Genomic DNA, 106858 nt, shown 5'->3' with positions numbered 1-106858 from the left:
TGGTCTGTGTTCTTATTCCTTTCTCGAATCACTCAGATTGCATGTGTACCCAACATTTTCCACTTGGGAAAGAAGTTAGAGAGTTGGGGCAGAAAAATGAGGACTAACTTCAGCTTTATTTAGCTTTAATTTTTTGGAATGAAACTCAAAAGAAATCAACTGGAAGGTACTTTTATGATGGATTGAACTGTTAGAGAACCAGCAGATGGACAGAATCTGCCTTTAGCCTATTCACCCAGTCTTTCTATCATAGCCTGTTAAGTGGATTTAAATCCTTGAGAGGGGAGGGAGAAACCTACAACATGGTGTGTTGAGCTTCCTCCAGTCCTTTTGCAACCCTTTAAAAGTACAAAGATGTGTTGGCCTGTGGAAATAGGCTGAGCATAAGGAAAGAACGTGGTTGCCTGTGTATCCCAGTACAGAAAAATACATCACAGAAAAAAATTGGATTCCTTTGATTTTTAATACAGGTCAATACAGTATCTCACAGTGCATCATCAATCTGAAGTTCCTCACTGGAAGGTACTGTAAAAGTTAAAGTACTGGTATCCAGAATGCGGGGGAGAAACAAACATGGGGAAAGTTTTACTTTGTGTAGTGACCCATCCACTCCCTTTTTATTCAAGCCTACTTTAATTTTATTATCCTTCCCACCGCCCCTTCCTCATGACTTGTCAACTGCTGCAAATAGACCATTTTGATTACCACTACAAAAAGGTTTTTTCCTCTCCTGCTGGTCTCGCGTTAGTGTGTGTATGGCAACACCCATTGTTTCATGTTCTGTGTGTGCATATATAATATCTTCCTACTGTAATTTCCAGTGCATGCATCTGATGAAGTGGGCTGTAGCCTACGAAAGCTTATGCTCAAATAAATGTTAGTCTCTAAGGTGCCACAAATACTCCTGTTCTTCAAGTGAAGATGTGGCTCTTAAGATTGTAGTTAAAGGAGACTTTTACAAAACCTGAGACCAACCACTGTTTCCATTTTACAGACCAGTCAGCTTAACTTCAGTACCTGGAAAGACAATGGAGCCAATCAGTCTGTAAACACTTAGAAGATAATTAGTTAAGTAACAGTTAACATGGATTTGTCAAGAACAAATGTCACACCAACCTAATAGCTTTCTTTGGGTTACAAGCCTTGTGGTTTGTGGGATGGTGGAGGATGAGAACAGTAGATGTGGTATATTTTGACTTTGGGACAGTATCAAAAGCCTTACTAATGACCTCAAACTAGGGAACTATAATCTCATTGGAGCTACTATAAGGTGGGTGCATAACTGTTGGAAAACCATTCTCAGAGGAATCACCAGTGGCTCACAGTTAAGCTGGAAAGGATATAGAGTAGGGTCCTGCAGGGATCAGTCCTAGGTCCAGTTCTGTATCTTAAATTATAATAACACAGAGAGCACACTTAAAGTTTGCAAACACCAACCTGAGAGAGTCTGCAAGTGCGTTGGAGGACAGAATTACAATTCAAAATGATCTGGACATGCAAAATGAAGTAAACAATGAAATTTGATTAGGACAAATGCAAAATATTCCATTTAGGAAGGCACACATACAAAATGGAAAATGACTGTCTACCAAGAAATACTGCAGGAAAAGGATAGCTGGGGGTTATAGTGGATCACAAGCTAAATATGAGTCACCTATAACATTGTGGCTAAAAAAGCAATAATTCTGGGATGTATCAGGAGTATTGTGAGCAAGACAAGTAATTCTTCCACTCTACACAGATAAGGCCTCAGCTGGAGTCCAATTCTGGGTGCCAAATTTCAGGAAAGATGTGGACAAATTGGAAAAAGTGCAGAGAAGAGCAACAAAAATGATTAAAGGTTTAGAAAACATGGCCTATGAGGAAAGGCTGAAAAAAATTGGGGTCATTTAGTCTGGAGACAAGAAGACACAGGGACATAAGTTTCAAATACATAAAAGGTTACAGGGAGGAGAGTGAATTGTTCTCAACCTCAGGATAGGGCAATGGGCTTAAATTGCAGCAAGGGAGGTTTACATTGGATGTTCGGAAAAACTTCTTGTCCTGGCAGTTGAGCACCAGAACCAATTATCTAGGGAGGTGGTGGAATCTCCATCATTCGAGGTTTAAGTACAGGTGTGACAAACACCTGTCGGGAATGGTCTAGTTATTTCTTAGGGCTTGTCTACACTACAGGACTATTTGGGCAGTGGAGATCATGGTGGCAATGGGTCAAGTTCATGGTGTGGAACGCGATTCTGGGCCCGGGAAACAAGCACAGACTGGTGGGACCGCATGCAGGTGCAGGATGACATGACACAGAGTGGCTGCGAACTTCAGGATGCATGACACTTTCCTGAACTGTGTTGTGTGACTTGCTGTCCCCTGCCCTGAGGCGCCAGGACAAGTGCAGACAGACAGCTACCGGTCAGTAGCGACCACTTTGGCGTGGCCGCAAATCTAGTGGGGATTGCTGTCATTCAAGTAGCCCACGCAATCGTTGAGCAACTGCTCTCTAGTGATGCGGTGGGGCTATAGATGGGACTCACATCTATATCTGGCACCAGCCAGGCCAGCCTCCAGGCAGGCACTTTCTTCCCCGGACACAAAAATAACGTTTGGGGATGCAGATGCCCCTACAGTCCTCGGGACCCGGCCCGGCCCACCGCTTAATGCTCTGGTGAAGCCCTATACAGGCGCCTTGGACACTGAAAAAAAACTCTTCCCGGCTGAGCTGAGCAAAGTGCATGGTGGTGGTGCGACATCAGCGAGAAGAATATCCCCGTGTTGCTGCTGCTGCTGTGTGCTCCACACTCTGTAGCTGTGTGATGTGAAAAAGTAGGTGATTTCCTTGAACACATACATGTTTGCCAACAGTAAACACAGTCTAGTCAGTTTCAGTGAACAAGACCAAGAGAACCAGTCTCAGGGAGATCTCTCACTAGTCTCCGAGATTTCGAATACGCTCATTGGCGCGCGCGCGCACTCTCCCAAGAAACCTCTGCTGAGGCTTTTTCAGCTGCTCTCTGAGAGAGCTTTGAACTTATCCCAGAGGACTATTATCCATTCCTATATGTGTAGTGCTGTTGTTGTATAGTTATATAGTATTTCCATTTTTATATATATCCCTGTTTCTTAAAAAAATAAATGTTTCCCTGTTTGTAGCTTACACTGCCTGATCCCCTGATGAGTTAACAGGGAGGAGGAACTGTCCCTACACACTATTCGTCCTCGAGTCCACCGTCACTGCTGGGGGGCTGGGGTGGAGACCCCACCTAGAATGGCATGCATGCCTCGTAAGCGAAAGTGTCTGGGGGGCTCTGGGCCCCGCTTTTGCGCTGCTGACTTTTTTACCTTGTCTTCTTTCCCTTCACTTTCCACGCGGCACTGCATCGCATCCTGGGCTGTTCCTCTTTCGGCTTTCGAATTAAGTCCTAAGTAGAGACAGCCTTAGTCCTGCCCTGAGTGCAGGCGATAGGACTAGAACACCTAGGGAGGCCCCTTCTAGTTCTACACTTAGGATTCTATGACATCAGTAAAATGGTGCATGTTTAACTATAATTTCCCCAAATTGTGATTCAAGATTCATTGTTAATGGTGTTCAGGGTTTATTTGTTTTCATATACAGGGAAGCAGAAGCTGTAGAGAGATTCAAAACAAATTGTTCCTTTAATCAATACAGATAATGAACACTCAAAAGCAACATGTGTTAAAGTTCATTTTAAGGCTGCAAGTCTAATAGGACAAGTTAACAAATTGAGTCTTTGTATATTGCAAGTTCATTTATTGAAATAGTAGTGGTACTGCACTCTTTACTGGATACAGTTTCATAACTTAAGGTGAGGGAGAAAACATGTCAGGCCCCAACAGGAGTATTACAAGATGCATACAATCCTAGTTAACTCAAAAAGTACAGTGAAGGTGTTCATTCGCTTTGGTCATCATCCCAATCTTTCTTTCCTGAAGGAGGTTTGGGCCCACCAGCTGGTTTTGCCATGATGATCTTGGGGGAAAAATAATTAGGTTAGATAACACTCACTTTGGATTTTTCCTTTCTATAGCTTGAGACATGCAGTTTGAGCAGCATTCACTAAACTTATGCAGATCTGTTACTTTTGTACATTTTAACAGACAAGCTTTTGCCATTGGGTGTGTCCCATATTTCTGCAAATATATTGCAAGTTGGCACATCATAATTTCAATTTCAGTATTCCCTCAGTTACCTTTTTTAAAAGGGAGAGGGGGGATTCAAGCTGTACACTTTCACATCTAAGAACGATCGGTTTACTATCTAGCTAGTTTGTCAGATAGTGACTGGGTTACTGAACACAATGCAATATATTACAGGAAGGGTTTAAAGATAATCTGTAATGCACAAAATCTGAATAAACCGAAAATCTATTTTAAATCCCTGACATCAGGATTTCCCAGCATAAGCAGACTTCCAAAAATGCCAGCTACACCTCGCTCAAGTAGCACTGCAAAATTTAGTTTCAGTAAATAAATGAATTCACTACAGCACAGCAATCTGCCACAAATCGTATTTCAAACAGGTTGTTAAAGAGGTTAAATTGCTCACACACGTGCCCTTGAAAGCCAACAATACATATTAGCTCTGTGTTGAGTGTGGATACATTCATGCAACAGATGTCTCTCTCAATTCAATATAACAAATGCCACCAGATTTTACAGGTTCATCTTTCTGTTCATCCATATCCCAGTGTCCTTGTTGTTTAGGGGCTTTTGGACCGCCTGCTGGTTTTGCCATAATAATCTACAGAAGTTTTACATGCATCATACACATTTCTGCTAAAGTTCCATAAAATACCAAGTCATTAAACTATCCAGAAAAGCCTTCAACACGTTCCTTCCATTTTATTGTACAAGATGCATTTAAAATATAGATGTGGAAGGTTGTTGTTTTTTTTAAATACATACTACACATTTTCTTTGAGACAGTTACACGCTCATACCTGTGAAATTAAGAGCTACTAACTATGGGTCAGGTTGTAAATCCAATATGTATGGATCTCAGTGATATGGCACCTTGCCTCACCTTTCCAAGATCTGAATCTAGCAATATGGTCATCAATAATATATCTTGGTTTCACAAAAATAAACCGATTTAAGGTTATCAGTTTACTTTTTATAGCATGTATTCCTGACATGTACAAAGAGGTCTCAAGTTAACTCAGAAGTTTGAAATCACTGTCTCCCAAAATCATATCTTCAACTCACCTGATCTACTCTGAGCACAGTCACTGCAGCATTTGTAGCCAGCTTAATACCCCAGTGTTTTCCAAGATATGTGTCTAACACACCAGTTTCCAACATATCCTTTACAGCTGCAGTTTCAGCCTGTCAGAAAAAAATATGAACATTGTTCAAAGTTTCACAGCACCAGATTTTCCTACCTTATTTCAAACTCTTCTACCTTTGTAATCCTAAACACCAACAGCCACACCCACCAAATGGTAATAAAATGACTTTTTCCTGATTTTATCCCCTTTCCTCCAAATAAAACATTCATTTGAGCAACTTTTAGAAATGTGAACTGAATCATAAGTGGAATTATCTGAGTAACTATCCAAGAACATATCCTCATTTCTCACATACAACCATTGTGCATGTAGTAGTGTAATTTGTCTGCTGAAGAACAAGACATCCATTCTCATGGTAGACTAAGCTGTTTGTCTAGCTCACTGATTAATATACTGCTCCAATTACTTTAAAGCTGAACACCTAAAATCTAGAACATAATTTATATCCTTAGGTATTTTATGTGGAGTATTCTTTTGCACAGAACCAAGTATTTTGGCAGGCATAATGTATGACATCATTTACCTCAATATCAAATCCAACATTTTTGTTGCCTTCTTGGTGCACTGCATAAAGGTTGGAGAGAACTTCATTGGCCTTTACGCCTGAATTTTCTGCTAGTGCTCGAGGAATGGCTTCAAATGCCTCAGCAAATTTCTTGATAGCATACTGGTCAAGCCCAGGACATGTCTAAAGCAAATTTGAAAACTGTTTAATATTTTAAAGGAAGAGAAATGGATGAAGCAAGAAGAAAACACATTATTTACCTCTCCATAAGATGCGATCTGCTTGGCCAACTCAATCTCTGTTGCACCACCACCAGGAACAAGACGTTTATCCTGTGAACAAAACCCCACAAGATACATAATTATAAATGCAAAGTGGTTTGAGGTAGTTTTGTTTTAAAGTAACCTGATTAGATTTTTAGTTTCTAGAACTAATTTCTGCCTTCATAAACAGATATTTTTCTTGGTAGAACATTACACAAGTGCAGAAGTGGCACCAACTTCAAAAAGTGAGGCATTTTATTAGTACGGCTAAAGGTAAAAATCTAGCATCTATTATTTCTAAATGTCTTTTAGTAATGAACTTTTCCTAAACAACTAAATGGAAGTGGTAAGAGTAAATTTGTTTTTAATCTCAACTGACAACATGACTTGTTGGGAAAAACAGGAAAGGCACTGTATGTTAATACTGCTCCTCAGCCAATCATCTGTTCTGGAAGAGGCAGAAGAAGAACTGCAAGGGACTCAGACTTGGACTCAAATTGTGGCAAAGTTGAAAGTTTAACATCTGATAGTTTCCAAAAGCTTCATGTTTTCTACATAGTTTTTCAGCCTGTATTCACATTGAGGATTGCCCATCTTATTTTAAAATCAGTATCTTAATTGCACAGTTTGAAGACAAAACTTTTGTAACAGACTAAGTTGTCCTAATTTATGAACTAAATATTTTTGTATAGTATCTAAGCATATTTAACATCCGTATCACCAATTATAGATACCAAGATCCAGATTTGCTGCTGCTCTCAGTTTCCAATAGGGACGGCAGGAGGTTGGGGAAACGGTCCACAGAGTGACACCTATTCACTGATTTTCTGGCCAGGGTGGAGTTAAGCTCTGCCAGCTTGTATTGGTCTCAAACAGATCATCTTGTCACTGAAGATGGACTAAGCACAGTGCACTCGGGCCACAACCCATCTCCTAACTCCAGGGCTGCACGAGTAGCATAGGAATCAATTACACACCCCCTCTTTGACCACTGGAGATTTCCCCCATGCTGAGGAGATACAAGTAGTTTCTGCATTCCAAGTGACAGAAGAGAGCAAAGCATGCCGTAGAGTCTTGACATAAATATCTTGGTCTACAGCTGTTTTAACAGAGAAGTATATTCATTTTACTCACCCTAGTGAGTACTTTGAAAGTATTAACACCATCATCTATAGCTCTCTCTATGTCATCCATTAGATTGTCTGTAGATCCACGGATTACTATGGTAGAAATGGCACCATCTTCCTTTTCTGTTAAGGACAGACAGACTTAATTCTCTAGAAAACATATTAAGATGTAGAACATTTATAAATAAGGTTCTAGTCATGACACAGAACCATGATCTCCTATGAATAGAAACATACCATGCTTAAACACAACTACTTGTGTATCCCCAACCTCCGACAAATAAACACTGTCACAATGACCCATTTCTTCTAGTGTAGGTGGAATCTGGAAAAAGAAGTACAAGTCAGAAAAAGATTCTGTTCATACAAAATAAATATCTCCACTGATGATACTCATCTGCAAATGGCATACCAATTTGGGAAGAGCGGTAGCGCCAACAGTTTTACACAGCCTTCTGAGATCCCATTTTGAGTTCAACCTTTAAAAAAAAAAGAAAAGGAATACCTTTTAGTACCATGTTTCCAAGAACAATTTGAAGTTTATATTAGTTTGCATGTAAAAATAAAGGTTTCCTCCATAATTTGGCAGTTCCATGTAATATCATAATTAGTTTAGTGGTATCGACTACAACACTACCATGGCATCAACCCCTCTAGTGCATTTCTGCAGTTGCTATTCTATGGTTACAGGAATTCAGTGCTAATATTAGACACTGAAGTAGTAATGTTTTATTTTTAAGCACTGTTCACTTGGAATCACATTTAATATCTGTCTAGCACTTTGAAAGTTTAACTATTAATCCTCAACATCTTTGTGATAGAGGAATAGCTATTATCTCCATTTTACTAGTGGGGAAAATGAAGTTTAATAAGTTTAATGCTCAAGGCTACTAGACCAACATCTGGTCTGCTGTATTAAACCATGTTTCATCACAAATAACCTCATGGGATCAAAATGCTGTTTCTCTGAACATGTTACAACTCTTTTGAAGTATCACTGATTCTGTTTAGTAAATAGAAGAGTACCTTTTACATGCACAAGACTTTTCTGAGAGGATCAAAATATGAAAATTTAACACGAGCTGTTATGTCTTTTTCATGGGGCTGTCTTACTTTTAATAATTATACCTATACTCAAAAATGTTAGTGCCCATGGAAGATGCTTATTAACAGCCCTAGGGCAGAGTTCTTTCATTTATGCACTACCTCTATTGTTTATACTTCTGCACACAACTACATACTCTGACTTGGAGGAACCACCACTGTGATAGCCCTACCTCTACGCACTCTAACCACTTGACTAAAATCACTAATATGGCTTTTTAGAATATTTGATTTTATTGACTGGAAAATTATCTTCAGATGCTGACTATATAGACAATGCAACCATTACACCAAAACTCCATATTCTGCAAGGTGCAATCCATTGTCAGGAAACCTCAAACTACGTTTGGTAACAGACGCACCCTAATCGTAACTAACTTAATAGACACTCAATTTCACCCTCTACTGGAGGAAAAATAATCATCCACATTAGGTAAGAATGTTTACATTACAAATACCTTTGTATTCTGAGGACTTTGAAGAGACAATAGCAAGTACACCTCTACCCTGATATAACGCTGTCCTCGGGAGCCAAAAAATCTTACCATGTTATAGGTGAAACCACGTTATATCAAACTTGCTTTGATCCGCCAGAGCACACAGCCCCCCGCCACCAAGCGCTGCTTTACCGCATTGTATCCGAATTTGTGTTATATCGGGGTAGAGGTGTATGGTATGTATAGGTCAGGGGTAGACAACCTATGGTACGCATGCCGAAGGCGGCACGTGAGCTGGTTTTCAGCGGCACTCACACTGCCCAGGTCCTCGCCACTGGTCGGGGGTGGGGAGGAGGCTCTGCATTTTAATTTAATTTTAAATGAAGCTTCTTAAACATTTTTAATACCTTGTTTACTTTACATACAACAATAGTTTAGATATATATTATAGACATATAGAAAGACCGTCTAAAAACATTAAAATGTATTACTGGTACGCAAAACCTTAAATTAGAGTGAATAAATGAAGACTCGGCACACCACTTCTGAAAAGTTGCCGACCCCTGGTATAGGTATTGACATTTAAATTGTTTGTACCATTTTAATCCTTACCTGACTAACATAAGATTGTATTTATTGGCATAATGAAGTGCCATGTCTGCCACTTTGCCACCTGTTATTACAACATTTGCACCAGCATCAGCAATTGCCTTGACTTGCAGATCCATTAGATTTTCTTCTCCCTTGCTGAAATTCCTAAGTTCGTCAGCATTTTTTATCAGTACAGTGCCCTATCAAAAGGAAACATTTTTCAATTTACAAAATACATGCATATTGTGCTTAGAGGTTTGACATGACATTTTGACAAACCAAAATGAACTTTCCCCTCTCCTGTTCACCACTTCAACTCATGCTACTTTATCACTATTCCTCAAGTAAAAAGCATGAGTGAAATGGGTCAGATACTAAATTGCAGGTCAGCAAGGTTCAGCTCTGGACCACCAGGAGAGAAATTTCACAGTTGAAAATCCTATCTCAGGAATGCCTTAGTTTCTTGTCCAGAGTCCAGATACAGGAACTGTTCATATCTGTCCCTGTAGCTGCTCAAGTGTCAAGACAGTGCTTCCAAAAACAGAATACTAACCATACAGAATTTTACATACACACAAACCATCCTGGCTGCCAGTTTACTTCTAGAGTTCAGTGTGATTTACGGAGAATGAGGTGTAATATCCTCCACATGGCTAGCACCAAGTGAGCAGCCACATTCTGTACCAGCAGAAGCTTCTATATGGTCTTCCAGGGTAGCTCCACAACACATCATACTAATTTACTCTAGATGTCAAGTAGGCTTGTATCGCTCTGGCAAGAGGAAAGTCACAACCATCCTCTCCAGACACAGGTGGAAAGAGGTTTCCAGCTACCACTGTTATCTTTAAAATCTAAGGAAGGCTTTCCGGAGGCAAAGAAATAGTAATGTCCCATTTTGAACAAAAAAGATAGATTGCCATCATCCACATGCTCATGTCAGTGCAGTCTAAACCATCTACTTCTTTTGACAGCCTTACATTGGACAGAAGGGTGTGATGAATAACACCACTTTGCACACCTGACATGAGTTCTCAGGGGAGCTATACTTTTGCCCAACACTATCCTCTAGGACTTTTCAAAAGGAAAGAATTGAGTCACTGCAATGCAGCTCCATTCACCCCTACCAGAGTCTATAACTTTTCAAGTAATTTTGTCAACCACCATGATGTAATATAGGTATCTGCAATTAAGTCAGTTAATTTGCAATTAAATCAAATGTCATATTAAACAACCTAGTAGAGCAAAACTACTGTGTGTTGGGCACACAAGAATATCTTGAGCCTTAAACTCTATTTTGACTCAAATTATATTTGTATGCTAACGTTTTGTGTTATCTGTCAGTGGTCTCAAGAAAAGTTTGAAAATGCATCTGCTCAAAGAAAAACTTCATATTAAAGTTAGAGAAAAATATGGTTTAGACAGCTATGATAGAAAACCCTGAACTTCATTTTAACATAAAAGCTCAAGTCCCCTATTAAAAAAAGTTGTCACTGTCACCAACTGTCAAGGATATTTAAAGTTAATATTAACCTGAGAATAATACAGACCAAGTACTGCATATGTACATAAATTGCTATGGGACTTCTTTAGGGCACCTACATACCTTAGTTTCAGTTATCATGCCATCAAAAGGACAGGAATACACAGCTATTTTGGCATCTTTGACAGAAGTAACATCTCCTTCAGTTTCTTTTTTAAAAACCATACCATGCAGGACTGAAGAGGCAGAGATACCAGAGCCCTAAAGAGAATAAAGGGGACAGATAAAGATCACATTTCAGTACACCAATCCACCACAATAAAGCTACACTTGCTCTTTTAAAAAAGGAAGTCTCACATCTGAGCATGCTTAGACATGTTTCTATTCCAGGATAAGGAGAAAACACTATGCTGATTTAGGAATACTGAATATTCTTCTCTAGAAACACACAGTTGAAGATTTACTCCATGGCAGTAACTATTAGAAATTTATAGTGATCCCTTTTTTTGCTCCCAGTCAGGGAGAAGGATTAACAAGGAAGAAGCTGATGGGAAGCACAAGTTTAGCCCATCCTGTCATCCTTCCTGAGGTCTAATATCCCACTGACAGAGTAAGAACAACAGGATCAGGCCCGTAACGTTCTGCATCCTCCCCTACCCCAGCCTGAACATCTGGGTTGCATTTTAATTGAAGGTACGATTACTGAAAAACATATTGGTTACGCTTTTAGCTCTTGAAGCTGATTTGTTTAACGACCAAATACTTAAAGAGTTCTGCCCCTGAAGACTACAGGCAATTCAGCTCTAAGCCAAGTACTGCACAGAAAATATCTTGAAACTAGGAATGCCAGAGTTTGGTAAAAATAATTTATTTGAATGTGCTATAACAATATATCTGCATTATTGAAGCCGTGTCTCAATCTATCAAAAATAAAAACAATCTTAAAGCCTAGCCTGGGTGAAGGACAACAGAAATGTAACATTTTAAGTGAGCTATTTTCATTACAGAGTTATCTAATACAGTAACAGGAATACCAGAATTTATTCATGGGGGAATTCTGCACAAGCACAGAATTGATATCCCCTGCAGATATTCTCCCCCTCACAAAATAATTGATTCCGACAGGGAGGCAAAGAGAAGCCATGAGAGGGGTCACGCTGCAATTACACCTTTCGCCCACCAGGGGCTGATATGGTGCCAGAAGAGAGGGCAGCCAGCTGCTGAGAGGGAGGAGGCAGAGGCTGCCTTCCTCAAAGTGCCGTGCCCGCAGGACCAGGTTGGGAGGCACAAGGTATGGGGGGACAAACAGAGTGGGGCACATGGGGATGCTGGGGACTCACAAACTGGGGTTCAGAAGGGCTAGTGAAGGTACAGGAGTTAGTGGGGTGAGTGGGCGTGCAGGGACAGATGTGCCTGACTGAAAAAGAGAGTCAGGGTCTGCGTAAGGGATGCTCCCCAACTCCCTAACAATCCCTCTCACCCCCCACAAAAAACCTGTTCCATACTTCTCCCACCCACACCCAACAACCTTCCAGGGCTCTTTCCCAGCTATTACTTCCCTCCTGCTCAGCTCCTCCGTTACCACTGACTCCCCCAAGCTTTCACACTGCTTCTGAGTGTGGCAAATATGTTTTTGAATTGTAGTTTAAATGAATTACTACTCAAAGTTCCATATTTAATATGCCTAGAAAGGAATCTATTTGTCAAATATTTCCTGAATCTTTTTTTGTTGTCTGTTATAAACATACTTGCTGACAAGTATTGTGAAATAAATTACCAAAATAATTGAAACTGGTGTGATTATATTGTGTTATTTTGACAAATAAAACATGTAGAATTTTGAAGAATTTTTAAATATTGTGTGCAGAATTTTTAATTTTTTGGTGCAGAATTCCCCCAGGAGTAAGAATTAGTCATGCTTTAGTGAAAAAAGTTCATAGCTTACCAAGATTTTGCATACTCTGATGCTGTCAACATTGAAATGACCAGAATTAGGAAGAATAGATACTGTTTGAGAAAAGAAACATGTATTGTATAATTTAAGAGCAAAGTACAAATGTGACACTAGAAAATCATATGCATTGTTTATATAGAAAATACTGTTAATAAGATATTTGGTTTCAAAAGCCTTTAAACAAATAAAGAGATCAAGAAATGAACTGCCAAATTTTACATCAGCAGGAAACAGTTACCCTCCTCGATGATCAGTTATAGATAAGTATAGAAAGCAGAACTCTTCGCTATGAAGGAGGAGTATCTGGCCAACAAGAGAACACAATTCAATGAAGCCAGCAGGCCAAGTTTAGCCTGTGCCCACTTACGCTGAATTTGGCAGAGTATTTTGAGGAAAAATTTGCACTAATGATGAGAGTTGTATTCTTGAGCTCTAAAAGATGGAGAGCTGTGTAGCGGGGTGGACCCCCGCTCCTGCCCTGAAGGGCTTAAAACAGGGCTGTGGCTGGGGCAAGAAGCCTGGGCTGATTGGGGAAAGTAGGCTCAGCTGTGGCCATGCCCCAATCAGGCCCAGCTGGCCCCTAAAAGAGGCTGTAAGCCAGAAGCCCAAAAAGTCTCCCTCTGCCTGTAGAGGGAGAAGGGCCTGGCTGCAGGGAGCTAGACCCAGGGTACCTGAGTGGAGCAGGGCTGCGAAAAGGCACAGGAGCTGGGGAGCTGCTGCCTAGCATAAGGCCAAGAGGTACTGGGGGTAGCAAGGGGCAACCCAAGGGGTAGGCAAAGGCAGCAGGTCCAAACCCCTTTGCCTATGATGAGTGGCTGATACTACAGTCTGCCCCAGTGAATGGAGGCTAGATGAAGACTGGGCAGTAGCCAAAACTGAGGCAGAGTGGGGATAGTGGGTTGAGGGTTCCCCAGGGAGGGGAGACCCAGATTGGTGGGGTACTGCCGGGGGCAGCACCCCAGTTAAAAGAGGCACCGGGGTCCAGGGAGGAACTCGGGGCCAGAGGACAGGCAGATCACTGGCCTGCAGAGGGTGCTCCGGGCAGGCAGTGAGCAGTAATTCCCAAGAACAACCAGCAGGAGGTGCCGCAGGGGTGAGTCCGCACGTCTACAAGCTCTATATAACAAAACTCACCAACATCACACTTAGATTAAATCATGCATTTAAGAGCATGAGTGCAACTGCAAAGATGAAAATAGATTTTCATCTTGAAAATGTATGGCTTACTAGAAAGCCATTTGGACTAACAACAGCTGGGCCACAATGAGCATGAAGAGAATTCAGTGGGGAAGAGGAAAAGAAATACCACCTCCCTCTCTCCCTTGCCCCCAAAGGCTTGAGACCTAATATATTTAGCTCATTTAGCCTAATACATGAATAGTTGGCCATGCCTTTCACCTATGATGTGAGCACTTGAATAACATAACATAAAGATTAAAAACAAGATGCAAACTTGTTTACTTACCACATGCCTGAGCAATAAGCTTTGCCAGGAAGTTTTCATTGCCATATTGTTTACTCATTACTGAGGTGTGCAGCAAATATGCCACTTCTTCAGCATCATGCAGATTCTTTGCAGAACAGCATACTAAGTCAGGAAGAATTTCTAGGGCTTTCTTGCAAGCTTTTTCATAACCTTCTATCACCTATAATGCAAATGACAAAGTTCAGTGACATTCTAACCTCCTCCACCTAACTGTACATTCATGTTCACTATGTTTCCTTCTGAAAAAGTCACAAAGTATCAATGCATACATTATGTATATACTCTCATTTGAAAGTTGACTAAAGGGAGCAACTCAAAAGGGATGGAGATCATCAAGTAATACATTGCAAGTACTCAAGAATATTACAGATGTGATTAAGTAATAAACAACCCAAGGTCACTGATTAACCCATATTAGTTATCATCTACCAGTGTTCACGCAGCATGAATATTAAATTAAGTATATGCCTCTGAAACTGAAAGTCCCATCCTCAGAAGTTCCTCTGCTAGCTCAAGAAGGGTTCCAGCAAAAACAAGGACAAAGTTTGTTCCATCTCCAACTTCTTGCTCTTGCATATGGGAAGCCATTACAATCATTTTTGCAGCAGGGTGTTGGACCTGTTAAAGGAGTTAAGACATATTAATTTAACTGTTAATATCCCAGTTAGTCAACTTTAAAAGTATATACCCCTAAAGTTCTTTGTTTGTATCAAATATAAGCTCCTTTTTGGTTAAAAATCTGATCTAAAGTTAATCAGGATTATGAACTAGATGGGGGGGGAGGGGAGCAAGTTAAACAGTAAATTACACAATAAGCAAGAGTATAAGATATGAAAATTGCAAGACTCTGGAATACTGCTGTGGGGTTAAGACACTTAAGAGAAAAAAGGCACTTCCTTTCTTCCCCACTTCTAATTGACAGCTGCATTATTTTTATGGGATACCAGTGTGGCCTTACCATCACACATGTAGATTACCTTAGACTTTCAATTTACCTTGTCAAGATAAACTTCAAGCAACACTGAGTTTTGTGTATGCATATATACACAGCTGATCGGCTCTAAGCTATACTTAAATGGCAAAAATGGCAGCTTTTCCGCCTTCCAATAAACAATTTAATAGATAAGTGCTTTATCTATTCTTGTATATATTTATAGCTACAATTACGGTGTCTAAGCCATGGTGAGATGCAAGATTGATTATAATAAGCAATTAAGACTCCTGTATTTAAGCACTCTACTGAAATTTTACAGTACTGAAAATACTAGAAAAACAAGTCTAACTGTGCATGTAAATATAGATTAAAAATATCTAATTAAAAAAGCAGTAAATACATTTTCTTAAACATTTCTGCTGTTTGTTCGTTCACTTGCTAATTTTAGAATTCAATCATTTATAATGGTCCCCTGTTTAAAGTAAATTAGGAAAGTTCTATCACAGTGACACTCAGACCTCAGTGGTTCAGGAGCCAAATTAGCAATCAACATCACCCAAAAGAGCCATAGTAGTGTGAATGCATTGTTTATTTACTATTTTTATATCTTCTCACAGCAAAATAACTGACCAAGTATTATTATTTTATCGACTACAATTGGTTAATAACATAGTAAAATAACCTGACTGGTTAATGATATTAAAGCACTGTGGTTTAATATCATGTGCTGCAAAGAGCCACAGGAGACAAACTGAAGAGCCACTTGTGGCTCAGGAGCCTTAGTCTGAGTATCACTGTCCAACAGCATACACACAACATTATTCATGGGTTGACACAGAGGCATCACACAATTGAGTTTCTATTTAGCTGTTGCAGCAAATGACATGTCATCTCAGCTTCTGCACAATTCTATTAACTTTCTCATTGCAGAATAATGTCAAATCCCCAACATCCCTAAAACCAAAAGTGAGAATTCTACGCAGCTAGAGGGACATGTGAAAGTTGGCACCAACAAGAAATTAACATTGCACTTATTTCTCTTAAACAGGAGTCTTCCACACAAGATGTTAGCAATTACAATCCATGTCTCTTTCATTCCTAAACTCTACTCCTATTTTGAGGAGGAAGAGAGGTAAATACTAATAATGATATTCAATAATCCAAGTGTCTTTGCAGCAGGGCCTGTCACTACTAGAGCTCTGAAAAGCCCTTCTATTTTTTTTCTGTTGTGTGTATATTTGCTACACTTCTCTCAGGATCCAATTATGAATTAGATAATTTAGAAACTGTGGCCTTGATCCTACAAACTTACCCTTATTAATAAAACCGAGTAAAAGTCTTAGATGTTGAAATAAACTTTAGCTAGCTGTGTGCAAGTAAAAATCTTTTAACATGAAAAAGCACTTACCTCCAACTCCCTTAAGATAGTTGCGGCATCGTTTGTCACGAAAAGCTTCTCAAGATGATTGATAACCATTTTGTTCATTCCTAAATGATAAAAAGCTTATCAATTCTTATTTTACACAATTGTAAATACTTTACAGTTTGAATTGGTGTTATTTGGTTAATTCCGCTCATCTCATGCAATTGATGGACTATTTTTGTTCTTCATATAAAAGTATTTATAACAAAGCAGTTTACCATAATCAGTTTCCTCTGTAAAGAAGTGGTTTGGGATATTTTGACCTTCATAATTTTTACCCCTATAAACATTTGTAAATTTGGATTGAGGAACCTGTGAGACCTCTCTCTTCTGAAACAAAGTTCTGAAGTTACATTAAAGGGATACTAACAATTTAAACCAAATTAGTGTTTTGTAATCCCATTCTTACATAATTTAAGATTACTAACAAAAATGTACCAGCACAGTCTGTTTGTCAGTTTACTTTGTGCATTTGATAGTGCAGGTTAACCATGCCCCCTACAGAGTCAATGTTTCTTCACCTTCTGTGATCTTTCACATAGCAGCAAATAGGACAAAAAAAATTAAATTAGGACAATGATGATAATTCTACAAAAACAGACTTGAGGACTCAGAGGCAGGTATGGTACATTAAACTTTTTTTTTTTTAATTGATCTGACTGAAAATTATCCTTTATTGAAATCATGTGACTAAAGACTTTTATAACTGAAGTTTTACCACAAACAATGGAATAGTCATTCTTCAAGAAAAACAAATATAGCTTCTTTGTACGTAAGTATTACAATAAACAGTATAAAATTAGAGAAAGTTACCATTTGGTCCAAGAGCTGTACGAGTGGTTTGGGCAAGCTCCTTACATGCCTGTATGTTCCTAAATACAGCTTCTTCTAATCCTGAAAAATGCTACCCAAAAAAACCCCAAACAAACAAAGAAAAAAGGTTTATTGCTTAGAATCGGAGGTTCTAACAAAAAAAAGAATTACAGTCACTTGTCATTTCACAGCCAGGATGAAATGCTGGCTTCATTAAAATCAATAGCAAATCTCCCACTGAGTTATTTTGGAGTGAAATCCTGGCTACACAAAAGTTTAAACAAAAATTCAATCCTCTTTCAAAAACAGTGACAAAGAAGCTAACATACACTGGCTCTCAACTGCAGAGTTTAGCAACTAAAGCAAATTTATGAATATGAAAGAGGAAAGTTGGGTCAACACTCAACAGATTGAACCCCATAAGTCTGTCCAAGTAAACCTTCTGGTGAGGTTATTGACTTATGGAGGGCATGACAAATGTCCTCCACACCTACTTTCCTGAGAAAAGTTTATGCACCATCATTCCCATCAAGACCATACCCCCAAAGTTATACCATTTACACCACTTCCACATCAGTAAGTCAACTATGCCCCACAAGATAAATAATTTCAAACTCCCTCCCACATACACCTCTACCCCAATATAATGCTGTCCTCGGGAGCCAAAAAATCTTACCGTGCTATAGGTGAAACTGGGTTACATCGAACTTGCTTTAATCCACCAGAGTGCGCGCACACACACCCGGAGCACTGCTTTACCATGTTATATTCGAATTAGTGTTATATTAGGTCGCGTTATATCGGGGTAGAAGTGTACATACATCCCTTTGTAAATTCAGAGCTCCTTCTATCAGTTAATAAATCATGTCTCCTCTCTCAAACACCTCTGCAAAGTTCATCTGGGTGCCCTCTAAAAGTCACAGAGAAAGGTTTGTTTACCAAGCTCTCTCATAACTTCAGGAAAGGTAGAAGCAGCTCCAGCTGTCTGTTCCTGTCTCTTCTTGTTAAAGGAGAACCAGCATCTGTGCCATCTTGCTTCCCCTGATCCCCTCTCCTTTCTACAAGAGTTCAGCAGCTCCTGCAACTATTCCCTACCTCTAACTACCCTCTTGTGAATAAAGAAAAGCATAAAGTTCCCTGAGCTGCTTGCGTCTCCCATTCTCCATCCTGATAAGCAGCAGTGCTCAGAAACCTCTGTTGCTTTCTTCTCCCTTCCAGAGAAGGAATCAGCAATAACCTAGTCCAGAGGTGGCCAGCCTGAGAAGGAGCCAGAATTTAACAATGTACATTGCCAAAGAGCCACAGTAATATGTCAGCAGACCCCCATGAGCTCCCCCTCTCTCTCCGCACCTCCCAATCGCTGTTTCGGGGCATGCAGGAGGCTCCGCGGGGAGAGGGAGGAGTGAGGGCATGGCAGGCTCAGGGGAGGGCGGGGAAGGGGTGGAGTGGAGTGGGGGCAGGGCCTGTGGCAGAGCCAGGGGTTGAGCAATGAGCACCCCCCGGCACACTGGAAAGTTGGCAGCTGTAGCGCCAGCCCCGGAGTAGTTGGCAGCTGTAGCGCCAGCCCCGGAGTCGGTGTCTATACAAGGAGCCGCATATTAACTTCTGAAGAGCCGCATGTGGCTCTGAAGCCACAGGTTGGCCACCCCATACCTCTGTCCATTTATTTGAGCAAAGCTTCTATTCTCCTAGGCAGGTTTGTCAACTCCTGCCGAAATACGTTAAATATATTAATTCAACGTTGAGTGTAGAATTGTACTAAGCATTTTGCTTCTCTGGAATTTTTTTTGTATATAGTATAGTAAGAATAGACTGATATGAGGTCATTCCTTGGTAACAGGAGTGAGTTAATTTATTAGCATTTGCATTCCACAGCTGGGGCTCCTTTGTGCTAAGCACTGTGTGGATACATATCAAAACAATTCCTTGCCCAAACAGCTTGCAATATAGAAAGCCAAGCAACCTACACAGGGTGAGGGATCAGAGTCTCAATAAAAACAGAGTTGTGGTTGAATGGCCTGACAGCTGCTCAAATTACCCACTGTCAGTTGCCTAGTGCTTTGGGGGCATTAGTGTTAATTCTTTCATAGACTCCAAGGCCAGAAAGGACTCTTGTGGGGAAATTCTATGGCCTATAATATACAGGTCAGACTAGATCACGATAATTCCTAGATCATATATTTTAGAAAAACATCCAATCTTGATTTTACAACGGCCAGTGGTGGGAAAAGATCACCACAACCCTTGGTAAATTGTTCCGATGGTTAATTACTCTGTTAAAAATGTACATCTTTCAATTTGAATGTTTCAATTTCCATCCATTGGATCATTTTATATCTTTCACTGCTAGCCTGAGGAGCCCATTATTAAATATTTGTTCTCCGTGTAGGTACTTTTAGATTGTGATCAAGTCACTCCACTTGCTCTTTGTTAAGCTAAAACGACTGAGCTCTTTCAATCTATCACCATAAGGCATGTTTTTCTAATCCTTCTTGCGGCTCTTCTGTGAATCCTCTCCAATTTGTCAACATCCTTCTTGAGTTATGGACACCAGAATTGGGCACCAGACTCCAGTGGCGGCCACGGAGCTACAAACACCTCACTGCCGCTACTCCCCTATTGAGGCAGCCCAGGATCACAGTAGCTCTTTCGGTCACAGCATCGCCCCGGGAGCTTATCCACCACAGGGCACAACCGCTCTCCAGGGCAGAGGGGGACTCGGGCAGGGCGGGGAGGGGGTGACGCCGCCAGGGCCGGCTCAGGACGGGAAGGAGGCGAAGGCACCTACGGGTCCAGACCGGCGCGAACCGGGGTCGGGGGGGGGGGGGGGACAAAGCCCGCTCAAGCGAAGGGGCCGCGGGCCCAGGGCAGGGTAAAACCGGCAGGTGAAAGGGGGAGATTCGCTCCAGCCCGGCCCGTGCCGCCGGCTCGGCCCCGCCCAGCCCCTTCCCAGGGTGCAGCCGCGGGCCCCGCCGGCAGCCGCCGGGGCGGCCACGCGCGCCCCCGCCCAGGAGAGCGCGGGGAGAGGAGCTGCCCCCGAGCCCGCATCTCGCGGCCGGAGCCCCCCGCCCCCCACTCGTCCGAGGGGGAGGGGCACCGCGGACACGACAGGCCCCGCCCTCCTCAGCGCGTGGAGCCGCAGGGTCCAGCCCGGGCTGCGCTTCTGGAAGCTTCTCCGGCCCGGCCCCACCCCGGGGGCGCGCGGGAACCCCAGGCCCGGCCCCGCTCTCACCTTGGCGCCTTCTTTCAGCATCTGGGCGAAGCCCGGGGCCTTGGGCACGTGCATCGCCATGTCCGCTCGGAGCAGCGAGGCCGGCCACGCGCCGCGATGCACGAGCTGAACCACGGGAAACGGGAGAATGGAGGGAGCTTGCGCGCGCAACTCACAAGCCCCTCCCCTGGCACGCAGGCGCAGAAGGAAACAGCTGCGCCAGGCTGGGGCGGGCTCCCTCCTTCCTCCCAGGGAGAAGTGAATGATCCGTAGAGAACATCGATCGGTCTGGGCTGGTTCGGGGACGCGCGGGAGGAGGTGGAGTCCCTGGGACAGCGGAGGGGACGAGTTGCGCGTGCCCACAGCGGCCGCTTTGCGCCTTCCCCAACGGCCGGGCTGCGCCGCCTCGCCTCGCTCTGCAGGCGCGAGACGGGGCTGCGTCCCCCTGCCCGCGCAGCCAGCCTGTGCTGCGGGTGGAAGCGGGGCCCTGGTGAGCCCCCGCGTGTCCGCACACACGTCGGGCTGAGTGGGGCAGCAGGCACCCCGGGCGGGGCGGGGGTAGCGCGGCAGACCCGGTGTGACTCAGGCCCCACGCTCTGTCATTTTGCAGTGTGGACACGGGTCAAGCCGGAGCTCCCAGCCTGAAGCCCTGCCTCGGGCACGTCGGCTGCCATAGCACGGCTGTGGGAGCTGGAGCCAGCAATTGTAAACCCAGGCTTGCAATGTAGTGCTCCCAGGGCCGGCTTTAGGAAGTGCGGGGCCCAATTCGAACAGTTTTAATGGCCCCGGCAGGGAAGACCCCCCCCAAAAAAATGTAAAAAAACCACGTGGGGCTTGTACTCACCGGGCGCTGCTCCGAGACTTCGGCGGCGGGTCCTTCACTCGCTCCAGATCTTCGGCAGCACTGAAGGACCCGCCGCTGAAGTGCTGCTGAAGACCTGAAGCGCCGCCAGGTGAGTAAAAATTAAAAAGGTGCCTCTAGCCAGGGAAGAGATTCTCACTGGGCGTGGGGCCCTCTTAGGCGCAGGGCCTGATTCGGGGGAATTGGTGGAATTGGTCTAAAGCCCGCCCGGGATGCTCAGGTGTGGGTTTGGAAACTCCAAGTCCAGGTCCCACAGCCCGGGTTTTCAACACAGTGTAGGCATCCCTATAGTGCCCAGGGCTTTAGTTACTTGGCTCAGTGTTTCCAGAGACAGGCTCCCTGTCCCCCTCTTCCATGCTAGGGCCCCTCTCCCATGTGGGAGAAAGAGCAGGGTGTTTGCAGCCCAGCTGTTTGTGACACCCTTTCCCCCAGGCTGAAACCCCAGAGTATGCACTGTGGGTGTCGACTATGGTGCTGCATCATCAGTAAAGCTACGTTTTAGTCATGGGTATTAGTAAAAGTCATGGACAGGTAAAAATACCAGTGAATAAAATGGGGGGGTTGCCCGAGACCCCCACTGGTGTGTGTGGGGGGGGGGTGACGGGGCGAGCAGGCTCCCTATCTGGCTTCGCACACACACACCCCCAACAGCAGCAGAGTTTGGGTGTGGGAGGTGGCAGGGGGTTGGGGCCCAGCCAATGGAAGCTGGAAAGCCAGTGTTCTGGGTGGAAGCAGCACACAGAGCTACCTAGCCACACCTCCACCTAGCAGCTTACGAGGGGGATGTCACCGCTTCTAGGGAGCCTCCAGGAAAGCGCTGCTCAGAGCCCGCCTCACCCCGTCTTGTGCCCCAACCCCCTGCTCCCTCCAACACCCAAACTCTGCTGTGGGGGATGGGCATGGTGACCTGGGACTGCCGCAGCAGCAGCCGCTGCCCCTGAGCCAGGCACACCGGCTGCTGCAGAAGTCATGGAAAGTCATGGAATCCGTGACCTCCATGACAAACTTCACCCATAATCATCAAGGCAAATCCAAAAGGGACATAGCTTGCTTGCGGATCCGGCACCACCCAGATCAATCTTGAAATTGTATGGCTTACTAGAAGGCCATTTGGACTTTATGATCTGGCAGGGTGTTCAGTGGTCTACACTTCAGATGTAGGTGGACATGGTGTTATGGTGCTCAGTGGTGTGAAAAAGACGCACCCCTCAGCAATTTAGTTATGTTGGCCCAGTGTTGATTCAGCTAGGTCAGTGGAAGAATGCTTCCATTGACCTAGCCACTGTCACTCAGATTCCTACAGCAACAGAAAAGCCCCTTCTGTCCCTGTAAGTTGCATCTAACTATGGGGCTATGCCTGTATCTGTCATCTCACCACTGAAGCTTTTGGTGACCACGTGATCGCCAACTGTGTAGAGGCCTTCCTTGATAAATATCCTTCATAATACACAAAAGCTGTGCAGAGAAAAAGGAAGATGCATTCAAATAAAAACAATAATCAGTTTAGATTCAGGGGTTAGGAAGCCTTTACAGATTGTAAGCCTTAACTTCTTAGTCCTTTTCTTCTCTAAATTAATTTGTTAGTGGTTATATAAATGAGTTTAGTTTAACTTCTTTCTGTAACCAAATTCTTTCTGCACAGCTTTTGTAAAAGACATACTATCCTTGTTATTTTAATAACTGAATTAATCTAAACTGGTTTACGCCCCACTTCATGATGGTGCAGCATGTCTACTTTAGGGTTTGCACTGGTGTGTAAATAAATCTGTTTATTCTAATCTTACATTTATTTAGCTACACCAGTACAAATTTTCTTAATGTAGACAAGCTCTAAGTAAGGTTTGTCACTTAAACAACCTCAAGAGGGTGCACTTGCCTTAATGTTATGACTTGCGTAATTTAACAGACTTGTGTGTTTTTATAACACCATGTAACACAGTAGAAAAGAGAAGTAAGAACTACTGTAGAAAGTGAAACTGACAACAAACCACCTCGTTAATTAATATTTTTTAAAATGTAGGCCTTTCCTCCATAAGTCTACAAATCAGAGCTAGGAAAATTTGCCAGCGAGCAAGCTTTGTTATATTTATAGTCAAGGTGTCCAGGAGAATGAAACCTCATGTATTCTTTATACCAGTGGTTCCCAAAGTTGTTCCACCACTTGTGCAGGGAAAGCCTCTGGCGGGCCGGGCCGATTTGTTTAACTGCCATGTCCTCAGGTTCAGTCAGAGGAACAAGTTTGGGAACCACTGCTTTATACAGTACCAATTCTAATAACACAGTGCATGAACTAGCTTCATATTAGAGGAGAAGGATGAGCTAGTGTTAGGGTGCTAGCTTGGTACTTGGAAGAAGTGGGCTCAGTTACGTGCCCCATCACAGACTTCCTGTGTGAGCTACAAGAAGTCACTAGTATACACTGAAAAGTTTTGCAGCTTTTTTAAAGTGGCCAATTCTCCCCCTCCAGCATGGTTGCAGTTATACCGGTATAAAAGTGCTTATGCCAGTATAGCTTATTCTAAAGAGGCATGTGAGTTTCCATCATATAAAGGTCTTTGTAGCATATTTGTAACTTGCTTTACTGGATGTCAGATAATTTAGTAGTAGTTAATTAATTATATGTAGGGCTGCATGTCTATCATGGAGGTCACGGATTCCGTGACTTTCTGCCACCTCCGTGACTTCTAAAGGGGCCAGTGTGGCTGACCCCAGGGCAGCCCAAGCAGCTGGCTCCAGGCCAGCTGCACCAGCTGCTGCTGGAACGGCCTCAGGGACAGCCACACCAGCCACTGCTCTGGCAGCCCCCAGTAGTGGTCCCGGGTGGTCAGAGCAGATGTGCCCTAGGCAGTGGTCCCTGGGTGGTTGGCCAGAGCCTCCACGGCCCTAGGCAGTGGTCCACAGGCAGCTGGCCGGAGCAGCTGCAGTCCGCAGCCCCGGGCAGTGGTCCCTGGCCAGAGCAACTGCAGTCCCGACCGACCATAGCAGACACGGCCCTAGGCAGTGGTCCCTGGATGGCGCAGCTGCAGTCTGCGTCCCCGGGCAGCGGATCCTGGAGCAGCCATAGTCCGCAGCCCCAGGTAGTGGTCCCCTGGCAGCTGACCGGAGCAGCAGCAGTCTGTGGTCCCAGATAGCAGCCCTTGACCGTCCGGAACAGCCGTATCCCCCGGCAGCAGTCCCTGGCTGGCCGGAGTTGCTGCAGTCCACTGGCCCCTGGCAGCTGGTGTTGCAGGCCCTGGGCCCCCTCCCCAGCAGTGCCTCCCCCCCAGTCCTCCCTCAAGCAGCACCTTCTCCCCCCGGGACACCACCACAGGTCATGGCAGTGATTTTTTGTTTATTGCCCATGACCTATTCATGACTTTTACTAAAAATACCCGTGACTAAATCGTAGCTTTAATTATATGAGCTTTAGTGATGGTATCTGCAGCCCTTCTCTTCCTGAGTTTCTCATTTCATAGCTGCGCTGGGTACTTAGGTTTATTGGCATAATGCAGCCAATGTGTTTTTAGTATTCACCCACGAAAGCTCATGCTGCAAAACGTCTGTTAGTCTATAAGGTGCCACAGGATTCTTTGCTGCTTCTACAGAACCAGACTAACACAGCTACCCCTCTGATACAAAATAAAGACCCTGAGCCTGATCTCAGTTATACTGGTTTTGGTCTGTTGTAATTCCCTTCACTTCAGTATATTCATTCCTGATTTTCACTGATCTGAATGAGAGCAGAATCAGGACTATTTAGGAAAAGAAACCTTTAACTTTCCATTAAAAGTACAAAAACCCCTCTCTCTCAATGGAGGACTTCTACTCACTCCTCCCTCAAGTCACCCATCGTGATAACCTTTGGCCAACGAAGGCTGGATGTTACCATTTCAGAGCCCATGAATGCGGCTCTCAGCTTTTTCAGGTAACAGTGTCTCTGAAGCACTCTCAGTGCCTGTAAGAAGCAAGTCTTTGCTGAGGGGCTGAACCAAGGATTTCTGCATGGTATTATGGAGTGGTAACCTGGCAAGCATTGGGCCAGTCAGAAAGTGACATTCCCTCATTAAATCTACAGTAATTAAAATGTCATTAGTTAATTAATTAGTCAAATTATTACAAATACTGAATGTAATTTGTGGAATGTTGAAACTTGACTAAGACTCAAACTCTCAAGTCATGTGGGCTGCCAATAACCATCAGATGGTAACAACTTTACATCATCACTGACTTGAATCAGCAGCCTAGAACAAAGGCTGTGTATCCTCTACCTTATTCCTTGAACAATCTGATTTGTCCTAATTCAGATGGCTTATTAAATGCAGGTTTTATTTGGAGAAGTAAAATTAACAAGTGTTTGTATCCATTCACAATGCTTTAGATAAGTAAATAATGTGGGTGGTGTTTTAGCGTATTAGTCAAATGCTTCCAAAAAATTTGTTCTAAGCACAAATTAAAAAACAAATTAAAATGGCTTTGAAGCCAGAACACTTTAAAATCATATAAAATATTAGTAAAAAAGACCTTTGTTCCTATTCAGTCAAGAATGGGTAGTAAATATTTGTTCAGGGCTGGATGTCTAGTCATGACTTTGACTTGGCCTTGATCTTTATTTAGCTACTCAGCTACTCAGTTTATATTCTGCAGGGACATTGGCCATACTAGAGGACCATCCAAAGGTCAGAGAATTGGCTCTTGGCAGTTGTCTGCTCCTTCACCAGCCAAAATCTATTACTGCACAAATGGAAATCCCCAGTTCATCTGCAGACACATGTTTCATCAAATTTCAGGATGGTAAAATTGCAAAGATGCAAAGAATAGTATGTAAAAAAGTAGCTTCATTTCCAGTTGCCTGTACAGTACCAGGAGTCTTCAGCTGGAAAATGGAAAGTAAAAAATATCTGATGAAATTATAAAATTGAAACTATATTTAGCCAAGGGGCCTCCAACTTTGGCCAATGAAGGGCTCCAGTGGTAACTTACCAGGAGCCTGAGGGCTATATTTTATTTTTATAAAGATATGCAGAGTTCATCCTCCCTCATATGAAACGCAGAGGTGTTAGACCACAAAGAGTACAGGACTGAGTATGGAATGAGAACTATAATCTCTATTATTAGTAGTAGTATTTACATTAAAGTAGTTTCTGGAGGTCCCAGCCAAGTGCGGGTCACATTGTGCGAGATTCCACATATATACATAGTAAGACAGTCCCAGACCTAAAAAAGTTACACTGACTAGACAAGACAGACAAAGGATGGAAGGGGAAACAGAGGCACAGAGAGGCAGTGACTCCATATGTGGCACTTTTGTCTTGTAGATCAAGCAACAAGATCACTCTGTGATCCCCTTTAGCCTTCTCAAAATACTATCCTAGGGAGATCACTTCTTCATAGAAAATAAAATGTTTACTACAGTTTTTGTAATTTTCTAGCGCCATGAGTAGGAAGACTCACCTGGAAAAGAATGACAACATCTCCTCCAGGTCTTGCAAACTGGTAGGCTCCATTTTGCTTGAGAAAGAGTTCCAGAACCAGATGAGACCTAGAGAACCAACATGAGACATGGTATGAGCAGCCACGGTAAGTGCATTCTCTGGTGCAGAGAACACTGGTGTAGAAATTAAAGCTTCCAGGCTGCTGTTTTGACATACCACTCCTTTTTGGAGATAGGAAGGTTTTCTCAGGATCTATGAGATGTCTTGATAACCAGAGGGTCGAAACTGTGAAAAGATTTTAATGAGCTTCAGGCTGTATTTATCACAGAACTGAAGTGCTAGAACAGGACAGCAGTCTGGGAAATGAATGACTGAGACTCTTGCAGCTAACTGTACGAGATCCCAGTAATGGAGATTAAAATAATAAAAATAATTGCAATCTCCAATTTCTGGAAAGAAGCTACTACTTCTGACATAAGTTTCTCTTGGTGGTGATGCTGCTGAAGGGAAGAACTTTAGTGGGGATGCAGATCCTGAGAGAAGACCACCAATTCTGTTGGTGGGCATGTGGGACATGCAGGTATGTAATCTTGTAAATCTAGATAGTACCCCAGCATGTTGGCCAGGATGCCCATGCAGCTAGATGCAATTTGGAACTTCCAAGGAAGACAGAAGTCTTATCATTTCAGGGTGAGGATAGAAGAGTTTCCTAGTATATATATTTTTGCCACTCCTTAACTTGAAAGAGTTTGGCCAAGCATCTTCCTGCTTGTGTCAAGTATCAGAGGGGTAGCCGTGTTAGTCTGGTTCTGTAGAAGCAGCAAAGAATCCTGTGGCACCTTATAGACTAACAGACGTTTTGCAGCATGAGCTTTCGTGGGTGAATACATCCACTTGCATCCGAAGAAGTGGGTATTCACCCACGAAAGCTCATGCTGCAAAACGTCTGTTAGTCTATAAGGTGCCACAGGATTCTTTGCTGCTTCCTGCTTGTTTTCTTCTTATATTGTCCTCTTTCCTATCGTGTGATAGTTGGGAGAGTTAACTTTGGAATTCTTAATTATGTGTCATCTGAACCTGTGGTATGAAGATTCCAAAGCCCACTGAATGGGAATCTGTTGACTTCAGTAGTCTTTGGATTAGGCCCAAAGTGTGTAAAGTCTTCACCTCCCTGGTGCCAGTGTGGCTGAGGAACATTGGTGTGACCAGGGGAATTTCCTTGTATTTCACTTATCCCTGGTTGCCATATCACCCCTTAGGGCTGCCATCAGTAAGCAGACTGGCCCAACGTAGAGTTGGCAGTGGATCAGAGGAGTGTAAAGGCCACCTTTTCACCTCCCATTTCTGAACTGTTGTGCACTCCTTGGCTGGAACTGAGGATCTTGACATCTGAATTTATATAGTGTCTTTCATACACGATTCTCAAAACATTTAAAAAATATTAATGAATGGAGTCTCACAACACTTCAGTACTGTGGGAAGAATTCTTACTCCATTTTACAATGGGAAAATTGAGGCACACTAAAGTAGCTCACTGAAAGTCACAGAATGAGCCTATGGCAAAGCCAGGACTAGAACCCAAGGCTTGGTCCTAGTGCTGTGTTCTGACCAGGAGACTATGCACCCTCCCTCAGCCTGGTTCATAGAGCACATTACTTACTGTTCTCTCTCAAAAAAGCTCAGTATCTAAAACTGTAGTGTTGTTACATATTGTATTCTTAGTGGCTTCGTTTTAATCACTCGTGTGTACATATTCATTTAAACATAAAATGGTAGGCAGAGAAAAATAATGTACTACCATATATATTTATATAGAATGACAACTGCTGTGGATAGCTGCTGAAGTTACACTTAAGCAAGGCAAAAACAATACGTGCGCATATATAAAAGGAATAGACAGAAACCATTTTATAGAAAAACTATTTAAAAAAACTAAAATGTCACATTACTGTTTAAAGCCAATAATGTGTAATAGATGTGTAAACAGTAATAGATTAGGAAATCAGTGATCTAATATGTATTTATGTATACTTAACATTCTTTTTATAGTGCCCATAGAATCAGTATTTATTCATTAATGTTTCTACTGTGCTGTGAAAATTCAGAGAGCTATATAAGTTCTGCATTATGTTTATTACATTCAGATGTGAAATAATTGACTAAGTCTTTTCTTAGTAACAGTTTTACATTCAGCAGAATGAAAGGGTTAAATAAAAATTAACAGGATTAATAAAGAAAAATGTACTGTATGTAGAATTTTCAAGGTACCATTTCACTTGCAATAGACAGGAACTGAAGGTGACAGCCTTGTTTCAGAAAACAAGTAGTCAGCACCAACTCAGCAGTGTCAGCAGTTCTCCATGTTGGATATGAGTCAGATTTAATTTGGACCCTGTGTATAAATGTTAGGGTGCCTGAAACAGCATCCAACCAGGAAAGATGTCCCTGTCTTTTTGCTTATAAAAGTATACTAGGCACACCTTCTCTTTGTCATCAATATTATTTATCTTATCAACTCTGGGTACCAGCTGCTTCTCATCTTTTATGGAAGAACAGGTTTCAGATCTGGCCAAACTGAGTCTCCTCTCTTCTGCTTTTTTTTGAAACCACAGTAAGAAACAATACATGTCTGAATACTGATTGCATACTTAATGATCCTAATCCTGAGTCGTCCTGTTGACTGTATTTGGAGCAGGATTAGGCCCTGAGTAGTATTCACAACAGATTTTCCATTAGTAAGCTTCCAGTGTGTGGAAACTGTCAGTGTGATCATATCAAAACTGCATATGATTTACTTTTGATAGCCTAAGCGCTGTTACTGTCTGTACCTGTTGTGTCTGCTAGCTTGTCACCAGACAGTGAAATGGGTTTGACCAATTAGCACATTTGGTGTTTAGACTTATTTTGTGCCAAGACCCAAAGAGCAACTGTAGAACCAAATGTTAGTACTTTTGAGGTCAGTTGACTTCATCAGGACCAGTGTTTGACCCACTGTGCATGGGCAGGAAGTCTGTCAGGTGAGCCAAATGAAAGACCTTCTTTGGGCAAGTCAGTAGGAGCTGTGCGGGCTCTGTCTCAGCTGGAAGTTGCTCTTTGTATATCGTACAGAATTATATTATTCTTTGCAACTGTTGAAGCTTCCATGCTGTCAGGTGATAGGGTCAAGGTACACAATGGAGGGCGTAGTTTCTCAACCAGGGGGTCATGACCATATGGCTAGATGGATGAGGGGGTTCCGAAACCATGGGATGGGAATTAAAAGCCATTTTTATGAAATAACATGGAGTCATGATTAAGGCTAAGATTTTGTCATGGATATTTTTCATAAAAGTCAGGGACAGGTCATGGGCAATAAAGAAAAATTCATGGAAGCTGTGATGTGTCCCTGACTTTTACTAAAAATATCTGTGACAAAATGGGGATCTGTGGGTCCACACACTGCCTGTAGCTACATGGCAGCTAGGAGCTCCGGGGGCCCCTACCACAAGTTGGGTGTCAGGGCTCCAGGGTCCCCTGCAGTCTGCAGCAGATGGAGGTTGTGAGTTACCCCTGCTGCCTGCAGGTCTGGGGGTCCCCCCGTCAGCTGCAGTGTCCGGGAGCTGTGGGTGCCCCATGCCACCTGCAACAGCTGGGAGCTGCGAAGTATCCCCGCAGCTCTGGGGGCCCACGGTGGCAGGGAGATCGGGGGTTCCCCTGCTGCCCATGGCAACCGGGAGCTGAAGGGTACCCCCACCGCCTGTGGGGCTTGGAGCTCCAGGGATACCCCGCAGCTCCCTGCCCCATTGGGTGGCGGAGGACCCTGCAGCTCCCAACCGCCACAGGCTGAAATTGTGGAGGTTGCTGGAAGTCATGGATTCCGTGGCTTCTGCGACCTCCATGACTAAATCGTAGCCTTAGTCATGATATGGAAAAATTTGAGAACCACTGATGTAGGGGTTTATAGGAAAATCAATTTCAATAACCAAAAGAAGGAACTACAGAAAGTCAGCTGAATACTACTAACCAGATCCTGGGTTCAGCTGAACTGCATACAGCACAGGTCAGGGTGAATGTATGGGCTAAACTAGCATAAAGCTCATGTTTTTACTGCTCAGATTCAGGGCTGCTGCATGCCCTTAATGCTAGAACAGTTTGCGTTCAGTGGGGTTGCACAAGTGAAACTGATTAATTCTGTAAATGAAACTTAGTAATTAAGTCGGTGGATACCACACAAGAATATTAGACTCTAGTGCACTATTGTCATAGTTGTTTTTGCTCTGCAGTGCTAACAGGAGTAAAAAGCAGTAAAATCTTATTTCAGGTATATCAGCAGGTTTGACTGAATCCACGTACGGATCAGATCTGTTGCCATTATTGTAGTCACTTTTCAAAATAGAACTTCACTTTAAGGAAACATCGTTATATACAAGCTCACTTTTTATGCTAGATTTCTTCAAGCCAGAGATACATTTTGCACAGTTTTCAGAAACTTTAAACCAGAAATAGTAATTAGAAAAACATCAAGAAATGATTTCAGAAGCTTTGCTTTGAGATCATAGTCAAACACATAATTTGTTTAAAGAGCTTGGGAGAAAGAACCTCATTGGGAAATGTTGCCAAAGACACAGCAGAGAATATGTTAAAGGACACATATTATATCATTTAACGCCAGGCATAAACTACTATAGCTCTAATTTATGTTGTGAACATATTATACAGCTCTGCAATTTACAGAGTCAGCAGATCTCTCAGTAAATACACTGTAAGCCCAAAACAGGCAAGTTGAGAAATAAAATTTTAGTAGAGGCACTGTCTTCAGGTACAGAGCTGAGAGATATGTCTACATATGAGGTTTGGAGCAGGGCAACAGGGCCTTATTTCTTTCTCTGATCTGTTACCCTGGGAAGGATCATCAAGGATGGTTACAGTGTACCATCGGGCCAGGCCCGAAGTAGTTTGGTGGTAGCTATGTGAGGGATCAAAGTTCAGAGCATAGACTTTTCCCTTGCTTCCAATGACCACAGAGGCTGGGAATGTTCTAGAAGCAACAGAACTGAGCCCTCAAGGGAAAGAAAAGTGTTTAATGTTCGTGAGCAGCACTTCTATGTTAATCCAGGAGCACAGTTCAAAGGCTCCCTCTTTCCTGGTTCACTGTGATTCAAAGCCTTTATGAGGGACGAATTAAAAAGGGGGAAATGGAAGTTATTATAGAGGACCCATCTTCCCCAAATTAATGTATTTTAGGATCACCATTCACAAGATGACGACTGCAGTAAGGATCTGTTGCATTTCCATTATGGACTATTTTCAGTGTTGTAATTTCTTAACAGTTCTGTCTGGGCTGCAATCTTTGCAAAAAATGAAGATCTAAGCCAAGGAAGGGTAACAAACAATTATTTTGTATCAATCAGAAAAAAAGTAGCTTGGTAGTTCTTCAGTTGCAAATAAATAAATAGGAATCTATATTTTATACTGGTGCTTTTGAACACTATCAACCAAATTCCCTCTTTTCCACTCCCCACCATATACATTACACAATTTTAGGCTATCCTAGACTTACCAAGTGTAATTTATACCTTCTTATGCCTGAATTTTACTCTCTGTACTAGGTGGGGCTGGTCAAAAATGGAAATATTTTTCCATTAAAAATTAAAAAATATATATTTTTAAAAAAATTCCTGAAATTTTCTGACTTTTTCCAATAACATTATTCAAAATCAATAATCTTGGATTTTTCCACTGGAAAAAAGGGAGGGGGAGAAGAGAAGCTGTCAGAAAAAAACAAAAGCCAAGAAGTTTTCATTTTAATTTGAATCCAACTATGTTAAATTGTTTAATTGAAAATTGGCAAATTTCAAATGATACAAAAAAATTTGCAAAAAAAATTGTATAGTTTGAAAAGACATTTTTGTCAAAAATTTCAACTAGCCATAGAGAATTCAAATGAGAATGAATGAATTTACAGGTTTAGAGGCTGGAATAGTGTTTGTAGCAGAAAGAGTAGCTGATGGGAGGTTGTACTTTAAAACAGGCGGTGGCCCATTTTTCCTGCTTTTGAATACTTGGTGTGTACATCTTACTCCCTTAAACCTACTTACACCCAATTACCAACATGTAATTTACTCCACTTTACATATTACCTCAGAATTTGCCCCTTTGTTTAAAAAAACAACACTTTTTTAAGCATGAAACTGCAATTGAATAGTCTGCATTGTGGCTTAATCCCAACAGTGAGGGGATTTTGCATAATGCATGTATTTTAATAACACAATGGTGTGGAGTTAGAATTCATGCTGCAACTCTATCCCTATCTTTCCCTGTATGTATACTTCCATCACACATTTCTTAGTATTTTATGTGTATGTGAGAACTGTGGAGTTCAGGTTGATTTAGGAGATCGGGTTGTGGTCAAGTTTGACTCAGTCAGGGCACGATTAAAGACGAATGAGTGTGGGTCTGCAACTCTGCTGGAGACTGAGGTCAATACTGAAACAGGGACCTGAATTTTTCTGGGAGAATAAAAAGAGTCAGGAATCTAAGAGGAAATTCACTGAGGGGAGATTTTGAAAAGAAAGTTTTTTTTATTTTCATCTTTTGTTTCCTAGGATTGTTTGTTGAGCATCATCCGTGTGCTTGGCACTGTATGGAGCAAAGAGGGGACATAGATTGTAAGGTCTTTGAGTTCATAGCCTAAGTAGACAAACAAGCAATATAAAACAATACATACATACAGTGACCCACGTCTGCAGAGGATAGCGGCATCACAGCATGGGTCAAGGTGCTGATATATTTTACCATAGAGGGCAAGACCATCATGATATGCTGCCAAGTATCTTAAAATTGTTTCAGCCTATTAGATTTCACTATACAACATTACTAGTTTGAATGAAGTAAATCGGTTGTGAAGTATTTAATATGATGGGTCAGATTCATCCCTGTTGTAATTCCTGTTGACTTTGGTGGAGTTATACGAGGGAGTAATCTAACCCAAGATGTCAAGGGAAAACCCCTCAAAAATAGGGCTAAAATTTCTGTAAGTAATAGCTACTTTGGGGTGCTTGAGATGTTTGCATATATATCCAAAAGCAGGAACTGAGAAAGTATATTCACAGATAGGGAATGTCAGCGTCAGATCTTGATTGAAGCACGGTAGAAAAGGGAGTATTAGTAAATAATAAATAATGATTGACGATTATATAATATTTTTCATGCAAAATTTCCCAAAGCACACCTGTGAATATTGAAAATCTCCATTTAGGGAGAAAAATAGGGACATGTTTTTTAATTCCACTGAAATACCTTGGATACAGAGAACTTTTTGAGGAGACAGCTTGGAAAAATGGCAAATTTATCGCTTAAAAATAAATACAGTGACTCTACATTTTAAGTAGGGACAGTAGGCATGAAGCGTTCTGACAGCCTGATGCATAAACTACATATGCAGCAGTCATTTTCACCCATTCATGACACTTACCTCTGGGATGGAAAATGGCAGCCATTTAATAGTACAGAGCTATAACTAAGAACAGCATAATTTAGGACAGGAAGTGAAGAGTATTTTAATCAACTAAAATGCAAGGGACATTTTGGAAGGCAGAATGTAACCGTCTGAAATTTAGCCAAGTCATGATGTTAACCAGTCATTTTGAGGAACTGAAGTATAAAAAGAGGAACGGATATTCATGTGCTTTATGCTACAAAAGGAGCGATCATAATAAAGGAAGAACAATACAATTCAGAATAAACTAGATAGTTTAAGAACCTGCAGTTCAGTATAGAGAAAATATGAAATAAAAATGAAGGATTGGGGAATGTCGTCTGTGGAAAATATTGTCAAACAGTGCATGATGCTTAAGAGCAATAAGACCAAAACCTATTCAGGGATACATAAATGAAGTTATTAAATTGGAGGTAATTTGGAAGATTATAACATGGATGCTAGAAAGCTATTAAGCCATTGTGAAATGTAAGGACAAGCAGATATCCCTACAAACTGGAGAAGGGCTCTGCATATGGGAAATGATATCCAGACTTCTTGCTATTGAGAGTAGTTACTCTGCTGGATAAACAAAACAGATTAGCCATGAAAACAATTGGTGTATGTAGGGTTGGTTGGTTTGTTTGTTGTTTTCTAAAGAAGTACTGTATTGGAAGCAAAACTGCTAACTGAGATGGGCTGGCTTTCGTTCTGTTTTGCATTTTTCTTGTGTTATTGTGTTGAACTAAAGACATGTCTTCACTAACAACGTTAAAACGTAGGCTGTGCCAGCGCTGCCGTGGCGGCACTTTAACGTGGCTTTGTAGTTTATAAAAAAACCACCTCCACGGGAGGAGCGGCTCCCAGCACTGGTGTACTGTCTACACTGGCACTTTACAGTGCTGAAACTTGCAGCGCTCGGGGTGGGGGTGGGGGTTCACACCCCTGAGTGAGAAGGTTGCAGTGCTGTAAAGTGCTAATGTAGACAAGCTCTAAGTGAACTCTCTATTTTGCTGATCCTGGTAGTTCTAAGATAATACAGGATAATGATGATGCATAATTGGAATCACACCAACTCTGAAACAATGAAACGTGGAGCACATGTTCTAAGTGTGTCATATATGTTTTTTATTGCAAAAAACCCTTAGAGATTATACAAAATTATTGGTAAGGTTTATTCAGCCATTCTACAACCATTCCAGTTAGAACAAGGACCACCATCAGAGTGAAAACAAAGGTGCTCTTAGGACACCCAAATTTGAAGTTTTTGGTCATTTTACAGACATCTGTGTTCATTTACAGACATTCTGAGTGACATTTGTGTATTTTAAAGGTGTAGGATTTATGTAAAGAAAGTGTAACAATGTTTTTGGGCATTAGGTCAACTTTTTTCCACTTTACTGACTCACACATTCAACCTTTGTAAATGTTTTTTGTTTGCAAATTATGACCTGCAAAGTTTAGTTTTTAGCAAATGAATATTTAAAATAGATCATTTCCCCCATTGTATAACTCAAAAACAGTGTAGCATGTATTTTGTATATAGGCTGGGATTTTGTGCACCACATTGTGTTAGTTTGTAACTCCTGAAAATAGTGATTTATAATTGAAATGCCAATACTTAGCCATGATGACACAAAAAATCTTAATATAGTAAGCAGCACTACATTATGAGGTTCACAGGCTCAGGAATGATGGGCCTTATTCACTGCTGCATTACTCTATTTTTATGCAGTTGTCACTCCATTGGTTGCTGTAAAACTGGAGAAACTGGAATAATGCAATGAGGAATCAATCCCATGTATGTAGCTTAATGGTTACTTTGTAGAATCATAGAATCATAGATTATTAGGGTTAGAAGAGATCTCAGGAGATCATCTATTCCAACCCCCTGCTCAAAGCAGGACCAATCCCCAAAGATTTAGCTGAGTTTGAAAAATTTTATAGAGACGTTAATAATATAAACTGTAACTGGGATACTCTTCCCTGTTCCCTCCCTGGACAGATCTGATCATGAACCTCATCCCTCACATGCAATGCACCCCTCTTTTAATGCAGTCCTGAGTGCTTCTTCTGAAATGAACAAATGTGTAGACAGTAAAGGCTAAGTAAAGTGTATTTGCACTTGAAATAACGAAACACAAATGCAATTCCATAGCAAAAGGAGTATTATCCCTAATTACACTACTTATAGTGTCAGAAAGCATGAATTTTGTCTTTAATGTACTGGAAGTTGATTTGGGGACATAAGGTTTTCTTCTTTCCAGAATTGTTTAACCTTTGTACAAAATTAAGGCTTCAAGAATTCAAAATCGTTTCATCTTAAGTGTATGAGGATCTGTTCCCCGTCAGTGCTTGCATGCAAATGTAAGCCCTGATGCTGCAAAACAGCCCAACTGCACAGAGTTCTGTTGAGTTCAGTGGGGCTCTGCACAGGCATGGAGATCCACCTACACAGAGCTCCTTGCAGAATCAGGGCATTACACATTATTAATGGGTACTTTCCTACCCATTTCAAGTACTTAAAGGCAAATCTTGCTTTCCATCTCCATATGGGCATAGAAGACCCCAGTTGTACCAGCACTGCTGTGATACCATTATAATCCCGCACCCAAGAGAAGCAGGATTTGGGGAGCATACACAGAGGCTGTACATAGGGTGACCAGACAGTAAGTGTAAAAAATTGGGACGGGGGTGAGGGGGGTAATAGGAGCCTGTATAAGAAAAAGACCCAAAAATCGGGACTGTCCCAATAAAATTGGGACATCTGGTCACCCTAGCTGTACAACACCGGCACGCTACAGAACATGGTTTATAACCAAGTTTATTTTGAAAGATTTAGCAACTCTTAAAAAATTATTACATAGGTTTAGCTCAGAGATCTTATTGTGTTGCTATAAAACTTGCTTAATGAGCACAGGAACAAAATCACTTGTAAGTCAAAAACTGGACATTCATTAAAAAGTGTAAGTCAAAAGTGGGAAGGGAAATCAAGTTGATGAACCAACACCTAGGCAGAAATTAAGCAAAGGAAACTTTAAAAAAAAAAAAAAGTACTCCTACACATATTTGTGAACTGTTTCTTTCAAAATGGGCCCAAACCTATGTTGTGCTGAGAAACTTCAGCTCTTGTGGTCTTCAAGGGTCTTGGTTTGCATCTTTGATATAATGAACTTCTAAAATGTGTCCTGTAAGGGGCAGCATTGGGGAGCAGATATATTTGGAGAAATATTATTTATATACATGATTCAGTGTGGTGTGTTTAAAGAACCTATTGTAAGTAATGGACTATGAACGCTCAAAAGAAGGATGTTTTGTGTCAAATCATGAGTTTTCTAAGTGTAATTGTATGTATATTTGAGGATCATAATTGCTGAGCTGTAGTCAACGTTATTAGAAATTGTTCAGCTAAAACTCTAAAACCATTGAAGCCTGTGAATGTGGGGTATCTGAAAGCATATAGGAAAACTGCTTTTTGTTGGCTTACCTAACTGGGAAACTGAGGGCACTGTCACCATGCATTACTTGTCTCCAAGAAGCATCAAGATAAGTCATTTCTGGGAATAACATTACATTTTATAATAACACTAATTAACTAATGCAGAGAAGTCATTCCTGGAAATACCACTTTTTAGGCCATGTCTACACTAGCAATCTCACAGTGGCGCAGCTGTACCAATGCAGTTGTGCTGCTGTAAGATTGCTCGTGTAGGCGCTCTGTGCTGACTGAAGAGAGCTCTGCCGTCAGCATAATTAAACCACCTCCAATGAGCGGTGGTAGCTATGTTGGCAGAAGAGCCTCTTCTGCTTACATAGGGCTGTCCACACTGGCACTTCTGTTGGTATAACTTATGTCACTTAGCAGGTTGGTTTTTTCACACCACTGAGCGACATTAGCACTTTTGTCAGTATAATTTATGTAGACATCACCTAGAAACATTGCTGCCTATCGTGACATAATATGGCATCACTCTGGGGTTCTGTGTACCTGCCGGTTAGTCTTGTGTATTGATTTCTATATATGTAGCTATGTACCTTCTAGTAGTTTGTTAATGCTGCTCTGTTAACTATTGATTTCACAACTTTAATAATGTTTTTTAATATTTTTAAATGTAACAAATATACCTATCTCTAATGTACCAATCACTTTGTGGTAAGCAGGTGCCCAATACAAGAACTTTAAGCTGCTGTATTCTTGGGCTATCTTTCCTGTTCTGCCCATGATGGGTTATATAGTCCATATGTTGTCTTTTCCTGGGGGCAGGGAGAGGGTGGATATTTATAGAAAAGGGAAAGGGATGGCTGGACTGATATAAACTGCATTTTTTGAGAACAAACTTCTGCAAATAGATGAGTCTTGCATTTGCCTACCCTACACTTTCCCCTCTACAGTTCTGACTGGTGCCACTGCAAATGCAGCTCCAGTAGTGGTAACAAGAGTGGCAGTTCTAATGAAAGGCAGGACACTGGCTGCTGCTGCTGGGCTTTTTACCTTTGTGTCCTAGGGATGCTTATTTCTTCCTGACAGCAGGGAAGCTTAGTGACAACATTTTCTGTTTAAGATTTTGAGTGTTTATTTGTGTGTACACACTTGCTTGTTATCATCAGCATAATGTTGACAATTGAGTCTGTAATATCCAATTAAATCAGTGCAGTTACTCCAGGTGTCACCTGAGAACAGAAATTATTTCCCTGAGTTTGTTTAGATCAGGGGTCGGCAACCTTTCAGAAGTGCTGTGCTGAGTCTTCATTTATTCACTCTAATTTAAGGTTTCGCATACCAGTAATACATTTTAATGTTTTCAGAAGATCTCTTTCTATAAGTCTATAATATATAACTAAACTATTGTTGTATGTAAAGTAAATAAGGCTTTAAAAATGTTTAAGAAGCTTCATTTAAAATTAAATTAAAATGCAGAGCCCCCCAGACTGGTGGCCAGGACCCAGGCAGTGTGAGTGCCACTGAAAATCAGCTCGCGTGCCGCCTTCGGCATGCGTGCCATAGGTTGCCTACCCCTGGTTTAGATGAATACCAAGATTTATTGACCCAATGGTGAGAGTTAAATATGGTGAAGCTGAGATCCATATTTAGCTAAGGGATACTAAGGGACAGATGATCCTTAACTGCGCTGAGCTTGTGATCAGTACGGCTGTGGAGAGGGAGGATTCAGGAAACATGGCTGTAAACCACCTTTCTTCATCATGCTGAGGTCCACTGATACTTTTCAGTGGATCCTTCAGCGTGCCTGCAGCTTGGGGGCAGAACTAGACAAGTCAGTCACTGGCAGCAGGGCAGCACCTTGTTCCCTGAAGTTCCCTCTGGTTTTCTCTGTCTCCCCATTGGCTGGTAGCTCTGCTTGTGCAGAGCTCTTCTGAGGAAATTCCAAACTTGATTTCAAATTTCTGACTAAAAATTCATCTCACTAATGTGTCTATCTGAGTCCCAGTCATGGCCCAGGGCTGCCTTTTTGACAAGATTGTCTCCTCAGCTGCATCTCCTCTTCTGAGGCATTTGCAGCTACTAGTGCTGCTGAAGGCTTCAGGAGGGATCTAGACTGAGAAAGCCAGAGGCAAAAGGGAAGGTCTGTGTCTCATGCGTCCCTCCTTAACCAAGTGTCTTGATGGAGCATGCAGTTTCTCCCTCAATCCAGTCTGGATGGGTTCATCTCAGTCCCCCATTCCTTTAATTGCAGAGAAACCAGACAGGATTGAACAGGTCAGCTTTGTTGGCAAGTTGCAGGCATTGTTTTAGTAGCCCAGGTCGGAGGGGCTCACCTCAGCCCCCTCCCCCAGGCAAGAATGGAGCCAGGCAGGTTTGGAAATGAACTGATGCCATAGCCAAGCAGTCCCCTTCTCCTATCTCTGATGGGAGCGATCCCAGAAGGACAGTGCACTGGATGGAAAATCCCTATAGTCCACACCAGCAGCCACCTCTCTGACTGCGGCGCTCAGCTGCCTCCTCCTCCTCTGCTTCCCCATGGGTCACGACCGGAGGGCACTGGACACCGTATTGACACTACCAACACCAGAGCATGCAGTAAGGGTCCTTTGGGCTGAGCTTCCTTTGTGATGCTAACTGCAGAGGACATTTTACTGATCTATACACCTCTACCTCGATATAACACGACCCGATATAACACAAATTTGGATATAATGCGGTAAAGCAGTGCTCTGGGTGGCGGGGGGAAGGCTGCGCACTCCAGTGGATCAAAGCAAGTTCAATATAACACGGTTTCACCTATAACGCGGTAAGATGTTTTGGCTCCCGAGGACAGCGTTATATCAAGGTAGAGGTGTATGTATATTCATTTCACACTGAGCACTGACACCATGTGCAGCACCTTAAAAGTCAATGAAGTTGTACAGGTTCTAAGCAGAAAACTTAGTTCTGAATGTTTTTATCAGAAGTATCTGGAACACTTTTCATTATAGCCATACATTTCTTAAAGTTAAATTGCAAAGCTAAAATAAAAAATGATGTAATCATGTAAGCACCAAAGTATGTGTTAAATGCCCAGCTAAGGTACTGAGGGCATTCAGCACAGAAATAATTAGTTTAACTTGCTTATAATGGATTGCATGGGACTAATTGTATCAGTGAAATCACAGAATGATGCATTCTGGGATTTCTTTAGTGAACTAGAAAAGGATTAACTGATGGCAAAACAATGGATTTCTAAAATAGCAAGCTTAAATTTATTCAGTGTTTGTCCCCACTTGTTGGGGAATGGGGGGATGTAGGAAAAGGGGAGAGTGATTTGTGCCAAATTTCTGGGTATAGCTCAGTTTTCCTATACATTTGGTTGGTATTTCACTTCTATAGAAATTTCCACTAAGTTTTTTTTCCCCCTACAAATGCAACTACATTTTTTTTCAATCTGAAAGAGAAAAATATCAATGAAAAATGTTTTACATGCACAAAACACCACCTCCTACTGCACATTCCCTTTCAGTGGAATATTTTAGACCTTGTATTTTATATATTCAGAGGAACTCTCCAATAGAACATTTGGCTGAGAATGGAGTACAGGATCAGGCAAAAAATGCACTCATTAAATATTTTTATTTGACTAAATTCTGTGCCAACTCACACCCGGGCAATCCCGTTGGCTTCAGTGATTCAGCATGTGATGTGTAGTTAAAGAATCTGTCTTGTTGCTATTTGCTCCTCCTTCAGAACTCAGTCCTGTGGGGTGTAGAGCATCCTTAACTTCCATCAACCTCCGTGAGCATCAAGGGTGCTCTGCAACTTTGCAGAATTGGACCCTTAAACAGTTTTTGCTGTAAAAAAACAAGTTAATTTCTGTTTGTATTCTGTCTTGTGTTCTTTTCAGATGAAACAATGAAATGAAAATTTCCCTAGGAAAAGCATGTTTTTCAACATCTCCTTTGAACATCATCCATGTGTTAGAATATTTTTAAGTGTATTTTTAAATAGTGACTGGCAACCTCTGAAACACCATTTCAGTTTGAATGAGGTCATATGCTATCAAATACTATTCATATTAGGAAACTCACATGAATTGAAAGTAGCACAGCTATAAAGGAAGGAAACAGGTGTTTTGTTAGATAGCAAACACTGATCATTTTACAGCTCTTTATACATGTGTAAAATAATCGATACTTCATATTTTTAAAAATTACAAACTTGTACCAGATATCAATAAGCTGCAGTGCTTCTAATTTAAAGTATGATTACTTCAGAATCTTTTGATGACTAAAACATGATATCCTGTATGTCACTCTTCTAGAGGAGTTCAGGTTTCATAATGTGATATGGGATCAAAAGAATTTTGCTCGGGTACCAAACATCTGATGACTAAGAGCAGGCTGGCAGGAAAACAGGGTACAGCACTGCTATTATGCTTCTACAGGAAAAACCAGAGGGATTATCAGCATTCTGAACTTTTCATAGAGATTACTGTCAAGTGTATATTCAGCCTGTTATGAACAAGTATTTACTGTGCTGCACCAAATCGTGGAGTAGTTTTCTTGGGTGCAATGGGACTGCTCACATGAATAAGAGCCATGGGATTGGGCCACTAGAGTCTGTTCCCAAGTTTTACAGTGCCTTAATAGGAATTTAAGCATGTAATCTAATTTCACTAAGACTCAGTTCTCCTTTTTTGTAAAGTGATTTTGAGAATTTCATATGAAAGGTGCTATATCAGTGCATGTTATTGCTTGATTTCAGCTTTAATTGAATGTTTTGTTATGTTATATTCCCAGTAGTAAACAGGTTATAAAAATAATTACAGAATGATAGTAATTATTCAACCTAATATTTCAGATACAGTGCTGTATATGTAAAATGTCTTAATGTTAAGGTTTGATGGATAGGGTCTCAGAGGAATCAGGGAAAACTCCTCTTAAAATGTGAACTCAAACATTTGAAAATATGTCTTAAAAATCTAGTTTGTTTATGAGCTCTTTAGATGGACAACCACATGACCACCAAATTAGGATCAATGCAGTCACAGAAGTCCCATGTCATTGTGTGCTTGGTTTCAGTGGGACTACTCACATGAATAAGGGCTTGAAAGATAAAGCCCTGGATTCTTGATTCCCATTGTTGTATTGAAAATGTCAGACTACACTGTCATCCACATAGTACATACAGCAGTAGTTCCAGAGGACTAATCAATGTATAAAGCACTGAAATTTAAATGTGATACAAGGTTTTTTTGGTTTATATAGTTTCTGTGTCCCAAAGGGTGACTTGCAGCCCTGCATGGTACTAAACTGACTGAAAGAGATGTGCGAGAATTGTTTTACGTTTTTGGAGTTAAGCACTGTTAAGACTGTCTTCTTTTGAAATATGTGAAGAGTAATATGGAATTTCATCAGAAACACTGATATATAATAAATGGAGAATATGATATAACATGCTTACAATAGATAGAAAAATACCAAAATATTATGTATTGAATTTGCAAATACATGCATTATATACACTGTGATCTGGTAGCTGTGCACTGTCAGTCAACTGTTTTGAAAAGTCATGCATGTGTCAGTGTTTCTGCTTCATCTTGGGCATACCAGATAGATTGCATGTGTTTGAGAGTGATTAGGAATCTTGCTGTCTTGGTTAGTGAAGGTACGGTAAGTCTTGTTGGTGCTTAAATACCAAGGTTTTGTGCATCTTAGAAATACCTTATATAGGACCTATTCTTCACTGCATTGAACCTTGTGAGTTCATTCAGACCTCTTCCAACTTTAAAAATAATTAGTCCTCTAGTTGGAGAAAGAATCCCTCATTGAGATCAATATTAAGTTGCAGTGCTATTTTATTGTGAAATTTCAGTAATAATAGTGGTTCTGAACAAAGCTAAGTCTTCCTCCAAAATGAGATAAATAGAGATTATTATAAATATATTTTTAGAAGTATATTTACAGCTGAGAAAGAAAAAGAAAGAAAGAAGGATGGATGGATGGATGAGCTCCCTCATGAGTGTAGAAGTCGGGGCATGCTGATGCTTTGAAATCATGGAACATATTCCCTTGGCCAGATTCTTGTTCCTGCTCTGGTGGCACAGTGAAGCTAGAAAGCAGGTTTAATCAGCTATCAGGGGAATCCCTAGGTAATGTAGAGCCTGTGTGGTGCTTCCACACCACCTCCTCCAAGTTCCCAGCACAGGGGTCTTTCCTGGAGAAAGGGGAGTGTAAGCAGGGTGGCTCTGTGCCCCAGCTATCTCCAAGTGTGGAACAGCCCCTTGGGTCACAGGGAACTAGGTGTAAATTAGAGCAGCCAAAGGATAGCTCTTATTTATTCTGGGACTGGATCAGTTCCTGGCCAATGCCAGGATGTGGGGGGAGACAGAAAGTTGATTTAATGCCACCTTTGCGGCTCCCCCTGCTTCTGCATCTAGTATGCCTCAGATGAACCAGAGAATCTGGCCCCAGATGTGCTGTCCTTGAGACATTCCAGAATATGGGCATTTGGGATAACCTGTCAAATTAAATTTACTGTTTTTTAAAAAATATTTGAAGGTAGGGAAACTAACTTTTTTTTAAAGTGGTGTTGTAGCTGTGTTGGTTCGTGGGTCCCAGGATGTCAGAGAGACAAGGTGAGGTAATATCTTTTATTGGACCAACTGCTGTTGGTGAAAGAAAAAGCTTTTCTTAATTAAAAAACCCCACAGTATAATGATAGGTGCAGCAGATATATTGTCAGTCAATCTCCTGTCCTATAGTATCCTTTGCACTTTCAGGGATCGCAGTTACCCAGAAGAATACATACAGCCAGCAGGGTGTTTAAGCTTGCTTGTTGTAATTGCATCAGTCTGGACAACTGCTTCTTTTTTTCACAGCATTTCCATATTCAGTTACTAATTACCTTGCTTGTAGTTACAAAACTGACTGGCAGTGTCAGAAATAGCAGCAGAATCTACAAGCTGTTAGTTTTAAGTCAATTTCAATTTCAATTCCTGTCCAAAATATTTGTAAATAAATCTGCCTTCAGAATGTACTTATATGAAGACTATACAGGACTCTAATATACTACTAAAATTAATCCATTGTCTCTTTAATATAATAATTCTATCATCCATTGTTAGTCTGTTATTAGGCACTTTACCAAAGCCATTACAAACCTAGCCTAAAACACCAAGCCTCATCCTCATTGTTAGCTTTGATAGTTGCCTCTATCATTTAATAGTTTGCGTGTAGCCAGTCCAAGTTGGCAATGTCACCCCAAGCTGATTCGAGCCACAGACATTTTTGCTGACTGGAGTCATGCTATCTTTGCCAGTTTGCTGGAATAGACACAGACACTGATTGGGTCATGCTGAAAACATTCCTGTCCTGTGAAGCAAGTCTGTTTGTATTTTAGGTTTGCCAGGACTAATGAATTAAAAATCTTGAACTCTCCACAGTTTGCTGCTTATTAATGCCTCTGTCAGAAGGATTTTTTTTCCCTCTCAAGCATGACAACATCATAAATCTCATTGTTGGAAAGGAAAGGAAGGGAGAGTGGAATTGCGAAGAAAAGCAGAAAAGGGTGTTCTTGTGGCACAGCAAAGCCTATGGGAAGTGCAGGTAGCAGCATGTTGCCTTAACAGCTGTCTCAGCTTCTCAGACTCTTGTCAGTTTGTTACTATGTAGCAGGTGCAGCCTTTTCTTTTATTGAATCTTTACTCCATAAAGGCAACGACAAGCCAAGGCAGTGGCTAGCCCTGGATTATACAAGTGCAGACTCTCCACTAAGTGAGGTAAGGCAACAGGTGTGAAAACTGAACTAAACTGATAGAGCTGTAACACACTTAATCTGAGTTCTGCTACAGATTTTTATAAAGAAACAACAGCCTGTTCCACAGACAGTCCTCATGAATATGGAACTGCTTTCTGGGATTCTTTTAAACACCTCATTATACTCAAAGTTGCCCACTCCCATATCCTTCTGTCTACAGAATGATTGTCTTTTTTTGTGTGAGGAAAATAAGTGGGAAGTTTGTACGCAGTTGGTCTGTTTCATTTCCCTGAGCCGATGGGACATTCATCATCCTATTTACACACAGAGCACTGAAATGAAGGTTTCCCTGCCTTCTTGTTTCCTTTATTTTCTTTTTGATGATAGAGACCATTGAGGATTCTGCAGAAAATCTGGTGAAGAAATAATCTTAATTCATAAAATGAGATAACTGGCTCATGTACAGTGTGTATATATAGCTAGGATTTTCTTTCCATAAATTAAAACAAAATGAAAAAGTCTCTTGTGTAATATTAAAAAAATTAGTTATTGAAGGGAGCATTTATTTTTGCCCCCAGATTGGTGACTAAATACTGGTAATTTGTAAACATTGTAGACCACACAGTATGTGAATGGGACAAGACCACTGATTTACTTCAAACAATGTTCAGTTATGGTAAGCTTAAGGATTCCAACAAAAGACATCCTATCGTGTTTGTTGTTAAAATGGTATTAACTTCCATGAATTTTTTTTCTCATTTCTTAATCTGTGATATTAAACATGAAGCATCTTATTGTGTAGAAAACCTGTCTGATGATGGTTAGCAGATGTGGTGCATGTGTGATACAATATGTAATGATGAACAGTCTTGTTTTCAAAGTTGTGTGAATTTGCGTCTTTCTTTTGTTCTAGGATTGTTTGAGAGTCATGTGGTGGGAGGGTATGTTATGATAAATAATTTTGGTTTTTGCAATTGTTCTGTTTTTAAAAAAAAAACCAACAAAAGAACCATGCAAGGTCTCAAATACTTTTCACAAAGAGACCATGGACGAGGGAGATCATTACTCTAGAAAAAGTTACTACATAAACAGACCCCCCCCCCCCCGAAAAAATGCATTTTGTCTGTTTAAATGACTTTGTGGTCTCTCTTCCAATTGATGCTGGTGGGGGAGGGTGTTCTTTTGATTAGTAATAATAGGGAAGATGGGGTTATTCATGAGAATCCTCCAAATATTAATATGAAAAGAGGCTGCCAGCTCCAAAGTAAGGATTTTAGAATAATTGTCCCTTTTTTTTTTTTTTAAAGAAAATCTAAGCACTGTAAAGCATCCACTATTTGATCAAAGTTCATGTCAGTGGCTTATTGTGTAACATTGCCACAGAGTAACAGTATCCCTTTGCTGGCTAAATGCTCAGACAGACAAAACAAAAAATAAATGTTTAAGTCAGTGGGCCAAACTCATGCTTGGTGCTACTCTACAGCCTGCAAAGGATTGATGTAGGGATGACTTTTGTGCATCCTCAAGCAAGACCTTTATCTTGTAATGATGTTCTGTTGTACTGATTTTATGTGATGTTCTAATAATTAAACATAACATCAAATGGGGTGATGCAATTTTAGTGCAGAAAAACAACCATTGCTTTTGAAAGTGTTACAGAAAAGCTGCAATATGATTGGCTAAGAGAGCTGTCTTTTCCCTTTTCACCACATTGTCTACAGAAGTATAGCGCAGCTTTTAGCAATTTTGTTATACTTCATTGAATAATTTGATTTCCAATTTTCTGTGGATGTTTTACACTTGTGTTTATTTCTTTAAATGTTATTCATGTAGCAATCCACCTAGGTGATATAGGTGCAGTGCACTGCTGGGTAATGTTTGAAGTTTGCTTAGTTCTCTTACCGCCCAATGCTACAATGATTTCTGCCTGGGCTGATCTTTCACCAATGTAAGTTCCATTGGCTTCATGTAGGCTCCATACAAGGACCTGGCTCATTGCAGGATTGGGACCTCAGTGTATACTGTTTGTGAATGTTAATTACAACAGCTTTATATGAGATATATAGGAGTTTAAGTTGGACATCAAATACCTAATAGACTTTGTTTGGGAAAAAAACTTTTATCCGAAAGTCTAAATACACATAATATAACTATAAGTGCCATAAGCCTGGACATGCTTTAAGCTTATCCTGTCAGTTGATAGCAACTGAAGGCCATTAATATTTGATGGTTATTTGGTGTTCTATGTGAAATGAATTGGGATTTGGGGCTGTTTCTTAGTGAAGAGGGATCCACCTCATTAAAACCTCCATTTGGCATTGGCAGACTCCGAAGAAATGCCACAGGCTAAATTAGTCCCTGATCCTGCAATTGACTTCCTCTAGGCAGACCCTTAACATCTGCAAGGAATCCCATTGAAGGATCAGTACCAAGGTTTGGAGAATTAACAATCTTCTGACCCTTAAATGTGTGACTGTCCAGGTCAAGGCTGAGATATGTTGACAGGACAAAGTGGGGAAATTTTCTTTGTCATTGCCTTTACCTGAACTGTGGATAAATCAAGGAATTTAGTCTCTATCACTGAATTTCACTTTAAAATTTTTTTAAAAGAAAAATCAAATGTAGCCCCGTACATGTCACCTTAAATTTGCTTTATTAGAATAAATAATGCAAAAAGGGAAGCTATAAATGGGTGCAAATCACTAAGCTGAGGATGTAATGGCTTCATATGATCTGTAATGTATGCAATATTTATATAATTGCAGCTGGAACACACAGATAAACGCGTAGACTCAAGTGCCCACATGATCACCACAGCAAGAGTACCTGCTGATAAGCCAGTCCGAATTGCCTTCAGTCTAAATGACTCCCCAGGTACAGTTCAATTTTATGGAATAAATCAAAATGAAATGTTTCTAGATTTTATATGTTCTTGATAGTATTTATATTACCAATGAAGTCCAATGTCATGGATGGACTTTTTCCATGTGTGTGAATGATCAGTTTTCCTGTCTGGTAACTACAATATTGTTAGAGGAAACTAGCAATAGATTAAAATCACTTGTCCAACAGCCTAGATACTGTAAAAGTGAGATTTATTTCAAGAGAATGTGGAATAAACATAAAACTCTGACTTAATTACCAATATATTTGCATATAAACTGAAAAAGTGTACTAAAACTCCTAGACAACATTTTTTAAATTTTGTTATTTTATTTTGATGGGGAGGGCAAAGCTAGCATCTAAGCAAAGGACAGAACAAAAAGACACTTTCCCATAGGCAAAAAGGTTGAAGAATACCAACAAAATGCCCATGTTGAGGGAAGGATTCAACATGGCATGTTCCCCGATAAAGTAGTACAAATTCCAATACCGTTTGTCCTGTAAACTAATGTTGACTGAGCGTTGACTTCCCCAACGTAACCTGCACATGTGAACCCTCGGATTAGGTTCACATTATTGACTGTACCTTAATTTTTGAAAATGCCTACAGAGCTATTGATAGGCACTTTGTGAAAATCAGAATGAAATGAAGAAACCAGAAACAGGGCAGGGAAGCAATGGCAGCATCACAAAGAAGGAAGCTAGCTCTGCTGCAAGTGCTAGGGGAGAGCCTGGAGGCAAGGCGGAGGTGTATACAGAGCCTGAAACCCACAGAGTTTGTTATCATTACTTGTGAATCCACTTCCCATGCATGTTTGTAGACTACCTGTGCTACAATACTATCTGACTCCCTTTCACAATATGGACAGAGTAACTCAGCTTCTGCTCTCAGAAGTCACAGATCTTTTCAGGTAAGTTATTCCATTCTGTGCATTCGTACACAAGAGAGTAACATATATATATTCACACAGCATTCAGGAAACGGAGCATTATTATTCCTACAACAGACTTAACTCTGCTCCACGATTTTGTTTTTCATTCTTTGTATCCTTATTTTCTCTGTACGCTCTTTAGTATCAAACTGCTTTTGTGTATGCTTTTTACACACAAGACCACATTCAAACCTGGTATAAGTAGATATAAATCCACAGACTTAAGTGGAATAGCATCCACTTATGCTGCATTCGAATTGTATCACAAAGCAGAGTATAGGCTGTTATAGGAATAATAATGCTCCTTTTCCTGAATGCTGTGTGAATACAGTCTCAACTCCAATGTTACATTCATGAAATTTTTGTCATCTTTCTTTTTTCTTTTAGAATATTTTAAAAAATATTTTAAAATAATCTTCCTGTATTTATTACTACTTAATATTACAGTAGCCCACAAAGCCCAATCCACAGCACAGCCTTGAAGGGACATATAATTATGTATGGTAACATAGTCCATATGTTAAAAACTTTACAAAGACAAGTGGCATATAAAAGTTGGGAGAAGGATACAGTCGGGGGAAGGGAGGGGTGCATGCTTATATATGCCTTATTTTGTAAATTATAATTACCAGTATATTATAATATATAAAGAAAGTACCAACTATCCCCATCTGCCCGTCAAGCCATCCGTAACAATCTGATTTCTTGTAAACATCACTGCAAAGGTAGGTCTTGAAGAGAGATTTTAAGGAGGGATGGGGAGTGTCCTTATGAATCATGGAAGAATCAGCTGCTTGTGTGAAGAGCTGAAAATCAGGCAAAGGAGGCTTGCACAATGGGCAGAGCAGAGGAGATGGAAGGGCAATGTGATAAGGGATAAGAGAAGACAGTAGCGAGGGACAAGGTTGTGAAGGGCATGAAAGGTCAAAATTCAGTAATGTTGCAAGCTGTTCCCTTCTCTCACCCTGTCTCCTCTGCTCTGCCAATAATTCCAGACTCTATTAAAATTTGTAGGAAGGTTCAGAACTATGGAAAGGTGATCATTCTCTATTAAATTCCATAGGACTTCCTCATTGCCAACATTATCTGGCTCTCAGCATACATGTATTATTGCAGCAAATGATCCAGACCATCTGTGAAGATAGGAGCGAGTAAATAGGAACCAGTAGATTAAAGACCATATTTCACACTGAATTGCAACCCCCCGTGGGCTACTCAGAGATATAAATCAGCATAGTATATGACCTCATCAGGAGAATTCAGCACCTGATGTTAACGGAAAGCCTGAATGGAGATATCAATATCAAACGTATTTAAACAAGGCAAAGGAAAAATCAGTCCAAGTCTGAGGTTTTACAGAAAGCCACATTCAAATGATCCTAGTTCAAACAAGCAACTGAAATTCTTTTTTTAAAGAGACACTGCAAAGAAACAAATAAATCTGCTCACACAGCGTCTCACTGTCACCCTTATCCATTTAAAATTTAGAATCTTTTTTCTTCTTTTCACCTTCTTATATTCCTCTAATCCTTTTTTCATGAGAGGAGAGTTGCTTTTCTCAATTCAGGAAGGAGTTCTGTGTTTCAACTCTGACAGCATCTTGAGAGATTTAGTATTGTGATGGTATGTTAAAACCTTGCCCAGAGCAAGGAGGTGAGTGAATTAAACTCATTTAATTTTTTTTCTTAGATGTTGTCTTGTTTGCCAATCATGGTGGCAGATGTGATGGCCCCGTAAGGCTAAATTATCCTATCACGGTAGTACAAGGAGGAATTTACAACATAACCAGATATAAAAGGGGAAAAGGAGTGTTTCTTCTGGATGGTGATTATCTCACTGGTTAGAACTGCAACAAAGTACTGGGTCTGAAAGCAGAGACTGTTATCAATTCAAGAAAAGGAAGTTATTTAGTGTTATTTATCTACAGGAAGGGATATGGCTTATGTTATCCATAGCAAAAATTGTTTTACTATGTTCAAAAGTTGACTCTTTTAGGGCTTGACAATGACCACAAAAACAATTAAAACCGGGTCAGTTTTGTGCTGTATTTTTATTGTGATTGTGGGGTGACCAGGTCCTTAAAAGTCCTGAGGGAAGTCTGACCAATTGCTAACAGCAATGCTATATAAAAATACAATTTTACTGTGTATTGCTTAATTCTGTATATATAGATTTCTATATTTGATGCTTTTACTCAAGTTCACTAAACTGGCACTAGACAAAAATTCTCTCATGGCTTGTCAGATTTGTAGCAGTTTAGCTTAAGGTGTGATTTAAAACTGATTGAATTAAACCAACACAAAAAGCTGAGTGGACAAGCTTATTTCAGTTTTGCTTAAATTGATGTAGGAATAGATTTAAACTAAACCAAATAAGCTGCCCTTAAGCCAAAATAAGGGCACATCCACATTTAAAACAATGCAGCAGGGCAGCTGTACTGATGCAACTATGCAAATATAGCGCTTTAATGAAGATGCTCTAAGCTGAGGGGGGAGAGCTGGCCTATCAATTTAGTTAATCCACCTCCCTGGGAGGCAGTAGTTATGTTGGCAGGAGCTCTCCTGCTGACGTAACATTGCCAAAAAGGGGGGGATGTTAGGTCGGTATAACTATGTTGCTCAGGGGTGTGGATTTTTCACAACCCTGAGCAACATGTTATACCGATATAGGTCTGTAGTGTAGACAAGACCTAAGAGTGACTACACAGGGCTTTGCACCAGTTTAACTAAACCAATGTAATTGAACTAATTGAAGTTTGTGTATAGACAAGGCCTCAATCAAAACCAGAATCAGAGTCCATGGTTAATTTTGTTTTTTATAGGTGTTAGGGCTAAGTGGTTAGAAGTAGGGGCTTTATTCTAATAGGACATGATGGGCATGCCTGTAGTTTGTAGGTGTACCTTATCTTGTTTCGTAGGTAAAATACACAGCTTCACATGCCTAAGGAGAGTTTGAATCCAGCTATAAAATACTGGCATTTTTTTCTAATTGTCAGTCATTTATTTCACTTGAATTCAGTCTGCTGCTAATAATCACTTCCTCTGAAAATTTACTGGTAAAAATGTATATGCTTTCTTTTAATGACATTCATAGATTGTAGAGCTGGAAGGGACCTCGAGAGGTCATCGAGTCCAGTCCCCTGCTTGTTAGGGAGAGGAATAATACAATATTTGGATGTACATGAAATTATTTCTTTTGACAACCTTCTTTATATCCCCAACCATTTTAATCCAATCCTCCTAATGTGATCATGGGGAACCCTTGCTTTTTGTTCTGTGTAGCTACATAAACCAATAACTGTGTTTTACAGTAGATGCTTCCTCAGCAGCTCCTTCAAATCCCTCCTCCAGTCTCACTTTTATCATAATGCCTGCAGCTGAAAATGGATAGGTAAAGACCAGTGGGGATTGTTAATGTATAAAATATATGCCCAAAGTTTACAAACCATGGTACCTACAAGTTAGGCTCCTAAAGCCACACTTAGGGTTATCAACACTTAAAACGTGATAGCCCCACAACTGTGCTGTTGCAGCTGTGCTGCTGTAGAGCTTCAGTGTGGATGCCTGAGAGGTGGTAGCTAGGTCAGTGGAAGAATTCTTCTGTTCACCTAGTGCTGTCTACATGGGGAATTAGATCGACTTAACTATGTTGCTCAGGGGTGTGGATTTTTCACAGCTCTGACCAAGAAAGTTAAACCAACCTAATTTTCCTTAGGCTCAATGGAAGTGGCCTGCTTTTTCAGAGATAATGAGCATCTTCAGCGCCCAATTACTTCAGTAAGAATTGTCGTGCTCTGAAAATCAGGACTCCCTTATCTTGGGGCCTAGGTATGGATCTATGAGCCTAATCATGGGCTCTCATACTTAAAAACATTGGCCTATACTTTAAAATAATTTGGAACCATCAAGTTGTACAATCAGCTAGTTTAATCATGTAAAACCATAATAAATGGCTCCTGCACTGTGCTTTTCATCCCTAGGTTTTAAAGTGCACTGTAATCTTATCTTCACAGTGTTATTATTACTATTATTTATTTGTATTGTGGTAGCACCTAGGAGCCCTAGTCATTGACAGGACCCCTTTGTGGTAGGCGCTGTACAAACACAGAACAAAATGACAGTCCCTGTCCTAAAGAGCTTATAACTGAAGAATGAGACAACAGACTACATGTGGATACAGCAAATAGAAGGGAATAAGGAAACAATAACTATTATTATTTGTACCCTCACCTCTGGCCTTCCTATTGTTTGCCACGCTCACTTGTTGAGTTTTGTCTTTAGTTAGACATTTCTACATAGCAATTAGATTCCGCATATAGGATTACAGCATCCCTGCCCCAAGGAGCTAACAATCTAAAGATATGTCTACACAGCAAATCAAAACCCGCAGCTGATCCATGCCAACCAACTCAGACTTGAGAGCTTCAAGCTGCATGGCTGTTACATTGTTGTGTAGGCCTCTGGGCTGGGGCTGGCACCTGGGCTTTCGGACTCTATGAGGTGGGAGGGTCCTAGAGTTTCAGTGCCAGCCCAAGCCCGGAAGTCTCCACAGCAGCGAAACAGCTTTGAAGCCTGAGCCCCGCGAGCCTGAGTCAGCTGGCACAGGCCAAACATGGATTTTTCTTTGCTGTGTAGACATATGCTTAGATTGTTAGCTTCTTGGGGCAGGGATGCTGTAATCCTATATGTTTGTACAGTGCCTACCAGGATGGGTCCCTGATCCTAACTGGGATCTTTGGAAACTACTGTAGTACAAATAATAAATTCATTATTTTAACACAATGTGTGGGCATCAAAGTGCATAAATTTTCTATTTAGAGGCTCATATAAAAATAATAATATCCCTGATTAATCCTTAAAACCATGTTCTGTTTTTGGTAGGCAGTAATGACATTTTTTCTGAGGATTTCACAGGAATTTATGAGAAATGCCCTTAAAGGGCATGAGACTGAGAGTCCCCCATGGAACATCCTTTAGCTTAGGAGAAAGTATGTTGAGCAGAAAGCTCATGGGTGCTGTTAATATTTTTGTGAAGTCCATAACACTTATTATTAAACAAGCCCCTCATATTCCTATCCCAAGGGCAGGCAATTACTTTTCCCTACCCTTTTACAAATAAGGTAACTGAGAGGCTGCACAAGGTCATTTCAGGCATAACTGGGAATAGAACCCAGGGCTCTTATATGATAGAGCCAAGTCTCATTCATTTAGCCACCGTGCCTTTTAACAAGCAATGTCTGTACTTGTCTGTCTGTAAACACTGCTCTGGCCTCTAGACACTGACCTCTCAGAGCCAGGATTAGAAACCAGGAATCCTGAGACATAACATTCCAATGCTGTCTTACGAATAGTTGTGTAGCGCACTGGCAAAGTGTGTGTTGTGGATCAGCCCTTAAAGAAGGATACAAAACACACTTTGCCAGTGTGCTACACAACTATTTGTAAGATAGCAGTGGAATGTTATGTCTTCCACTCCCAGTCAATGATAAGAAGACCCCCATTGACTTTAGTGGGAGTTGGACTGGGAACTTAAATTGGGATTTTCAAAGGAATCTAAGAGAGTTAGGCTTCAATTGAAATTCACTAGGAGTTGGGTGCCTAATTCCCTTTAGGCTCTTTTGAAAATCCCAGTCTTATACTGGGTATGTGAGTGGGGGTGGCACTGGGTTTTTTACCTTGCTTTAGTCTATAAGTATGTATATGCATTTCTAAATTCAAGAAATTCCTGCCACTTAAGTTCTTAGTTTATCTGGTGTATAACAGCACAAAGAAGTTGATTTAAAGAACTCTTAAACTAGTGTGACTAAAAAAAAACCTTGCAGCTGTTGAGTAGATGCTAAAGCAGGCCCATTATAAAATGTACTATGGTATGCTATAATGGTTAAGATACCAATACGTTCTATTTTTAGTACCATTGACTCAGTCACTTTGTGTTCAGAAAATAAGCAGTGAACATTTGCTTATTGAAAGGATTTCCTCTGAAATTATTTCTTTAGCATTCATCCTTTTAACATTTATTTAGGGAATTTGTTTTATTTTTTATTTGCTGCTTCTACTAACTACACTGTGGTTAGCAGTGTAACATTTCTAATAATTTGAAACAGTCAAAAATTCAAAAAAGATATTTTTAAAATCTTGTGCACGTGAAAAATAACAGCAATTCCTGCTTTATGTGTTCTTGATTTCTTTTGAAAATTAAAATCATGAGTGGGTCTTCCTTACTGCTACTGATACAGTATGTTATACTGCTGGAATTGTCAAATGTCAGTTTAACGGCTCTCCACAACTCTGATCCAATATTGCTGTCAAAATGTTTTACAACTGTTCATCCAAATGTTGTAGAGCAGCTGTACTACTGGTCTGACTGAGTCATATTCCTTCTTTCCATTTGGCTATGCAGCATTATTCGTCTGTCTTTCTTTTAGAATAGTTGTCTATTTTTTAAATTTGCACAAGAAGGCAACAGCAACTTAAAAGTAAACATTTGCACGTTGATGTGAATTCAAAAACTTAAATATCTTGCAGGAGAAACCTTGTGGGTAGGTGGTGGGGAGATGTTTTTTAATAATACTGCAAACTGAGCTCTCAGAATATTAATACTAGATTTTGGTATCTGTAGACACTCTATTTGTTTTACTTGTGTTGTTGCCCTCTTTTCCACTTCATTTTTCCTTGGTATGGCCCTCACTTTTGTTTGTTTGTTAGCAGAGGGACCAGGGACTCAATGGGCATGCAGATAGAATGCCCATGTGTAGAGGTATGTCCAGTGTGCAGTACAGTATGAGTCATGGTAAGACCAGCTCATTGCCCTGGACGCCAACTCTCTATTAGTTAAAGCAAGGCTTTGACTGTATACTAGCCAATATATACTCTGTATACTCTGCCTGGAACAAGGTTGCTTATTTTCCGTATTCCCCACCACAATCACTTCATTCCATGACCACTGATAGTAGGATACAGAGGTGCAAAATATCTGGCAAGATGCTCTGTATGAGCAGACCTCTGCATCCCCACAAAGCCCTATTGATTCAGCGAGGCTCTGTGGGAGCACAGAGGTCTGCTAGCACAGAGCGGCTTACAAGATCCTGCCTCAGCAGTTTTCTACTGTGTAAACAACCATGGTTTAATTGTGACATTGCATACAACAGACTCTGAAAGTGAGCTAGTAATGAAGATCTGTAACCTGCAGCGAGATACATAAACAGTGAAATCCAATGCAAAACTGTTAGTGTGACAATGACTATGAGTAATGAATATTGCCACAGGAGTATGATTCACATTTCTATTCTCAGTCCGGTTCCCAGTGAACACCCGAAAACGGGCATGACTGGCACTCAGTCACACCTGGTTGGCAACCTATGTTAAAAAGCCCTTGATTTGATTGAGCATATGAATGAATTAACTTCATCCCTGCATGTGGGTCCTTTAGGTCAGAGTAAAGACACATAAGTAATGTGATATGGAGAAGCTTGCACTGGCGCAATCAAGAAATTTATGGTGTGATTGGAATAATAGAAACTTGGTGGGACAGTTCACATGACTGGAGCACTGTCATGGATGGGTATAAACTGTTCAGGAAGGACAGGTAAAGGAGGAAAGGTGGAGGAGTTGCATTGTATGTAAGGGAGCTGTATGATTGCTCAGAGCTTCAGTTTGAAATTGGAGAAAAGTCTGTTGAGAGTCTTTGGTTTAAGTTTAGAGGCGAGAGCAACAAGGGTGATGTCGTGGTGGGCGTGTGCTATAGACCAGAAGGATCAGAAGGATGAGGTAGACCAGGCTTTCTTTAGACAACTAACTGAAGTCTCCAGATCAGAGGCTCTGGTTCTAGTGGGGGACTTCAATCACCCTAACATCTGCTGGGAGAGCAATACAGCAGTGCACAGACAATCCAGGAAGTTTTTGGAGAGTGTTGAGGACAACTTCCTGGTACAAGTGCTGGAGGAACTGACTATGGATCGTGCTCCTCTTGTCCTGCTGCTTACAAACAGGGAAGATTTGTAGGGCAAGTAGAAGTGGGTGGTAACCTAGGCAGCAGAGACCATGAGATGGTTGAGTTTAGGATCCTGAAAAAAGAAAGAAAGGAGAGTAGCAAAATACGGACCCTGGACTTCAGAAAAGCCGACTTAGACTCCCTTAGGGAACTGATGGACAGGATCCCCTGGGAGGCTAATATGAGGGGGCAAGGAGTCCAGGACAGCTGGCTGTATTTTAAAGAAGCCTTATTGAGGATGCAGGAATAAGCCATCCTGAAGTGCAGAAAGAATAGCAAATATGGCAGGTGACCAGTTTGGCTTAACAGTGAAATCTTTGATGAGCTTAAACTCAGAAAGGAAGCTTACAAGAAGTGGAAATTTGGACAGATGACTAGGGAGGAGTATAAAAATATTGCTAGAGCCTGCAGGGGTGTAATCAGGAAGGCCAAGCCAAATTGGAGTTGCAGCTAGCAAGGGATGTGAAGGGTAACAAGAAGGGTTTCTACAGGATTTGAAGGGTAACGAGAAAAAGGTAAAGGGAAAGTGTAGGATCCTTACTGAATGGGGTAGGCAACATAGTGACAGATGATGTGGAAAAAGCTGAAGTACTCAATGCTTTTTTTGCCTCCATCTTCCCAGACAAGGTCAGCTCCCAGACTGCTGCACTGGGCAACACAACATGCATCTGACGAAGTGGGTATTCACCCATGAAAGGTTATGCTCCCATACATCTGTTAGTCTTAAAGGTGCCACAGGACTCTCTGTTGCTTTTTACAGCATGGGGAGTAAGTGAGCAGCCCTCAGTGGTGAAAGAACAGGTTCAGGACTATTTAGAAAAGCTAGACGTGCACAAGTCCATGGGTCCAGATCCCTAATACATTCCAGGGTGCTGAGGGAATTGGCTGATGTGATTGCAGAGCCATTGGCCATTATCTTTGAAAATTCGTGGCGAACGGGGGAGGTCTTGGACAATTGGAAAAAAGGCAAATACAGTGCCCATATTTTAAAAAGGGAAGAAAGAGAACCCAGGGAACTACAGACCAGTCAGCCTAACTTCAGTCCCAGGCAAAATCATGGAGCAGGTCCTCAAGGAATCCATTTTGAAGCACTTGGAGGAGAGGAAGGTGATTGGGAACAGTCAACATGGATTTACCAAGGGCAAGTCATGCCTGACCAATCTGATTGCCTTCTATGATAAGATCTTTAACTGTCCCAGGATCCCACCTCCCCCTTGAACCTTCCCTTCTCCCATCCCTCACAGTACTGATGTGTTTTTTTGTTTGTCTCTGTTCTCCGGTTGTTGTTTTTTTAATAAAATAATTGTTTTGGTTTGAAAGCAATCTTTATTCCATTAATTGAAAGCAAACAGAGCCCTGCAAAGCAACAGGCAATTTTCTTAAACCTTCACTGTGCATTGTCTGCACCAATCACAATCACCTCCTAGCATTACAAGCACTGCACTTCTGAGCATAGCAACAAATCATAACAACAAGGTATTTGGTCCTGCCGTGAGGGCAGGGGACTGGACTCGATGACCTCTTGAGGTCCCTTCCAGTCCTAGAGTCTATGAATCTATGAATCTATAACTGGCTCTGTGGATATGGGGAAAGTGGTGGATGTGATATATCTTGACTTTGGCAAAGCTTTCGATACAGTCTCCCACAGTATTCTTGCCAGCAAGTTAAAAAAGTGTGGATTGGGTGAATGGACTATAAGGTGGATAGAAAGATGGCTAGATTTTCGGGCTCAACGGGTAGTGATCAATGACTCGATGTCTAATTGGCAGCCGGTATCAAGCACCCCGGGGTCGGTCCTGGGGATGGTTTTGATCAACATCTTTATTAATGATCTGGAAGATGGGATTAATTGCACCCTCAGCAAGTTCACAGATGACACTAAACTGCGGGGAATGGTAGATATGCTGTAGGGTAGGGATAGGGTCCAGAGTGACCTAGACAAATTGGAGGATTGGGCAAAAAGAAATTGGATGAGATTCAACAAGGACAAGTGCAGAGTCCTGTACTTGGGACGGAAGAATCCCATGCACCGCTACAGGCTGGGGACCAATGGCTAAGCAGCAGTTCTGCAGAAAAGGACCTGGGGATTACAGTGGACAGGAAGCTGGATATGAGTCAGCAGTGTGTCCTTGTTGCCAAGAAGGCCAATGGCATATGGGGCTGTATTAGTAGGAGCATTGCCAGCAGATCGAGGGAAGTGATTATTCCCCTCTATTCAGCACTGGTGAGGCCACACCTGGAGAATTGCATCCAGTTTTGTTCCCCCCACTACAGAATGGATGTGGACAAATTGGAGAGAGTCCAGCGGAGGGCAATGAAAATGATTAGAGGGCTGTGGCACATGACTTACGAGGAGAGGCTGAGGGAACTGAGGTTATGTAGTCTGCAGAAGAGAAGAGTGAGGGGGGATTTGATAGCAGCCTTCAATTACCTGAAGGGGGATTCCAAAGAGGATGGAGCTAGGCTGTTCTCAGTGGTGGCAGATGACAGAACAAGAAGCAACGGTCTCAGGTTTCAGTGGGGGAGGTCTAGGTTGGATATTAGGAAACACTATTTCACTAGGAATATCTTAAAAATATATGGATTCCCTTCGAAAGTGCTTAACATCTTCAAAGATATGTATGCCGGCAATAAGTGTTGTGTTCGCCATGAAGGACAGCAGAGTGAGTGGTTCCATGTGAGAACGGGAGTTAGACAAGGGTGCATTATTTCGCCCATTCTGTTTCTTGTGGTCATAGATTGGGTGATGCGGAAAGCCACTGAAGATAGGCCAAGAGGGATCGCATGGGGACCCTCTGGTCATATTGAAGACTGTGACTTTGCGGATGACATCGCCTTGATTTCAAGCTCTCAGACGGACCTCCAAGAGAAGACTGATAGAGTAGGTAGAGTAGCAAGGTGCGTAGGACTTAATATCCATGCCGGTAAGAGCAAAATAATGAAAGTAAAAACAGCAAGCTCGACGAAGACAGTGTTATGTGACGTAGAATTGGAGGAGGTGAACGACTTCAAATATCTAGGTAGTTACATATCGGCTGATGGTAATATTCAGAAGGAGATATCTACCAGAATCGGTCTTGCAGCAAATGCATTCTATAGACTTCAGAATATTTGGAGGTCAACCATCTTGCAAATGAAAACCAAGGTAGAGATCTACAGGTCGAACGTCCGCTCTGTGTTGCTCTATGTGGCGGAAACATGGAGGACCAACAAGAAGATAGAAAGTCGGCTTTGGGGCTTTGAAGGAAGGTGTCTTAGGCGAATTCTTAACATACATTGGCCGCAGCGTATCACCAATGTTGAAGTGAGCCGATTAACGGGCATCAACAATATAGTGGATGAAGCCAAACAACGAAGATGGAGGTGGCTGGGGCATGTGTTGAGAATGGATGCTGACAGACACCCTCGTATTGCCCTACGATGGACACCACAAGGAAGAAGGAGGAGAGGTAGACCATTGGGGACGTGGTGAAGAGGAAACGAAAGGTATGGGAATGAAGTGGGATGAAATCTGCTGTCTCGCTCAAGAACAAAATGAATGGAGGAGAGTGGTTGGCGCCTTATGCTCCACAGGGAGTGAATAAGAAGAAGAAGATTTCACTAGGAGGGTGGCGAAGCACTGGAATGGGTTACCTAGGGAGGTGGTGGAATCCCCTTTCTTAGAGGTTTTTAAGGTCAGGCTTGACAAAGCCTTGGCTGGGATGATTTAGTTGGTTTTGGTCCTGCTTTGAACAGGGGATTGGACTAGATGACCTCCTGAGGTCTTTTCCAACCCTAATATTTTATGATCCTATGCTGCTGTATGTGCTGTATCATTTCTCTGTAACTACACAAAGAACCTGTGGTGTGTTCCACGGGCATTACATTTACTACAGGGGGAAAACTGTTTCTCATATTGTTATTTTAGCCCTACTAAACCATAGCAGAAAAGTCACTTTCAAAACTGTTTAGAAGTCATACTTATAATTGAGCCCAACCCTGCGATGTGCTGACTACCCTCTAGCAGGTGATGAACTCTCTTTAGAGTCTATATTGGCAGAGTTACAGTGCCAGCAGTTACATTGCTGCTCAGAGAGTGCTGAAGGGAAACCGCTGTTGTGTGTTCACGCTGTCAGCTGCCTGCGCAATAGTGTGTTCACACTTGCAGTGGTATTTGGAGTGGTGCACTCGGGGCAGCTGTCCCACAAAGCATCTCTTCCTCTTCTGCCACTAAGAGTTGTGGGAAGGCGAAGGGGGTCACAGGGCATCCTGGGTCCTGTCCCAATTCCCCACAATGCATTGCTTCGCATCCCAGAAATCCCTGTGCTTCCATCTGCATTAGACGCCATCTTTCAACAGTTTGTGTACTGCGCGCTCTGCTTCTTCAGTCTGCAGGAATGGATCCCACACTGTTGACCAATATGCTGCTCGCTCTCACTAACACATCACAAGTGGCAGTGGAGTTATTCCTTAAAATACAAAGGCAAGAGGAGTGCAAGATTGATCTCACCCCGCATAGTAGCTATGACACGAGATTGCTTGTGGCATTCAAGGAGGTGCTGACCACAGTGGAACACCCCTTTTGGGCTCTGGAAACAAGCACTGAATGGTGGGATCACATCATCATGCATGTCTGGGATGATGAGCAGTGGCTGCAGAACTTTCGGATGAGGAAAGCCACATTTGTGGGACTGTGTGATGAGCTCACCCCAGCTCTGCGGCACAAGGACATGAGAATGAGAGCTGCCCTGTTGTTGGAGAAGCATGTGGCAATTGCACTGTGGTAGCTGGCTAGTCCAGACTTCTACCGATCGGTCACTAACCAGTTCAGCGTGGGAAAGTCGACCGTTAGACTTGTGTTTACGGAAGTGTGCAGGGCCACTAATTGCATTGTGTTGCGAAAGACTGTGACTCTGGGCAACATGTGTGACATTGTGGATGGCTTTGCACAAATGGGCTTTCCTAACTGCGGAGGGGTGATTGATGACATGCATATTCACTTTTGGCACCAGACCACCTATCTACTGAGTATATTAATCGGAAGGGGTATTTCTCTATGGTTCTCCAGGCGCCTATGGATCACCGTGGGTGTTTCACAGACATTAATGCAGGCTGGTCCGGAAAGGTGCATGATGCACACATCTTTTGGAACACTGGCCTGTTTAGGAAGCTGCAAGCAGGGACTTTCTTCCCGGACTGGAAGATCACCGTAGGGGAAGTCAAAATGCCCATTGTGATCCTGGGAGACCTTGCCTACTCTTTAATGCCGTGGCATATGAAGCCATACACAAGGAACCTTGACAGCAGCAAGGAGCGGTTCAACAACAGGCTGAGCAAGTGCAGAATGACTGTTGAGTGTGCTTTTGGCCATTTAAAGGCCCACTGGCACTGCCTATATGGGAGGCTGAACCTGGTTGATGACAATATTCCTATGCTTATAGCCGCGTGCTGTACACTTCATAATATTTGTGACGGGAAGAGTGAAAGCATCACTCAAGGCTGGACCACTGAGGCTCAGTGCCTGGAGGCTGAATTTGAACAGCCAGAGACCAGGGCTATTAGAGAGTCGCAGCATGGGGCCATAAGGATCATGGATGCCTTGAGGCAGCAATTTGAAGCTGAAAGACACTAATATTTATAGATTCATAGACTCTAGGACTGGAAGGGACCTCAAGAGGTCATCGAGTCCAGTCCCCTGCCCTCACGGCAGGACCAAATACTTTGTTGTTATGATTTGTTGCTATGCTCAGAAGTGCAGTGCTTGTAATGCTAGGAGGTGATTGTGATTGGTGCAGACAATGCACAGTGAAGGTTTAAGAAAATTGCCTGTTGCTTTGCAGGGCTCTGTTTGCTTTCAATTAATGGAATAAAGATTGCTTTCAAACCAAAACAATTATTTTATTAAAAAAACAACAACCGGAGAACAGAGACAAACAAAAAAAAACACATCAGTACTGTGAGGGATGGGAGAAGAGAAGGTCCAAGGGGGAGGTGGGATCCTGGGACAGTTAAAGATTTGTGTATGTCCAGGTATCATATGCAACTTTGTCCTTTGGAGTACAGTGCAGTGGGTACTGTACTTCAGCAGGGCTAAATTGCAGAGAGATGGATGTTGAGTGCAGTGGGTACTGGGAGTCCTGAGGGCTTGGCTGTGGCGGGGCAGGAGTGGAATGCAATGGGTACAGACTGGAGCCAGGAGGTTGATAAGTGGTGTCTGAAGGGCGCATGGGAAAGAGTTTTGCAACAGGGAGGGCAGGCACGGAGCTGCTTGGTTTGCAGTGTTAGTAGCGCCTGGATAGCGTCCGCTTGGCGCTCTATAACATTTAAGAACTGCTCCGTGGCTTCATTCTGGCATGCTGCATTCTCCTTTCGGTCCCTCTTCTTGCTGTCCTGCCACTCCTTCAATTCTTGTTTTTTGGCCGCGGAGTGCACCGTGACATCACACAGAAAGTCCTCTTTAGTTCTTTGTCGCCGCTTTCTAATTCTGAGCAGCTGTTCAGCCGGCGATAACAAAGAAGGAGGCTGCACTCCCAAGATTGTATCTGTGAAGCCAAAATGCAGCAATTTACAGAAAGCAGTATTGTTTGCAACACACAGACCTCTGATTTAAAACACAGCTACTAGTCACATACCTGTCACTAACTGGCTGACCCCGGGCAAACACACATGAGCCACAAGACCCCCAAAATGGTGAGTAGCCGCAGGGGCAGTGGAAATCAGTGTTCCAGGACCATACTGTACACTGGGAACTTGGCTCTTAGGGAGAGCCAGCACTGTAGGGGGGACCTTATAATCATTCCTCTCCCCACATTTTCCACTGGCTGTGTTCATTATGGAAGATATCTTGCTGCAGAGGGCGAGCAGGGAATCAAGGGAGGGTCTTCTCCAAAACTGCGGCTTCCATCCTGGCTCTTATGCAGCTCGCCTGTGTGCGGCAAGAGTCCCCCTGCTCCCCCAGTGACAACAGAGTAGCACAGAAAAGTTACCCTTAATGAGGCAAGAAACAAAGCAGCTCTGCTCAAGAACCTGTGGTAGTGGATTGCCCAGTATCTCCATGAGAGTTTCCTGGAGATCTCTGAGGCAGATTCCTGTGTTCCACCGCTCAGAGTAGGCATGTGGTGGTACACGCAACATACAGACACAAGCCTGCTTTCTGCAACCCTCCTGCCCCCAGCAACTCGCTTCAGTGATTCCCAGAATCAAAGCCACTTACCAGGGGCCTCCTCTCCTGTTTGTGTTTCGCCAAGATCCGACAGCTGTGACTGGCTAGCCTCTTCCAGGGTAGAGAAGAGCTCCTGGCTTAATGCATCACTGATCTCCGAGTCATCCTCTGCCTCTGGGTCCCCCTGCCCCTCCACATCCTCTTCCAAGATTTCGTCCTCCTAATTCAGTCCACTCTCAATTGGCACATGAGCCACTGAAGTATCAACAGCGGCCTTCGCAGTGGAGGTGGGGTCGCCGCCAATTATCATGTCCAGCTCTTTGTAGAACCGGCAGCTCGTGGGCGCAGCACCAGGGTGGCAGTTTGCCCCCTGTGCCTTGTGGTAGGCGTTCCGCAGCTCCTTCACTTTGACCCTGCACTGCAGTGTGTCCCGGTCATGACCCCTTTCTATCATGCATCGTGAAATCTGTCCATAGGTATCATAATTCCTTCAGCTGGAGTGCAGCTGGGACTGGACAGCCTCCTTTCCCCAAATGCTGATGAGGTCCAGCAGCTCGGCATTGTTCCAAGTGGGGGATTGCATGGTGCATGGAGCAGGCATAGTCACCTGGAAAGATGTGCTGAGACCACTGCACGCATCACCAAGCAAACAGGAAGGGGACTTTCAGAATTCCCAAGGAATTTAAGGGGTGGGGCTCACAATTGGTCACCTGAGGGCAGGGCAGTAATGTTCAAACTGATGACCAGAAAGGCAAGAAAAGGCATTGTGGAACACTTCCTGGAGGCCAGTTGCAGTGCTGTAATCAACCAGGTGTCTACACTGGCACTATGGCGCTGTAGCCCAGGCGCAGAAAGCTGTACACCTCTCATCAGGGTGATTTTTTTTTACAGCACTGCAACTGTGCAGTTTCTGCGCACTAGGTCGCTTGTCAGTGTGTACACTTCGGGAGTTACACCGCAGAAAGCTGCTTTACTGCGGAGAAACCAGTGTAAACAAGGCCTTACTCTTTACTGAAGTCACAAGCTCATTGAAGGCATGGGTGTGTATGGCAGAAACCTGAATTATTTGTACTGTAATTGGGAAGCAGGAGATAGAAATTGTCTGGATGTATTGATTGATTGATTTACTGTGCTATAATACATTCTATAAGTGTGACTCTGTTTCAAAATTATTGTAACATAAAGTAAGGCTCCAATCCTCCAAAGACTTAACTTTACATCCCTAAGTAGTTCTACTGAGTTCAGTAGGACTACGCACATGTATCAAGTTAAGTATGTGTATAAGTCTTTGCAGGATCAGGACAGAAGGGACAACATACATGCCATACTATGTCAATTGAGCATGTGAAATGCCTTTATAGTAAGTGTTACATTTCAAAATGTCTGTTTACATTTTAGATGATACTCCTCCTGAAAACACCTTTCCTTTGGCTTTTCCAGAACTAGAACAGCAACTTCAGGTAAACTTTAATTTTTATTTTTAACTGATTTAAAAACCATGTATATTAGATTTAAAAAAATTGAAACAATATATTTGTGCTGCCATAGTTAAGTTACTGTGAGTGTTTCAGTGGTGCACATCTGAGCTCTAAAAGTTTTATGGGACTGCACATTTGCATAGAGAGACAAACTATATCAATAAGGAGATTGGTTTGAATTTTCAACCCAGTGCAGGGAAATTTGGCCATTGTGGCAGTTTCAATTTGTTTTTATTTACAAATTATTTGTGTGCAAACCTTAGCAGGGCCCATCCTGCTGCCATTGGAGTGAATAGGAGTTTCACTGCTGATTCCAATGGGAGAAGGATTGTGCCGATACTTTGTAAAATGGTTTAAAGCCCATATCCAGTCCAAGGCCTGGTCTACACTAGGAGTTTATGTCGAATTTAGCAGCATTAATTCGACTTAACCGTGCACCCGTCCACACCAGGAAGCTAATTAGTTCGACCTAGAGGGGTCTTTAGTTCGAATTCTGTACTCCTCCCCAATGAGGGGAGTAGTGCTAAATTCGACATGGCTATGTGTGGACAAAAATCGACCTTAGTAGCTCCGGGAGCTATCCCACAGTGCACCACTCTGTTGACGCTCTGGACAGCAGTCCGAGCTTGGATGTTCTGACCAGCCACACAGGAAATGCCCAGGGAAAATTTGACACGCTCCGGCGCCTTGTGGATGTTCTGCAGGACCGCAGGCAGGAGGACAGAGCCCCCCTGCACTGTATCTGCAACCGCCCTCCCCCGCCACAAAGTCCCAAACCCCCCTCACCCAAAGTAACAAGAAGGAGGAGCGACAGGGGCCGTGAAAACTGTCACTGCACCCCTGCAGAGTGCACAAATACAAGAAGGCTCTCATTCCCTAAATGTTGAGAAGTCCTTCCCTTCCTGGCTCACCGAAGCCCCAATCCCAGTTTCATCCCCTAACTGTAGTTGATTATTAAAAGTAGTTTGCTGTTAATTACTATTTCCGTCAAGTTTTTCTACAGAAGACTGTCTGTGAAGGGGGGCGGGAGGGAGTTGTTAATTGCATAGGACAGTCACCTTTACCAGGGTACAGACACGGGGGCAGGATCAACAGCAGGTCACACACACAGTGCATTCAGTAGGCACCCTGGTCGGTCTGGGAGGTGTTTTCCATGTTCTGTGTGGGTGGGGGGTACATGACTTTGTGGCATGGGAGGGCGGTTACAGAACTTATGCAGCGGTCCTTGTCCCAGACCACAGAGCCACGCAGCAGGGGAATCTGTAACCGTCCTCCCCCGCCACAAGGTCACATAGCCCCCGCACACAGAGTCCCGAAAAGGAGGGATGGCAGGCTCCGTTGAAACAACCAGTCCGGCACTGCAGACCGCTCTAGGAGCAGGAGCCTATCATTCCTCGAGTGTAGAAGCGGTCTTTCCATCACTGCACACCCTACCCAGCACAGTCTGCGTCCCTGTTTCAACCCTTTAACACGAATTTATTAATAAAGAAAACGTTGTTAATTAACAATGTTCCATTAACTTTATTTTTAAACGTGTGTTGGAAGGGGGGAAACGTGGTGAACGGGGTATGTAACCGCAGAAGAAAGTCAACAGTAACTGAAGTAGGGGCAGGTTCAGCTTCTCTGTAAAGAAACTGAACAGTCACAGGTTACCCTGCTCCCTGAGGAACCTAGCTTTCAAAGCCTCCCAGATGCACAGCGCTTCCCGCTGGGCTCTTCTAATTGCACGGCTGTCTGGCTGAGCATAATCAGCAGCCAGGCGATTTGCCTCAACCTCCCATCCCGCCATAAAGGTCTCCCCCTTGCTCTCACAGAGATTGTGGAGCACACAGCAAGCAGCAATAACAATGGGGATATTGGTTTCGCTGAGATGCGAGCGAGTCAGTAAGCTCCTCCATCTCCCCTTGAGACGTCCGAAAGCACGTTGAATGATGACAGTTACCCAAGACCACCCTCGACATATTTTTCCCCCAGCATGCATTGTGGGGAAATCCCAGAATTCAAATGGGCAGTGGGGACTGCGGGAACTGTGGGATAGCTTCCCACAGTGCACTGCTTCCAGTGTCGACGCTTGCCCCGTTAGTGTGGACTCACAAAGTCAAATTAGTGTCCTTAGTGTGGACACACAAATTCGACTTTGTAAGGTCGATTCCACAAATTCGAATTAAGTTAAATCAAACTAATCTGGTAGTGTAGACATACCCCAAGATAGGCAAGATACTTCACTGAGGCTACAAAGCATTCAGTGAAGGTGGGGCAAGAAAGGACTGGTATACAAAGGTTTTTCTTGCATTTCACCCCTAAGCTTAATCTTAGGCCATCCTGGTACCAGGTCAGTCTCCAGCATAAATTAGAGCAAGGGTTCTCAACCTTTTTTCTTTCTGAGGCCCTTCCCAACATGCTAAGCTGTTTATGCTTAGCAGTTAAAAACTCCATGGCCCACCAGTGCCACAACAACTGTTTTTTTGCATATAAAAGCCAGGGCCAGAGTTAGGAGGTAGCGAGCAAGGCAATTGCCCAGGTCCCGTGCTACAGGGGGCCCCGCAAATCTATGTTGTTCAGACTTCGGCTTCAGCCCCGGGTGGCGGGGCTTTGGGCCTTGGCCTTCAGCTCCATGCAGTGGGGCTTCAGTGTTCTGCCCTGGGCCCCAGCAAGTCTAATGCCAGTCCTGCTTGGCAGACCCCCCTGAAACCTGCTTGCGGCCCCCTAGGCGGCCCTGGACTCCTGGTTGAGAACCACTGAATTAGAGTATCCTGAAGGTTACCCTAATTTATGCTGTTTGGTCAACAGCCCGCACTACAATAGTCAGTGATCACAAGGATGTAAACACCTCAGCCATGTTCCCTTTGCCTCAGCCACACTTTCGACATAGGAGCTGCTACAGTGATGGGGGAATCCTCCTGCTGCCTGCTAAGATGGCTTTAGGGCTGTAGTTTGTGATGCAAGGATAACACAAAGCAGCCCAACTCACCACGGAATCAGACCACTTCTGTGGGTCCATGGAAACTTGGAGGTTTAGGAGGCAAAGAGCTGGCTCCCTGTTCCTGGGGTCAGTGCCCCTCCACAGTAGCAGCAGAATGACGACAGTTTCATTTCTGATGGCTGCTTCAGATCATATCTTTCCGTGGAACACTCAGGCTCATGTAAATGACAGAAGGCATCCTCTGACATTTAAATGCAAAGGCAGGTGCTTTCCTTACGTAAACTGGGAAATATTTTCAAAGGAGCTATGTGGTCCAATGATGTTTCCTTAGCTGTCTTTTGTCAACTAAGGAGATGATGACAGGGAGCCACTGGTCTGGAGAAACCTCATTTTCTGTCCTTCCCACTACTCACCAAAAAGATGACAGGGGATGGGCTGGAGGATAACGGAGGCTGTCTTCACCTCCCCCTCAGAATACAGAGAACAGAGGTGGGCCTGTGGGATTTGTAGGGAAGGTAAGAGGAATGGGCCCAGAATAGAGAATTCTGGTGTAAAGCTTGGTGGAGTGTATGATGGTATGTTAGCCCTTTTTCAGTCTGCTGATCTTCCTGCTGGCTCAGAAGGCTGTGGATATTTTCTGCAGCATATAGCCCTAATTTGATTGAGCTAGTAGTTTTTAATGGCTAGAGCACTGAATGGGAAACCTGGGTGCTATTCCCAGCTATGCAGTGACTTCCTGTGTGACCCTGGACAAGTCACTTCACTCTCTGTGCATCTGTTTATCGTGTGTAAAATGGAAATAGTGATGTTTACTTTTCTATGTAAAACACACTGAGATCTCTGGATGAAGAGTGCTATGTATGACTATCTTTGCTGCTTGTGATATTTAAAAACAAAGTTACCCAGATAATCTGTTATTGCTACTTTACATCCAAAGTGACTATTTTTTAAATTTTTAAATTTTTAAAAAATTGTTTACAGTGTTGGTCCCAGGATGTTAGAGAGACAAAATGGATGAGGTCATATTTTTTATTGGACCAAATTCTGCAGGTGAAAGAGACAAAACCCATGGGTGAACACTTTTCACAAAACGATCCTATCTGACCTCTCAGTCCTCATCTGCAAAGGAAACCTGCACAACACCTTCAAAAGATGAGCTTGGAAACTTAAATTCATAAGACTGTGTCACCAGATCCCCTCACCACAGGTGGCACCTCCTCCTGGCTACTCTGGGAATTAGCTCTTTCCCAGTCCAAGGCCCCCTTTGGCTACTCACTGCACACCCTGCTGCCACTCCCTTGCTCTTTCTGCGACTCAAGGTGCTCCTTCTTTGTGACTTGGCCCTCCAGCCAGGTCCCTATGCATGTTTCCCCCTTCTGAGGTATCAAACTCGGTTCCTTACCAGCAGTCTTAACCAGCCTTCGCATTCACTGCCCCGATGATGCCACTTCCACAGTGGCTGGTAGACCACCTGGGACCACCCTCTACTCTAGATTCCAGCTCAGGACCCTCTAGTCAGCAGCCAAGGTTTGCACCATCCTGAACCTTGCTTCCTTTTTGCCTGAGCCTTTCATACTCTTTCTGGCTCTGATACCCACCTGAACCCCCCAGGTTTGCCAGCCCAATCTTTCTCCTCTCAGGGAGTAACTGAAGGCTAATTTCTATAGCTCCAAACACACACCCCTTTCTCCCAGGGAGTGACTACAGACTACTTCCCTGCAGCCTGTCTCTGCTATCAGCTCTCTGGCTTTGTAGAACCCCATTCCTGTTCCTACACAGATGATCTTCCCTTAATTAGGGCTTTCCTCTCAGCCTTAGTTCCCCCAGTTTGCAGCCTAATTAATTGGCCCCTCTGGTCTACATTAACCCCTTCAGGGCAAGTGTTAAAAACACACCCTATCACACCCTGCAAGACACTAAAAATCTCAGTGAAGACACTGGATTTATGGCTGATTACAACAATCTGTAATCCACTAACCTTCCTTTGTCATACGACTGCACAGGTGTTAACTGCCCACTTCATCTTGCAACATGTTAACTGTTTATGCTTAGCTGTAGGTTCCACCTTGTATTTAGCTGTGAAATTCTGGGCACCTCTCCCAGACCTGAAGAACAGCTCTGTGTAAACTCACAAACTTGTCTCTTTCACCAACAGAAGTTGGTTCAATAAAAGATATTACCTCACCCACCTTGTGTCTCTCTGTTTTTATTAAGACTTTTACAACCCACTTTTAGTACATATAATACACTCTCTAAATGTATACTTTTACAATAGACTGAAACTGCTCCTCTGGAAGCATTTAAGTCTGTTGGATAAATAATAGCCTTTTACAGAAAAGGAGCTTTGTCGGTCATCTATAGGCAGAGATTCGGCAGAGGTGAAGATCCAGATCCAGAATAAATATTTCTAGATGACTAATTGCAAATATTTAGTGCTTTATAGCCATTCTTACAACAGAGCACTTTTGATAATTGAAAGTTAACTGCTTTTTCTGAAAAATGGAACTCTTCACTCCAGTATTCTGATCTACTTAGTGAAAGCACAGCAAGAACTTTGTTCTAAAAATACATTTTTGAAAGTTCCATTTTCCATTACTCTGCAATGGAAAAATTCCAAGGAGTATTACTTGCTTTGTATTAAACAAAACAAACTGCGGCACAGCTCTGATGGGCTGCATCAAGAAGACATTATAGGTGGGCCTCTAGGGCCCACTAGCCTCAGAAAGTTCAGTGTGTACTAACTACACAGCAGGCTAAACTATCTAAGTAGAAAAGTTGAATCATTCTGACATATTACAATTAATGAAATAAATAAATCCGTATGCAGAAATTACCAGGCTGCTCAACTAAAGCAGAGCTGATATAAATAAAGCTCCCTGTTCTTCCACTTTCTTCAGCATGTTGTCCTTGGCCCCAATTCAGCAAAACACTTAAACATGTGCTAAGTACCACTGAAGTCAGGTGCTTCCTGAATAAGGATGGACTTAAGTACATGCTTAAGTGTTTTTTCTGAATCGGAGTCTTGGGTCCAGTCCTGTTTCCGTCACATTGGACTCATGCAGTCTGTGGGAGAGAGGACATGCTTTCTGTATTTGGGAGTTTACTGTGAGGAAGTAAAAACCTCTCTCCCTCCCACCAAAGACTGTTTCTTCTGAGGGGGCTTTCTTGCTTAATAGTGCTATGAGAGGTGACTGCACTGCCTGAAATCCCATTTTTTGAACTAAAAAATATGCACCATGTTTAGACATCTACTCAACACCTAATGCGTGAAATGGATATTTAGATTGCTGACTACAGATGAACGTGTCCAACTTTAGACACCCAAGTCATTGGACCCTGTACTATGTCTCTCCAGTCTCTGCTCCTGATATGTTTTGCTCCATCTGTCTCCTCCTCTCTCATTTATGCTTTCCACTTCTGTTGGGTGTTTCTGTTTTCCCCAGAACAGGGAAGAATGTAGTCATGGAAAATTGTTCTTATAAAAATAATGAAACTCCCTTCCATGGCCTTACATGAAATCATGAACTTGATTCTCAGCAGCACTGGTTTTATGCAGTATAACTCTGTTGAAATCAATAGTTAGTTTAGCATAAAATTGATGTAACAGAAAGATTTGCCTCATTTATGAAGTCACAGGTAAATTTAAGTCAGATTTTATTGGGAAAGTAATGAGAATGTTCAGTGCTATAAAAAGAGAAGTTTGTTATGTAAGAACAGAAGAATGGCCCTACTGGTTCAGACCTATGGTCCATTTAGCCCAGTGTACTGTCTTTAGGCCAGTGCCAAAGGCATCAGAGGGAACAAACAGAACAGCACAATTATCAAATGATCCATCCCCTGTTGTCCAGTCCCAGCATCTGGCACTTAGATGTATAGGGATACCCAGAGCATGTTGCATCCTGACCATTTTGGCTAATAGCCATTGATGGACCTATCCTCCAGGAACTTATCTAATTCATTTTTTAACTCAGTTTTACTGTTAGTCTTCACAACATCCCCTGGCAACAAGTTCCACAGGTTTACTGTGTGTTGTGTGAAGAAATACTTCCTTATGTTTGTTTTAAACCTGCTGCCTATTAATTTCGTATGTTATGTGGAGGGGTAAATAACAGTTCCTTATTCACTTTCTCCACACCATTCATGATTTTATAGACCTGTATCATATTCCCCCTTAGTTGTCTCTTTTCTAAGATGAACAGTCCCAGTCTTTTTAAACTCTCCTCATATGGAAGCTGTTCCATACCCCTAATCATTTTTGTTGCCCTTCTCTGTACCTTTTTAAATTTCTATATATATTTTTGAGATAGAGTAACCAGAAATGCATGCAGTATTTGAGGTGGGGATGTACCACGGATTTATGTAGTGGCATTATGATATTTTCTGTCTTGTTATCCATCCCTTTCCTAATGGTTCCTAACATTGTTAGCTTTTTTGACAGCTGCTGCACATTAAGCAGATGTTTTCAGAGAATTGTCCACAATTATTCCAATATCTCTTTTTGAGTGGTAACAGCTAATTTAGAACCCATCATTTTGTATATATATTTAGGATTATGTTTCCAATGTGCATTACTTTGCACTTATCAACATTGAATTTCATGTGTCATTTTGTTGCTCAGTCTTTCAGGTTTTGTGAGATTCCTTGGTATGTAACATACAAAGTTAGTAGCCAATCCTGTCTGCTCTCAGCCTTCATAATGACACTTAAAATTGTAGTGACCATGAGTAAAGATGTACAAATTATTTTGCAAAGGTGTAAAAAGTACATTATAATTTTAAATATTCACTTAATTCTAAAAGTGCCTTAATATCCTATATTTGCACTTAATAGTCCATGAACTTATCCATTTGTGCTGTAGTAATAACATTATAATGTTAGCATTTATAAGACATCTATACCAACAGTATTGGGGCACCGTACCAGGACTAGAAAAGAACCAACTCTCTCCAGAGGAGATCCAAAGTCTCTCCGCTTCCTCCTGAGCGTGGTAGTACATTTCTAGACCAATCATCTGACCCATCCTATTACTTTAGAGGAAGATTATTTGGTGGATCATGGTTGCACAGTGGAAGCTAGTTACCGCTTACCTGGTCATCAGTTTGGTACATAGTGGTTGCTGTTGTTACGGAGGTATGTTGCAGGGCATTGTGATCAATGTGGCAAATGCACAAGAGGTCATTACTGGGCTTCCCAAACTATGCAGGATGTGTAGAGTGAACCCAAATATCCATTCTCTCCCTCCGCATCAAGCCCAGAGGTACATCTGACAAAAAGGGCTATCATGGTGTTGCCAGCTTAATGGATCATAGCGTATGTCTATACTGGAGCTGGTAGTCTAATTTCCAGCTGAGGTAGACATACTTGCACTAGCTCTGATTGAGCTAGTGCACTAAAAATAGTAGACGCTACAGTGGTGAGGGTGGCAGGCAGTGCCGTAACAAGGGCAAGACGAGTGAGGCACTTGCCTCAGGCGCAAAAAGTCGAGGGGCACAGAAAGTGGTGGAGGAAAAAAAAAAGCCGCTGGCACAGAGATATTTATAACCCGGGTGATCTGCCCCGGCCCCACCTGCCGCCCCCCTGCTGCATCTCCCCCGAGTGTCCCCCGGCCCCGACTTGCTTCCCCCTGCCCCTTCCTGGACCCAGAGCAGAATGGCTCCATGTTGCCTCCCTGCAGCAACTGCTGCCGCAGGGACCTAGTGCCCCCAACTCACAGCCAGTGCAGACTGACTGTGAGCCTGCCCTTCCCCCTCAGACCCTTTCATTTTCCAGTGGGACCCTCCAGCAGCACAGCCCCCCGCCCCGCCCGCAGTTACTGCTCCTGCCCCATGCTGGGCAAGGAGGCAGCCCCATCCCTCACCCCCAGTGAGGCTACAGTCAGGGGCAACAGCAGGGGAGGAAGTGCACGCAGCACCCCCCGGCACCCACCATGGGGGAGGCGATGGAGATTCCTGGACTTGAGAGGGGCCCTAGGGATCACATGCAGTGATGACTGTGGTGGGGGAGAGTGTGTTGCTGGGGGGGGGCAGGAAAGGGGGGCTCCTCCCCCAGAGCTCATTGCTGCGGCAGGGAAAGGACTGGGATGAGTCCTTCTGTCCCCTGTCCCAGAGCAGCCTGCCTGCACCCCAAACTCATCCCCAGCTCTGCCCCACCCCAGAGCCCTCACCCCCAGTCAGAGCTTTCACCCCCACTGCATCCTCAACACTCTGTCTGAGCCATGAGCCCCTCCAGCACCACAAACCCCTAATCCCCAGTCCCAGACAGAGCCCTCATCTCCCTGCACTCCAGCCCTCTGCCTTAGGCATGAGACCCACCAGCACCTCAAACCCCTTGTCTCCAGGCCCAACCAGAGCCCTCATTCCCCCCACACCCTGACCCTCTGCCCAAGCCCTGAGCCCCTCCAGCACCCCAAACACCTCATCCCCAGTCCCAGATAGAGCCCTCACCCCCCACGCCCCTCCCACACCCCAAACCTCCCATTGACAGCCCCAGATGGAGCCCTCACCCCGACTCTCACCCTGAGCCCCCCCACACTCCAAACCACTCATCTATACCCACAGCCCTCACCCATGCACCCCATCCCTCTGCACCCCTCCCATTCTCAGACTCCCTCCCAGAACCTGCACCCCATCCCAGCCCCAAACTCCCTCCCAGAGCCTTCATCCCATTCCCCTGCCCCAGCCTAGGGCCTGCACCCCAGACCTTCTCCCTCACCCATACTCCCTCCTAGAGCCTTGGGCATGTGCGGGAGTGGAGTTTGGGCGGGGGCGGGTTCTGGGCACCACCAAAATTTCTACAAACCTGCCACCCCTGATCCTGCCCTGCAAACCTGAACTCCCAGCATTCTCAGGATACATGCTGATCCCTAGTGGCCACTGCTGATATCCAGCACCTCCCGCCTCTCTTAACCTGTGAGCCCCTCTCTGGATTGGAACTGGACTGGAACCAAAGACCATCTCGGAAGCAACATTACCAGCCCAAGCAGTCAAAAATCATGAGTTGACCCCCCAAAATCACAGGCTCTAACACCGCCCCTTCATTCATTCTTCGGCGGCAATTTGGAGGCAGGCCCTTCCCTCCAAGAGGGACTGAGGGACCCACCGCCGAATTGCTGCCGAAGAGCCGGCCCTGGGGGAGGGCGCAATTTTATATTCTTGCCTCGGGTACAAAAATACCTAGTTACGGCTCTGGCGGCAGGACAGCTAGTCACCGCAAGTATGGTCCCATTCATCACCCTACGTACTTAGCCCATCCCGCTGCAGCTACACTTCTATTTTTAGCATACTAGCTTGAACAGAGCTATATCTATCCAAGCTGGAACTACACCTCCAGCTCCAGTGTAGTCATATCCAGGTTAGCTGATCTCTATATGTGTACACAGGCAGGCCAGACACAGTGTATGATGCAAACATTTTTATAAACTCCAGTTTTTTCGGGAGCGGACACATCTCTGCCACTGCTATCCAACAAAATTTATATTAATGGAATCTTCGTCCCCACATTTATTCTCGGTGAGCCTGTGTATCCACTGCTTCCCTGAATTAAGAAGCTATATCCCAACTCTCTGTTGTCAACTCTCGTGATTTTATCATGAGTCTCACAATATTTGGTGTTTTTCTTTAAGACCCAGCTCCTGGAGTTATGAGAAGCTCAGCATTTTTTTTTTTATGAAAGTTTCTAGCCCTCATGGTTGCAGAGAAAAGCTTGAAAACATGACCTGAGTGCACCTAAAGGCCCTCAAACAGAAGGTAAATAAAAAGAATCCAAATGTTTTATTTTATTATTATTATTAATCTCATGTTTTAAAGCCAATCTCATGATTTTTGAACACTTGGGTTTGGCAGTGCGACCAGCTACCCAAACTAGGACAATTCAACTACAAACTTGGTGGGTGTAGGATGGTGATGCACTGTAGATTTGAAAGGTTAAGTGCAAAGGGGCAGGTGACAATGGCAAAGAATCACGGAACATCTACATTAGAATAAGAAAAACAGTATAATCCCAAAAGATTCTCTCTTCTTTGCTAAGGAGCTTCTTCCTAGACTCTTCCTCTAGGCTGTCCTGCCTGGCTTCCTGCTACACTGAAAGAAACAGTGCACATATCCTCACACAGAAGGACTGATGACATGCAGTTACAGTACAGAATCTCCAAATGTCTGGCAGTTGCATTCTGTATAATGTTTGTGCAAGCCTGACCGAGTGTTCAGTAAATTATGGAGGCTTTAGGTCTTGCCGCAAATTAGGCACAGCTGGACAGAAAACAACGTCACCTGAACCGATGACTTTAGTCAGTGCTGCTGGTATTAGCTCGGTGAACCAAATGAGAGTTGCTGTGGGCACATATTTTGCTAGTGCAAGGGAATGAGGTTGGATGATGCTGAAATAAAAAGGATTAAATGTTGGCAACTGCTGCTATTAAATAAAACTATGTTTCCTTTGTGGCAGCGTGTTTGTTTGTTTTTTTTAAAAAAATCTTTTGTTACAGATATGCTTTTATATATTAATTGTATGGCATAGTGAAATGATACGGTATTGAGAATAAACTAAAGTATGCCTGTTGGACTCAACACAAATCCTGTAAATCAGATTGATTAAGAAGTCTAATATGCAGGCCAGACACAACCAGTGGCCAGTGCAACCTAACAAAACATTACCAAAAAAATGCACAGACTTTAAGGACAAGAAATGCATGTTCTGGGAATTCCCATTCTCTTTTTCCCTGCTCTTTAGTAGGTTGGATTGCTGTGGAAATTCATTGTTGGGAGCCAACAGGACACTAATAATTACATGTCATTGTTCTGTGAAGGTGGGATGATATATGCTGAACCACTGCAATGGCTTCTTTGAGATAATGGTGCTTGTGGCCTTTGTTCTTGCATTTGTTCTTTCAGGACTTGCCTCTGCAGACTCATTTCTTGGTGGTGACAGATTTATTCCCTCATTAATTCTCTGTCCGCTTGCCTAAATCAAAAATACATTCTTCTTTCTGCAAGTAAACATTCTAGCATAATCGCCTTACCATGCTCCTCTGCAGGTCAAAAAAGAGAACTTTTCTTGTCTTCCCATTTTGTTACCCAAAATGTGATGCCAGATGCCCAGCACCTCTCCTGCCCAGTGATGGATTTGGTGCAGTAGTGGCTGGTAAGCCAGTGGGCTAATGAATCAGCCTGTGCACTAAAGTACACTCTCCAGCTACAGGATTCCAGTCCTTTCTTCAGAGGTTCTCTTTTATTTCTTCAAAATAACACAAGTTCTGTATACCAAACTATCTTTTCCTCCCCTTGACTCAGGTTCCTCTGGAAGATTTTATTTACTCCCCCTGCAGGATCACACTTCACAGGCCCTCTGTCTGGGAGTTAAGGCGAGTCTCCCTGCTTCTGCAGGCTATCTGCCTGAGAGTCATACATAAACCCATTTCTTTCCCCTGACCCAGGGACTCCTGCAAGAGCCTCCCTACTCTGTGTAGCTTTCTGGTTCAACTGAGCTACTTTTAGGCTTTTTTGTGAGGACCAGGTGATCAAGTTTTCACCTCATCCATAGCCTCACAGCATCAGCTGTGAGGCAGCTGATTTATCACAGAGGGGCTGGATCTAACTCCCTTTAAGGAGCCAGCCAGCCTACGACATGATCACTGAAATAAAATGAGAAAGTTAGCACATTAAGTAGTGGCACATCCAGTCCTCAAAATAGCAAGAAATATGATACAGTGTTGATTTCAAATTCCAATTTCTTCTTACAGAGCACTTTGTTTTGGTGATTCTAAGTTGCAAAGACACAAGACAACACCGCCCCAAAAAGAAAGTGGGAAACAAAGTTTGGGGTGGGGGACAAATGGTGGAGTGTCGTTCAAGGAGACTAACAAAGATTACTTATTGCAGACAAACAGGAGCCTTGACAGACCCTCAGGGCCCAACAAGGGAAAGGAAGGCCCTGTTCAAGAAAGTTTTAGGCAAAAGTGCTAAGTTTGCTTATTCTCAGTCATGGATGATAGCTGAGAACATACTGTGAAGCTAGAGAGGCATAGTGAACATCTATGGGGACACCCGGACTTTTTCACCAAATTTGATTGCCGAGCTAGAGCACTTAGAGATTATTCCAGAGCAAATTATGGCTCATATAAACTCTCTCTGCTAAATTGAACATTCTGGTTGACAGCCAGGGAGTTGGACAAAGCATTATACCTCCCATTTTATCTGTGGTTGATAGCAGTTCGCTATCAAATAATAAGTCTGCCTGTATTTCATATAGAGCTGGTAGAATTATTTTTCATGAATGATGTAGAAACTTTTTGCAAATACCTTTCCTTGAAATTTCAAATTCTCAAGCAATTTCAGTTACTCAGTAAGCTTGTCAAAAATAGAAAAAATAAAAAGGTTTTGATGGAATTTCGAAAATTCTCAACCAGCTTTAGTTGCATGCCAGTTTAGTTTCATTAATTAAAAAAGGCAGAATGAAATGTGACTGCCCCTGGATAATAGAAGATTGCTAAATAGGTCCCCAAGCCCAGCATGTGTATCAGCAGATACAATGTAATGTACATGCTGTCCAATATGTAGCTTATTGCAATAAAATTCTCCTAGTTTGACATTGTCCATATTTCAGTGCACAGTGACTAGATGCAAAGTATGGAAAACAAATAAAAAGTCAAGCAGAAAAGGTACTCTTGGGAATAATGTTGTGTTGGGAGGGAGATGGAGATGATAACAAGCCTTCTCTATGTTCTGTGGACCCTCAAATTAAAAAATTTAATATTCTCTCTCAAATGCAGCTTTAAAAATAAATCAAGCATTATTAGTAACGGCTTTTCTTAAGTCCTCAGATGGTCACAAAATGAGATCAAACTAGCTAGAGATCTAAAGGGTAGCAAGAAAACATTCTACAAATACATTAGAAGCAAGAGGAAGACCATGGACAGGGTAGGCCCGTTACTCAATGAGGTGGGGAAAATAAAAACAGAAAATGTGGAAATGGCAGAGGTGCTTAATGACTTCATTGTTTCGGTTTTCACCAAGAACGTTGCTGGTGATTGGTCTCTAACATAGTGAATATCAGTGAAAATGAGGTAGGATCAGAAGAGGCAAAAATAGGGAAAGAACAAGTTAAAAATTACTTGGACAAATTTGATGTCTTCAAGTCACTGTGGTCTGATGAAATGCATCCTAGAATACTCTAGGAACTGACTGAGGAGATATCTGAGCCATTAGCGATTAGCTTTGAAAAGTCATGGAAGATGGGAGACATTCCAGAAGACTGGAAAAGGGCAAATATAATGCCCATCTATAAAAAGGGAAATAAGGACAAGCCAGGGAATTACAGACCAGTCAGCTTAATTTCTGTACCTCGGAAGATAATGGAGCAAATAATTAAGCAATCAGTTTGCAAACATCTAAAAGATAATAAGGTGATAAGTAACAGTCAGCATAGATTTGTCAAAAACAACGTGTCAAACCAACCTGATAGCTTTCTTTGATCGGATAACAAGCATTGTGGATAGGGGGAAATGGTTAGGGTGACCAGACATCCCAATAAAATCGAGACCATCCCGATAAAATTGGTAGGTTGTCCCGCGACCCGAGCGATCTTTGGTCGGGATGCAATTTGTCACGATATTTTGCTCTGACGGCAGCACTGGTTTTTTTTTGTTTGTTTGGTTTTTTGGCTCCACCGGCAGCACTCGGGTTTTTTGGGTTTTTTTCCCTCTGCCTGCGGACTCCTCCTCCCCCCATGTGTCCTGATATTTTCTTCATCTCATCTGGTCACCCTAGGAAATGGTAGACATGGTATATCTTGACTTTAGTAAAGCTTTTGATACTGTCTTGCATGACCTTCTCATAAACAAACTAGGGAAATGCAACCTAGATGGAGTTCTTATAAGGTGGGTGAAAAAAGTGTTTGGAAAACTGTTCCCAGAGAGTAGTTATCTGTGATTCACAGCCCTGCTGGAAGGGCATAACAAGAGGGGTCCCACAGGGATCAGTTCTGGGTCCGGTTCTGTTCAATATCTTCATCAATGATTAAGGGCTTGTCTACACTGGCACTTTACAGTGCTGCAACTTTCTCGTTCAGGGGTGTGAAAAAACACCCCCCCTGAGTACTGCAAGTTTCAGCGCTATAAAGTGCCAGTGTAGATGGTGCACCAGTGCTGGGAACCATGCTCCCAGCGCTGGTAGCTATACCCCTCATGGAGGTGGGTTTTCTCTCCCCCAGCGCTATGTTGTGACTACACAAGCCACATTAAAGCGCTGCCATGGCAGCACTTTAATGTTGCCAGTGAAGACATGGCCTTAGATAATGGCATAGAGAGTACACTTATAAATTTTGCGGACAATACCAAGCTGAAAGGGGTTGCAAGTGCTTTGGAAGATAGAATTAAAATTCAAAACGATCTGGACAAACTGGAGAAATGGTCTAAAGCAAATAGGATGAAATTAGATAAGGACAAATGCAAAGTACTCCACTTAGGAAGAAACAATCAGTTGCACACATACAACATGGGAAATGACTGGCTAGGAAGGAGCACTGCAGAAAGGGATCTGCGGGTCATAGTGGACCACAAGCTAAATATGAGTCAATAGTGTAACCCTGTTGCAAAAAAAGCAAACATCCTTCTGGGATGTATTAGCAGCAGTATTGTAAGCAAGACACGAGAAGTAAATCTTCTGCTCTACTCCGTGCTAATTAGGCCTCAACTGCAGTATTGTGTCCAGTTCTGGGCGCCGCATTTCAGGAAGGATGTGGACAAATTGGAGAGAATCTAGAGAAGAGCAACAAAAATGATTAAAGGTCTAGAAAACATGACCTATGAGGGAAGATTGAAAAAAATATGTTTACTCTGGAAAAGATAAGCCTGAGAGGGAACATAAGTTTTCAAGTGTGTAAAAGGTTGTTTCAAGGAGGAAGAAGAAAAATTGTTTTTCTTAACCTCTAAAGATAGGACAAGAAGCAATAAGCTTAAATTGCAGCAAGGGTGGTTTAGGTTGCGCATTAGGAAAAACTTTCTGTCAGGGTGGTTAAGCACTGGAATAAATTGCCTAGGGAGGTTGTGGAATCTCCATCACTGGAGATTTTTAAGAGCACGTTAGACAAATACCTGTCAAGAGTGGTCTAGATAATACTTAGTCTTGCCACGAGTGCAGGGGACTGGACTAGATGACCCCTTAAGGTCCCTTCCAGCTCTATGATTCTGTGGTGGACTCAGAGCTGGGCTTGCCCTAAATCTTATTAGGCTTTCTGCGAACATCAAAACATGAGCCTTCACACCTTGAACAAGAGACTCCACGGAAGGAAAGGGAATGGGCCCAAAGTCACAGGATCCAGAGCTTGCCTCTTGGTTCTGAGGACTGAAAAAAAATGTTATTTTTGTATTTTGTTTTATCATTGACTGATCATGGTTTTTGAAATGCTACAAAGCAATAGGAAAGCTTATTTACATGGGGGGAAATGGTTTATACAATTATTGTTTTTTTTTAAATTTCTATAGTGAAAAGCTCCTAGATGTTTGAGTTGGAAGGGACCTCTTGTGATTGAGATGTGTAAACAATATGTTGTCTGATGAATTGTTTAGGATTTTTGCTGGGGTTTAGCTGTGAATATGTTTTATGGAGTTAACTTGTCATTTTAAGAAAAAAGCAACACTGAAGAGGAAACAATGAGGGAAGCAGGTTTGAGAGTCAGCAACTGGTTCTAAGTGAGAAATAGCTACAAAGTGACTAGATAATTTTTAGCTCTCTAAATGTATCTTTTGAGTGGGAAGCTGTAATGTGGAAACTGAATGCTCCTTTAATTTTGGAATTGTTGTAAACTGGGTAGATTTGAAGAAGCTAAACTTTTTCCTTTAAGGACCATAGTTTAGGGGCTTTCTCACTGAGTACTTTTAAAAGATTTTGTTGTGATAAACTTGTGTGCTGGTTATTCTGGTGGATAGCAGAGATTGTGCTTTGGATCACCCTGGCATTCCTAGAATAGAACACTGCAACTTCTATATTTTTGTCTTGTTAAATTTACACTGATTATTTGGGTGGATATACAGATGGTGCTGTAGCTCACCCACAGTGAAATATAATTAAAACCCCTTTCCCAGGAAACATCACTGCCACCCACCAATATAACAAATAGGAAACCTGATTGGATCCAGTAGGTGCCAGATGGCTTTAGGAGAAAATGGGGTGTATATACAGGGGTAGGCCCTTCCTCCACTGGATGCTCCATTGCTTGGTGGCCAGCTAGAGAGCTGTGAGCTTATTGGCTCTTGCTTCCTACAATCATTTATTTAAATCCTGGCCTGAGATTTATCAGGCCTCTGATCCAATTTTTAGTTGAACCCAACCTGTCTCCTTATATTTATATAATATAAGAATTGTGTTTTTTTAAGTTGCTGAGGGTCTGGCTGATCACCTGTTCAAGGGGTCAGGAAGGAATTTTTCCCATTAGGGCCAAATTAGCTGAGGCCTAGTGGGTTTTTAACCTTCCTTCTAGCATGATGGAGACATGGTTGGGTTAAATAGGTATAAGATTTAGGAATTTAATGTGAGGAATTCAAAGAGTGTTAGTTCATCCCAATTTGCAGCAGTTGTGTCCAGATAAGAGAGATGGGATTTCACTGGTGGATCCCAGGTCTATGGACTAAGGAATACCTGAAGTTGTTGCAGACCGGGGTACCTCTTTGGTACCTTGTGTCCCCTTCATACTGTGAATTGTAGGGGATTCAGCAGAGCAAAGTGAATCTTTGGGGTATGCAGTGGAGAGTCTACCCTGAGTTATGAGCTCTGTGATAGATGCCCTTTAAACACCGCGATGGACGCTCCTGAAATGCCTGGTAAGAGATAGGGCAGATAGTACCTCTCTCCAATGTTAAATTTTCATATAAGTTGTGGCCTGCCATTTAAAATCCATCCCTGTGTCTGTCCTCATTCCATTGGATGTTCTGAGGAATGAGGAACTCTCTCTCTGGGGCTCTGACCTCACCTGAACTCAAAGCTGTTTCTTAAAAACAACTTGTTCACAGCAGTATTATTATAAATGTCTTAATTTAAACTCTGAGAACTCATGTTGTATTAAAAATGAATGTTTGTACATCCACATTTCTTAAAAACTACATACCACTTACAATTAATTCAGATGGCCTGCATCACATCAACCATTTTTCTTCATTAAGGCACATCTGAAAGGGACTCATTATTAAGTAAAAACCCATTTGTTCTTTCTCTGTAAGTAGATTTAATCAAAACTATGCTTTGTAACTTTAGCTACAGCAAAATATTTCAGAGTCAGGAAAAAGAATAACCGAAGTACCAGTGTGCTGCCATTCCTGCCATAGTCACTGAAAGCATATTCCTCCCTAAATAGAAGAGTCCAAATAGAGCTATGAGGGGTAGAAATAGATTCATTTTTATTCCAGAGGGCAATTGGATGCTCCTTAGCAGGACAGTAGAAGAATTATTTTTAACTGTTTCCTTTTGATTTAAACAGGTGGCATAATCACGCTATGTGGCGTTCATGTGCAGTTGATTGATTCATGGCTACCAATTTAAAAATATTAAATTTCCTACCAGTATTATGGACAAAGTGTGAAGCTCATCTCTGATGTCTGAATTAAGCTGCATTTTTTTAGAAGGAGCAATACCCATCAACCTCCACTTCCCCCAGATTGTACTTTCAACACATTAGTTTTAATTCTTGAGAGGAGTCCCAGGGTGGGGTATTTTTATTTGCTGTATTTACAGTAGTGGATTTCCAAAGTTTACATTCTTCTTTTAAAAACAACTTGCTGTACTAATATGGGGACTGCATAGAGTGAAGTCAGTGGCAAAACTCCCATTAATTTCAATGGTGGACAATTGGGTCCCTATTATCTGAATACTCTTAAAGGAGTGTTTTCATTGTCCTCATAGTTTTTCACTTCTACAGCACATTCCATCACTGGAACTCAAAACACTTCACAAATATTAGTGAATTAAGCCTCACCTCAGCCCTTAGGTAAGTACTGTCTGTTTCCTTTTGCAATTGTGAAAACTGAGACACAGAGAGAGAAACTTGTCCAAGGTCACATCAAAGGCTGTGGCAGAGCTGGGATAGAGTCTAAGGTTGAAATTCTGGCTCCCTGAAAGTAAATTGCAAAACTCGGCCCCAGATCTTCTGGCTGACAGTGGTGTTCTTTAACTATAAGACCATGTTCCATAAAGTGGCATGTGGGGGGACTGGGGAGGGAACAAAACTATTTAGCCAATGGTTCCTCGGTGTACCCTTTTCTAATCTTATAGATATTTATGTTTGAATTAGAACTCTTCCCACCATCAACTCAAATTAATTTTCTGCTTGATTCTGTGGTGAAATTATAAATGCCATGTTTTATATTGTGGTGTGGATATAACTGGGTGCTCCAAATTTAGCATTATTACTTCACTGTACCTGACGAAGATGTTGTCTAAGGAGAATAGCCTTCTAATCCAAATTTCACTGCTGGCTTGCAAAGGTAGCAAGGAAAATTATGAAAATATTAGAAAGGTTAAAAGGTTTATGTTTACATGTGACAGATGGGAAATAACAGTAATAACATTTGGTCTGGTCCTGCAGTCCTTGTAGTAAATAGATGTTTTCCCTAAATAAGGACTACAGGATTGGACCCACATCATATCTTGGTTTTTAAATAGGCAAGATTTCATTTCTAATGTTTGTCACATGCAGAAGCATTAGATTATTTTTTTCTTTCTGTTTATGAAGCCTCTGCCTCCTTGCCATGACTCTACAGAATCTATGGAGGTGTTCAAACAGCACTGCCAAATAGCAGAAGAATATCATGAAGTCAAAAAGGAAATTGCACTGCTGGAAGAAAGAAAGTAAGTAACTTTTCTCCAAAGAAACCTCAGTATTTACTTATATGTTCAAAGGAAAAGAACAGTAATTTGCGTGAAGAAAAACTTTCATAATTATTTTTAAAATTACTACAGAACCATTCACATGGAATATGATTTCCAGGTTAGTGAAGGAAAAGTGGAAAATGCTGCCAGAAGTAGGTATTAAAGAAAAATGGTATTTTTGTTTGAGTAAAGAGACTAAAAGAGTAAAAGTTTGAGTAAGGAAGCTAACATTCAAGATCTTGATCTATAGAAACCCTTCATAATCTAAGCCAGAAGGTCTTTGTGACCCTATTCCCCTGCCTGGGATAACTGCAATTGTACAGAGCAGGCCGTCTCTCTGTCCTAAGGTTCAGCCATGACCAGGACGAGAGCAGAACTTTAACTATTCAGGGCTCTCAATTATGCAACTGTCCACTGAAGGACATCCACCAGAATCCCTTTATTGGCGGCGCAATCCCCTGCGTAGACACCCTTATTTCAGTTTTAAGAATGATTTAGTTCTGTATAGCTTAAATTTGTTTTTAATTAACTTTAGTTAAACCTTGCAAAGATGGTGTGGACCCTCTGATTTGTAGTTTAAAATCACACCTTAAATTAAACTATTGCAACCTTGCATGTAGACAGGCCTTCTGGAAGACCCATTTATTATGACATATCTACCTTTGACCATTTTTTCGGTCCCTCTCTGTCCAGTTGTTTTGTGTTGCGTTTCCTGACTATTCCTCTTCTTTTTCTGTTTTCCTTTTGTGTGGCAGGGTGGTTTGCCTGAGTTACATTAAGTTTATTCTCTTGCCTGACCTTTCTGATCCAGTTGATGGCTTATTCTCATTGGCTCCATCCTTTTAATAGTAATGGCTTGCATTGACTTTATGGCATGGTGTTCAGTTGTTGATCACCACAATTATATAAACAGATTAAACAAAAATTTTTGATGCTAATTGGATTCTTCCAAGGTGTCATCAAATGCCAGACGTTGACAACCAGAATGATTCAGCATTTTCAGTGAAGAACGAAAGAGTGAGAGTAATTCAGTTGAAAAGTATCAGAGGGGTAGCCGTGTTAGTCTGGATCTGTAAAAGCAACAAAGAATCCTGTGGCACCTTATAGACTAACAGACGTTCTGCAGCATGAGCTTTCGTGGGTGAATACCCACTTCTTCAGATGCAAGAGGATTCAGTTGAAAAGAATACTCTAAGTAGATCCTTAATCTACTTATTTTCTATTTCTGTTGTATAGTATTTGGATTTTATTTTAACAAAAGGCCAGCCATCCCTCAGAAAAAGGCCTTTTTGTTGTAGCTGTGTTTCACCAAGCCTTGGATTGGGGTGGAGTGAGAGGTAAAAAGCTAATACAAGAGATACATCCTTCTTTAACAAACCATTAATTCTGATGCTATGGGACTTTGGATTTTCCTCAGTGCAACAAAAGCATAATTTTCTGCCTCAGTTACCCCAACTCAGGAGATTCCTTTTGAGGCCATGTAAGAAGGTGAGGTATGATCAGAGACCCAACTATAAAGAATGTTAAGATTTTAAGCCCCAGACCTGCAAGTGGGTCCAGATGAGTGAACACCTGCCATTCTTGCAGAATCCCACTGAAGTCAATAAGAATCTGTAAGGATGCAGGTATCTGCCATCAAAGGGGCAATCATAGGACTGGGGCCTCAGTTATTACCTGAACAAACTTCCTACTAGCAGGGATTTTTCTACTAATTCCAATGATTTTTGCAGCAATTCCTTATTTTTTTCCTCCTGCTTTAAGCCATATAGGTATTTTATTGTCTGACAGATATGATTGCTAGCTGAGGCCAGCTGAGAGAGCTATGATATTAAGAATACATTCCAGAATGTGGTCCTTTATGCACTGTTAGAGCCCATAGTTTTATCTTTAAGAATTGGTTTCAGAACAAGTTATAATTTCTGTTTTGAGACAAATTGGTTTTTGTGCATAGGTGAGGTAGGGACTGTTTGGCATTTAGTAGTTGGTCAGGATGTACCACCAATGTCAGTATATTGAAAGTATATGTAGGGTAGGAAAAGCCATATTCTTTGTACTAAAGGTGGAAGATGGACCAAATGGCATGAAAAATCCAACAAATCTTGCCATGATTTAAAAGATTATTGAATTTGAGATCCTAAAACTGACAGACTTTCCAAACTATCCACCTAAGTTTCACAAGCATAACTTACCTCTGGATGAGCAAATACAAATATGCATGTGTAAAATAAATGTCTGTGTGTCCAAATGTATGGTTGTATGTGCAAATTTCAATATATGCATTTATTGGGATTTGGGCCACCAGTTCTGAAGGTTTGGTCCAGAAGTTGAATGGAACCGATTTATTGTGAGTAGATCTAAAACAAGGAAAAGATTTCAAAATTAAAATTAATAACATAATATGTAAGTGCTAACAATGTATTTTTGTAACTTTAGATGGGAAGAAATTGAGACTATTTATCTGTTCCACTGCAGATATTAGTCCAAAATTTTCAAACTTGTCTAAACTTGGTTGTCTAAAGTCAGTTACATATTTACAATCCATATTTAGCACCCAAATTATTTCAGTGGAAGCCATTGATCCTTGGCACCTCTGTTAATCCAAGTCTGATACGTATATATCAAATTATGAATTTAAGTGCCTAAGTTTAGGTACCCAGGCTTAAAAAGATGGCCTTATTTTATTTTATTTTTTCAGAAAGCTGATTATAAATGTTTTATTACCAGTGCTACATACCTTAATGAACTACACACATTTTCAAGCAAAACACACTTGAGACTTTGAGGTTTTTCTTTAATAAAAATCTTTTAAAAATAGTGTATTGCTTATGATAGAATGAAATTTGTCTTTTGGGAACAGAGTTATGTATATACAGATCCTATGACAATAGGCACATAAGAAATGTTTAATTCTGGAGAATTCCAAATACATATACAAAAGTATATCCAAGCAAGAGTGGCTATGTAATTTCTTTCTGGACTATTGTTATATGTCTCCTAATAATATACATGATACCTAGATACCATGGTAGTGGGTGCATTAGAAATGCCTAGACAGATAAGGATGTCAGTCCAGCACCTTTTACTAGCTCTCAATTCATTTAATCTAAAAAAAAAAAAAAGGAGGCGAAAAAGATTTTTGGCCTGTTGACTAATTTTTTTGATAGTACAATACTGTTCTAGACAGAAACAGTTTGAAAGTTACAGGGAACAAGATATAAGTGGGGGTATTTGCTGAAATTTAATAGACTAGAGTGGATCACACTGGCTGGGATGAAATGGGATATTAAATATTCCATAAATTAGAAGAAAGGGATGTTTTGTCTCTTCTAAAAAGAAGTGGGCTGGAGTGAAAAGTCTGTCTGAATGACAGAAGTTCAAAAATGGAGTCTTTTCTGAAACTTCACTAGTCCCAACTTTACTACATAATATTATCACATTTTAATCTACATTTATGGAAATATAGATTCATAATAGTGTAATATGCCAGGTAAATATAATCCTTGCTTGTAAATATTGAATACAATAAACTGATAAATACACACATGATTTCTCCCTTTTATTTTGAACAAATAGTAACTTGTGTAATCTTCCACTCAGTTCACATCTTTACTGAAGCAAAGAGATCTTATGTTAGATGGCTACCCTGCCAGCATTCTTAACTTCCTCTTCACAGATTAGTTTATCTGTGGAATGCAAAGGTCAAACACTACCTGGCAACACATACTGCCAGGAAGCCTGATGATACAAAACTCTGTGTTCAAAATATTGAACAAGATGATAGTCTGCTCTAAACAGAATACTCCACATTGTTACTTCTAAAAAATATTCGCAGACCAGTAAAGATCATATGGCAAATTAGCGCTATTGCATAGATCAGAATTTATCAAGGAGGGAACTTAATCAGATCATAATGATATCATAAGCATAAATAGATGTCAGTGCCACAAGCACATTTGAATAACTACAGCTGAAAAGGGTTATTTCATAAAGTGATTTCTTTATAACTTTGTTTACATACCAAAGTGACAGATGCCTTAGAAATATGGTAGATAAATAATGTGTAATTTGTCTGTCTTGCCTTCTCTTCTTTCCAAGGACCTAGAGCAAATGCAGGGCAGTTAACAATCTTGTTTTTCACTTGTCCTGCATGCTAGCCCACCAACCAGTGCTAAGAAGTTAGCACCAGCCCCTGTCTCTTTTGGCCTCCTGTTGCTTAGGGGCCCTCTCCTGGCTGCCTTCTCTTCCTGCCCTCAGACCTCTTCCTTCGCAATGTGCTTTTCACTACAGAATGCAGGGGGAGGCAGGAGCACAAAGCTATAAAGGGAGGTGGTGAATTGACTGCTGCATGCCACAGCAGGAGCCTTTTTGCCCCATTTTCCTTGTGGGAGAGGCAGCTAGTAAGAGCACAAACCATGGTAGGTGTGGGAGCAATGAACACATTTACCTCATGAGGAAGAGGGGATCAAGAAATGAGAATTATAGGGTAGAACAAAGGGCAAGATTGGTGGGAGAACATGCTGTAAATGGGCACAGCTCTGACTTAATTTGAATTCTGCCCATTTACACCAGCAGAGAATTTGTTCTGATATGTAGGGCAAGGGACAAACTCAACCTGAAATGGAAGAAGAGATAGAAAAGGAAGAAAGGGGTGTGGAGGCAAGAATACACCACACTTAGATCAGTGAATGTAATTTAATTTATGTTCCTGTAACTTCTTATATTTCCATGACAGATGTGTTAGATCTCTAATTTTGGGTGAAAGGGATAGGATGGCTGGTTATTTTGGGCACTTATTACTGACTAGCTAATGACCCTGGATTATGCAGTTAAATATTAGAGTTGTCTTGTTGCTAGCTATATTTTGTATTATTAGCTCTGGCCAGTTTTATCTTTTTCCTCCCCCAAACAATTCTAACACATGTCTGGAGTAAATGTGGTCTAGGATTGTCCCTTTTCTGTGCCATGGATACCTTTTCACTTCCCTTCCTCTATGTGTATTGTAGTAGACCCCTAGTTGAGGGTATGCTTATGCCCTGACTTACAGGTTAGTTCACTCTTTTTCTACCGCCCCACCCCGGTCCCCACCAAAAAAAGAAAAAAGGCTGCCTGCTTACACAACCTTTTATGTGGTACAAACATTCAGGTGAACTGGAGATGGGGGCTTTCCATGCTTTTATTAGTGTTCATCCTCATCACTGGATACTGCTAAACCACCACTGACATAGATGATTACTGGCACATTAAGAGAGTTCAGATAAGCAACACTTAGCAACTATTTGCAAAAACAGTTTGCCCAGGGAACATAGGAAATCCCATATTGGATCAGTTTAGTAGTCCATGTAATCCAGTTTTCTGGCTCCAATAATGGCCAGTACCAGCTGCTTCAGAGGAAGAAACTCTGCAAGCATGTATTTATGGGATAATCTGTCCTTAGGGAAAGTTTCCTTCTAATTTCCCATAGTTAGAGGAAGGTGAATGTGCCAAAGCATCCGGGTTTATATCCCTCCCACAAATCTTGATTATTTTTTTTAAAAATTGCTATTATAAGTTCTAGATATTCTTAGTAGCCATGTGAGGCTTAGCCATTGCCTACTGTGCAATAAAACACCTGCACCTGGCCTGTGTCATCTGACTCAGGCTTTTGGGCTGCAGGGCTCTGAAATTACAGTGTAGTCATTTGGGCTGGATTCCAAGTTCAGGTACCCACTCCCTGATGTGGGGTCCTGGAGTTTGGGCCCAAGCCCCAACCTGAACATCTACACTGCAATTTTATAGTCCCGCAGCCTGAGCCTGAGTCAGGTGACACAGGTCAGCTGCAGGTGTTATATTGCAGTGTGGAAATACTCTAAATGTCTGATCCTCTTAGTCTCAGTGATGACAATGTGTTACATGGACTAACTGTGTTGTGTGCTTTTGTTTTTTTTTAATCTATTTCCTTTGATTAGTTTTGCATGTCACCTTTCAATTTCATGGAATGTTTTCTTAGTCTTGTAATACAAGAGTGGGGGAATAGAAGCCCTTAAATTACCTTCTCTATGCTGTTCTTTATTTTATATGCTTTTATCATGGTGTCACTTACTCATCCCCTTTAAGATAGTCCCAAACTTTTCAATCTTTCCTCATAAGAGAGTTTCCCTGCTCCTAATCATTCCTGTCACTCATCTCTGAACCCCCTCATACTTCAGTTTCCTTTTTAAAATGTGACCATTACTGCAGTGTTTCAGATGAGTTACAGAATGACAATATAATTTCTATATTAATTTCCATCCTAGTCCTTATGCATCCTAACATCTTGTTTGCTTTCTTTGACTGCTGTTGTACATTGAGCAGAGGACTTCATTAATACCTGTGGATGTTCCTAAAAATGCTGTGTAACCCAAACCCACCAACCTCCTATTCTGTAAATTGCTCAGTTTACCTACTTTAGGCCTTATTCTCCACTGACTTGCACCTTGTGTAGTTATTTGCACTTGTGCAAAAAGGTTGTAAAACACTGCCAAATCAGAGTGGTACGCTGGCTTCATTTAATCCCAAAAGACTCTTCAGCTTGTCCTGCCATGCTGAGCAGATGTGCTAGGACTACACGGCCGAAGCATGCTGTAAGTGGCACGACTACAGGCTCTGCCTTTATAGCTTAAAAACCGGATTGTTACTGGTCCTTGTTCGAATATCCTCCCCAAGCAGAAGCTCATTGCAATCCCTGCACTCTCCTAGTTCCCCCTGAGATGAGAACATGGGCAATGTCCTCACCTTCCCCACAAACTGTAAGCCTCAGGCAGGTGCAGAATTTTCCCCTCACGTGTGGCCCTTTTGGCCTGACTGGAGCTGCCCATCCAAATACAGAAGTCAAACTACACCTATGGGTCAGAGCAGCCCCAAAATGTTGAATGAGGAGGCAGGACTGTGATCCTGCCACCAGCCGACAAACGTGCATAATACATCTTCCTAAGGGATGGCACATGCCCCTGTAATTCACATCTCCAGAGGCATAATCCTTCCTCGTCCTCACACAGGAGAGGGTGGGGGGGAGCGACTGTTCACCACTCCCATGAAGGGACAATGCCTACAAGGTACATACATTCCACCCCAATATCAGTTGTTTTTTTATTTGTTAGAAATGAGTTAGCAGAATTTGCTTGTATTTATTATTTATTCAGAATGAATGAAATAAAAAGGCACCTCTGCTTGCCACAAAAAGAGCCTTTACTGTGCAACACTTCAGGGGTGAAAATCATTTCATTAAGGCCCTGCCAGTTTCTTTAATTTGTCTTTTTGCTACTGTAAGACATGCATTTTGTTACATTTTTACCATGTAAAGCATGCTTTTCATAGAAAAAACAAAGTGGACATCGAAAAAGGACACTACAGATTCCCTCACAGCCTCAAGTGTCTTAGCAACGGGGTTAGAAAATGCTTTATCAATTATGTTAATTTTTAACGACAGTGTAACTGCTAAAAGAAAACACAGCTTAAAAAAATGCTAGAGCTATTTATTAAGCATCCATAACTAAGGCTAGATGGTGCAGGAGTTTATTGTGGTATCCTTCATACTCTGAAAGCTTAGTTCAAATCCAGGGTTAGGTCACAAGCAAAAATTAGTAGGTGGTCTCAGCCTTTTGTGAGCATTGTAAACCACACCATTCATAACATTTAGCAGTTCCCTGGTATTCTAATCTTAGGCCTTTGTAACAGGCTGATAGTGTTTGCCTGAAACATTAGCCCACTCTGTTAACAGGTGTTGATACTGACAGTACAAGAATAAGTAAGTTCTGCTGACTCAGAGGCAGGCGATTCTTTATACTATTTGAATATAAGAGAGGTGCAATTGGCTTTCTAGGAAAGAGGATCTAAGGTGTGGGCTGAGCAGTGAGGGAAGGAGCATTAGACACAAACTGTTTGTGGAGAAGGTTTGAGGTGATCTTGATTATCTGGTTTTTTTTATTACTTCTTATTTAATAAAGCCAAACCCAGGAAGGGGTTATAGTCTCTTGGCTCTGTTTGTAGGGCAAGTTGGAAAAAGTGCTTGCTCAGAGATTTGATCCAGGTTTTGCACGTCAGGATTGATATTAATTTACAGATTTGTGCAAGTTTGTATAGTGTCTGCCTGCACTTCCCCTGGTTTGAGGCCAGCTAAGTATTGTTGGTGTTTGACTTTCATAAGTACTAATTTTTTTCCCCTAAAATTTGTCATGGATTTAAAAGCCTTTACCTGCTAGTGCTGAAAAGCAATGAAATGAGATTCTGATTACTGATTGCTTACTTTATTCTATCTCTGTTTAGTGTAACTGCATAAGTATAAGAAAAGTAATGAAGAATAAATCTGAAGTAATTTACCTGGAATATTCATAAGTTAGGAAGTAGTTGCTTGAAAAAGCTCAAGCCTTCAGTCCAGCATTGCACCCAATGGAATAAGTGGAAAGACATTCTGAGGAAGACCGTAGCTGGCCCCAAGTGATGAAAATCATGGAAAGGAAGTTTCATGTCACTAAATTATTAATACAGTTAAATTAATACAAACTGATTCCTCTTAAATAGATTGCATAACCCATAAAAATGTTTAGCTGTTACTCATTTGCACTTGATCCTTAGGCTGGCAAAATTCCTGTTGATAGCAGCCTAGTAAGAAATATTCTCTTCAATTCAACTTTGGCATTTAAAAAAATAGTAATTCCAGATAGGATAAGAAAAGAGGAATGAATCAATCAGTAACATTCTGCTTTTTAACAAAGAATATGATCTGGTTAGCAAGGGGAAGTTTTCCATATTATGCTATAAGATTTTCCTGTATGAATAAATTGAGGTACCTTAAAAGGATGCTGAGGGAAGAACAAAGAGAAAGAAGACAATGGCCCCAGATAAGGACACCAAGTACAGACTCCCCAAGTTGCAAGCATTGTTTTGCCCAGACTGGGAGCTAACTGCTCACAGGGCTATAAATGCTTAAAAAGTTACTTAATCTGTGGGAAGCAGGATGATGAAAAGGACAAGGCAACTTTTAAAGGAAACTCTTCCTGAAGCAAGGGGTTGAACTGGTTGGTGAGGTAAGGGAACAGACTATGCCAGCCAACCCCTAGTTGGACTTGGAACGTGTCTTAGGCCATGTCTGCACTACAGAATTAAGTCGATTTAAGTTACATTGACGATCATAAACTGCTGTAATTACATCGCTTGTGCATGTTCACACAACGCTCTTTCTGTCAGCGGAGCACGTCCACAGTTGGTGCTCTAGCACTAAGAGGGAGAGCAGTGCACCGTGGATAGCTATCCCACTGTGCAAATCGCCAACTTCTCCCACTAGGAGTTCTGGGAATGGATCACAGTGCATCATAGGGGTGGGATCAGCGCCCCATGATACAGTTTTCTCTGTCCCATGATTCCAAGGACTTCTGACTGTATTTCATGCCATTTTTCAACTACACTTGTAAACTTTGCATCTGCCATTTCTGTCTGAAAGCATGGATCCTGCACTGATCACCTGTCTTGTGATGAGCTTTGTGAACACTAAGAGGCTGATCCTGCAGTATTTTATGAGCTGTGAATCTGAACAGGATTCCATGGTGCCTGCCCTGCTGTGTACCATGGAAAGAAACAATTAAAAATTGATGTTGGCATTCATCGAGCAGCTGCATCCTGTGGACTATCACTGTTGGTCTTGGGAAACAAGCATTGAGTAGTGGGATTGGATTGTGATGCAGATATGGGATGATGAGCAGTGGCTGCATAACTTTCATATGCGCAAAGCCACCTTCCTTGAACTCTGTGTGGAGCTTGCAAGGACATGAAAATGAGAGCTGCCCTAACGGTGGAAAAGCATGAGTTGATCACTGTGTTGAAGCTGACAACTCCAGACTGCTACCAGTCAGTTGCCAATCTGTTTGGAGCTGGGAAGTGTGCAGAGCCATTAATCGCCTTCTGCTATGAAGGACTGTGACTTTGAGCAATGTGTAGGAAATAGTGGGTGGCTTTGCAGCAATGGGATTCCCTAACTGCGGTGGGGCGATAGATGGCACACATATCCCTATTTTGGCCCTAGACCATCTTGCAATGGAGTACATCAACAGAAAGGGCCATTTCTCTATGGTATTCCAAGTGTTGGTGGATCACCAGGGTCATTTCACTGACATGAGTGCAGTGCGGTCAGGGAAGGTGCGTGACGCATGCCTCTTCAGGAACACTGGCCTGTATAGAAAGCTTCATGCATAGACTTTCTTTCAAGATGAAAAGATTCCAATAGGGAATGTGCAAATGCCTATAGTGATCCTGAGAGACCCAGCCTACCCTTTACTCCCATGGCTCATGAAACCATACACCACAGACATTAGGAGCGCTTCAACAACTAACTCAGCAAGTGCAGAATAACCAAGAATGTCCATTTGGCAGATGAAAGGGTCACTAGCACTGCCTTTTTGGCAGGTTAGACCTCAATGAGGAAACTATTCCTGTGGTCATAGCAGCCTGCTGTGCTCTGCATAACATTTGTGAAACCATGGGGGGAAAGTTTTCCCAGGGGTGGAGTTCTTGAGGTGGATCACCTGGCGGCTGATTTTGAGGACTCAGACACCAGGACTATTAGAGGGGCTCAGTGGGGGGCTATTTGAATCAGGGAGACTTTGAAGCACCATTTTGACAATGAGCCCCAGCAATGTGTCTTTCAGTAATGAATTGACCCAAGCATTGTTACTTGCCACATTGAATGACCCCTGTAATGATTCCTGCCTGAGCGTTAATTGTAGTCTGCAAATGTGGCAATCACCACTGTGTATGAATTCCTGTTGCAACCACCTTGCATAGGTTTACTGACTTTGTAAAACTAAATGTTTATTAAACAGCAGTGCCCAGATTAACATTTCTTACAAGGGACATAACAGTGAGCAGCACTCTCTGAAGTGAGGATCTCACAGCTATATGTAAGTCCAACTTTCGTTATGGGAGATGTCCCTGCGGGTGGTGTGCCAGGGGTACTGTGACAGGCCAGAAAGTGCAAGGAATATATGGGGGGAGTTTGAGAAGAGAATGGAAGGCAGGGAGTCGAGCACTACAGTGCAGTCAGGGACCCAAGCATCTCTGTTTGGTCCTCCGTGAGCTTTATTATCTGCTCCTGACCCTGTATTATCTGCTCCTGGCCCTGTCTCCTCTCCTGGCTATCCATTTCTAGCTTTTTGTTAATTGTCTCTCGCCACACTCTGTGCTCACTATCAGCCTGATCTGACAATTGCAGAACTTCATGAAACATGTCCTCCTCACTCCTCCTCGTTTGCTTCCTTATCTGATGGAGGTGTTCCGCTGGTGTGTAGGAGCTGGCCCTCAAGCACACATCTGCAGAAGCAAAAGAAACAGTGCACAGAGTCAGTATTGTGTGTTCACTCACTGTCTTTGAGAAAGAGGTGTATGTAACTTTCATTATTAATTTTCCTTGACAAGCACACACTAAACAGAGCACTAAACATGGTGAGTTTGGCCAGGGGGATGTGGGGAGGGGATGGTGGAAAGGGTCTGGGTGGTTTCAGAAGGGGATCAGTACAAGTGCCTAAGGACACCATTGTGAATACTGGCACTGTTTTCCACAGGCAGGGGCAACTGAAGCTGAAATCACACTACTGAGGGTAACCAAAGATGCAGGGGTGCATTTCCTGCATGCGTGCGGCTTCCAACAGGTTCCATATGCTTGCCTGTGTGCTGCTTTGGTGCTTCCAGAAGTAATTGCCAATTGGCAAAGCAAAGTTTCCTACAACGGGGGAAGAAACAAAGCAGTTCTGCCAAGGAACCTTCGGCAAAGGATTGTAGCGTATCTGCAGGAAAGTTTTCTAGAGATCACTATGGAGGATTCCCAGGAGATCTTAGTGTGCATTAACAAACTTTTCCTCAGCGCCCCCACTGTGTAGCTGCACAGGGGAACGAGAAGCAGATGCAAACAATACCAAGTGTTGTTAATTTCAATCCCTTCTCCCACCATGTGCACCATGTAACAAAATAAAGGTCATCTCTAGCTCGTATAACCATGCACTACCAAAGCAAAATGAGTACTTACCGGAGCTCCCCTCTCTTGCTTCAGGCACACTAGAGCCAGACCGCTGTGACTGGCTAGATCCCTCTGGAGTCAAAAAGAGGTCTTGGCTCACCTCACCCTGCCACAGGACAAGCCTGTTGCTTGTTCCATATCATCCTCCAACTTGTCCACCTCATCCACCACTTAGTCCTTGGGAATGACTCGACTGGCCACAGCCTCCAGTCCCCTCAAAGTATCCATGGGGCTCTTGGCGGTGAAGGTGGGCTTGCCACCGAGGCTGGCGGGCAGCTCCTTGTAGAAGTGGCATGTTTTTGGCACCGCACCAGAGTGATGGTCGACCTCCCTTGCCTTCTGGTATGTCTGCCTCAGCTCCTTGATCTTAGCATGGCACTGATGCATACCCCTTTCGTGCCCCTTCTCATCCATGCCACAGGCAATCTGCTCGTAGGTGTCAAAGTTCCTATGTCTGGATCGGAGCTGCAACTGCACAGCCTCCTCTCCCCACAGACCCAACCAATCCAGCAACTCCTGTGTACTCCAGATGGGAGCATGTTTGCTGCGGAAAGCCGGCATGGTTGGCTGGGAAGATGTGATGTGAGCTGTCCATGCCAAGCAAACAGGAAGTGGAATTTCAAAAATTCCCAGGGTTTTAAAGGCGGAGGGGTGCATGCTTGTGTACCTGGCTGCAGGGCAGCAGAGCAGAAACTGCTTACCAAAGCAGTCATGATGGGCATTGTGGGAGTCCCCTTAGGGTGACATAAACAAGCACAGTGTCTACACTGACACTGTGTCACTCTAACTTTGTCTCAAAAAGCTCTGTGCCGCTCATCAAGGTGGTTTTATTATGTCGGCGTAGCGGGAGAATTAAATTGGCGGGAGGAGAATTGTGTGTACACCTCCACTGTTTTGTCAGTGAAGCCTGACTTTTGTTGACAAAACTGTGTAGTTTAGATAAGACCTTAGTAATGTCATACAGTAGAATCTTATAACTTTACATACAATGTTTCCATACATATTTTACCAGGACAATAATGATCAGCAAATTATGAGTTTTCAAATGATGCCTCTTCAAAGTCATACTTGTACAAAATTTCATATCCCTATAAAAGGGGTGAACATTGGGGTACAGACCATCACACCTCCCCCTTACAAAGCTGTGGCTAACCCAGAGGCAGTTCATCAGGGCCTCTTTCCTGGACAGAGCATCTGCTGCCATGTTATCTTTTCTCTTTATGTGCACAATTTCCAGATCAAATTCCTGAAGTAAGAGGCTCCAGTGTAGAAGCTTGGAATTTGAGCCTTTGGGTTTGTTAGGCTAATCAATGACTAATGATCTGTTAAGACGCTGAATTTTCTATTGAACAGGTAGGGCCTGTTCTATTGAACAGGGTAGTTGCTCAACTATTCAGTTGATGTAAATGTTTTGCTTAAGAAAGCAATTGTGTGTTTCATGTTATTCTCCCCTGTTTGCATCAGCACAGCACCCAGACCAACGTCTGATGCATCTTTACACAGTTTAAACATTTTGTCAAAATCAGGGCTAGCTAGAACAGACTTTTCAGACAAAATGTTCTTTATCAAATCCTTCCTGGCATCCAACCAACTTTGTTTAGCTTGGTCTTTTTACACAGATCTGTGATGGCAGAGACAACGTCACCGGATCCACACACAAACCACCTGTAATAATTTACCAGACTTAGAAAGATTGGACTTATTTTTTGGTTTGGAATACCTGCCAATTTACAATAGCTTCAACTTTCAAAGCATAGGAATGTTTGACCTTCCCCTACCCAGTGTCCCAAATAAGGAACTCTGGCTACTTCAGTTTTACAGAGGCTTTTATAGTTAGGCCTGCCTCTTTGAGTTTTGACAGCACAGTTCCCAAGTGTTCTTTGTGATCAGCCCAAGTGTTACTAAATACTGTAGTGTCATCCACACATGCTCTTGCAAAGTTCTGTAAACCATTTAACGCTTGGTTTACCAGCCTCTGGAAGGTGGCTCCAGCATTAATTAAATCAAATGGTAACACTGTGAACTCATAGAGTCCTATATCAGTGATGAAAGCAGATTTTTTTCTGTGCATCCTCATCCAAAGGGATCTGCCAGTAACCTTGAGTTAAATCAGAAGAATTGAGATATTTAGCTTTGCTTAAATTGTCAAAAAAACAAAAGTGGTGTGGCATAGATAGACAGACGTTCTGCAGCAGCATGGTGAATACCTACTTCTTCACTTCACTTTCTCACAAAGGGAGTATTCACACTCACAGCCACATGCTGCGCAACCATGCTAGTCTCTAAGGGCCACACAACAGATTTTTGCTTTTTTTTACAGATCCAGACTAACACGGCTACCCCTCTGATACTTAAATTGTCCAGTATATCATCAATTCTAGGCATGGGATATACATCTGGTACTGTAACAGCATTACGTTTTCTATAATCAACACAAAACTTTACAGTGTTGTCTTTCCTAGGGACCACGACCACAGGTGATGTCCAAAAGCGTACCCTAGGTAATGGCACTTACATACTTCAACTTTTATCTTCCTGTTTTCTTAATCCTCAGAAAGGAGCTGATTGCCAGACTGGAACAGGCAGAAAAGGAGAGCATGGATGCTGCTCAGCTGACTAAGGAATATGCAGAACTGACAGAGGAGAATCGGACATTGAAACTGGCTCAGACGCAGTGTGCAGAGCAACTGGAAAAGCTTAGAATACAATACCAAAAGAGACAGGGCTCTTCATAACTCTCAACTAACCAATAAGAGGCAGTCAAATCCAGTCTTTGTTTTGTGCTGGCCAGGAGGTTTTAAAAAAAGGTTCTGTTGTAACACTTCACTAGAAATACAGAATATATAAAAGTCTATATTTGATTTAATGCTTGCCAGCCGGTAGCTTAATATAATGGATATTTTATTTCAAGTAACATAATTGAAGCTAATCTAGCCCCATTGTATGTTCTAGTAGATCAGATTTCTTTTCTAAAGATATTTCTTCCAATTTAAGAAGATATGGACACACTAGAAACTGATATAAATAGTCTCTATGTTGGGAGTTGGACCATACTAAAACATACAGCAGGGGCAGTGTTACTATATGGAACACTGGAACACACTCATGTGCTTCTATTTTAGTTTAGTTTTCTTTTTCTTTTTTATTTTTTTCATGCCTAAAATGTTGGGAAATTGTCCTAAATCTAATCTGGCTATGGCTCAAGATTATGCTCCAGGTATCTGGCATGTTGATAATGTCAACTTTAGGTTATTTTATAAATTCTAAAAGATGGCACATTTTTTAAAAAAAGACTTTCATTAAAATAACACTAGCCGATCATTTTGATCAAAGAATTACATTGCCAGCAATCATTTTCAAGTTATTAAATTGTGAAGAAATAGATAAGAAAGTTTTCTTTCCACCGCCATATACTTGGCTAGAAATTCTTTTCTTTTTAAAATTCATTTGTACTTTTTGGCATGCAAGAAATGGAAAAGTTATGTATGGACACTACAGTGGTGAATAAATAAGACTTTATGGCTGCTAATGGAGAATACTTCAATAAAAGTACCATATATTTTGTTTTTATTTTGTAGGCTGTTTTGGAACAGAAATGACTGAGGGTAGGTACTAAGCAGTTCAGTGATATATGAATAACTGAGAGTTAAAATGGCTGTTTTTCCTTGCTCTACTTATCACTGTATTTTCCTAAATCAATTGAAAATCCTTTGTTATACTTCCATTTCTATTCATACAGTATTTTTTTCATTAAAAGTGGATATACAAAAAAAGCTATTTTGTGCCCTTCACTTCCTTAATTTTTCCCATATTTTAAACTCTGCTCAACTGGGAGTATATTACACTTTTGTGAGGTTGGAATTACCTAAATTTGATGATAAGGTCACACTTAAAATTAAAAATGTTAGGAATTGCAAAAGGTAAGATATTCACTGTAACCTTTAACTTTGACCCCATCCTTCTTGTAGGACCCAAGATTTATACTAAATTAACCCAGGCAACTCTCACTGAAGTTATTTAGCACCAAATTTTACCCCAGCTAGTGCAGCACAGAGGCCTAAAGGAGCCCTTACATCTCTCTGCTGGCTAACAACATCAGGTAGCAGCACAGACATGAAAGTAGGTTCCACAGGGCTGCTGCTTACTTCCTCATAGAGTATGGGGACAGGACGGGGTGGGGAACAGGCAGAATTTCAGCTCCAATCTCCCCAGCACACGGGGCAGCATACCTTGTACTGGGTCTGTACCTGGGGCAGTTTACTCTCTTCCCAGAGCAGTAGGAAAACAAGAAGGGTAATTGTGTCTGACTCACAATCTTTTTTCCTGGGATGCTTAAAGGGCATGTAATAATGTGCTGCCCATTATTTAGGGCAGATCATTATCTCACAGTGTAGTCCTTGTTGTGTGTACAAATTTGAAAGCAAAACTGGATCCATACATTAAACAGCATAATGAATCATAAAATACTTAAGATATGGAATGCAGGCAAGGTAAGAACTTTGAGACAAATTCTATGCTGACACAGGGCCGCCCAGAGGATTCCGGGGGCCCGGGGTCTTCGGCGGCGGGGGGCCCTTCCGTTCCAGGACCCGCCGCCGGCGCCCCAAGACCGCGTGGGGCCCCGCCAAATTACCGCGGCGGGACCCGCCGCCGAAGCGCAGCCTGGTCTTCGGCGGTAATTCGGCGGAGGGGGGCCCCGCCGCGGGTCTTCGGAGCACTTCGGCGGCGGGTCCTGGAACGGAAGGGCCCACCGCCGCCGAATTACTGCCGAAGACCGGGCTGCACTTCGGCGGCGGGTCCCACTCCGTCTTCGGAGGTAATTCGCCAGCAGGGGGTCCTTCCGCCCCGGAGCGGAAGGATCCCCCGCCGGTGAAGACCGGGAGCGAAAGAAGCTCCTGCGCCCGGCCCCGCAAGAGTTTGCCGGGCCCCCCGGAGCGAGTGAGGGACCCTGCTCCAGGGGCCCCGAAAAACTCTGGTGGGGGCCCCCGTGGGGCTCGGGGCCTGGGGCAAATTGTCCCTCTTGCCCCCCCCTCTGGGCGGCCCTGTGCTGACATACACTGTGTATAATCTTGTCTTCAGTGGGATTGCACTGAATGCATGACAAATATTGTAAATTCTCTGTTTCCTCCTCCCTATGGTACTGGAGTACTGTGGTCTCGCCACCTGGAATAAATCTGGAATTCTTTAGATAAGGTGGTTCTTATTCAAAGCCCATTGACATCAATGGAAACTCCCTTTGACTTCAATTAATTTGGGATTTTTTATTCCACTGATCCGGTCTTTTTCCATTTAGCCAAATGCTATTTTTTCCCCTCCTTTATACTGTTAATTAGAATGCACAATCAAAAATAGCTCACTTTTAATTTACATATATGTACTAACATGAACACACGTGTTTTTGAGAATAGCAGCTCAAAGACATTGCATCACCAGCAAAATGAGTAAAACCAAAATGGAGATAGATGAAAAAGACAAAAATAATCAAGAAAATACCAAATAAGAAAAAGAGAAGAAAAACTAAATGATCTGACAAGTGGACAAAATTAGATTCACTGAACTTTGCAAATCCATTTGTAGGAAAATGAAACTGAGGATAACCAAGAGGCTACCCACAGCGTGTAAAGTATGATTCAGTCAGATTAGCCTTCTGAAAAGAAACTCTTTGTTTTTCTACCAATGGGTACTTTAAAAGAATATCAAAGCATGAAATAATAAACTTTTACATAATCAGAGTAACTATGTAGTCTTGACACCCTGGGTTTTTCTTAAAGCAACAACACTGCTAAATGATTTAATACCAATTACATTTTATATGAAAAGATTTGCTCATGATTTGTGCTCTTTTCCTCTACTATTTCGAGCTTTAAGACTGAACTATTCTGCTAAAAAAAATCCATTCTAAATGTAATACTATATACAAAAGAAGATTTTAGCCAATTATGTTAAAGGTGATTTTATATTGTATTTCATCTCAGAAATTTTGAATGCCAGGTTCTGTCTCTCTGAGTGTATATACCCAGCTGCCAGTGAGACCTTAAACTTTATGAACTTTGCCTACCTCTAACAATTGCAGTTTTCATATGGAAAGAGGGTAGAGTGATCTAATTTTGGCACCAATGCAGCAGGGGTCTTTTTTAGTGGATCCCAATAGGTTATTCAGTCTGAAGATATTAAACATATCAGTGCAGTAACATAAATGCAGTTATTTCAGGTCAGGTCACTAGAGAATGGTGGGAGAAGAAAAATGTTTTAAAAAAAAATCTAAGTTTTTCATTTCCAATTACTATTTACTCACTTCTTTACAAACATACCTAATGCTGAACAAGCTTACTTAAGTATTCCAGTTAGCAAGGATATGACTCATGCAGTCCTGAAACTGCCAAATGCTTGGCTGATTTTATATATTAAAAAAAAAAAAGCTGGAAAAGAAGAAGCTGCAGTTTTTCAGAATTGTTTCCTTTTCCTGGAACATGTTACTATTCCAGCTCTCTTGTGAATTTATGATCTTTGGAAAATTCCTAGAATTGATGCTTTTAAAAATGTGGCTTATTACAGGCTAGTTCTTAATGAAAGATGGAAATCGTTCATGGTAGTTACAAACAGGCATAGGTAAGACAGATAAGTTCTTTCCCATACAGTTGAGCTGTGGTGCCATGGCATGAACCTTTATGTTAATATCACATCAGCCATGGAACCCACTTTGAGCATGGAGCTGACCTATCTGAGGTTCTGGTGTAAGGTAAGTACATTTTTTTAAAATCATATATACATATACATGTTTTTCAAATAATAAAACATTTTTTTACATTAACAATATGTCAGTGTACTTTGTTGCTGAAGCTGTGCAATAGTTAAAATAGCATAATTACTAGATCCTACATATTAGAGACACAAAGTGGGTGATCGCAGGTGCCAACTTTCTAATGTGCCAGGGGGGTGCTTGACCCCCTGCCCTGCCCTGCCCCCACTCCAGTCCTTCCTCCAAGGCCCTGCCCCCACTCCAGCCCCGGAGCACCTGTGGAGTCGGTGCCTATGTAGGTGAGGTAATATCTTTTATTGGACCAACTTCTGTTGGTGAGAGTGACTAGCTTTCAAGCTACACAGAGCTCAAAAGCTTGTCTCTTTCACTAACAGAAGTTGGTCCAATAAAAAGATATGACCTCGCCCACCTTGTCTCTTAATATCCTGGGACAGACATGGCTAGAACAACATTGCATACAGATCCTACCTATGGCAGTTTGGTTTCACACTCCAGTGGGGCTCTCATTGATTTTATGTTATCAGAGTAGTGGAGTTAGGGAAATCATGGCAATGTGGGAGCTGATTATGAAAGCGGGACTGGACATTGTGCTTGTTCTCTGAGAAGTGACTATTTAAATGGCATTGTGAGCTTTCACATCTGTTTTGGTGGCTCCTGCTCAACGTTGTTCACTTTGCTACTAAAAAGTTGAGGGTGGGTGTTTCTAACTACCCACTCTGCAACTTATTTAAGGCAAGCTGTTCGTTTTTGTTTGTTTCCTGGCTTGCATTTCATCACCAGTAATAAAGCTTCTGTGGCCCAAAATCTGCCCTGTTATACTTGGGTAAATCTGTTGTAAATGCAATGGCCAGACCTACACCAGACTTGTATGAAGTCTTCAAATTCCTCTGCTCCATCCACCACAGAATCACATCCACAGAGTGGGATTTGACCCATAGAAATGCAAAAATTTTTGACACCATATCTAGCCGCCTTCTCACTAGCAAATGATCATCAGTTGGCATATGCTTTTCAAAGACTTCAGTTAAGTCCTAGAAGAGTCTTGTATCCTAACCCCTTTAGAGCAATGGTACAGGAAATCTTGAGAGGATTTTGTATGTAACATTTATCTGAAGAACATACTATTAAAAAAATTTAAATGTGGATACTACTGCAGCATGCAATGATAGAAACATTTGCTGAAAGAGTGTATTCTTCCCTAAAGAAAATCAGCCAGCATCAGCCAGATGCAAAACAGAATTCTTTTTATCAAATTCTAGGCAGTGTTGCTAGATTATTAAGGTTGCCCAACACTTCCCAATATAAGACCCAGTTTTCAGTTGCTTCTAACTTTGCCAAACTTTCTGTTTGGGCTGGAATTTTCCATGCCAGGTGTCAGCCTCAGGCTGACATTTCGTTTTGAAATTTTCAACCAAAATAGTTCAGTTGTTTTTGAGAACGAGGCTAGGCAAAAATATGCTTTTTGCCTATGTTAGATTCTGATAACATTTGAACAGCTCTAGCACCCCCAAGCTTTGGCATAGAGCCATTGAAATTTGGCAGGGAGGGTGGTGACCTGTGTGTTTTGCTGTGTCCATGAAAATCCACCCCAATTTAGCCAAGTTATAAACCTCTGAAAAATCAGTTTGCACATGCTCAGTAGAAGCTTTTTAGATTTTAACAGCTAAAATCTCCTTAGATTCCATGCACAGAACATGCTGCTAGGATGACCATGCACCCTCCCCACAGAGTGACTGAGCCTACTGCTTCCACTGCAGGGTTATAAAATATATATTATCCCCTGCTATTGTGTCTTGCAGAACCCCAACATCTTCAGCTCGTCGCCTGTCATGTACTTCTGTATAGACATGGACTGGTCACAGAGTTTCCTTCTGTTCTGAGCAGATAAACACCAGATGTGTTCATCATAAAATCCTTTAATACTCTGACAGGTATGACTGATGCTTGTTTAAACAAGGTATTTTACACACAGTGCTACGTAGTGGCTGAACAGTATAATACGGGTTACATTCCATTCCATTTTCCCCATTAAGTACTACATTCGTACTGTTTATCACACTGGCTTTAAAGTTCAGTACCTATCGGTCTATTAAGTATCTCTGAATCGTACTGGTTTTCTAAGTACACAACCTAAATGTGTAACAACTTGGTCATCTGGCTGTCCATTAGTTTCAACGAGTGGCTGTGGTTGGTTTGGAATCCTTGAGTCGTCATCTTCCTGTTCTGCATCTGCCATCTGTAGACTTTGCTCATTTGATTGTTCTTCCTGAGGAACAAACTGTAGATGTCAATGGTTTCTGTTGAACTCTCCACAGTCAGTCTCAATCACATATGA

General features: G+C 42.1%; 2 protein-coding genes across 14 annotated transcripts; one reads left to right on the top strand and one right to left on the bottom strand.

Annotated features, from left to right (window-relative positions):
- Positions 1-3625: 3625 nt before the first annotated feature.
- Positions 3626-20917, bottom strand: CCT8 (chaperonin containing TCP1 subunit 8). Of its 2 annotated transcripts, none has more exons than XM_039520242.1 (15): positions 20650-20917; positions 17418-17508; positions 16590-16669; positions 14716-14865; positions 14227-14407; positions 12753-12814; positions 10931-11068; positions 9349-9527; positions 7608-7674; positions 7433-7520; positions 7203-7318; positions 6066-6137; positions 5824-5988; positions 5218-5337; positions 3626-3982 (listed from the first exon to the last, which is right to left on the bottom strand). In XM_039520242.1, the coding sequence occupies exons 1-15, from the start codon at positions 20707-20709 to the stop codon at positions 3905-3907; spliced, it is 1647 nt and encodes a 548-aa protein (XP_039376176.1). In that variant the 5' UTR covers positions 20710-20917; the 3' UTR covers positions 3626-3904. The 2 variants fall into 2 exon arrangements, with proteins under 2 accessions (XP_039376176.1, XP_039376187.1); XM_039520253.1 differs by lacking the exon at positions 20650-20917 and adding an exon at positions 18094-18725.
- On the top strand, positions 20816-101419 carry MAP3K7CL (MAP3K7 C-terminal like). Of its 12 annotated transcripts, none has more exons than XM_039520295.1 (7): positions 21053-21118; positions 26899-27046; positions 46124-46221; positions 48311-48419; positions 65889-65950; positions 85608-85723; positions 100318-101419. In XM_039520295.1, exons 3-7 carry the CDS (start codon positions 46219-46221, stop codon positions 100496-100498), a joined length of 471 nt encoding a protein of 156 aa, XP_039376229.1. In that variant the 5' UTR covers positions 21053-21118; positions 26899-27046; positions 46124-46218; the 3' UTR covers positions 100499-101419. The 12 variants fall into 12 exon arrangements, with proteins under 12 accessions (XP_039376201.1, XP_039376299.1, XP_039376220.1 ...); XM_039520304.1 differs by lacking the exon at positions 21053-21118 and adding an exon at positions 21545-21581; XM_039520312.1 differs by lacking the exon at positions 21053-21118 and adding an exon at positions 25297-25394.
- Positions 101420-106858: the final 5439 nt, after the last annotated feature.

Source organism: Mauremys reevesii, linkage group 1 (genome assembly GCF_016161935.1).
Source record: "Mauremys reevesii isolate NIE-2019 linkage group 1, ASM1616193v1, whole genome shotgun sequence".
NCBI lineage: Eukaryota > Metazoa > Chordata > Testudines > Geoemydidae > Mauremys > Mauremys reevesii.
Note: the sequence above shows the minus strand (reverse complement) of the source record. Positions and strands in the feature narration are given on the sequence as shown.

What these genes read in the sequence shown, in the direction of transcription:
- CCT8 (XM_039520242.1), bottom strand. Translation starts at nt 20,709, where the DNA reads ATGGCGATGCACGTGCCCAAGGCCCCGGGCTTCGCCCAGATGCTGAAA. An exon ending in TGGGACTTTCAGTTTCAGAG is followed by an intron (nt 14,408 to 14,715) that starts GCATATACTTAA and finishes TTTGCATTATAG; the next exon opens with GTGATAGAAGGTTATGAAAA. An exon ending in AGATCGCATCTTATGGAGAG is followed by an intron (nt 5,989 to 6,065) that starts GTAAATAATGTG and finishes AATTTGCTTTAG; the next exon opens with ACATGTCCTGGGCTTGACCA.
- MAP3K7CL (XM_039520267.1), top strand. Translation starts at nt 20,891, where the DNA reads ATGATCCGTAGAGAACATCGATCGGTCTGGGCTGGTTCGGGGACGCGC. An exon ending in CAGTCTAAATGACTCCCCAG is followed by an intron (nt 48,420 to 65,888) that starts GTACAGTTCAAT and finishes TTTACATTTTAG; the next exon opens with ATGATACTCCTCCTGAAAAC. An exon ending in AACTAGAACAGCAACTTCAG is followed by an intron (nt 65,951 to 85,607) that starts GTAAACTTTAAT and finishes CTGTTTATGAAG; the next exon opens with CCTCTGCCTCCTTGCCATGA.